The sequence below is a fragment of the Corythoichthys intestinalis genome, chromosome 10, assembly GCF_030265065.1.
Source record: "Corythoichthys intestinalis isolate RoL2023-P3 chromosome 10, ASM3026506v1, whole genome shotgun sequence".
NCBI lineage: Eukaryota > Metazoa > Chordata > Actinopteri > Syngnathiformes > Syngnathidae > Corythoichthys > Corythoichthys intestinalis.
The window spans coordinates 23,284,457-23,428,635 of NC_080404.1; the positions used below are offsets into that span (position 1 = coordinate 23,284,457).

A 144,179-nucleotide genomic window follows, 5' to 3' on the forward strand; every position below is an offset into this window, starting at 1 on the left:
ATTGTACTTCGACATATTTATGTAAAATAAATGTTAACTGCACGTTGTTGTTTTTTTTTTGCTTTTAACCAATAATCGAGATTGTTTTATTTCCATATCTATAAAGAATTCAGGGATTTAAGCATTTATTTACAAGAGTTTTCACCGGAAAAGCTCTGTTTACATCAGGCGACCGCTAGCTACATTCACTAACAGACAGGCATTGTACTTCGACATATTTATGTAAAATAAATGCTAACTGCATGTTTTTGTTTGTTTTGTTTTTTTTTTTGCTTTTGCTTTTAACCAAGAATCGAGACTGTATTACGTCCATAACTATAAAGAAATTCAGGGATTTAAGCATTTATTCACAAGAAGTTTCAACGAAAAAAGCTCTTTGTCTGTGATTCAACTCGGTCAACTTTGACGGCCTCGGCAAAAATGCAGGCCTCCTATTTATCGGCCCCAAGCCCCGTGTCCCGTCAATACATTATGAAGTCTATGCATCTGGTTAGATGATAGTTATGGTATTATGAGCTAATCACACATGTACTAATAAACACAAATATTATGTCATTCTTTTTATTGCAGATATTGATTGCAATAAAACTTTTGCAAAACATGATTCCATTTCTTGTTTTACTTAAAATGACTAGTGCATGTGCAAAACAGGTCAATAAATCACAATTTATAAAATTATTATAAAAATATTAACAAAGGTGGAGCATAAGTCAAGCCTTTCATCATCATAGTAGAATGCACGTAGTCTCGATATATCTCCATCAACGTACAGTAAGTGTTGTTGTGAGGCACATCAAATTGTCTTCCCTTGCCTAACAGCGATTTCCACCTGTAGACAAACGAACAAAAACTTGTAACACATGCATTTATGCATTTAGGGTATGAAGCCCATGTATAACCTGTAGTAAATGAGTGATTCTTTTTCATTTCTTTATCATTGTATAACTAGATTTAGCAAAGCTAATGATGTCTTACCTGTGACACAATACACAAAATTCTAGTCAAATTGAACGTAATTGAGCCATCCGAGTACATGTACTGATTAGTAACAGATAGCGTGTTGTAGGCTTGCAGCAACAGCAGTACAGTAGTTGTACTAAATAACATGAAACATCATCATAATTACAATCATTATCGTAATAACAATATCAACGACAACAAGTTATTCCATGCACAATATTTTGGCTTTAGTATTTTTGGAGCACTGGACTCATGAAAATGCAGGGATAGGAAGAACATACATTCCATGTTACAGCAGGAACATGGAACACCCGGTCTTTATGGTGGCACGGGTTCCACATCTGTCTTCATGTACATGTCCTCCCATGTCGTCATAATGGCAGATGGATGCGGTATATCCAAAATGTCTTTTCTGAGGGATTTTGATGAGTGAATCCACTACAGCTCCATGGTTGTTTTGGTTAGAGAGTGTGGAAAACGGAAGTCGCGAACAGAAATACAGAAGTAAAGCGGAAGTACCTCGGAAACTTGTCTATAAATATTACACATTTTAGGTTTTTTTGTTGTTGTTTTTTTTTTTTTTTTTTTTACAGAAGACATTACCACCACAAACAAGATTTTAGTAAGTTTATGCTTATTTCAATCCATTGTATAGGATCCTGGGTGAACTCTGGATGACCTAAAAAATAACTGCTGGTAAACCTATAAGGGCTAAGAAGAAGAAAAAACGTAAATGAAAGGGGGAATTTCCATAAACTCAGTGCCATTAATGGGTATGGAACTCCAATCCATTGCAAATGGATGTTTATCACCAGTAAGTTAACCTTGTCTACAAACTTAAGTTCCTACAAAAAGCAGTGGAACCACTCTTGAAAAAACGTAAAAAATATAAAAACATGATACCAGTGGCATCCCATGAAAACATTCTACTTCTCAACTTCTTGTAAAAGAACAGCAAGTCATGAGTTGCAGTTTTTTCTAGATAATTAATGCTGAAGAAGCTGAAGAAAAAAAAAGATTTAGTAGGATTACTGGAAAAGAAATCGGTACAAAAAAGATCGTGTCGCCTTATTGGATAATCTCTTATTTGCATAATGTTCCAGAGACTTCAAATTTCGACATTGCTGCACCAGAGGGAAAAAAATTCTAGCACTAAGAGACAAATGTCCCGGTCGCTTTTGGCATTGACGAGAGAAAATTTTGAAGAATGAGTCTTTTAAGCATTGAAAAGAAATGATATTCCTTTTAGTATAGTAGATATATACAGTAGAGTTTTGCTGGTTGAAAAAAGAAGTGAATGAGTTTCCCCCATCGACACTGCGGTAAAACAAGGGTTATTATTATTTTAATGTCACAATGAATATATTAAATACTTTTTTTTTTCCCAACTTTTTGTGTGTTTTACTGATGTGTCAGTTATGCTTGATGAGACTGGTATCAGGAACAACACTGTTTATTGCTGTTAATATTAGGGGTGTGACAATATATCGAAATGGTTATTAGCATAATAGTGTCTACGTCTACACTCATTGGCTGCCATTGAAGGCGCTAAACATCCAATTCATTTTGACTAGATTGATTATTATTATAGAAATATATATTTTATACAATTATATATGGCGGAAAACACTCAGTTGACTTGAAGTTCTGCTCTGAGACCCCCAATTTGGGCAAATTTCAAAATTGTCCTGTATGCATGTGTGATACATCATTAGAAAGCTTAAAATCTTTTTTCTGGGGAGAAAAATTTTGAACAGATGGGCATTTAATTTTTTTTTTTTTTTTTTAAACCCTAAACACTAATTCGAGAGCATGAGAGAACATAATTAAAGACACCATGAATTTAACGAGATATTATCGCGTACTTTCCTTGTTTCGATCTAAAAACTCTGTGTAGCATGTCTCACCGAGTGTCAAGACAAAGCTGTGAAGGGGCACAGCCGGACTTTTTGGGGATTTTATGGGTGAAACACGGTAATATAACAAGGGTTGCCATGCAGAAATCGCAGACATCAAGGAGTTGTCAATATTTTTTTTCTCCAAAATATTTACCCTTTTAAATGTTTTTTTTTCCCTCAATTTTTCTTTGTTTGGATCGATTATCATCTGAAATATCGTGGAAAGTGCAACAGTACCAAAAAACAAAAATAAATTTAAGCGATATTTATGAGGTCGTTATCAGTGACCTATTTACAGACACTATTTTTTTCATTGTGACGTAATTTGTTTGAAAGTTTAAAATGTGCGAGCGTATCATTTTATTAAGACCTTTTTTTTTTTAACGAAATATTAGACATCCATTAATGATTCTAAGCTAAAAATGATAGACATTTCGAAAAAAAAACATATAATTACTTACCTTCTTTTTTATGGCTGGGTTGAAACAAAAGCGGTTGCGCGGTGTCTGTAAACGGGGGTCTCCAGGGCAAAACGGACAAATTAAAATTAGTTCGGGGGCTCAATGCGCCATAAAACTGCTATTGCAAGCATATAGACATATTGTTCTCTCAAACACAACAGTTCTTTTGGCTTAAAATACAGCAATTTATTTTAAAGAGGAGTGCAGTAGCAGAAAATGCTTTTTCAGCCTTGTCTTTGTTTTCCACCATATACAGTCTATGGCGGAAAACATATAAAGAACAACATATAAACTGGTTACTTTCCGCCATATACAGTATATGGCGGAAAACACTCAGGTGACTTGAAGATCCGTTCTGAGACACCCTATTTGGCCAAATTTTAAAATTGTCCGATATGCACGTGTGATAGATCATTGGAAAGCCTAAAGTCTCAATTTTCTTGGGGAAGAAAAATTTTGAACAGGAGGGCATTAAAAATAAAAATAACAGCAAAACCCTAACTGGAGGTGAGAGCATGAGCGAGCATAATTAAAGACGCCATGATTTTAACGAGATATTATCGCGTACTTACCTTGTTTTGATCCAAAAACTTCATGTAGCATGTATCAGCGAGTGTCAAGACACAGATGTGAAGGGCCACAGCCAGATTTTTGGGGGGATTTTATGGTTGAAACATAGTAATATAAGAAGGGTCGCGATATGAAAACCGCAGACATAAAGGAGTGGTTGAGATGTTCTTTTTCATATATATACACTTAAAAAAAATTTGTTTTCAAATTGTCTTTGTTTGAATCGATTATTTATCATCTAACATATCGGAAAATCGGGAAAATGGGAAAGTAACAAAAAAAATACAATTAAGCGATAGTTATGAGGTAGATATTCGTGACTTATTTACAGACACCATTTTTTTTCATCGTGACGTAATTTGTTTAAAAGTTTAAAATATGCGAGTGAATAATTTTTTAAAGTCGTTTTTTTTTTTTTTTAACTAAATATTAGACATCAATTAATGATTCTAGGCTAAAATTGACAGAAATTTTGAATAATTACTTACCTTCTTTTGATGGCTTGGTTGAAACAAAAGCGGTTGCGCGACGTCTGTAAACGGGGGTTTCCAGGGTAAAACGGACAAATTAAAAATAGTTAGTGGGCTTAATGCGCCATGAAACCGCTATGACAGCATATGGACATATTGTTCTATCAAACACAATAGTTCTTTTTGCTTAAAATACAACAGTTTATTTTAAAGAGGGGTGCAAGAGCAGAAACTGCTTTTTCTCTGTTTTCCACCATATAAATATATATATGGCGGAAAACACTTAGGTGACTTGAAGTTCCGGTCTGAGACCCTTAATTTGGCAGACTTTCAAAATTGTCCGAAATGCATGTGTGATACATCATTGGAAAGCTTAAAATCTCAATTTCCTGGGGGAAGAAAAATTTTGAACAGGAAGGCATTTAAAAAAAAAAAATTTAAACAGCAAAACCTTAATTGGAGGCGAGAGCATGCAAGAGCAGAATTAAAGAAGCCATGATTTTGACGAGATATTATTGAGTACTTACCTCTTTTCGGTCCAAAAACTCAATGTAGCATGTATCATCATATATAACAAGGGTCGCAATGCAGAAATCACAGACAACAAGGAGTGGTTGAGATTTTCTTTTTCATATACTGTACTTTTAAACGTTATTTTTCCATTTTTTTTGTTTGGATCGTATATTTATCATCTGACATATGGGGGAAAATGCAAAAGTAACAAGAAAAATACAATCAAGCGATAGTTATGAGGTAGATATCCGTGACTTTTTTACAGACGCCAAATTTTTCATCGTGACGTAATTCGTTTAAAAGTTTAAAATATGCGAGTGAATAATTTTTTTTAAGTCTTTTTTTTTTAACTAAAATTTAGATATCAATTAATGATTCTAAGCTAAGAATGACATTTTGAATAATAAATATAATTACTTACCTTCTTTTTATGGCTAGGTTGAAACAAAAGCGTTTGCGCGACATCTGTAAACGGGAGTTTTCAGGGTAAAACGGACAGATTAAAAGTAGTTCGGAGGCTTCGTGCGCAATGAATCTGCTATGGCACCTTATAGAAATATTGTTCCATCAAACACAACAGTTCTTTTGGCTTAAAATACAGCAGTTTATTTTCAAGAGGGGTGCAAGAGCAGAAACTGCTTTTTCAGTCTTGTCTGTGTTTTCCGCCATATATTATATGTCATAGTCGGCCAAAAAATACACAAAAATCAATTAATTCAGATTATAAAAATCGACAGAAATGAAACATCACCCGTCCAAAGAGCACGAGTGCACGTTTGTGGAGAAAACATTTCCCACCATGAATTTGAAACAATCATATCTCCGGGTTCTGTGGCCTATCTGTAACAGATGATTACTGGGAGAGGTTGAAATCCAAACTTTCAAGTAATGTTGGCGGCAGGGGCGGACTGGTAATCTGTGGGTTCTGGAGGATCACAGAACGGCCGGTGCCCTGGACGGCCGGCGGCCGCCATTCATTATACATCACTGTTTTTATCCCCCCATCCTCTGATTATCTATAGTTCGCATCCAATCCGACAGGTGGCAGCAATGCACCTGGCTTTTCAGCGCCAATCTGATAGAAGAACGAAGAAAGCACAGAGTAGCCTTGTACTCCAGACTCACCGCTGTTCCAGCTATTCTGTCAGTGTTTGAAAAATACAGGGAGAACAGTCTGGCTGTGCCAGGCAACAAGTAAGTAGGGATGAAGAGGGTTACTTGCTCGGTATACTGGCAATTGTTATCCACCAGGTAGCTACATTTTAAATGAAATAAATGACAATTAAAGGGTTAGTGCCAGCTAGTCCATGTACCCATTTGCAATCGTGTGAAGTTACAGTATTCTAGTCCTACTATCACTCTCCTAAGAAAAAATATTTTAGCTGTAAAACAACGTATGCACACGTGGCAGAAATATTAATTCAGAAGAAATAACAAAATATTAATGAAATGAAAAGTTTTACTACTTTAAAGTTTAGGTAGTTAAATTGATATGATATACTGTATATTTTTTTAAATTATTTATATATTGCTTTGTTTTCTGGTTAATACTTTCCAATGAAGGTTATGTATACAGGATTTGTCTTGAAATGTTTATTGTATTTTCACTGAAATTTATTATTTGTGTGGCAAGATTAATTATGGCATAAAAATTGAAGTCATTTTATAGACACGGGATAGGTGCTATTATAATCAATTGAATACATAAAACTTGCTTTAAAAAATAAATTCTTTCATTTGTTTATTCAGGTTGATCATAGAGCTAGGGCAGAAGATCACAAATCCAACTCCGGTTCAGCCTTGCAGTACTTTGAGCACCCTAAGTCAGACAGTCACAGTCTAGAGTTTAGACACATTTTCTTCATTTTTCTCTCAAAGTGCACGAAATCGATGCATTTTACGATAAAATGTAAAAAAAAAAAATTTTTTTAATCTCCCGGGGGGGGGGGATGGGGGGGGGGATGCCCCCAGATCCCCCTAGAGGGTCTGTGTTTCCCTTCGTACAGCTATTCTTGTGGGCTGGGCTGAGTCAAAGTCCAGGGCTGCTTTTTAGTCCCAGTCTGCCCCTGGTTGGCGGCAGTGCTTTATCATATAAAATCAATTTTTATAGCTCTTTACAAAACCCTGAGAGGTCCTCAAAGTGCTTTACAACAAAGCAAATTATAGTACAGGAAAGTACTATACTATAAAATTGAGAGAGAAAAAATGCATCGTGCTAAAAGTCATTACAACAGATACACTATAAAATCCGAGCACATTAAAACGCTAATTTAAAAAAAGGCTACCCTAATCATGAGAAAAAGCTAGTCTAAAAAGTGGGCCTTTAACCTAGTTTTAAAAATGCCTGGATTAGTGATGATGCGTATGTCGGGGCAGGCTATTCCACAACTGCAAAAGATTGATCACCCCACTGTTTAAGTCTTGACCTTGGAACTTGCAGAAGAAGCAGGTCGGATGAACGAAGAGTTATCTATGTGAAATAGTTTGTTTTTTTACGGCGCCTTAAAGCGGTAGTTCAGAATTTTTTACATTAGGCTTAACCTTCGAGTTAGCGGGGGTTTCATTAGTTGGTGGAGTTGATTTCAACAAATTCCGTGCAGTTTGCAAGCTATTTGTTTGTTTCAGGGCTCTGGAGTGGCTAAGCTAGAGCGAGTCAATGGGGCCAACTTAGCATGCCAATAAAAAAACGATACAGATCTACGAACAGACATTTTGACTTCCAGCAAACCTGCCTTCTCGTAAGCGATCAAATAGTGGAGGCGTTCCATTGATATTTTTCCAGATCGGATGTTGGATACTCTGATTTCCAACCTTCCTTGAATGCAGCATCAGTCTGCTGAGTTAACTGATGGCCCGGCAATATTGCGAAATATGCATTTAGAGGCTGTGGAAACAGACAGAAGAAGTGGGCAAAGGAAAGTGTCCACAAAGTCCCAATGAAGAACGAGAATCTATATGAACTGGTTACTTGCTGCTGGCTCCGACATAAAAAAAATCAGTGGTGAAAAAAAAAAAAAACAATGTGATATCAATCCGCCCTGCTCCTCACTGCAGAGCTTCCAGATTACAAATGTTGCTGTTCATACTGCAATTATTGACATGCAATGGTAAATTTTGATAACTTTATCCAGAAAACATAGCCAACACTATTGATTGAATGGGTCTTCGAGGATTTTATGTGCGCATATGTTGTTTTTTTATTGGCATGCTAAGATGGCCCAATTGACTCGCGCTAACTTAGCCACTCTGGAGCCCTGAAACTAACAAACTACACAGAATTTGTTGAAATCAACTCCACCGACTAATTAAACCCTCGCCAACTCGAAGATTATGATCATTATATGTTATTATTAGGGCTGTCAAACGATTAAAATTTTTAATCGAGTTAATCACAGCTTAAAAATTAATCGTAATTAATCGCAATTCAAACCATCTATAAAATATGCCATATTTTTCTGTAAATTATTGTTGGAATGGAAAGATAAGACACAAGACGGATATATACATTCAACATACTGTACATAAGTATTGTGTTTATTATAACAATAAATCAACAAGATGGCATTAACATTATTAACATTCTGTTAAAGTGATCCATGGATAGAAAGACTTGTAGTTCTTAAAAGATAAATGTCAGTACACGTTATAGAAATTTTATATTAAAACCCCTCTTAATGTTTTCGTTTTAATAAAATGTTTTCAAACAAAAAATAAACTAGTAGCTCGCCATTGTTGATGTCAATAATTACACAATGCTCATGGGGCTGAAACCCATAAAATCAGTCGCACCCAAGCGCCAGCAGAGGGCGACAAAAAAACAACACAACAAGCGGAAATGACACTGTCATTTTAATCTGTTTGAGCGGGGCATGTGCGTTAAATGCGTCAAATATTTTACGTGATTCATTTAAAAAATTAATTAACGCCCGTTAACGCGATAATTTTGACAGCCCTAGTTATTATTATTATTACTGATGTCAAAAATCCTGAACTTCCCCTTTAAAGACTTCACGTGATTGAACAGGCCGGCGTGATCATCGGACTTCCGCTACAAACTTGTGTGTGGTCATCTGACTGTATTGTTATGTCTGATTGGTATAATGGAGTCATGTGGTTATTGCTGCAACATCACATTTTTCGAAATTTGGAGTCACTGTGGGCATCTCTAGCAAAAATTAAAGTCAAATCTAACTTGTGGACTAAAGAGGAAAAATGTAACGACTCTTGTGTGGCCCAAAGAAGCGGAGTCAAGTCTTCACAAATCTACTCGAGTAAAGAAAGATGTGGCGTGGTAAAACTCCTCTTAAAAGAACATTTTTCTCAAAAAGTTACATCAAATGTAACAGAGTAAATGTAACACATTACTACACACCAGTGGCGGAACAAATGTGAACAGCACCCCGTCTGCTCCGATCGTTCGTGGGCCTCACAAGACGATTGTCCGGTGTGTGTGTGTGGCGGGGGCAATTAAAACACTATTTTACAGTTCGGCGCACCATCTTACCTTTCTGTTTAACCCTCCCCTCGCCCAACCACGGCAACATTACGCTCGCAAACCGGGCCCCACCTAAGTTCGGCCCCTGCTACCCACCTTTAATGACACAGCACAAAGTAATGAATACTTATGTCCTCGCACCCTGAATATTGTCCCCATTTAATACTCAATAGGCTCATTCCTCAAAATTTGCTCCTGCTGTAAAATTACCTGCGTTGTAGACCAGGAGGAGGTGTGCACCCAACTCTGTTCAGCGGTTGCCATATTTGTGCACCTGGTCCTGTGGCACAGTCTCCAAAACTTTTTTTCTCCTTTATGTACATCATCATAAAGAGGAAGTGTCTAGCTTCCTAGTGGCAATCAGCAGACAGGCTAGGATGTGCTTTCAACATTTTCTTTCCTTTTATTGGCGGTGGAAGGCAAAGACACACATTTCACTTCAGTTTTTCTCACAGAACCGACCACCCTCACAAACCCTCCTCCCAACACGCACGCAGACACAGTTGTTATCTACAAAGTACTTCCTGTTCCTTCTCAAAAGCGAGCTACATCCATCGTACGTTAGTTAGAAACAGTTATTTAAAAAAAAAAATAATAATACAAATAAAAATGTACAACATACACTTGATATATATCAATTTTGCTCTTATGTATTTTTATTTTCGTTTTTACAGAGGTAAAAATACTAAGCGTAAAAAACAAAAAGGTCTAATTCAAATACAGGGAGTCATTTTTCTTTGAATAATTTCTCAACTTAAATACGAGACAGAAAAGACGATGCGTTCAGGCACTTGTAAATTGGCTCTGAAAGGGCACACGAGACTGGACGGAGAGAAACAAACAAAACAAAACAACAACAAAAAACGCACATTTTCCAACCTGATTGTCTCTCGCCCCGATGTGTGACGCCACAAATGGGATGCTTTTTGATCCCTGCAGATGCAGCGTCCGGAGGTATAAAACACACCAAGGACGCAGAAACACAGGACGTGCAAGACAGACGCGAGGAAAAAGGACATCCTCAGCCATTCTGGACTTCAACTACAGTAAGTGACATTTCCTTGGCACCACAATCAGGACGGGAGCTTTACTTCCTGGATTTTAGTTGAGTCGGAAAAAAACAAAACAAAAAGAACACCTTAGTCCGTTTCAACGCCAAAAATGTGTTGAACTGACATTGAAACAAATATACATTTACGTCAAACCGATTCCAGCACGGATGGGATAAAATATTGCAATATCCATACGATATAAACAGAGCAATATCATATTGGTACAGTATAATTACGCTGACATCAGATATCTTTCAATACAGCGTTGATGTTGTCATCCAAGTTGCTTACGGCACATCGCCAGTATTGCTTTTAGCGTGTCGCTAAGCTAATTTTATTCAGAGTTGTTGAAAACTAAACTTTTGAACGCGCAGAAAGAGCAATCGTCATCGTATTTAGCTAATTGGTTATGTCAGTGGTTGAAAAATTTGAAAACAGGTTGTTGGGATTTCTGAGTCAGTTGTTTTGAGTAGCTGCTTCGCTAATGTGACCGCTAGCCTTGGCGATTGTATGTCGCAGTTTTTTTGTTTTTTGTTTTTTGTATAAAAAAATAATTTCAAAGTAAGTTCTGTGAGGGAAATCCTCTCTTCGGATTGTTAAGGCAAAAGGCAGCAAAAGAAAAAAAAAAACTCTTGACGCTTCATTCTGAGAATGGCAGGGTTTCCAGATTTTGGTGATTATATTTCAGGCACCTTTTGGAATTAGAATAAACAATAATTGGCGAGTGTGACTGGAGGCACCATGAGTGAACAACGAAGCCAAAACATTTTTTTCCCCCTTCGCTGGTGAATCCTTACGATGAAAAAAATCTTTGGGAGGTTTTGATTGATTGGGTGGAGATTCGTGTTTGAGGTTTAGTGTCTCAATTGGAGCAGGGATACCGGAATAGCAACGTAAAGAATATAACCAAGAGAAGAGTACAGTGTTCCCCCGCAATTATACGCAATTTTTTTGTTTCATATAAAAGTATTGCTTTGGTGCCAAGGAACTATGTTGAAGTGAGGGGAGGAGCTTGACGTTGTCAAGGTGTAACCCTGTCTAATGGAAAAGTAGTGCTTTGCTTTTGTAGCAACAATAAGTTTTTCCTGTACTTTTGAGAGGTGGGGTCATTTTTTTTTAAATACTCATTTATTGCTATTGACAGCGATAGACTGTTTGAACAGATAGGGGCTAGCAGTGAAAAAGCGCCATTGACGTCTATCGCTGTCTATGGCAGCCAGTGAGCTAACTAGTTCGTTAATTCAGCATTTTGCGGGGGAGCACGGTCCTTGTATTCGCGGGGGAACAAAGTAATCCAACATCTCTGATGCCAAAGTCAGTGTACAAAGTATAAAGTACCTGCATATGTGTTACATACAGTATATGTTCAGCTATAAAACAAAAACAGAAAATAAAAGGCCCCCTGTAAAAGAGTGCTATCTCTCACCCGGAAATGGAGCGCTAAAATGGCCGCGTGGAGAGACGAGTGTCTGCCTTTAGGGGGAGCTTATCTTCCCAGGCCTCTTAGAAAATGCACCAGTTTTCTCAAGACGTTTTTGGCTTATTTTAGTTCCGGGAGTTTTCAGCAGTTCTCCCGTCCTTCCCTGTGCTTACGTTGGATTCTGTTTGTTGATCACCCGCCTTCTCAGCTGAGGGCCTTGTGTCGTCCCCCGCAGCAACCGCACGCCAAGCCCGCCCGATGGCAGGCATTCAGTGGCGGGTATAGGCAGAGGCAGGGCGCCACCAGAGACAGGCCCAGAAGGGCCAGCCAGCGCGTACCCAGCCGCCCGCCCTCGCTGCCGTCGCAGGAGCACGGATCTGAGTAGTCCCCTTCTGGGTCGGACATGCAGTGGTAGAGCATGGTGTCCGCCAGCCACATGCAGCTTACCCGCCGGATACAGCCCCGCACGGGGTCTGGTGCATCCTGGCACCTGCCCCGCCTGTTTTCCACCACCAAGAAGGCCTCGCCGCAGTGCTCGCAGTGGGCACGCTCCAGACCGTCCTCTTTGCGGCTCTTACCCCCATTGGTTGACAGGGAGGAGCTGGGCAGGAAAGACCGAGGCTGCGAGGAGATCACGGAGAAGCCCTGGCGATAGGATCCGCCGTGGCGACCCTTGCTGGCAAAGGATCCGAGGGCCGGGTCCGAGTCTGATGGCGACAGGGCCGGCGCCAGCGGGTACGTGTAGTCGTGCTTCTGCGCCTCGGTCTTGGCGAAGTGGACATAAGATTCCGTGTCATCCATCTGTATAAACTTGTCACGCATGGTGGCGTGACGGTAGTCCTCGTAGCCTGTAAGCCAGGACCGGTCTGACGGTCGGCCCTGTAAGCGTTCGCTGACGCGGTCCCCCGACCGCTCCCAACTGCGCTCACGTGGGTTGATTCGGACAATTTCCTCATCCTCCTGGAAGGTGACGTGGGGAAGCCGGGACAAAGGCTGTGGAAAGACGCCATATTTTAACATGCTGTTTTCTGTCCAAACCCCAATTGAAACACTTTGGTTTGAAAGAAAATCCCAACCTGGTCCAGAAGGTAGTGGTCCGATAGCCGGTACGAGTCGTGAAGGTTGTGGCGATATCCCGGCATGCATTTGTGTCTCTGCGGAAGAGGCGAGGACTCGAGCGGCGGCAGGCAGCCGTCCAGCTTTTGGGAGGAGGAGTTGGATGAGCTGTCGGTGGCGTTCTGGCAGGAGGACAAACAAACACAGGATGCGTCTGAGAGTAGCGTTGTCATTGGACCCAAAATCACACACACAAAAAAAAAGTCACTGCAGTGCAATGTTGCGATTTGACAAACAAAAACAGGAAGGCATTGCTCTGATTGGGTGAAAAACAGGAAAGGAGGGCTTGTTTTTCAGTCGTAGGCTTCCTCATTTAGAAACGGGGGCAACGTTTTCAACACATATGCCTAGAAAAGTAAATGGGCTTTCACTTTTGAAGCATTATTCCACCTTCAAGGTACACAAAGTGCTCAAAGTAACTTCATTTACCTAGTGTTGGCCCAGCCTCGGTGTGTTTAATCTCTTGTTCAAAGATACTTGAAAATAGTCACTAAAGTGGAGGACGGACCCCAAAACCTTTGGGTTAGAAGATGACTACTCTACCACCTGAGAAGTTTGCTAAGTTTGGTGCTTATATTGTTACAATAAACTGGGTTCATACGGGCCCTAGAAATCCTTGAAAATACTCGGATTTTAGTTTTAGTCTAGTTTTCGTCCAGTTATAGTCAATGATTAATCAATATGTGTTCGCCTGTAAAAGTTCAAAGGTTTTAGTCCATAAATAAATAAATGTTTCCAACAATTTTGAAGAAACATTGACGGACAAGTACATATTGTCGCGTCAACAAGGACAGCGGCACGCTGGTGTGGGTTTTCCAGTGGTTTTATTTGCAGCTGGAAGTACAGAGCGCTACTACTGTAAGCCTTAACCAACGCAAACAAAACAAAAGCAACGCAAAAACAGTTTAAGAGGGTGCTTGCTATGCTAAAAGTAATGCTAACGCGAATGCTATGCTAATGCTTTGAGCTACATATCGTGTGTAATGATCACTCAAACATTGCGTAATCCCACTTGACTTGAATCCACTGCATTGACTGGTTTACATGTTTGATCTACAGTACTTTGCTTGTTCACGTCACCCGCACTCTGACAGCCTTTCTACCAAAAGGCCGTCAGGGCGCTGCTCCAAGTCAAATCTTGGCCAGACACCCCACACGTCTGGCCACGCTGCACTCAGGCGGATCGATTTCAGACAGGCACTCCGGAGGTCAGACTCAGGAGTCGCAAACGCGGAGGAAGCCTCGCTGTGTTCTAGCTGACAGGCAAGTGTACAGGGATGCAGATTTCAGGGGTCATTTCGCTGCAAGATGTGTCAGTTTAGTTATGGGATCTTTGGCACTGTACAAGTCACAACATGACTTAGCCCCACATTTTCTGGAATTTTCCCAATTGTATATACCATACACCTCATTAACTACCATAGAAGTGTATACTCATCAAATGGAATCTGAACATTCAATGCTATTGAGAAGTATTCCCGTTATTAGCATTTTTCAATGCAAAGAAGTCGCGGAGGCTACGCATTGCTTAATTGTAACATTTCAAGCTTTGAAACAGTTTTCGTGCCATACAAATGCCAGCAGATGGCAGTGCTGCACCATTTTAGATACGAGATTGAATTTGACAGTAGTGACTTTATTTCAATAAGAGCAACCCTTGTTCTACTGGTGATTACTAGAGTGAAAAAAGGCAGAATAAAAGTGCATTCCTTGGTGAAAGGAGACTCTTCATTTTAACCAAAGATAGCCAACAGCCTCATTTTTTGCCAGAATTGTCCACTGTATGCCAAACTTCATCAGATGTTGACGTTTTGCTCGCAAGTCAAAGCAAAAAAACTCAGAATTGAGTCCCACGCAAAACTGTACTAGCAGGGCTTACAGGCAATGATCTGATAAATCTATTCTTTAAAAGCAAGTTTCTCTCATTACACATCTGTTTTAGCCATGGTGCTGTCTTCACCCCTCGGAAGTTTTTCGTAAGCATGATGACATGGACAAACCGCTCACCTCTTGTGCTTTGAACCCGCCTATCTGGCAGACGGCAAGGCCTAAACTCTATGAATTATTTGCCAGATTTATATGACCCAGATCTGTTTGAGTGTGTGTGAAGCTATACCCGTTATATCCTCGCCTCGTCCCTGAGCAGCGTGCCCCACATGGACACTGCCATGCTGAGAATTCCAGCCTAACCCCACTGCCCCCTTCTTTGCTTTCTTACAAAGCCTTTGCAGAGCAGCCGGCCAAAAATAACAAAACATACCGCCTGTACTCTTGCCTGCAAGGCTGCGACTAATTCAAAACAGGATCGGGCCGCTCACCCAGTGAGCACGTTGGCGACCCCCCCCCCCCCCCCCCCCCTTGAGAAAAAAAAATACATAAAAAAAAAAATAGATCATCATGAATTATAATTTTGGATTCTCATTTCTGGACAATTCTAAGGTGGGCCCTTACTTCCTAGGACAAAACCACAGTTGACTCCCAACCCCCTCGGGTCTCATCCGCTTCCCTCCGTTACAAACAAGCCAAAATAGAGACCAAGGATGACAAGGAATCATTTAAGAGAGTATTTCTCCCCAAACCCGCGCCCCCTCCATCCCAGCGTCCCCTGATGCCTGTAAATCTGCTGCCGCATTTCGCGCCGACGGCGATTGCACGGCTGGCTAGCGGTTCTGCTAACTTTTGAAAGGGGCCATTAACAGAGGCTAAAGGGAACAGCAGATGGGACAAAAAAAAAGTCTAAAGTAACAAATTACTATAATTCGGATTACTGGGTATAAGATGCTTTTGTCTTCATCAGCGTTGCTATTTTGTTGACTGCCAGTTTGACAAGTTCTGTATTTGGCAGCAACTGACAGAGGCTACAACCAGTTTAGACGCGACTAGTCGGTAGTGTAGATGGGCCGCTGAAAAACAAGTTCAACAGAGTTTAAGAGTCACGGTTGAATAAAAGCCCTAGGTATTTGAAGTTACAAAAGAAGGCAAGCAAGTTAACTTGTCCCATATAAGACAGGTCAACTTTTCCATTCAGACTAATTCAGTAGGCTTTGTTTTTTTATTTTTTATTTTTTATTATCATTAACAGCATAGCATAATTATGTATATTTCAAACGATTTATATACTGTCTCGATAGGTTCAGTAATAAAGGCGGTTTATAGGGTTCTCAACTAATGAAAATTGTTTAGTGGGAGATTGTGTAATTTTTTTATATTTATTGACAAGAAATATTAACATGTATCAGACAAAAAACACAACATTTACCTCACTAGCCTCATGTCATCTTTCTCTTCTGAAATTCTTCATTAAGCTCATCTGAAAAATGTAGTCAGCCGTAACATGACACTGTGTAGTTTTTAATGTTAGCCTAATGCTATCAATTGTTTACTTAAATTGGTCAAGCTGACAAATTAACTAACTACCCATAAGTTATGTACATTAGCGAGTCATCAATACGATGCGAACATCTTTATAACGGGATTGAAATGAGACGTGTGGAGCATTTAGGGTTGCCACCTTTCAGAAATAGAAATAAGGGACGCCCCCCTCGCGCCCAAAGCCTTACGGGCGAAAAATAGGGGCATCCCCAAAACTCCTAAAATGCATAGAAATGTATCTATTTTTAGATGCGAAAACTGTATTGTGCACTATGTGGGCATGGCAGTTTCCTTGCAGCAGATGGTTTTGTTTTTTTCTGCAGGTTAGTGAAAACGAAGTTATGAATATCGTAATTAACATTTGTGTTGTTGGCACTGAATACGGTCTCGTGATCCATCGACAAGCCAAATTTCTTAAGGGAATGTTGCAGGAGAGCTACAATTCCAGCAGCTGACTCGTCTGCATTCTCTATGAAGTCCAGCATTTTGTTGGTGACCCCAAACTCTGGACTGAAGTACTGGACAGCAAGGGGAAACATCTTCCTGCTCAATTTATTCGAGGCATCGGTCTGTATGGAGAATGGGATGGGTGACGTTAAGATCTTGAGCACATCACCCACTGCCTTTGAACCCAGGACTTGTTTCAACAATGCCTCTTGCTTTGTTCTCCCCAAAGTCATTTTCTTCACCATTTTGGAATCACATAAAAAGCTTCTGATTGAACCTGTGTCCACAGTCAGCACTACTGTAGCTCTGGCCACGTTTTACTGTGTGGTATACCTGTGTCAATTCAGCTGCAGTAATTTAGAAGGTAGGCGTGCGATGATGTTAAATTATTGCTTTAATTTTGGTATCACTATTAATCAATCAATAGATAGTGTATATTCGCAGTAGGACTATTTATTCAGTATTTATTTGCTGTTAATCTATTAGGAATAATTCCAAATGAGGAGCATTGGTTAGCATAACAAAATAAGATGTTCTTTTTGGGTACATAAATCCATTCCATATTGATTGATAATAAATGCATGTTTCAAAAAAAAAAAAAAATCAACATTCCTGAAAATAATCAACCATAGTAGCAACTGAAATAGCCTAGCTATGCTCCTATCAATGCAAGATGTATGAAGGTAAATATAAATATAGCCTATATGTTATCCATACACAAGAGCATAATAACATACCAAATCAAGCTCAGGGGATGTTTCAGGTACAAAGAATTGTGACGAAGGCTCTTCTGGGATCTTATATTCCGTTTGTGAAGGTCCCCTGCAGCATGCTGTTTTACACCTCCGTGAGCCACTGCAAACACTTTCCTGCCTGCCTCGCAGTTCGTTTTATAATCATCATCAGTGACTATCGAGCTACAGGTTATCCTCTTCCCACTCCAGTCTATTTTTTGGAGACGTTTCCTCTTTTGAGGATGAGATGGGGTGTCCTGACTCCTGAGCGTCTGCTTTTGAAGACATCTTCGTTTTGAAAACGCGCGGGGCGGTGCATTGAGCAGAGCGAGCAAGGTAACTAGGCAACGAACCCGGAAGTGGAGCGCAGTGCTGGGCAGACAGCAGCGGGCAGGCAGATAACCATCTTGCTGTCTTTGATATCTCCTGCCCTTTTTTTTCCATTATTGTTGGCTCAGTGTTTACTCATAAGCGCAGGTATGTGTTTGTGTGTGACATACGTGCATAGGCTGGGCGCACCGCCACCCAAACCCTCCCCACCGCCGAAGCCGCGGGTCACGCGGGGTCGTCCCATGGGAAATTGTGAAATACGGAATAAACTGCGTTACTTATTGGTTCGATACGGAACACAACTTTTAATTCCCAATTACGGAACGATTACGTATTTCAAGGGACGGTGGCAAGCCTAGGAGCATTTATCATTAGAGCGGCTTGAGGCCGCAGTTAGCCAATATCCTCTGAAACTATACATCGGCCATTTTACGTTGGGGCCAATTGATAATAACATTACACAGTGTGGTCATTGAATTAGCCATAGATTGCTCGGTTGATGGTTTAGGTGCAGTACTGCTTCCGCCCCAGACCGACATGGATTTTTTTTTTCTTTTTACTCTAACATATTCGCCGTATGGCTGCGTGCACCGAACAGTAATGCCTGTACAGTGAATACAAATACCGTTACGCTCTTATCCAGGAACTTTTTTTGGGTGGGCTGGAAAGGTGTAATGGCATTTTAATGGTAAATTGTGTTAAAAGTTTGGTCACAGAATGAATTCATAAGAAGAAAAAGCTCCAAGGGAGTTTCGTTCAACAACCATTTCTAGATTTGTCAAATTGGAGCGTAGTGGAATCCCGTGACATCCCTGTGGAAGGCTCCCTTGGCCTCTTTTAGTGTTTGTGTGCGTCTCTGCGGTGGCTGTACACTCCCAGCAGAGCACCTATTAGTCTTGGCCATCGCAGACACCAGAGTCCAGAAGATGAACCCACGAGGCACTTCCTCTCGTAAATCAGCCGCCCCGCACTAAGCTGGGAAACAGCTGCAAGCTGCTCGTTCGCTCACTCGCTGCTCTCTTTTTAAGCCGCCCCTGTGGGTGGGTGGAGGGAGGGTTGGATGTTGGGGCAGTGGGGGGTTGAGGGGAGGCGGTAGGATACAGGAAGTAACCTTGTGACCCTGCCTGCTGCTCTCTGTGTCAGGTTACAGGGGAGGTGGGGGAGGGTCCCCTCCCGCTCAAGCACACAAAACTGCAAACAGCTAGAGTTTTTCCAGAGCGAAACAAAAAGAAAACACGCTTACGGTGAAGACATCGTCGTCGCCCAGTTCGCCCTCATTTTGGAGTGCTGTGGAGGACGTTGTGGAGCCTACGAAGGAAGGAAGAAAAACATTTATGACTGATAATTATACAAATGTATATTCCCTGAACATATTATATATACACAATTCCTTCAGGTTATGATTATTTCTTAAAGTTTTAACAAATTGAATTAAAACAGAAGAAATGGAAAATAACGGCAACCATGCATTTTGGTAGAGAGGTACAGTGGGGCAAATAAGTATTTAGTCAACCACCAATTGTGCAAGTTCTCCTACTTGAAAAGATTAGGGAGGCCTGTAATTGTCAACATGGGTAAACCTCAACCATGAGAGACAGAATGTGGTAAAAAAAAAAAAAAAAAAAACTGAAACTCACACTGTTTGATTTTTAAAGAATTTATTTCCAAATTACAGTGAAAAATAAGTATTTGGTCACCTAAAAACAAGATTTCTGGCTGTCAAAGAGGTCTTCTTTTAACGAGGGCTAACGAGGCTCCACTCGTTACCTGTATTAATGGCACCTGTTTTAACTCATTATCTGCATAAAATACACCTGTCCACCAGCTCAGTCAGTCATTCTTCGAACTCCACTGTGGCCAAGACCAAAGAGCAGTCGAAGGACACCAGAGACAAAATTGTAGACCTCCACCAGGCTGGGAAGACTGAATCTGCAATAGGTAAAACCCTTGGTGTAAAGAAATCAACTGTGAGGGCAATTATTAGAAAATGGAAGACATATAAGTCCACTTATAATCTCCCTAGATCTGGGAGTCCATGCAAGATCTCACCCCGTGGTGTCAAAATGATAACAAGAACGGTGAGCAAAAATCCCAGAACCACACGGGGGGACCTAGTGAATAACCTACAGAGAGCTAGGACCACAGTAACAAAGGCTACTATCAGTAATACAATGCGCCGCTAGGGACTCTAATCCTGCACTGCCAGATGTATCCCCCTGCTGAAGCCTGTACATGACCAGGCCCGTCTGTGGTTCGCTAGAGAGCATTTGGATGATCCAGAAGAGGACTGGGAGAATGTGTTATGGTCAGATAAAACCAAAAAAGAATTTTTTAGTAGAAACACAGGTTCTCGTGTTTGGAGAATACTGAATTGCATCCGAAGAACACCATACCCACTGTGAAGCATCGGGGTGGGAACATCATGCTTTGGGGCTGTTTTTCTGCAAAGGGACCAGGACGACTGATCTGTGTAAAGGAAAGAATGAATGGGGCCATGTATGGAGAGATTTTCAGTGAAAATCTCCTTCCATCAGCAAGGGCATTGAAGATGAGACGTGGCTGGGTCTTTCAGGCTGACAATGATCCCAAACACACAGCCAGGGCAACAAAGGAATGGCTTCGTAAGAAGCATTTCAAGGTCCTGGAGTGGCCTAACCAGTCTCCAGATCTCAACCCCATAGAAAATCTGTGGAGGGGGTTGAAAGTCCATGTTGCCCAACGACAGCCCCAAAACATCACTGCTCTAGAGGAGATGTGCATGGAGGAATGGGCCAAAATACCAGCAACAGTGTGTGAAAAGCTTGTGAAGAGTTACAGAAAACGTTTGACCTCCATTATTGCCAACAAAGGGTACATAACAAAGTATTGAGACGAACTTTTGGTATTGAGCAAATACTTATTTTCCACCATGATTTGCAAATAAATTCTTTAAAAATCAAACTGTGATTTTCTGGGGTTTTTTCCCCACATTCTGTCTCTCATGGTTGAGGTTTACCCATGTTGACAGGCCTCTCTAATATTTTCAAGTGGGAGAGCTTGCACAATTAGTGGTTGACTAAATACTTAATTGCCCCACTGTACCTTTAACAGTTTGTTCAAGGAATAAGCTAGTAACTCAATTGTTAACAGTATTAAGGCTGTGCCATATCATACCATCACCGATATTAGCGTGGTAGCTATGTTGCATTGTTATGACATCAGACGTTGCGGAAAACTTCTTACGCGTTTATAAATGCCCCGCTCCTGGACAGGAAACCTGCATTTGACATCATGTGTGACATCATTGTTCGTGTGGGTAACCTCTGAACCGGAAGCTTATCATTTTTTGTCGTTCTTCGATGTCTTCTCCGGACATTTCCAAGCATAAGATTTTGCAAGCTCTTTCAGTTGCAAAAAGAGAAGCAGGATTAGCCTCCATTGTTTACAATACCGTAATGCAATACAAAAAATGGCGATGGCGCGCTTTGTGACGTCACTTCCTTTGGAGCCAATTATTACACCAGCTATATTTGGCGGCGGATCCTTAGTTTATAAAATTACACAGCCCTCTACCCCGTGTAATAAAGTCTCCAGACAAGAGGTACATTACTGTGGCCGACATGCCGTATAGGCTAATAAATTGAACGTTTGAAGGCATTATCTGTCCTACTGTAGACTAACGTGGTCCGAAAAATAAAAGTATATAGTTACTTCATGCTCATCCCTTATTTTGGTTACCAGTTGGAAACTAATGCCCCACGCAAAATTTCAGCTGGATCTGATGATTTTTAGGAGTAGCACACAAGCCCAGACATTTTTACATACATTTAGTCATCTCGGCTTCCTATTGTTGTATAGACACAAGAGTACCAAGGCTTGCATTACTCCATTAACTATTAAAAACTCACCTAATTCATCAGGAAATCCAATTACTAATGAAACAATGTCCTCAGCCATTATAGAGGTTTATTTTATCCAGAACATGACTACTTTCTAGCTTTTGCGGTCACAATAACAATGGCTGGCACACAGTCTACAGATGAAATTTTTCCAATTGGATTTAGTGAACCCATCAAATCTGGGTGCAAACTTCCATCAAAACTTAAGGTTCTAAAGCTTTCACCACAATGAACTAAAGAAAACCCTGAGGGAATATGCGTCAGTAGCTGTGGAAGCAACTGCTCCTTTTCGGGCAAAAGCTCGCATTCCAACGTAAGCGAAACAACACCAAATTGATAAGAAGCTGCTTGATCTTGTCTTTCTCTCTTGTAAGGCCAGCAAGTGAAGTGCGCTTTCTACGACCTGGCGCCCTGCAGCAGGCCAGATGGATGGCGAGGCTTCTCTAAGATCTGGATGCTTGTGGACCAGTTTTGCTTAACCAACACAGAAGAGCGGGGTCTCCGTGACGTGTGTGTTTTTGGTGTTCAAATCTATATCCCTGCCTGGATGGGAGCAAGTGTTGCTGTTGTTGCTCCCAACGTTGATCTACACCATCTCATGCAGTTGCTGTCTTTTGAAACCTACAACAATGCTATGTCCGAGGCTACAACTGCAAAATTTCAGCAGCATCTTTGGTACCTATCTGAAACTTTGGTTGCCTCATCCCTGTTTGATGATGGTGTCTCCAATCAAGAGAAGGAAGCGATTGTTACCGCAATGACCCCACTTTCACGTTATAAAAACAGATGACTGAAAGCTACTGTCACTCTTACACAAGTTGAGAACATCCATGAATATGCTGGACCTGGCACAAAGTTGTTTTTTGAAATTCTTGGACTGGACTTTCCTGAATGAATGGCAGAATCAAACATCATATACAGCAACTACTGAGGTCGTGAAGGGGCTTGCAGTCATCAATGATCATGGCGTCCATGGAGTTGCTCTGATTCAAAACTTCAATCGTCACTTGACAGAGAATGAGGAACAGCTAAAATTACTATTGCAAGTGATAGAAGCACACCGGAAATATTTTCCAACTGCTAACACGTCTAATTATGTAAACTAGTCATTGTCATGAAATTAACCTGAGTACAACAATATTGTTAGTTTTCATTTCCACCGTTTTTGTATGTAACCAACCAAACAAAAACGATAAGAAATGTCTACTTTTTTGGTATCTGCTTCATAGTGATGTGGATCACATTTTTAGCGGGTGAGTTTAAGAAAATCTGGGGAAAAAAACTTTGCGATAAAGCTCTGGACCACACTAGCGTAGACGTAGCCTGAGAACCAGAGAATCAGTACAAACTTTCAAAGTTGCGTGCGAACCTGGACAAAGGGCTTACATTTAAAAAAAAAAAAAAAAAAAAGTGTTGAAACTTTAGCACATATTCATGTTATGTATTGCTTATAAAGGTCAGGTAAGGTAAACTCTTCTGCTTAAAAATTAAGGGAGTGAGAATGCAAATGCGAGTTTCCACTAGCTTTTTATTGTCAACTTGCCTGCAGTCTCAGTTCTTACTCAACTGATCATATGCTGACCAGCACGTCTGGTACCAAAACAGTAGCTCGTTCAAAGTCACTTAAATTACCTTTCTTCCCAATTCTGATGCTCAGTTTGAACAGCAGCAGACAGTGTTGACCAGGTCCAAACTTATTGCCATGTGATTGGCTGATTAGAAATGTGCGTTCTCGAGCAAATGGATAGGTATGCCTGATAAAGTGTGTAAGTATATAGTGGTATCTCTACAAAGGGAATTATCAGGTTACGACACGCCTCAATGGGAAAATACTACCTTGTTACCAAAGAAAATTCAGGATACGAAAGGCAAAAATAAAGTATGGGCTAGCATCTTCCTGGCATGCAATTGGCTAAGAGAGACTTCTTGTATGTGTAAGTGTGTGTCTTCATTCGCCACTCCGGCCATGAGGTGTTCCGACAGCTTTACTTGATTGTATTTCATGTTTATTGTATGTGTACTTCATGTTTATTGTGAAATTATCTCCCGTAATTTTAACATGTACAGTATTTGTCACACGTTTTGATGCATTTTTATGCTTTATAAAAAATTTTTGTCTACATTTTGGGGGGCTTGGAACAGATTAGGACATTTACATGGAAAACGCGTCTCTTCTTACGGAATTTTCAGTTTATGAGACTACTTCCAGAACCAATTAATCTTGTAAGTAAAGATACCACTGTATAAGTATATGAGGTATTATTCATATATGCCGTACAGTAGGAAGGTTCCTGTGTGCATTAATAGAAGTTTCTTTGAAGTATGCCATTTTGTTTTTGAAATTTCACCGACCTGTCAAATCAATTGCGACCGTTCAGTTCAATTTCTAAATGTCTCGTCAGCCTGGAGACAGGTTAAACACACCAAAAATACGCGTATGCCCTCTACAAGTTAATTTGGAACCTTCAAGCAACAATAAGTCCGCAATAAATTAATTAATCAGCGCAGAGACAAAAATCATAATAATAATAATAATTATAAGACTACAAGGATAGGGGACTATTCATCCCGAAAATAATATCAACCAAACTTTATTCTGATCTATTTATAAATAACAGAGGAGTAGCATTACTAAGTCGTCAAACAAATAATAAACAGAAAAACAAGCCATTTTCATCCTTCTGCTGTGAATTGGAATGAGTTTATCACGTAGACATCCAATCCTTTTCAACTGGGAGAATGGATTGAACGTCTGTGGCCACAAGCTGCAGCCAATGCCAGGCACTGAGTTATTTTGGGGGCATTTCATGTCATTTCCCGTTGATTTTCGGTCACTTCCTTCTCTTTTTGGGGCATTTACGGTTCACTTCCTGTTGATTTTGGGGTACTGGAAAGGAAGTGCATCGAGAATGTCCCCAAATGAAAAGAAAGTGACAAAATCAACAGGAAGTAACCTGCAAAACCCCAAAATGATCAGGAAGTGAACTGTAACTGCCCACAGTGTCTATAAATGCTCTGGGTTCAGTGCCATTGATGGCGCTAGATGTCCAATTCAGTAAAAATTAATTGGCTGTCAAGCGCCGTAAATGGCAGCCAGTGAGCTAACATGGGTACTATTATAATGGAAGATTTTAGTAGCAACCTTTTGGTTTGTTTTTGTTGGGGGTGGTGGCGGTGGTGGTGGTGTGTGTGAGTGGGGGGGGGCACACCTTTTTAAAATATGTTGATTCCTGGTGGGAGCATATCGATAACCTTTTGGGCTACAAAGTATTGCGATATATAAATCACCTTTTCGATATATTGTCATGCCCCTAGTCCTCAGCAAGAAAAACAAGAACAAGAGAAACAAAACAGCAAGTGGGACCTGGAGCCCTCCCTCTAGAGAGACAAAAAGTAACATGCATATCCAGCAGCACTTGTCCCCACAGTGTCCCTTTAAAGTCAGTTTAGTAACCACACTATTGGGACAATAGTATAGGGACATTCCAAAAGTTGCAGAAAAGCTCACAAGACTCTCCTGGGAAGACTTTGCGCACTGGGAACAGAAAAGGGCTTTTCCCCAATTGGTTCCCACAAAGTATTCATCCAGTGTCCAAAATATCAGAAAAGCCCAAGGAGTCAACATATTCACACTTAATATAATTGCCTTTTGTTTTGCTGTAGTTTAGATATACGGTGGTGTTTTGGAGCAGATGTTGAATACTCAGAAAAATATTTGATGCTTTGGGAAGCATTCTGATTGTGGTCTGAAGATATCTAATTCATGCTTACAGCCCTAGGTCAAAGATCCATGTTTTAAAAAAAAACAGTATGTTCATTGGTAAACAATTGTGCCTTATTTACTGTCAGTTTTGACAGTCAGGTGACATAACCTGTAAAGGTGCAACACACCTTCTGCCAGGTCCTCGATGGCCTTCCGCACGCCCCTGTCGAAGGCTCTGGCATCAGCCGGACTCTGGAAGGACAGGCCACACCTACGGTCCTCCACCTTCCAGTGGTGAAAAGTGGGTGTGGCGATGGTATATACCAAGTCCTTCCTCAGCGGACAGTCCATGATCACCTTCCAAACAAATATGTCACTCAAGACTTTTCAAATAGGGGAAAGTTTCCATAGGAATATTTTCCGTATCGTGCAGCTTCATGGACATTCTATCGAAAACCTTCCCTTACCTGTTTGTCTCTTAGCCGCTCGCCCCGGATAAGGAACTGTGAGTTGCCAGAGAGTGGCAGTGGGGGTAGTTCAGGTGGTCGCAGGCGGCACACTCCGACCCTGCTGAGTGCACCCCCGTCCTGGGCCAGCCAGCCTCCGCTCGAGTCGTCCCGCGTCATCACCACCGCTTTTACACGCACGATGTAGCTGTCACTAAAACATGAAAGGGAAATGGTTAAGACCTCCTGCACAAATGATCAGCTATCATGACATTTTCTCTTGCAGCGAACCCAGTGTATCAAAACGGTAAAAGGAAACATTTTCACTACTGGAAAACCATGTAAAGTCCCCGGGTTACGATGTCCTCGACCTACAACGCTTCGACTTTACGATGCCCGTGCCTCGTCCGCCATTTAGTCCACCGCACCAGTGTTTTCGCTTAGCCGGTGCTTTGTGCTTGTCTGTTTTTGCGCCGGGTGTACCTTTGCCTATTTTACCATCCTTTTTTTTTTCATATTATGACCCCAAAGAAGAGAGCTGGGCCTTTGCAATTACCATCAAAACTAAGCTTATCATAAAACGATCTGAAGGAGAGCCCACGAAAAACATTGGTAAAGATATGTTGCGTACAGACAAAAAGTGCACATGAGTAATCATTTTAAAAAGGTGTCGCTGTTTGGCTAAAAAAAGAAAAAGTAACCAACAGGTTGCTACCAAAATCTTCCACTAAAAGCGAGCTCATTGGCTGCTGTTGACGTCCAATCCATTTTGACTGGGAGGGTCAAAGATGGATTGGATGTATAGCGCCATCAATGGCACTAAAACAGAGCATTCACCGCCAATTTTCCCAGTTTTGGGGGCATTGATAGGTAATTTCATGTTTATTTTAGGGCAATTTTAGGTCGCTTACTGTTGATTTAAGACACTTCGTTGTCAATTGGGGACATCCGCAGTTGAATTTGGGTTACTGAACACGTAAATGCCCCCAAATCAACTGGAAATGAATCAGAAATGCCCCAAAATCAACAGGAAGTGACCAACAATCAATATATTGTAGAATGATTTCTTGACCCATGTATCAATAATTGTTCTATTTCCATATCGTGATATAATCTGTATTATTAGCTACCAAGAGGTGCCCACCTCTACTCACGCTCTTCCTTCTCTCTCTCCAGTCAGTCTCGTGGTGGGTTTAGGGATCGCATTTTAAACACTCCACACATAAACATTAGAACCTGAAGAAAAAATGTGACCCAATTCGTTACAGTATTTTAGTTTTTTTATACAAAGTATTTTGACGTAAATTTCATCTTTAAAGATGAAATCCGACTTCCATGTTAATTCAGGTTGCGTCACCAGCGGAGGAACTCGTGTTATGTTTCTGTGAACCACAACAGTAACCAACAGTTGTTCATTTTTTATCCCAGCGATGGTCCACACACATCTAGAACACAATATTTAAGAAGGTGAAGAAACAAAATTGAAATCCAAAGTTGTGAATGCTCCAAAAGCAGCTAAATTTAGAGTTTCAACTCAGTAACTATTTTGTTTTTCTTTCAAATCCATAATTACCAAACGTGTGACAGTATTGTTTTTTCAAAGCGCACTACTCACATTTAAAATTTGACTATATTTTTTTCATCTGATTGTATTAATTTATTCAAAACAGTAATTCAAATGATTTTGTGGTAATTTTTATGGCTACAATCAGTCCTTTAATGTGAATGTTAGAATTTTTTTTTAGGCATGTCCCAATCACATGTTTTTGCACCTGAGTCCGAGTCAACTGATTTTGAGAATCTGCCGATACAGTCCTAATCCGATCAAACCCCCACCCCCTCAATTTTTTTTTTTTTTTTTTTAATTTGAACAAAAGTTCCAAACGTTACAGTACTGAACTGTTTACAGAGCTGTTTCTTCCTTTTTCCATCAGTGTTGGAGAGTATAAAACGTGTATTTTTTTTCCCTTTTGACCAGGCTATTGTATTTCTGGTCTGGATTATTTTGTTATTTTTTTTTAGCCCCTAAAGATAAAAAAATAAAAACACATAAGTGTACAGCCCAAAACAGTGTTTCCCTAAGTACTGCCCGACAGCCAGCTAACATTGAATGTCCTCCAATAAAACACAAGGTTTGTCTTTTCTTAAATACGAAGTAATTTTTTCATCTTTGTGAAACTAACAAAGAAACATGCATGCTTTTAACACAACTGCACAATACACGCCAGTATGCAAATACCATGTAGACACCACACTTCACTTGAGCTACATGTGCTGATTACTGGTTTCAAGGTATAGCATGGTATGAAAACGTCAAGGTTTCAAACCCCCCAAAAATTTACGTCATACCGTCGCTAAGGTATTAGCTATTTTTTTATGTCCCAAAAATGCATGGAGAAATATCTCGCTTGAAGTTGTAAGGCTTAACCCTCCCCACCGGTTGTTGCTCAGTGTCAGTGAGTCAGCTGTGCTACACGATGGCTGGAGAAGGTGAAACTTCTGAACGTGTTAAAACAAAATCGCTCGTATCGGAATAATTCGCCTACAGAAAAGTTACAGACGACTGCGGCTTAGAGAAGGAGGGCTAACCGACATGTAAAACATGTTTGCAGAGAGTGGCTGCCGGGGAGGCAATACCGCCAGTATGATTTTGCATTTATATAAAATTAAAGTTTAATAAGCACTGTCATTAACGTTTCCCACCAGCTGCGAGCGTTAAATCCAGCGTGTTTAGTGTTTCTAGTGGTGGTAAATCATGTGTTTTTTTTTCTCCCTGGCTGTGTCAACTGTCTGTGTTGAGAAAGAGTGTGTGTGTATATAATGTAAACATGATACGAGTCATACACACATGCTTTTTATGGAAAATAATTCAATTATTTTTGTTTTGATGGTAATAATATTGAGCCATGGCTGTGGGTTTAGGCTCACCTAAAGGACTGCATTATTTTGAATATTTTTTTGTTGAACGTTATACTTATGTTCAAATTTGCTAATGTTTTGAAAAATAAAAATCCTGTTCAATGGATATTTTTTTAATATATATTTTATCATACTGTCAGAATATCATACCGGCACATGCCTAGTATGCCTATAAGTATAAGTTAGCTTCCATACAGTAGGACTTATTAACAAATTTCGTTCATTTACAGTAGCTTTTCCCGATAAACACACATATATTGTATATTAACAGGTTGGTATAGATGTAAAATACTTAAAGTTTCCAAGGCTGAAGGGTAACATAAAGCACTCAACGGCATAAATGCAGGGAGACAGGCTGTGTACTGTGCAAGTGAATGCGCCTGTGTTTCAAACTGTCACATGATGGATGCAATGATTATTATGACCACAAGGTGGCAATAGCTAACTGTAAAATTTCAACTCGTTCTTAACATTAGAGACTAGCCAGCACAATACAGGTATAGTCCCCGGTTTACGAACGAGTTCCGTTCCAGTGCTGGCGATGTAACCCGGATTTCCACGTAAAATTTTTTTTAAACTTTTCAAAAACATGTAATATACATCACTGCACTGTCCTCGCCAACACGTTGGAACGAAGTCCTAGCTAGACAGTGAGCTTAGCTCCGAAATGATGTCAGACATCTGTGTGGTTTGCTGACTTTATTCAGCTTCTCATGACATGAACACTTGCAGAATTAAACTTATTCAAATGTACGTTTAAAAGTTGCTGCTGATACAGCAATAACAAACGACTAGCATGTATCGGTTAATGTCAGTACTTCATCAAAACAATCACATAAACTCATCCCAAGTATTCGACCACAATTGAAAACACACAATAAACAGTACAAAAGGGGTTATATACAGCCATCGCCTCTGGATGCTTCACAAGCAACAAATGTGTGCGCAGGCTGTCACCACTGTCACTCAGCTACTCTGTTTGTGGGGCAGGTGAGTCATACATGCTCTCGCTTACTGTTCTACGCTTCCTGCGCCAAAATAAAAGCATGTATCACAAAAGTCAACATTAAAAAAAAAAAAAAAAAAAAAAAGGACGAGACACCGGCGTCGTAGAGTTGTAATCGCATAACTCCTGTCCATCGTAACCCAGGGGACTACCTGTAGGTTTTTTTTTTTTTTTTTTTTTAAACCCAATCTACAGTGGGGAAAATAAGTATTTAGTCAACCACCAATTTTGCAAGTTCTTCTACTTGAAACGATTAGAGAGGCCTGTAATTGTCAACATGGGTAAACCTCAACCACCAGAGACAGAATGTGAAAAAAACAGAAAATCACATTGTTTGATTTTTAAAGATTTCATTTCCAAATTAGAGTGGAAAACAAGTATTTGGTCACCTACAAGCAAGCAAGATTTCAGGCTATCAAAGAGGTTTAACTTCTTCTAACGAGGCTCCACTTGTTACCTGTATTAATGGCACCTGTTTTAACTCATTATCGGTATAAAAGACACCTGTCCACAAACTCAGTCAGTCACACTCCAAACTCCACTACGGCCAAGACCAAAGAGCTGTCGAAGGACACCAGAGACAAAATTGTAGACCTGCACCAGGCTGGGAAGATTGAATCTGCAGTAGGTAAAACGCTTGGTGTAAAGAAATCAACTGTGGGAGCAATTACTAGAAAATGGAAGACATACAAGAACACTGATAATCTCCCTCGATCTGGGGCTCCATGCAAGATCTCACCCTGTGGCGTCAAAATGATAACAAGAACGGTGAGAAAAAATCCCAGAACCACACGGGGCGACCTAGTGAATGACCTACAGAGAGCTGGGACCACAGTAACAAAGGCTACTAACAGTAACACATTGCGCCGCCAGGGACTCAAATCTTGCACTGCCAGACGTGTCCCTCTGTTGAAGCCAGTACACGTCCAGGCCCGTCTGCAGTTCGCTAGAGAGCATTTGGATGATCCAGAAGAGGACTGGGAGACCGGTCAGATGAAACCAAAATTGGTAGAAATTGGTAGAAACACAGGTTTTTGTGTTTGGAGGAGAAAGAATACTGAATTGCATCCGAAGAACACCATACCCACTGTGAAGCATGGGGGAAAATCTGTGGAGGGAGTTGAAAGTCAGTGTTGCCAAACGACAGCCCCAAAACACCACCGCTCTAGAGGAGATCTGCATGGAGGAATGGGCCAAAATACCAGCAACAGTGCGTGAAAAGTTTGTGAAGAGTTACAGAAAACGTTTGGCCTCCGTTATTGCCAACAAAGTATTGAGATGAACTTTTGGTATTGACCAAATACTTATTTTCCACCATGATTAAAATTAAATTTTAAATTCTTTAAAAGTGAAACAATGTGATTTTCAGTTTTTTTTCTTTCCACATTTTGTCTCTCATGGTTGAGGTTTACCCATGTTGACAATTACAGGCCTCTCTAATATTTTCAAGTAGGAGAACTTGCACAATTAGTGATTGACTAAATACTTATTTGCCCCACTGTATTTCGCCCGATTTCCGATCATATGATCAGATTGGGGTCATCCGAATTTTTTTTTCTGTCATGTGAGATTTTGGCCTTAATACGCCACCATGTCCTTATCTGTAATGTGCTTTACATTAAAAATGACAACTATCACAATTCTTTTCACTGTTTTTGAAGATGGTAATTTTCAAATAATAGAAGACATTAATAAGTTATATTTGCCATGCTATCAACACATCTCTGAACCTTATATCTTTTTGTTATTTATTTAGCTGTTGTCATTCTCTTAAGCCAAAGTGTTCTTCCTTACAAATTATTTTGGAAATACCCCTTTGCAATTAGGTTCTCTTCTTCAATGTTAAACCTAATAGTTACACAAAAATGAAAACGGGGAGGAGGAAGAAACAAAAATCCTTTTCTGATGTAGAGCCTCCCCTTCATGCTGGCCACAATCTCATCTAACACCTTATTTAACAGTTGGACTGTTTCTTTAACCAATCGGTTTCCCGATCAGTCCTCTCAGGGGCAATCAATGATGTCCTTTGTATGTTCGAGGAAAACAGATTACATCCAACTTTGAGTAAAATACTTCTGTTGCCATCGGCACACATAAATACATTTAAAAAGTTCCATTTTAAAAACGTTTTATCATGCCATTTAATAAATATTTCTCAACTGCTCTAAATGTTGGTTTCACAGTTTCATGCTGTTATTTTATTATCAATATTTATTGAGGGTAGGACAAAAATGTATACCGGTAATTATGATTTCAAAACATAGCTTCCACATATAATTTTCGGGAAAGTGGACCAGAATGGACCAGAATCCCTCTTGTACACATTTGACTTGTCGACGGAAGAACCTACAAAAGTTTAGTCTGCAGAGTTCACCAGTACGAGACAAAAGAGTAGTCATGTTCCAACATGACGGTCGCCACCCTCCATGGGGACACAATGAGCTCCGTGCACTGATCTGACGACAACAGGAAAGACTTGTGTATGTATATACACACACGTGCGTGTCTTTTTAAAATGAACATGCAAAGCAGTGGGTGGATTGGCGCTCCACTGTTTGTCTGTTGTCACGCCGTCAGTCAGCCTGTCATTCAGTCACTTTTATGAATGTGCGTGGGCGGGAGGGTGCCGCTTTACCGGTTTCGCCACCTGTACCATGTGTGTGTAGATGCGTCAAATCCGCTGCACTGTCTGTAAGCTAATTATATAACACCATCTCTCTCCTCCACGTCCCTTTTCATCCCCCGCTCTCTCGCCCACACACACATCTGTATTTCCATTCCCTTCCATTGAAATATACAGTAGCATTCCCCTCGATGCTCAAACCTGTCTTCAGTCATAACGACGGGTCATATAAATAGCTTGGGGCAGAAAATACAACAATTTGTCTGACAAAACGTTTCCTCCAAGTTTTTGTCAGGTTTTCCGTTTGTCAAACGGCATTTTATAAGACTATATGCCAAAAACCACACTTATAATTAGGCTAATGTCATTATTAAGTGTTGTTACTGGCGGACAAATGAAAGCTTCCTTGAAGGGGTGTAATGATACATCAATTTTAATTGGTTCGAATTAATCGATGCGTTAAGCAACAATCAATTCAAAAATCAACATTGTCACGATATACAGTAGATATGCGGTTTTGTTTTGTTAAAAAGAATGGTTTTCGTTCTGTCTGAAATGTTTCTGCCACATTATGAAAAAATATGTATGAAATGCAATGTATTGTTTATTGCTTTAGGTGAAATATACAGTAACTGATCATGTTTAATGAGTACATAATATATTAAATGCATCGAATGCCCATTAATCCAATCCAATCATGGAAGATTTTAATTTTCCAAAGAACTTTATCGTATCGTCATGAAATAGCCACCTGTACTTCCTTGATAGAAAAAATTACACCTGAAGGTTATGCTTCTGCGGCAGACCTACGCCATCAAAGCAGACCCGATTTACGACCCTGCGCCGTAGCCTGACGTGCACCTCCACAAAATCCTGACTACGTGTCACGTTAATGCGTAGTGACGTGACACAAATGGACTGCGATTGGTCCGCTCAGACTGTTGTTTCCGGTTCAGCGCGAAATCGCCGCCATTTAAGAACATTTTTGCGTTACACTCAAAAATGGAACAAGCCGACGAGAGGATCATCGAAGAGGTCCGCAAGTACGGCCACTAGTACAATGTTTCGCCAAGGCATTATAAAGATTGCCAGATGGCAAGCAATTCATGAAAGGAGATTGACTGAAAATACAGGGCTGGAGGTCAACGAATTAATAAAAAAATGGAAGTGCCTCCGAGACAAGTATGTGTGTGTTCGGAACTGAATGGCCACATGAAGCAATGACCCAGTCGGCCAAAAACTGCCAGCTTTTTTTTTAAATCACTTTGTTGTATTTTTGGTTGGTGCTCTTTATCATTTATTTTGTACTTATGTTTGCTTTAAGTCTGTGACGTATTTACATTTAACACTTCAAGTATATGAAGAATAAAGCACAGGTTTGGTGTCAAAAGAGTTGTTTTGATGTTTAATTTTCTACAACAGACAGTCTACACACTTGATACATCATCACTGATTGAGAGTACCTCGATGCCTTTATGATAACGTGTTTACCAACAAGGCTTCCAACGCAGTTTGGGAAGCTCCATAGCCGCCAGAAATCTGCTATGGCTTCCCACTGGCTGGTTGTGGGACACAGCAAAGAAATCTGACAAAACCCTGGACACATTGCTCGACGCCTGTTTGTAGCTAATGTAGCCACCACAGCTTGCTGGCTTCCACCCGATGCTAGAATTTGTAATGTTATGACTGCCAGTCTCTGTGCAGCATCAACAGTCGGACAGACCACCTCCGCAACAGTCTTCTGCGTCGCCTGCGCCTCAACATTTGTATGATCAACATTTGTTGTTCAATGTTGATGAGCTGAAGAGCCACATTCAAGTGTTCAGTCTACGTTGCCATTGTTGTTTAACTGGAAGAAAACTCAAGGAATTCGACAAGAGGCCCCCGAAACCGCACAAACACAACGCAACACCCTTTTAGTGGCTTGGCGGTGAATTACAGAGCAACGAGTTCCCATGCCGCAGAACTATCGAATGCGCATTGACGCAGTAGAGTCTACATCATCGCTACGCCGCAACTGCAACGCAGAGGCATAACTAGGGCTTTAGTAGGAGTTGAATGACAAAAAATATTTTGTCATCAAAAACATTATCAATGTTAAGCAGAAATTCAATCACATCATTTATACTTGAAGGTAAAAATATAAGAATTGCCAATGCTATCGACGCTGATAGCTAGCCCCTACCAACACCAGTTGATTTTAGGTTTTTTTAAATGACAAAATAAAGTTAAGACCAAATCTACAACACATTGGAGAGATACAGCACTCTCATTTTTGCCTTAATTGTGTGAGACATGATCAATTTGTGAGTTCTTCACAACCAATTTACTTCCAAGCCCATCCACACTAAGGTTGTAGTAACTCAGTAAGCTAAAGCCAATGCCAAACCCATGTTTATTCCAAAAACATTTACGTTTATTGCTAAAGTTGTTGATGTTCTGCCTCGTGATTAACTAAAGGTTCCGACAGCTCACAGTCACGGTGCTGCATGTTACTCGACATTGTGTAACTTTGCCATTACAAAGCGGATACCGCTCATTTTCAATCGACGTCACGGGCCGTTCTGAGTAAATCTCCACACTGCCAACTTTTGGTAGACTTTAAAACACATGTGCGACAGGTTGGCCCCCACGCAGGCCACCCACATGTAGCAATAAAGCAAAAATCCAGACCTCTCTATAAGCACACATGCTCCAAGATACACAATAGCGGCTATCAGTGCTTTTGGAGATGTGAAAATGTCATATTTCCGTCTAGTCTTGTGACCCGTGTTTAGAGCCCCCGTCTGCTGACAGGCCCTGTAATCTGCGGTGGGAACACACAGGGAAGAGCCACAAATGCTACTTTGATACACACCGCAGCAGAGAACTACTGCATGTTCTGAACCAATATGCAGACAAACATACGGTACATTGATGCATGCAAACTTTTGGGGGGCTGGGAAGCTAATTCGGTCCAGACAAATGTCGGCTTGTTCAAAGTCAAATTGTAGGACTTTTAAGGTCAGGTTTGGAAAAAGTGAAACGTACAGCTAATCCATTCATGGATCCAACTGTTGTCCTTATAACTACCTTACGCAACTTTTATGTAATAGACTTCATTGTAAATAAATTATTGATAGCAGCATTACAACTGACAGACATGCATTACAACATTATTTTATGTACGATAAATAAGGTCACTTTAATTTTAATTCAAAGGCGGGACTTTCGATGCAAGCTGCCCCGTCGAACTAAATGGGGGGAGTTCAGGAGTTTCTTGTCCTCCAGCCATCGTGTAGCACAGCTGACTCACTGACACTGAGAAACAACTGGTCGGGGAGGGTTGGGCCTTGCAGATGCAAGAGATAGATTTCTCCATGCATTTTTAGGACATAAAAAATAGCTAATACCTTAGAGACGGTATGACGGAAAATTTTTGCGGTTTTGGAACCTTGACGTTTTCATACCACGGTATTCTTTAAAAGCGGTAATCGGCACATGTCTATTTTTGACACATTTATATTCGATACTTCCACTGTCGAAACGCTAATAAGATTATGGGTAGCGGTGGGACAGTTTATCAGGCATACAGTATATGTAATGTCTTGTAAATAATATCTGTTACAAGAAGAAGCATATTTTAGCAGGCTTATAAATTACTTTAAATATTTTACCATGATTAGAATTTTTAATAGGCTTAGTGGTCGAAAGCACTATATAATGAATATACTTAAAAAATATTACTGCAGCAACAACAGCAATGACGTCATAGTTAAATGGTAGACCAACTCGACGGACATTTGACCTGTGATAACCCTTGGGGGTGTGGTTGCCATGCGCATGCTCAGAACACCGGCACTATAATTTTTTTTCTTTTTTCTTTGAATGCTGGTCTGTCAAAATCTGGCTTTAAGTGTAACTGCTTTCAGTGATTTGTTTTCTTTTCTGTATTTTCGTTTGTTTTGAGTGTCGCAACTGAAACTCTAAGATCTTCTTGCTGGATGTAGTTTTCCCCAATGGGAGAAATTTTATATTCTATCTAAGCAGGCAGCTCTAGTAAGTACTTTATTCTTTAACAAGTTTTTCAAGAAAGGGCTAATTAAATTAAACTTGCCACATTTCTCTCGTTTGTTTTATTGTCAAATGTGTTTGCACAGCAAAGGTAGACTACGTGCAACTCACTGGCAATCGCGCTGATAAGAGGAACCACAATTCATGAATCACATCTTCTTCAAATTGAATCAGCCTCCCTGTCGTCAGGTTGAAGGTCGGCTGGCTTCCACCGCTCAATGCCTATTGCACCACGCCACAGACCAAACTTTTTTTGTTGGAAACAGTTCAGCCTTTATAGATGCCATTTGGTAGAGAGTGGTGTTGTTTTGGCAGCCGTTTTAAATTTTTTTTGGGGTGGGGGATAAAATAGTCATTTCAAAATGTTAGTTTTTGTCGACAAGAACTCAAAATGTTTTCGCGCTCAAAATGTTTTCATCTAATAACGTATTCGCCCGAATATACCCCCTCTTTTTCAAGACTCAAGTTTGAAAAAAGACTTTTTGAACACTAATTTTTATACAGAAAATAATTACAGTACATCCGAAACAAATGATTATAACAATATATTTGAGAGAAAAAGCATGTTACGTTGCCGCATTCAATTCTTAATATCTGAACATTTAAATATGTAAACTAAAGTGCAATCACATTCATAAATGAATGGCTTCTGGTTTTTAAAATTTAAATAAACCAATCTATTGTGATAAAACAACAAAATTGCAATACCTGCATTAACCATCAAAGTGAAGAACGAATAAGGAAAAATATTGCAATAAAATAATGCAAACTTGTTAAACTTCAGAGTAGCTGAGAGCTGTCATGACAGAACATCGCTTCAAGGATATCTGGCGCCATCTAGCGTCGTGAATATAAGACGACCCCCTCTTTTTCAGTCTTATTTCAATGCAAAAAACACCGTCTGATATTCGGGCCGATACGGTAAATTCAAAATTTTAGACCAAAAATAAAAATAATAAAGTTCTCCAACAGAGCACATATTGTGGCGTCAACAAGGACAACGTTAACTTCGTGAGGGTTTTTCAATGGTTTTATTTCAGATTCCAGAAGCACCGAGCACTACTGTAAGCCGGAGCAGACAGCAACAAAACATTAACAACACAACAACAGTTAAAGAGCATGCTCGCTACACTAAAGGTAATACGAATGCTAAACGAATACTGTTCTATATTATTATATATATATATATATATATATATATATATATATATACTATATATAACGCTTACATTTAGTGTGTGATGGTCAGTCAGCACAGACCTTTAAAAGCTAAAGCAACATTGCATATTCTCTCTTGCCAAGATAGGAAAACAAATCTTACCATGTGTTTCAAAGCTAGCAAGCCTGGAGCGCAGCCATCGTTTAAACGTCTTTGGTAGTGAATGCGCTAACCACCAGTCATCAGTGACTGTCAGGGTGGAGGGGTCAAGACACGTCACATAAGTGGCAGGACCCAAACACTGCTACGATGCAGGCTGACTAACTCCATGTACCATAAGAAAATGTCACAAATTGTGAACATACAGTATGATAGAAACTGTTGCGCATTTTCGTCTTGTCAGATGAAAACTGGCATTCACCTTGTTATCTTTTAGTTTCCAATGGCATGTTTTAGCTAATCGTTTCGAAAAAGTTGTTTGTTGATGAAGCATTTTAAGCTATCATCATCGTTGACACAAACAATGATAGAGTTAGCTAAACATTTATACCATTATTATTTTATAATGTTGACTCATTCGCTTACATTGACGGTGATCCACGTCAACTGAAGTGAATGAGTTAAATAAAGTTTATCGAATTGAATTGAATTGAATTGAACAAAGCCGGATTATGCACCTTCTTTTTAGTTTTGCAGGAAACTGTTTTAATGATATCCTACTCACAGACAGCGACTCTAACACTTTCTTTACAGTCTTATTACATTAAACTCCAAAAACATGTTTGTCATTGACCACTGTTAATTGCTAGCACCAAGTATTCTGCTAACTCCCCATGCTGCATTATAGTTGTTTAATAAAACAGTTATTACCCGCATACCATTTACTTCAAAAGCAACTGTTGGTGAGGTCATTGCTCACTTAATTATGTTACTAAGAATTTCTACGATTTACTAAGAAATTGAAACAACAACAACTAAAATAATTCACAATCAGCTTCCCTTAAACCAGTACTTCTCAAATGGTGGGGCGCGCCCCCCCAGGGGGGCGCAGAGCGATGCCAGGGGGGGCGCGAGTGACCTCGGGGAACATGCTTTTTTTTTTTTTTGCCGTACTAGAATAAAGTGTACTTGCACATCCACTCCGTGGGTGGCAGTGGCGCTCTCATTTTCAAAGTGCGTGCAGTATTTTTGAAGTAAGCAAGAGCACACGGAAGAGACTCATGCAGAGCTGGACTCACGCAGCGACCCACTGTCTTCTTCGGTTCTCACGTGTCAGGCCGAGAAGTGCCGTCTTCGGCTTGGGATCGTCACGACCACCGCCCTCACCTACGGTTCTCCCTCGGCCGCCGAGAATGCGCTTTTTTCGGGCCGTTTGCCTTTGACTTTTAATAGAGTGGGAAATGAGGAAAGACCACTGTTTACTGAGTCTAAAAATGATTATAGCGGAGAAGCCAAATCAGTTAAGACGCCACTTAAAGACATTAGACCTCAATCTCATTGATAAGCCGCTTGATTGTTTTTCAGCGAAAATGTGCCGAATATTGCCAATTGTCACCATCGTCCCGCTTTGTCAGTGTTATATCAGTAAACCAGTGAGCACTGTGGTGAATCAGCGAAAATAAAAACTTTCCTTCTGTCCAAAGACTTTTCCCCCCCTTCTATTCAGTTTTGTTTTGTTTTCGGTCAAATTTTTTGGCATGTTGTCCTGAAGAGTAAATGTTTCTAATCAATTTGAATTTGTTATTATTTACTGATTTTATTACATTTTATTTTTCAGTATCAAATGGTCAAAAATGTACCTTGAGTGTATTTTTACAGTTTGGATGTGACTTTTTTTTTTTCTTTAACTTCAGGCAAATTGATGCGCGTTAAGTCTTTTCTGTTACAAGCAACATAATGTTAAAAAAGTTATACTTTATTATAAGTTGATCTATGTTACTTTTTTTCTTTAATAGAAAAAGAAGGACTCAATGTTAGGCTGAGGCGTACTTATAATAGTAATATAGACGAATGATACTATTTACAGTGGCGGCAGAGAGTTGGGGGGGGGGGCGCGAAACATTTACGTCTTCCTTGGGGGGGCGTAACAGAAAATAATTGAGAAGCACTGCCTTAAACCATAAAATCATATAGTGTAACGTAAATCATAGTGCGGTGGGGGGTTGTCCTGAAAATATTCAAATGATCCAAGCAACTATGCTACTAGGTTAACCATATGCATTGGCAGCTGTCTTTTGTGTACAGCTATGCAAGTAGCCTAACAGGGCCAACCATGTTGGGCACCCAACTCATGCGTGACTGATTGTGACAATAATAAAAAAAAAATTAAAAAAAAGGCTTGTCCTGTGTAATAAAGGCGGTGACTCTGAAAAGAGCTGACAAGTACCACTCCTTGCTCTAATCAACACAAGCACATAAATGTTCAAAGATGCACAAAGGATTTGAACCATAGACCGTAAAGAAGAACGGGACATAGCTCTGGTGACCCTACCCATACTGTTCGCCTGCTCCCATTTGAAGCCCAAATTTTACTGGTCAAGCCGCCGCTATGACAGCGGCCATGTTTTTCTCAGCGTTCGTGAAGTCCATATCTGAGCAGTATGTTCTCTGTCAGTTAACGCATGGGAACCCGAACACAGGAACTGTAAGCAAATTCTGACAGTCGCATCACCAGAACGTATCATTACTTACTACAAACGGGCCGACTGACTACTACGGTGTTTCACACCCATAAAGGAGGATGCAACGATCTGCAGGCAAAATGTGGCATTTTGGGGCCATAATGTTATGAGACCCTTGCGTGTAGTACTGGAGCTACTAGAGCAGCAATTAGAGTTTGAACAAGATCAATAGTTTTTTTTAATTGAAAGTTCTGTTCTCAATATCAAGCAAATATTAAATGACAAGCCACTTTCAATTACCTCAGACAGACAGGCTACTGATAGACAAGCTTTAAAATGATAACAGATCATATTTTGGACACAAATCAATCTAAAAAAGTGACCAAAAAGTTAGTAATAAAATTTCATCCTAATTAATTTTCCTACCTGAGCTGTATTGGCTCCGCACACTATATAAATCTCCAAACAGAAGATTATGGCCTAGAATGAGCTGCAGATTTTTGCAGTCCATTAGCAGTCTATCTACAGGCTTTCTATTCTCTTGCTGCTGTTCAGTCGTTTTGTCAACATGTAGTAGCTAGCACGGCCACAAACATGATCGTCAATTTTTGACAAAAAGTGGGCGTTTAATGATGTATTGCTTTAGGTAATCAATAAAATGTTATCAATAAATGACAACAAAGAATACAAATACAGTGGTACCGCTACATACGAAGTTAATTCGTTCCAGGACCTTGTTTGGAAGTCAAAATGGTCCCATGTCGAACAGGATTTTTCCTTAAGAAAACATTATAATTCCAATAATTCGTTCCACGGCCCGAAAACCTACACTAAATCCTTCATAAGTACTGATGGTACTATTGCAAATGGCAATTACACAGAGAAAAATAAATTATGAATGAAAATAAGAAGAATACCGTATTGGCCCGAATATAAGACGGGTTTTTTTGCATTGAAATAAGACTGAAAAAGTGGGGGTCGTCTTATATTCTCGGCCTAGACATTATACCCATTCACGACGCTAGATGGCGCCAGATATCATTGAAACGATGTTCTGTCATGACTAGACATGTGCCGGTTACCGGTTTCACGGTTTACCGTGGTGTGAAAACGTTGCGGTTTCAAAACCACTAAAATTTTCCGTCATACCTTAGTACGGTATTCGCCATTTTTCATGTGCCAAAATGCAGCCGAAGTGGCTTGGTGCGGCAGCGCTCACCCCTTCCCGTTTGTTGCCGTGAGTGTCAGTGACGCTATTCTGCTAAATAGCCAGCAAACCCAAATACAAATCCTCCAAACACAAGGCGTACTTTTCTTCAATTTATTGAGCTCTCAAATCGTGGTGAAATATACAAATGAATACATTTAAAACGTTGTACAATTGTATTTTTCCACGTGTGATTAGGTTCAACAGGATAGCAGAAGCACCATTAAAAAGTTCGCCAAAAACAAATCACACATTTTCATTTCAAATTCAATATACAAACTAACTAAAACTTACAAAGACGAATGTTAGCCTAGGCCAGTACTTCTCAAATGGTGGGGCGCGCCCCCCCAGGGGGGCGCAGAGCGATGCCAGGGGGGGCGCGAGTGACCTCGGGGAACATGCTTTTATTTTTTTTTATTTTTTTTGCCGTACTAGAATAAAGTGTACTTGCACATCCACTCCGTGGGTGGCAGTGGCGCGCTCATTTTCAAAGTGCGTGCAGTATTTTTGAAGTAAGCAAGAGCACACGGAAGAGACTCATGCAGAGCTGGACTCACGCAGCGACCCACTGTCTTCTTCGGTTCTCACGTGTCCGGCCGAGAAGTGCCGTTTTCGGCTTGGGATCGTCACGACCACCGCCCTCACCTACGGTTCTACCTCGGCCGCCGAGAATGCGCTTTTTTCGGGCCGTTTGCCTTTGACTTTTAACCCTTGGGCGTTATTTTATCTTGACTAAATTCTTGTGATTTTGTCCAAAAAATGGCTTTTCCTTTGAAGTGTGATAACTAAGTCATTTCTGAATATTTTTTCACTTTCAGCCACTCAAAATGTTCAGTGGCGTCAGACCTATCTACACATATAAAGTTTTTAATTTTTTTTAATTTTTCAATGCCCCCTATGGACAATAATAGCAGCATTATCCGAATAGCAAAACTAACTATGCTGTATATATATAAAAAACAAAAGTCTAATTTGAATATTCCATATCACATAGTTAGAGGCTTGAATAAGTCGTTAAGTCATAACAACCGATTTTTTTATGCATGCCCAGTTTTTACACATTTGCAGTTTTCTCATTTACACTAAACTCTTGTGATTTTGTCCAAAAAATGGCTTTTCCTTTGAAGTGTGATAACTAAGTCATTTCTGAATATTTTTTCACTTTCAACCACTCAAAATCTTCAGTGGCATCAGACCTATCTACACATATATAGTTTTTTATTTTTTTTAATTTTTCAATGCCCCCTATGGACAATAATAGCAGCATTATCCGAATAGCAAAACTAACTATGCTGTATATATATATAAAAAACAAAAGTCTAATTTGAATATTCCATATCACATAGTTAGAGGCTTGAATAAGTCGTTAAGTCATAACAACCGATTTTTTTATGCATGCCCAGTTTTTACACATTTGCAGTTTTCTCATTTACACTAAACTCTTGTGATTTTGTCCAAAAAATGGCTTTTCCTTTGAAGTGTGATAACTAAGTCATTTCTGAATATTTTTTCACTTTCAACCACTCAAAATCTTCAGTGGCATCAGACCTATCTACACATATATAGTTTTTTTATTTTTTTTATTTTTCAATGCCCCCTATGGACAATAATAGCAGCATTATCCGAATAGCAAAACTAACTATGCTGTATATATATAAAAAACAAAAGTCTAATTTGAATATTCCATATCACATAGTTAGAGGCTTGAATAAGTCCACAAGTCGTAACAACCAATTTTTTTATGCACACCCACTTTTTACACAATTGCAGTTTTCTCATTTACATTCAACTCTTGTGATTTTGTCCAAAAAATGGCTTTTCCTTTGAAGTGTGATAATTAAGTTATTTCTGAATATTTTTTCACTTTCAACCACTCACAATGTTCAGTGGCATCAGACCTATCTAAACATATAGTTTTTTTGTTTTGGCCCCCTATGGACAATAATAGCAGCATTATCCTAATAGTAAAACTAACTATGCTATATAGGCTATATATAAATCAAACTAAAATATTTTATATTACATAATTACATCATTGGATAAGTAAAAGTCGTAACAATAGATTTTTTTTTTTAGAACAAGACTGTGATAACGTGACAATAACTGATTTGATGATAGAATTTATGTTAACAATTTTACAAAACATACATACAATATAACAGTTAACATAATAACAACATACACAATTCATGATGTGCACTTTGAGATTTGTTGTTCAAATGTAAAGTGCGTTATAAATAAAATGTATTATTATTTATTATTATGTTCGAAGCCCGAAGTGGCTTTGTGCAAAGGCCACATTGTTTGCGCTTGGACGGGGGTCCAGCTCGCTGCTCAACCAAGCCTTCGGCAGAAGGCGGTGGTTCCCGTTTTAGGACTTCTGGCCGAATTAGAGCCTTGCCAAGTTCCTCAAGAAATAGTCAGCGTTTGTAGCTTTTCTTCACGTTCCACTCAAGGTAGATCTCCGTGAACAGCACAAATGCGCTGCAAGACGAAATGTCCGGCATGTGAAAAAACTCACACATTGGCCACCTGAGTGCGCGCCGGCGGCAGGAGTATGTGCCACAGGCCTGCAAAGCACAAGCGCACACAACAACAACAGCTTTGATCTTTGATCAGCGTTTACAAGACAAACCTTGATATGCAAAACATTTGCTTACTCACTCTCGTCATTACCTCGATCGCCGTCATTTTCGTCATTCGCCTAAACGTGGTCATGTCCGTGCCCCCGCCTTCCGCTCCCCGCTTTCATCTCCGTCATTATGTTGTCAACCATTTCCCATTTCTCGTCATCAAAGCCGTCCTCCTCCGGCATCGAAAGTCCGGAAGAATTTCTTCAATGTCTTCTGGGCTCGCCGAAGAAGCGTCCGAACGAAGGTCGTCGTCGGAATCAGGATTTTCTAACACCATCCGAATCGTGTCCTGCGGTGAAATACTTCTCGCCGCCATCGATCACAGTTGTGTTGGAAGAAATGCAAAATGGTGATCCTCGCGAGAACAGAGACTCCCAAAATGCCCAGAACCAATGAGAGTAAAGAAATTCAAACACCCAACCAATAAAAGTTGAAATTTAAACGACAACAATAAACACGTGGTTTTTTGTTTTGGTTTTTTTGCATTTCCGGGAAGTACCTTTTTATTGTCTTGTGCAAACGTGCAAAATTGCAAATACGCATGCCCAAATAGACTGAAAGTGAGCTCAGACAACATTGACACCATTTTTTTTGTAAAGCCAACCGTCTTTATTGCATTAATTTTTGACCGATCTAAAGCTAGCTTCGCAAGCAAATTCATGTATTGGCCTATGGCTCCATCTAGTGACTTCTGGGTGTCAACACAAAAAAATTTTTATCTGCATGTTTTTGACTCGCCAAAGAAGCGATTGCATCAATAATCACGGAAAATGCATTATAAAACATCAGGTTTACAGCATATTAAAAATCATGATTTATAATGGGAGTCAATGAGCCAAAAAATGGCAAAATAACAAGAGTTTAGTGCAAATCTTCCCAGCCTGTTTGCAATAAGTTAGAAATTGCCGGATGGTGCCATTTCGAACTTCTACATGATTTAGTATCCTGCAGGAAATATCAGCTCCCTAGTGTATTTTTTCATATGCTTTTTTTCCTTTTAAACACAGAAAAAAACGAAAAAAGCCAAAAAATGGACAAATAACACCCAGGGGTTAATATAGTGGGAAATGAGGAAAGACCACTGTTTACTGAGTCTAAAAATGATTATAGCGGAGAAGCCAAATCAGTTAAGACGCCACTTAAAGACATTCGACCTCAATCTCATTGATAAGCCGCTTGATTGTTTTTCAGCGAAAATGTGCCGAATATTGCCAATTGTCACAATCGTCCCGCTTTGTCAGTGTTATATCAGTAAACCAGTGAGCACTGTGGTGAATCAGCGAAAATAAAAACTTTCCTTCTGTCCAAAGACTTTTTTTCCCCCCTTCTATTCAGTTTTGTTTTTCGGTCAAATTTTTGGGCACGTTGTCCTGAAGAGTAAATGTTTCTAATCAATTTGAATTTGTTATTATTTACTGATTTTATTACATTTTATTTTTCAGTATCAAATGGTCAAAAATGTACCTTGAGTGTATTTTTACAGTTTGGATGTGACTTTTTTTTTTTTTTTTTTTAACTTCAGGCAAATTGATGCGCGTTAAGTCTTTTCTGTTACAAGCAACACAATGTTAAAAAAGTTATACTTTATTATAAGTTGATCTATGTTACTTTTTTTCTTTAATAGAAAAAAAAGGACACAATGTTAGGCTGAGGCGTACTTATAATAGTAATATAGACGAATGATACTATTTACAGTGGCGGCAGAGAGTTGGGGGGGGCGCGAAACATTTACGTCTTCCTTGGGGGGGGGCGTAACAGAAAATAATTGAGAAGCACTGGCCTAGGCTAAGCTGGGAGAGCAGCTTCGTTGTGGTTTTATGTAGAGCTGAAACGAGTACTCGAGCAACTCGAGTAACTCGAGTTTAAAAACTGATCCGAGTAATTTTATTCACCTCGAGTAATCGTTTATTTTGACAGCTCTAAGCATCACGTTTTGCTCGGACCACTTTTAATGCGGGACAACGCGCTGTCACGTGCAGAGAGGAAGAAGGGGGGAAAAAAAAACTTACTGCAGCCGACTGCCGCCACAAACGACGCCGACGTTGCTAAATACTAGCCCGCACGATGCTACGTTGGTACAGGTAGCGTCTCATGCGTCTCATAGAGATCACATGTATGTTGAACTAGATGCTAAATGACAGACTCGGCCGCGTCTGGGCAGCTTTAGTGAACAGCCGCCATCTTAAAGCAGTACAGCGCTAAGCGCTAATAAAGAGCGCTAAACGCTAATAAATAAGATTAACGTTACTGTTCTGAAGTAACGTTAGCCCTGCGGAGGGCTAGGTTTCTATTAATTATGACCACTGTCGATGCTTGGCTAACGTGTCTTACATACAGGCTTTAACATAACATAGCATTGTGGAGTGATGAGGGTGTAAAAAAAAACTTAATCATGCTAACTATCAATTTTAGCTCAGTAGTCATTGCTGGATAAAACACCAAGTAGCACTGGTGCTAATGTGCTCCAATACAGCCTGTATCACACATTTATTTTGAACACTGCAAAAACTCAAAATCCTATCAGGACTTGCAGTTTAGACTAACTTAAAACTTAACTAGAACTTAAAAATGGCTTGACACAAAGAGAAATTCAATTGAAAGACGTGGGAAAAAATCCAAACTTTTAAGTGATGTGTGTTATCAAGCATAACGGCATTTTTAGGTAAGATATATATAATTTTTTTTGTAATAAGATCTAAAGTTTTTTGAGTGAAAGCAGTGAATTAGTCTTTTTTTTTCTTTCTTTTTTTTTAGTTCTAGTTCCATCTGAGATGCAATTGTTGGCTGTTTTCAACAATATACATCGAAAATAAAGACATTGATTGACTGAAAATGGTTCAAAATTAGATGAAATGTCTTGTTTTCTCATGTATATTTATAATTGCTCTTCACCTAAAAATATATTTGTTTTATCCGATTACTCGATTAATCGATAGAATTTTCAGTCGATTACTCGATTACTAAAATATTCGATAGCTGCAGCCCTAGTTTTATGTCTCACAGCCGCTGAGAGAGAGAGAGACAAGCTTGAATGAAGGGGGGAAAGAAAAAGAATCGCGTCAAAGATCGCTAATTCAGAAAGGAGGTCTCACTCCTCACTTTTTTTTTTTTTTTTTAATTAGATTAAACCTTTCCTCAACAATATTTACATTTTAACATTTATAAAACTAACTTATACATTTTTAACTAACTTATTAACTTATGAATTCTTTGTTCTTTTTAACACAAAGGCATGGCATAATGTAGACTAGAGTTGAAAAAGGTGGCTGAAAATGGCAAAACTTCACTTGAGCTTCCCCCCTCAAAAAAAGTCATACAGTATATATTTTTAATTTTATTTAGAAGTCTTTTTACTTTTTATAGCAATTATTTTGTTCTTACTCTAATATTGAGCAACTTGAGCTGTGGCTGTGGGTATAGTCTAGGTTCTATTTATTTTAATTTTATATAAAATATTTGTTATTTTGTGTTAATTTTTTTATTTTCACATTATATTCATGTTCCAGTTTACAAATATGTTTTGAAAAAAAGTCCTGTTCAATGGAATTTTTTTTTTTTTTTTTAAACCCATACATCTCAAAATTTTGGAGCCATAATTGCAATACCGTGATACCGTGAAACCGCAGTATTTTTGCTCACGGTTATCGGACCGTGAAAATCTCATACCGGCACATGCCTAGTCATGACAGAGCTCAGCTACTCTCAAGTTTAACCAGTTTGCATTATTTTATTGCAATGTTTTTCCTTATTCAGATTTGTTTCAAGACTACAGTTAAAGTTGGACTTCACTTTGCTGGTTAATGCAGTTATTGCAATTTTGTTGTTTTATCACAATCGATTTGTTTATTTACATTTCAAAAACCAGAAGCCATTCATTTACGAATGTGATTGCACTTTAGTTTACATATTTAAATGTTCAGATATTAAGATTTGAATGAGGCAAAATAACATACGTTTTCTCTCAAATATGTTGGTATAATCATTTGTTTCAGATGTACTGTAATTATTTTCTGTATAAAAATTAATTTGGTGTTCAAAAAGTCTTTTTTCAAACTTGAGTCTTGAAAAAGAGGGGGTCGTCTTATAATCAGGGCCGTCTTATATTCAGGCCAAAACGGTAATACTAATACGTGTAATAATGTAGCGAATGTGTTTTGTGTGGTGTACCTGAATACACCGCGTGGCTGACGTTACAGAGAGAGAGGACTCTTTACTTTTTTTCATGTTTCGCTGCGGCGGACAGTAGTCATGTTGTGTTGCACAAGTTCTGAAATAAATTATTCAAAACCTAACAAAGCTAGCAATTTTTTGGGCGATGTTACAACCATAATAATTGTCACCTTAAGCTGTAAAGACTGGCAAACGGAGGTCGGAGGAGTACCGTCGGTATCGTAGACATTCTACGGCCGTATTGTCGAGCCAGCTCATTGACGTGCACACCACGCTCATATTTTTCTATCATTTCCATTTTCATTTCAATGGTAAGTCTCACCTTTTTTCACCACGTGCACTAACATTCTTGGTACACATGTTGATTTCTCTCACAAAAAAATCCGCCGTGTGTCCCTTTTGCGGGAAAAAATCTGCGGCGCTCTCATACCGTACGTTGTCATATTTCGAGCATGTCGTCAGATATAGAAACAAATGGCGAGTCAAATTTTACGTCGGATGTCAAAAAGATCATGTGTCGCGGTTCCACTGTACAACAAGCATAAAGCAGTGATGTGAGCGAGACTAAGCTATTAGTTTCGATAGCATTTATCAACATAAAAATGTATAGTGAAAACAAGCAGCAGTAAGTCGTTACATCACTGCCTGGTTGATGAACTTAAGTGTTTCATGCCATTGCTAGGGCAAAGTTTCAAATTCAGACAAGTGTGTTAGGTTGTTTCCTTACTGAGTACATATTGTAAGGCATTGTGGTGCTACCTAGTTAGCAATAGGAAGAGAAAATGGAAATGACAAGCTTCCCTATTCACACTGCAAATGAAAAAAACAGTGAGGTGATAGAGTTTAGCCAAACTACTGACCTTGCTGCCTCTATGGGGGATGTCACGATCGGCTTCCTGCCAATCAGACGCCCTTATTTGGAGCACTCGTTCAAATGTCCAAGCGGAAAGGTCGCTCAGTCAGTCAATCGGTTGCGTTTGCATTTGACATGGTTAACTGTCCCTTGGTGACCGTGATAAAATGTAGAACATGGGTTCTCTAAAACATTTTTTTGTCTTGGAACACATTTTACACTAAATATTGTGGAAAAAAATCCTAGTCATAATATCTACAAGAAAAAAATGTCTTAGATCTGTGAAGAGTAAATTAATATTTTTCTATGACTAATATTATAATTTTAAGTTAATTTTAAAGGGGACCATCTCATAAAATTAAAATGATTCGCTATTGTGATTTTACATATAGAAAACTAATTTGGCACTCAAATTTGGCTGTATTTTACCATTTCATATTTATTCCACTCCAAACAATGCATCAGGGAACGCCCACTTTCTGTCATTAATTCTGGTTGTGACATCACACGTTGACAGAATGACAGAACAGGCACACGACATAGAGAGAATAGAAAGCCTACTGTATGTGTAAGCATGCTAGCAGAGTGCAAATATCTGCTGCTCATTCTGGGTGTGATATGATCATCTGTTTGGAAATACTTTTTAGTGGTATGAATGTATCCATAATATAGTCTGCTATCATTTTAAACTAAAGTCACTGGCTGTAGCATTTCATAGCACCTTTATATCATATCTTAAAAAGTAACTTAAAAATAAATGAATAAATAAATAAATAAATAGTGTGCCATTTACCAACAACAATCAAGTAAGTCTCTCTAAAAAAAAAAAATAAATAAATAAATAAAAGTCTTTTGTAACTGAAAAATAGAATATTCAAATAACCATGCTTTTTAGGGGTATGACAATATTTCGAAAAGGTGATACATCAAAATAATTTGTAGCCCAAAAGGTTATATATATATGCTTCCACCAAGAATGGAAATTTTGTTTTAAAAAGGTGTCATTGTTTAAAAAAAAAAAAACTAGTCGCTACCAAAATCTTCCATTAGAATAGTGGCTATGTCAGCTAAGTGGCTACAGTTGACAGCGCTAGCAGAGGCGTAGCAAGGGTCCCCGGGGGCCTCAGGCAACAAGCAACATGGGGCCCTTCGAGCATGTGCAAGTAAGGAGGACAGTTGGACTTGGAGCAATAGCATATTTAATAAAAGTCTAATAATGCCTGGCTCTCATACAGTAAAGCGTTTTTTATGACACTCAAAGTGCCCCCCCATTGCCGCGAACTCTTACTCTGAGTCACGTGACACACATAGATACTCGCGCAGTATAATCAACACAAAGGTGGGGGGTTGCGAGTGCGCGCTGCGTGCACGGGCGGTCATACTGGCCATAAAAGTGGCGAAAACTAAGCACTTTACACTGACTCATATGGATCTACTTACATTCGTTGACGGACGCACATATTTTAACTGGTGGCCGTCCTCTGCTCGAAATGTGCACCTTACGCCTATCCTCGCTCCCAGAATATGCAGCGCTTGTGACGTTGGACAGTAACAGCACCGGTTGCTATGGGAACATTGCATACCCAAGGAACCTTGCTAAAAGGAGTATTAAAATTGCTAATAAAATCGTTTAGGATTATTTTAGATGCATATATGTTATATTTTTCTTATAGAGTATTTGACGAGGAATACGATAGACCCATTAAAAGACTTTTTTGGAAAAATCATTTCTTTAAGTAGTCAGATGAATAATGAGGTGGCCTGTGAAAATCAACGTAAAATAACTCGGCAAGAACTTTCCAGAGAGTACTTGGTGAGTCACTCTTTAAACAATCATGTGGTATTAATAGCCTATTGGACTTTCTTAAACATGTGTAATCTACGTGACATGGTTAGTGCTGATTGGGATTGATAACAGAATTGTTAGATAATCTGCAAAATGATTCCATGATATTGAAACACCCCCGACACTTGTCACTGTGACAGTGCAGTAAAGCTGTGTGTGCTAAATCTGTTGGCCCTCTGTGGGCCCCTGCTGGCTGGGGGCCCTAGGCAAGTGCCTGGTTTCCCTAATGGGACGTGATGCCTCTGAGCGCTACACATCCAATTCATTTTGACAGGATTGTGCGTGTAGCACCGTTAAATCGCAGGAAAACCAGAGCATTCACAGCCAGTCTTCCTGGTTTTTTAGTGCATCTACAGGTCACTTCCTATTCATTTTAGGGCATTTACAGGTCACTACCTATTGATTTTGAGTCACTTTCTATACAGTCACTTGAGTCACTGCCCCAAAAGTCCCCCCATTAAAAAAAAAAAGAGAAAAAAAAGTGACCCGTAAATGCCCCAAAAGGAAAAGGAAGTGACCGAAAGTCAACAGGAAATGACGTGAAATGCGGCAAAAGAAACTTGTTGCCTGGCATTGGCTGCCACTAACGACCATAGGTGATAACCTCATTCCAATTCACAGCAGAAGGTTGAAAAGAGCTTTTTTTCTGTTTGGATCAGTGGACCTTAGTAAAAGTACCGAAGCCCACGAGTTTCACAGGTGCATTTATCGAACCCTTCGGAATTTCATAATAAAGCCATTTTTTTACGTGTTTAAAACCTAGCAAGCTAACATCTAAGTGAATTCCTGTTGAAATTTCTTCCAGATTTCAAATTTACTACAAATAATTTTGCCTTTTGCTGTTGATTTTCACATTGCTAAATGAAATTAAACTCATTTCATTTCACACTGTTCCTTGTTTGTTTTCATGTCTACATTCTCATATTATTGTCGCATCCTTGCACCTCGTTTTCATGGTGTAAAATGACGCTTTTTTTTTTTCAATCTACGCAGTTCACGCTGTCTGTAGGTGTTCCTTACTCCAAGTGCGAGTCAACCCTCCACCGAGCAAACCAATTTTTCCTCCCATTAGATAGAAGGCTAGCAGTTGAAAGAAATGGAATAAAGCCTGGAATTTGAGGGAAGACCAATCCAAAACCTCGTATAAAATGCCACTTTTCCCAGATTTAATCAGTGTACAAAATAGGGCTCTGCGTTTAACCTTCACCGAACCCCAGTTAAGAATCACTGGTTTAGACTATCAATTTGTTTATTGGCCACCCTCACGTGTAGGTAATTATCTATTCTGACATAATCCATTGCAAATTATTTTTAGGAGCTCAATTACGGTCCCCATTTTTGGAACCACTGACGTTGACGGACGCAAACGGAAATAGTGTTGGTTCTTGACGTCGATGACTGATCCAACCAATTCAAGGTGGAAAATAAGCTGATTTCTTCTAAACCTCTTACAAGGTCAAGCAAAACCCCACCATAATACTTCATTATCCTCTTATCCTGTAGGAGCTAATTATTTCAATCCAACACCATTGTTTAGAGGATGGATAAAGTGTTGTACACTATCCAATTCTGTATGATCAACTTTTTCAAAAATGTATAGAAAATATTTTTTTGCCAGATCTTTGTAGTCTCAACTCAGAATTGCGTGCGATAACTGGACTTTGTTTACATAAACCATCAGAAGACTCATTTTTGTTCTCGCGTTGGTGCTTAGGGACATAACAGTCAGCCGTCTGATATTCGATGTGATTTCCGGCAGAGTTATTTGCGCTTAAATAACCCGGAGTGATTGTGCGTGTGTTCTACTAATTGACTGTGTTTTATGATCGCCGGAAGAAGGGCAGCATGAACATAAAAATACATTATTTGCCTCGGCTCGCGGAGAATTCCGAAGAAAGGAAATTATATTTGGCTCGGAAGTGCAGATCACATGATACAGTGCTGGCCAAAAGTACTGGCACCCCTGCAATTCTGTCAGATATGGCTCAATTTCTCCCAGAAAATGATTGTCATTACAAATGCTCTGGTAGTAATATCTTCATTTACTTTGCTTGCAATGAAAACACACAAAACAGAATGGGAAAAAAAATTAAATCATAATCATTTTACACAAAACTCCAAAAATGGGCCGGACAAAAGTATTAGCACCTTTTGAAAAATCATGTGATGCTTCTCTCATTTGTGGAATTAACAGTACCTGTTACTTAGCTGTGGCACATAATAGGTGGTGGCAATAACTAAATCACACTTGCAGCCAGTTAAAATGGATTAAAGTTGACTCAATCTCTGTCCTGTGTCCTTGTGTGTACCACATTGAGCATCGAGAAAAGAAAGATGACCAAAGAATTGTCTGAGGACTTGAGAAGCAAAATTATGAGGAAGCATGGGCAATCTCAAGGCTACAAGTTCATTTCAAAAGATCTGAATGTTCCTGTGTCTACCGTGCGCAGTGTCACCAATAAGTGTAAAGCCCATGGCACCGTGGCTAACCTCCCTAGATGTGGACTACTATCCGTCGGCGTCTGAATGAAAAGGGACTATGGTAGGATACCCAGGAAGACCCCCCTTCTGATCCGGAGACATAAAAAAGCCAGGCTGGAGTTGGCCAGAACCTACCTGAGAAAGCCAAAAACATTTGGAAGGATGCTCTCTGGTCAGATGAGACAAAAGTAGAGCGTTTCGGGAAAAAGCATCAACAGAGTTTACAAGAACACGGCCCCCCACAGTCAAACATGGTGGAGGTTCCCTGATGTTTTGGGGTTGCTTTGCTACCTCTGGCACTGGACTGCTTGACCGTGTGCATGGCATTATGAAGTCTGAAGACTACCAACAAATTTTGTGGCATAATGTAGGGCCCCAGTGTGAGAAAGCTGGGTCTCCCTCAGAGGTCATGGGTCTTCCAGCAGGACAAAGACCCAAAACACACTTCAAAAAGCACTAGGAAATGGTTTGAGAGAAAGCACTGGAGACTTCTAAAGTGGCCAGCAATGAGTCCAGACCTGAATACCATAGAACACCTGTGGAGAGATCTGAAAATGGCAGTTTGGAGAAAGCACCCTTCAAATCTCAGAGACTTGGAGCAGTTGGCCAAAGAAGAATGGTCTAAAATTCTAGCAGAGTATTGTAAGAATCTCATTGATGGATACCGGAACCGGTTGTTCGCAGTTATTTTGTCTAAAGGTTGTGCTACCAAGGATTAGGCTGAGGGTGCCAATACATTTTTCCGGCCCATTTTTGGAGTTTTGTGTAAAATGATAATGATTTAATTGTTTTTTTTCATTGTCTTTTGTGTTGAATTGCAGGGGTGCCAATACTTTTGGCCAGCACTATACGTGTAGATCGCAGTGGAACTAACCATGTTTATTCAAGTCAACCATCACACTACCGAGACGTCATACAAAGCCCCAAACTAGTTTGGAGTCATAGTCTGGGAGAATAAAATTGACACCAACTCCGGCTATTATTACAGTCCTGGTCATCCCATCAGCTGATGAGCAGAGATTAGTTGTTATTCTTTTTAATGAGAAAGGACAAACAATCAGGCTCCATTGTTTGCTCCTGAGATATAAACAGCTCAGGCTATTATATAAAAGCTGCGATGAGTAAAACACAGGAAACACTGTTAACAAGGATCTGTTCCACATGATAGTGTGTCTATGTGTGTGCGTGCGCGAGTGTGTGCTTGTCAGGGGGGAAACCACGGTTTATTAAGTTCATAGAATTGATTGGAATGTGCTACTGACATGGTCTTTGAATTACTTGCAGTATATCTCAAAACAATGCATATTGAAAGCCTCTGGCCTGTTTTTAGAGGGTCGGCAGAAGTATTTTCATCGTCTCAAATATCATTCAAAAGACAAATCCACCCCTCTGTCTTTATTGCATCTGAGCCCAAGCCTATCATGATATGCAATTCTTTGTGCGATAAATGAAAATGAGGTTGTTAATTTTCCTGGCTGTGATTTATTGGAAACATGCATTTGCGCCTGCGTATTTGCGCGTGCTGTGTGCACTTGGCACATGTACATGTTAAAATTGATCCAGATATAGCCCTTTTCACACACATATCCAGGGAAATTTCTGTGTAAGGTGACATGGGATTTACTCGCGTCATTGCTTTCACGCATGTAGAGATGTCCCGAGAATGACGCGGGTTGGACACTTTCACAAATTTGTCCCGTGTTGCCCATTGGCGGTCTCTGTGCGGGGAGGGCTGTTGGTGCGATTTTCTAACCCGGACATTACATCATTTTTGGTCGGCATCAGCTGTCACAATGTTGGTCAAATCGTGTTTTGTTCTATAGTGAGCGACCCGACGTCGTAACTGCAGCCAGTTCAAGCTCATCAAGACTGTATTTAAGCCCAGGCGATCCAAGAGAAGGGTGTCAAGATATCACGGACCCATTGTAATATTCTCCCTTTTCCGCGATCATCTGTATTTTTGTTTGTATTTCATAAACCCTTCCACACATCCCTCCGTTGTTTTTGGCTTTGAAGTACAACCCTATTTCCGCAGTCGCTAACCCTAACAGTGGCCACAAAATAAACCACACATTTCCAAAGATGGACAATGGACTCTCTTCCTCGGTTCTACTGTCACAGACCCATTGTGTTATTCCCCCTTTTCGGCGATCATATGTATTTTTGTCTGTATTTCATAAACCCTTGAACGCATCGCTCTGTTGTTTTTTTGCTTTGAAGTACAACCTTGTTTCCGCAGTAGCGGACCCTAACATCAGCAACAAAATAAACCACACATTTCCAAAGATGGACAATGGACTCTCTTGCTCGGTTCTACGATCACATAGCAATTTAATTTAGTGATGTTTTCAGTTTAATTTAGCTATGTTGATAATTGCGATGTTTGTTTACCGCTTTTCGTTTCACTGCGAAGAGAGAGGAAGTGACGATCGGCCCGTCATGATATTTACGTCATCAGCCATCGTGCTGTGACCCAGGAATTTAACTCTTGCTTTCATGCACACCACTTCCCGGCAAGTCCCGGACATTATACGAAGACGCGACCCGTGAAATGTCGGCGTAATCTCTGTGTCAGTCGACCCGGGAAATTGTTTTCACATACAACTGCTACACGGTTAAATCCCGCGATATTCTCGGTGTTTCTGAGTGTGTGAAAGGGGCTTATGAGACTCAAGTTCCTTTCACGGATGTTTATTGATCCTCAGCACACTGTAGAACTAAAGTTCCGCCATACAAAATAAGAAAACACAAATATATTACACATTGTACAGTGTTAGCATTGCTACATTGAGGCTAATGCCGAAAGCAATGTACTAACCACTTTAGCCTGCTATCATCCGAAGGCAGTCTTTTTCAAACCACAATTTTCGTGGTTGTAAGGTGACACTTCAAACATAAAATCTCTGTAGTTTACAGCATTCGCAAACGATACGAAAAATGGAGAAAATGTATAACTGACACCACATCCGTGAGTAAAATACAAGTGCACTTTTTCACCGAGTGCCCACGCTCACGGTTAACTGCTTAGCGCACACATCCAGTGAAGATTTGAAAAATAAAAACACGCCATGTTAGGCATGAATGCAAATCCTGCAGGAGCTCTGACATATTTCAGATTCTACACTGAGCTTTTAAATGACACGTAGTATAAAAAATCTGATTGGCAAATGGAAAAAAAAAAAAAAGGATGGAATAGTTTGGCTTCAAATTGCTACCATGCACATTTTGCAGGCCAAGATTATCAGTTTGGGTTAAATCAACGCTTTTGATGGGCTCTAGTTAGCAGTGAACAAAAATGGTGTTAGTGTCGAATATAGGTGATAAACCTGAGACAGCTTTCAAATGACACGTTATGCAACGTGATTTTTAAAAATATTTTTAATATAGTTTGGGTGGTTTATTACAATATATTGTCACTACATTAGTGATTAAATGTTTTTTTTTTTTTTTTTTTTTTTTTTTTTACAATAACATTGCATATCAGTAATCATTTATGAGCTAATATATCGCCCACTAAAATGTGTTATCCTGACAGGCTTATAGCCATTTTGAACACATGATCGTATTTCAGAGAAATATACCGTATATGAAAGATTCGACAGCTTTGTGTATTACAGTATGATCATAAGTTTGCAATCAGGATGAAAAACTGCAGTCAAATTTAATCCTAATTATTATTTCAGCATTTGATGACAGAAACAGTCAATTTGCAGGTAGACAAGCCTATGAATCAACTACAAAGATCCTGCAAACTGACGAGCCAATAAGCGTGACTATGAGAGTACCTGGTGGCTACAGGGCAGGTTTAACCGGGCCTCGTCAAGGAGAATCAATATGAGGTCAGTCCAATTGGCAACTCAATAGACCGGAATGCAAACACATGGCAATTGAAGTCAGGCGGGGGTTATGTCACATTCTGAGGACAAAAGTGCCCTCTTTCTTGTCTTACCATGTTTTCTTTAATTGAAACAACAAGGCTAAACTAGAGTTCTCTTACTGTTGTATTTTAGGAAATTCCTCAAAGACATATGTGGAAGTAAACTTAGGAATGTCGTAGGTAGTAAATGAACAAACAAGGCTATTCAAGTGCTCTTAACGAAGGCTGCAAGCGCACATTTAGTGTGTTATTCTTGACAGTTATTACCGGTCGTTCACCATGAAATTCCACACCTAGCAGGGGTTAATATAGTCTCGATATCAAATGCTGACAAATATAAACAGGAGGAACAGAACAGTCTTAGCAAGGTAATGTTGTTGGAGGGCGGTGGGGGTGAAAATGTAGACTTGCTAACTCGAGCGACTGCTACGTGATGAGTGCTTTTTTGTTTGGGCTGTGGGGGACGGATCGCATTTCCGCGGGACGTCGACTGATCCCGGCTGAATGTCAGCGGGCATCTCGCCAACAAATTCAAGTCAAAGATAAAACATTAATTCAAGCTACATTTGTGGTAAACTTATGGTGTGTTATTTATTAACCGTCTTCTATCTGTTAGTACTGTGAAATGTTAGCATCAGTATCAAGTGCAAATCCGTTGAGTATTTTAAAAGTTGTTAATCCACCCTTATTATATTTGTTGTATTATAGATAGGACATGAGATGTGAGAAGAGTTGTTTTCCTTTTATTGTGGGGATACATGTTCTGTAAACCAGCAGTTAAAAATAAAAAAACACTGTTAGCTTGAGAGAACTCACAATGGAAACGGTAGATTATTTCACAAATTCTATCTTTGATAAAGAAAGTAACCTACATTTGAAAGCATATTATTCTATGGGGAGAAATAATTGTGTAATTGGACATTTGGAAAGTCTCTTTTTTGTTTACAAGAAAAGGAAAAACTTAGAAGCTAAATGTGCGTTCAGACTGCAGGCATTTCTGATTCTAATCGGATTCCTCCTTAAATCTGATTTTTAGGGCTAACTGTTTACACTACTTTTAGCAAGTGTCCAAATTGGATCTGACCCTGTTCAGACTAGGCCACATTATTGACACACTTGACAGGTTGCTGTGGCAACGAAGGCGTCAGGCAGCATAGCAAAACCCATCTAGGCTGTTCAGACTGAGAAGAATCTTGTCCATGTCTGATATGAAAGTAACCCTACACCCTATACCCTAACCCTTTCAGTCAGTCTCGCAAAAATCAGATTTCTGTTCTTTGTGGCTGTTCAGGCTATAAAAGAGCCATCCAGTTTAAATCTGGATGGGTTAAAATCCTAGCCCTCCGAAGGGCTAACGTTACGTGAGCGAGTGACAGTAACGTTATATTTGTTAGCGCTGAGAAGTGTACTGCTTAAGATGGTGGCTATTTACTAGTGATGCATGATAATACATTTTTCAACCGATATCGATAATCGATAATTTCCTGCCCCTTCCACCCGATAACCGATAATGTCACGCCGATAATTCTATTCAAATATGTATGTAAAATTTTAAAGTATACAAAGATCAAATGTTACTGTCCAAAAATGTAATTTGGTGCTATTTTTTTCCCACACCAAATGTGAACAAGTAGTAAATTCCAACATCTAAACAATGGCAATGACATTGTGTAATGGTACGCTTTTGGCAACAATTACTTAGAGAGTAAACACCCAAGTTGCACAAAAATGCCTTTAAAAGTAAGCCATTCCTAACATATATCACATTACTACGCTGCAAAAACACCTCCTTAAAACTAGCAGAATTGGACAAAACTGTTGATTGCGCACATTTGGGGGCTAAATCAAGTATATAATTATCGGATTGCATTATCGGTTGAATTTTGTTTTATCTGGATTATCTGTGTGACGTCATAATTGCCATTATCGGCCGATAATTATCGGTGACCGATATTATCGTGCATCTCTACTATTTACTAACGCCGCCCAGACGTGGCCGACTGTCATTTCGCATCTAGTTCTAAATGCATGCGACATCTATGAGACGCAGCGGACACTACCTGCTACCACACTAGCATCATGCGGGCGTAGTTTTTAGCACCGTCGGCGTAGTTTGTAGCGGCTGTCGGCTGCAGTAAGGTATTCTTTTTTATTGCTTCTTCCTCTACGCACGTAACGTCAGCGCTTTGTCCCACATTAAAAGTAGTCCGGGCAAAACGTGATGCTTTGAGCTGGCAAAATTAAACGATTCCTCAAGGTGAATAAAATTACTCGGATCAGTTTTTAAACTCGAGTTACTCGAGTTGCTCGAGTATTCGTTTCAGCTCTGCAATATCACAGCATAACCTGCATGCACACTTTTTGCTGGGGGCCAAACAGATTGGGTGAACGGGAGTCAGAGCTACATTTCTCACAAATATAAACCTAATTAATTGACAGTCTAAATGTTCAATGCAAAATAAATCTGTATTGACTTGTACTAAGTTTCATGTGTAGTGGTTCAGGTGATTCACAGTTCGATTCAAACCTTTGTTGTGAAAAAGTACTGAAGACACATTTTGAAAACTTCCAAAATAAATGTCTGGATTTTATTAGCAAATCTAAATTGCCTGAACTTAATTATATTAATACAAAATAAATACACATTTGTAAATAATTTCTGAACGATCCATAAATCCGAAAAAATAAAAGTTTGTCTTAAGACCACTCAACATTGTCTAAATAAAGAAATATAACTGAAAAGAACTTAAATATTAATAAAAATTGAGCCTTCCTTCAGGTAAAACACTGTTTTAGTCCATAAGCACAGCTATACTATATTGAATGATGCCAGTAAAATGTGTCGCTGATTACAGCTAAATTACCCTATGTAACAATCAGACTTTTTTCTCGTAGCAATAGTACAACTTACATTTCGTAGTCCTTTTACCTTTTATTTGGCCCTAATACGTACTACATTACCACAACAATAATAGCCCTTCTGTTAATGAACCAATGGCGTAGGTTTGCATAGGGACGTTAGGGACATAACACTAGCAAATTTTCAGGATGCTCAAATTGTCCCCACCAACTTTCAAGCAACCTTATTTGCATGATATAATGAGTTCAGTAATAGGGGTCATTTAGACTTTCTTCACATACTTAGTAAGGATAGAATTGAGCCTATCATTATAAAATGTCACTATGTTCAGATTTACACTGGCACCATTTTTTTCCTCAAATGCACATTCGATTGGCTGATGACTACCAGTAGGTAAATTCCCTTGTTTTCAGTGCAAATCCATGACAAATACGTAAGTGAAATTATCTGCCAGTGCTTCAAGTAAATTTTACTCAGATTTCTTGAAGATGATTTTCAGCTAGCTATTTTTCTCAACTCATTTATTTTAAGCAAAAGGTGAGTATATTTAATCTTTAAAAAAAAAAAAAAAAAAAAAAAAAAAAAAAAAAAAAAAAGCTTTTTTCGTCTGAAATGTTCTTAATTCAAGAATTAATGTTGTGCAAACATTATTTGAAAGCATTTTTTTCCTTGATTTTGGTGAAAAATTACCAACCTTTGGATGTATGGGCTTCATAAGAACAAATGGTAGTATTTACCTAAAGTAAACTGAATAATCTGACCCATTATTCTGTTAGCTAGTCTTTTACACTCCAAACAAGATGGAGAAAATTATTCGACTAGATTTAAGAAAAATTATCAGATTAAGACGTTGTAAATTTGCAGCGTGAAAGTTAGTACAAGTCAATACAGATTTATTTTTGCATTGATCATTTAGCCTATCAATTAATTAGGTTCATATTGGTGAGAAATGTAGCCCTGGTCCCGTTAGCCCAATCTGTTTGGTCTTATTAATGTCCCGCCGCCAGCAAAAAGTGTACATGTAGGTTATGCTGTTATATCGTCCCTACCAATATTGAGACCAAACCTATGCCCTTGTAATGGACCCATTTCAAGCAGTAGGGGTAAATTGTAATTGCCGTGTAAAGACTTTTACTAGTTTCGGTGAGAAGGTGAAGAGTTTTTCTGTTTTTGTTCGCGAACTACATTTCCACACAATTGTAATTGCCGTGTAAAGACTTTTACTAGTTTGGGTGAGAAGGTGAATAGTTTTTTTTGTTGTTGCTCATGAACTACATTTCCACACAACGCACATCGAGGCACCGTTTAGCTTAGCAAGGAGAAGTATGAGAGCCATTTTTCGAGTGCCCCAAAGCTGGCGAAACTTGAAAAAAAAGCGCATTTATCAAGTTTTCGTCAAACGTGATTGCGTATATCCGTCCGCCGTAAATGCCTGATAGCACAGATTTAAGTACGCCTATCCCTCTGCTACTGAATGCTTTGTTGACTTACGCGCGGCAGCGCTCTGGCCCCGCCTCATGGTGCAAATTCATTCAGACTTGCCATTCCGTCCAAAACGGCCGTCCACCGCTCGCTTTCGCGGAAAAATCTGATCCAAAATACTATAATCCCCGGATGGGGAGAAGAAGGAGAGGAGTCGGTATTGGCTTACCCACTTTATTGTGGCAACAATAATAAAGAAAAACAATAACAAAATAAAAGCGTGCTGCTGCGACATGCAACAGCTATCTCTCACTAGATCGCCCAATCTCGTTCTCGTTTCCTTTTATGTCACAACTCATCTCTTAAGGGTGCCGTGCATAGTTATGGACATTACAATACACAATGAATAGGTTGCCGCGGAACCTTTCACTCTAGGCTGCTGCTAGTTTGAAACGGCCTTTTAAAAAAAAAAAAAAAAAAAAAATCCCTTTTGCCAGGCATGGCAGCTTTTATTTTGGTGTGGCGGTGCGCCTCAATGTTTTATATGTAGGAGAAACCCTGCAGGTGTCATAATAAAATCCCAGTTCGCTAATAGAAAATACGGCTAGAAGGGCCGTTCACGTGCAATTTTCGACTTGACGAGAGGTATTTACTAGAGTTGTCCGATGATGACTTTTTAACTAATATTGTCCAACTCAAACCTATACTGATAAATGCGGTTGTGGACTTAGCATATTATTGCTAATTGTATTGCGATATCCCACTGGATGCTTTAATAATGATAAATGTAACAACCTCAAGGTTTTCCAAATAAACATTATGTAAAGAATAAAGAGAAGTTTTGCAAACCTGTGACCAGCTCTTGTACAAAGGCAGAATGCTTCTACATTCACTTTGAAGGCAACATGCATATTAGCCCAAAACCGATAACGAAAAATCGATGTGGATATTTTCCGATACGATTTTGAAATGGTCATATCGCCAGATATTGTCAGCTACCCAACAATACCAGACAACTCTAGTATTTACCATAATTACGACGCAAACGTGAAGGCAGGATGAGATGTTAAAATGTAAAAACTAAAGGTCAGGTTTTAAATTGTTAGTTTTAAACTGTTATGTTACATTTAAATTTATGGACAAGTTTCTGAGGTACTTCCACTTTTCTGCTCGCGACTTCCATTTTCCACGTTTTCTAACCAAAACTACACCATCATGACATGGGAGGACAACATGTGCATGAAGGCAGATGTGGAATCAAGCCCGTGCCGCCACAAAGACTGGGTTTTTATGTAGCCATGTTGCAGCTGTGTGATGGAAGGTATGTTCTTCATATCCCTGCATTTTCATGTGTCCAGTGTTCCAAAAATACTTAAGCTAAGATCTTGCGCATGAAACGACTTGCTGTTTTTGACATCATTACGATAATGGTTGTAATTATGATGATCTTTAATATTATTAACTACAACTACTATACTGCTGTGGCTTCAAAACATGCTATCTGCTGCTAGCCTGTTGCTAATCAGTACGTGTGCTCTGATGGGTCAATTATGTTCAATTTGACTACAATTCTGTGTTTTGCGTCACAGGTGAGATATCATTAGCTTTGCTAAATATAGTTATACAACGATAAAAGAAATAAAAGAAAAGTAACACTCATCTACTACAGGAAATCGGGCTGATCCTGCCATTTTTCAGAAGATCAGATTCGGGTGAAAACGATCGGGTTTTATGTTTATCTGCTTAATGCTCGCACAGCCTATCACCATCCCTCCTGTTATACAGTGCGACCAAACTGTTTTTCTTGGTCACCAGTGCAGCTGGCGTTTGGTACTTAAAGTTAACAATGATTGACAGGTTTGTAGCTTTGATCTGGCCAGAGACGCCTCGGTAGCGCTCTAGTATTCATATAATACCGTTTAATCCAGGCTAAGGGGGTTTATCATTGAATGATAAAGATTGATGTACCGTATTTTGCGGACTATAAGTCGCACCAGAGTATAAGTCGCACCGGCCCAAAAAAGCGCAACGAAGAGGAAAAAAAAAAACCATAAGTCGCAACGGAGTATAAATCACATTTTTGGGGGAAATTTACTTGATAAAATCCAACACATAGAACAGATATGTCATCTTGAAAGGCAATTTAGAATAAAAATACAACAGAGAACAACATGTTGAATAAGTGTAGAGTATGATAATGTTACATGCTGCATGAACAACGAAATGTGAACGTGGCCGGTAGGTTAACGTAACATAGCTATTAAGAGTTATTCAGATAACTATAACATAAATAACACGCTAACAAGTTTCCAAAACCATCAGTGTCACTCCAAAACACCAAAATAACATGTAAAATGATACAATAATGTGTTAATAATTTCACACATAAGTCGCTCCAGAGTATAAGTGGCACCCCCAGCCAAACTATTAACTCATTTGCCAAAAACGTATAAATACGTTCTATTTTTAATTGTTTTAGTGTCCCAAAGACATATTATACTTCTTTTACACTTTTAATCTCTGGGCCATGATTCAATTTAGCTCCAAAGCACAAAGCTCAAAATCCATTTTAAAGCAACAAAACTGGCAACTGGAGGGCAGTAGCGCATTTGGTAAGACCCGCAACCCGATTCAACAGCAACGAACGGCAAAGCCGGGGCGCCGTCGGAAGACGACCGAATGGATGCCAGGCGGTGGACGACCGAGCAGAACAACCGGTAGGACACTCGGGATGCCAGGTGCTGGACGACCGAGCAGAACGACCAGGACTACAAGTGACGCGGACTATGCCTTTTGAGTCCGTGCTGCTCACGAGCAGAGCCCGCAGGGACTCCAAAAAATTCATCTTTAAGAGACAGACGGCGATGAGGGAAAAGTTTAACCAGCTGTCACGACCAGAACATTGTCATCTTTCAGTTAGGTATGTGTAAATAAATTGTTACTTTGCTATCAAAACTCAAAAGCTCTATTTGTCTTGTTGTTTATCTTATTTTGTAAAAGGAAAACATTATTCAGATGTTTGGAATGTAACTAAAGCAAAAAATAGCTGTGTATAAGTCAATGTTACGTTTGAAATGTATGCTTTCACAAAAAGCTCAATTTCTCCGTTTTTTCATCAGAAATTGGAAAATTGCTCAAACTAAGCTATTTTCTAATGCTGATTTCTAAAGAATGAAAAAATATATGTACTAACTTTTTTTCTGCTGAAAGAAGCGAGTCTAATCTTTCTTTTGGTGGGTTCCATGTTTATATAGCAATAGAACAGAATTTTCTGTGGGCCTTGCAAAATCAGTCAAAATCCAGTAAAATGGCTGGGAGCGAAGGGCCTTGCTCCGGTGAAAATGGCTGGGAGTGAATGAGTTTAAAAAAACTGGGATTTGTAGTCCGAAAAATACAGTATATAAAAGGGATCCAGGAAGCCATGTCTATGCACAATGGCGTACCGCACGCAGGCTATTTTTAGACCGTGACTTTGCATCTTAAAGCGGAAGTAAAGCCGAAGTGGGACATTATAGACCCGCCCTCGCATAGACACAACGTAATTTGTGCAACTATTCTCCGGTAATCTTTCAAAAACGAACATGCCGATCACGCATTGCTTTTTTGGAACTTGTAGAAACGACTCTAGACATTACGACACATGAAGGATGTTTTCTTCATACGTTTCCGGAAACCAAAAACTCGGGGGGGAAAAATGTGAAGACCGAATTAACTTGCGCTGACTTAAAACACCAGCTCGGTGAATCCATTCACATTTCAAATGCAGTAAACATTATGTTGGGTTTGCATGGTCTTTCAGAGGACAAAGAGGTAAGCCACTTTTATATTTTTAACTTTTTTTTTTTTTTTTTGCGTAACGTTGTGCCGTACTGCTTCTGTCTGACAATGAATGACCTGAAAAGAATTACAATGGTATCTGACTGTCTTTTTTACAGTTTCTGTTATATATATATATATATATATATATATATAAAAAAAGTGTTTGTTGGCTGTCACTGAGTAGCATTTGCGATCGCTACACAAAGCTAACTAAATTACCCCCAAGAACGGTAAGACAACCAGAGGATATATAAGAAAAGACAGGGCTGATGGTAAAGGATAGCTTGTTGAAATAGGAGAATGTCATTGTCAGTCGCGTTGATTAAAAAGCTAAAGCTATGCTTAGGTCGGCTCGTTTTTTTCGTCCTTTTCATCCTTCAACACTCAAGCCATCTCTTTAACTGAACATTTTTATGTTCTTCCACATCTTTGCCAGTGAATTTGGCACCAGGCACATCATTTTCGGAGGGAATTGGTAGGTTTAGCTCTGTAAACATATCCTTCATACACGATTTCCATTCATTTCGTATTAGGGACAAACGGTGGTTTGTCCCTACTTAGCAACAGTAGCTAATGTCATTAATATTAATGAGCGGAAGTGACGTGTTGCTTGCGGTACGCCATTGCTGCTTTTATGAAGAAAAACCTGCTCATTGCGATGGCGATGTTCAAATGATATATTATGCAGGCCTAGTGTAAACCAGAAGTCCTTAGCAGAAAATGTCAAAGATGGCGCCGCCCATGCTTCGCTCAGGAAACTTGTCTATTAGGCTCGAGCGTTTACGTCACAGCAGCACGGGATCGTGCGAGATTTGCGACAACGCATCCATTGCGGAAGCACGTCTGCATCACGGGACATTTAAACTTAACGGCAAATACAATTCAACTACGAGTGCCAAAGATGGAAAAATGTAAGGAAAACTTGCCAGTTCGAAACAGAGACAAACTTGTTACCACGGCAAAGGACAGATATGTGAGCAATTTTAAGGATGTGAACAATGTTGACCCTCACGAGCAAGCCGAACACAAATGGAATAAAGATGTCGACAAGCTTCCACCACTACGCAAAATGGACATCACGCTGTATTTAGTGTTTGGTATATGTTACTACACTCATCAGCAATTCCGAAAATACAAATCGCTACAAAGCTACGAACAGTTTTGCTGCGGATGGGTGCAGGATCTTCACTTTATGGCCATAGCAAACGGCAACACCATCTTTCTAGCAAAGGTAGGCAATGTGTGTTTACATTAGTCTGTGACCACGGATGTACAAATCTTTTGCTGCATAAAATGTAGCCTGTGTACAAATTCTTTGCCACTCTCTCACGTCAAAATATTACAGCTTTTTCATTTAGCAACGACAGGAATGATGTCTTATCAAGACAATGCACAAGTATGCATGCTAGTTGTTTAGCTGTAGCAATAGCTAACAACAGGGCGACTTAGGGCGTAAAGTTACTGAAATTTGCGTAAACAAACGAAATTAATTTACCGGAGTGGACGTGCATAGAGCAAACTCAGTGTGTAACTGGAGAATCAAACGTTATGCCCTTCCTTCTGATCGAGGCCACCCATGCCATTCTTCGACGTTTGGTAAGTTCAGATATGAGCTTTCCCTCGCCTTTTCTCCATGTAGGGATCCGGAAGAAACTCAATGGTGTTCCGTCGAGCTGTACATTCTCCTTTCTATTCGATCGGTTGTTGCAATTCTTTACCGCACAATAATTTCCAACCATTTTTAAAGAGCGACCTGTGTTGAAATGCCTCACTGTTTATGTTTCTCGCTTCCAAAATGGCGATAGCGGCGGAAACCTCGCGAGTGCCACGTCATACGCTCGAGCCTAATACGAAGAAAGTTGATTGATTGATTGATTGATTGATTGATTGATTGATTGATTGATTGATTGATTGATTGATTGATTGATTGATTGATTGATATACCTCTGAAGTTAAGCACTGCTTGGCCAACTTTTCTTTGCATTTCAAGATGTGTCACCTATCAGATTTGCTCTATTTACATTGCATTGCAATTGTGTAAAACAATGGTGGGTTAAATATTGTGTGCAATAAAATTGCTGTTAATATTTTTTTTTTTTTAATTTATTTTTTTAAAGATTTATTATATATCGCCATATGGTCAAAATAATCGTCGCACATTTTCTTGAAATACTACATGCAAGTAATTTAACACGCAATTAGAACACGGAAGTCAACTTCCATGGAGCGGTCTCCCTCACCGTGTGCTGCCGCGGTGATGTCGAATGCTGCCAGCGGGCATGAATGGGGGAAGACGGCTCCGGAAGGTTTAGTAGAGGGCTTTTATGAATGAGCCCGGCGTCACGCTACCGCAGCGCAAATACCCCCCTCGGATGGCCTTCGGCACTATACAGTCAAAAACGTTAGTCCTCGCTGTCACACAGACTAATGGACATTGCAGAGCCAAAATGGCGAACCAGCAGAACATAAACGTCTCCATGTTGGTTCGGTAGGGAAGCCTCGTGAGTACTCACTCAGACATGCGTTTAAGGCATTTTAGCAATCATTCAAGCGACGAACATTAGCTCGATGTGGGCTTTGTGGCAATAAGTGGGCTTGTTTTCAAACAGAGCTTTTTTTTATGAATGGGGATATGCAAATGAGGCGCAATTGAGAAAGACATGGCGGATGAGGCGTATCGGATATCTCATATCCTGTGAGACTTCCCCTTTCGTTTGGAGGCACCACGCACACACAGACGCACACGTACACACGCGTGGAGCTAAACCAAAATACACACACATGCCGATAGGATCACACGACGGTGCTCTTTTGTCGTTTTTGTGTAGTTTGACGGAGCAAGAGGTTCGCGCAGGCTCAGTCAGGGGGAGTGTTTGCCAAAACAGGGGGCTCTTGGCCGGGGATCCTTTCACAAAATGTTTCCGATCCACCCACGCTTTGCCTCCTCCAACCTCCTCGATTTTCTCCAAACACAAGGTGGCCTTTTCAAGCTACCAAACGCACCCACCACCCTTAAGCCTATATTGTATTATCGGTAAGCTCTATTAACGGAAGGTATTTAAAGCAAAGTAGTTCAGACCAAGTTGAGCGAATGTGGGGGCAAAGGGGGGTAAAATGAAGGAGGGGGGTTGTCTATGGCTACTTACTCGTTTGGGTGTGTTTCTTCTATCATGTTTCCTCGTTTCACCTCAGGTCACGTAGCTCGGCTGATGCGTTCTTCTTCGGCCTCGTCATCGCGTTGATCCCCGATACAAATCCACATTTATTACCAAAATGTCCTCCTGGAAGTCTTTTGTGTGTAGTGTGAGACCCTTCTTCCTATGTCTTCACCTCCCTCCTTCTTTTTCGTCAGGCAGTTGCTTTTCGATTGCAAATTTCGAACCCCCCACGATATCATCCAACTTTTCAGCGGGCCAGCAGGTAATGGTTCGTCCGACGCAAGCCTTCCCTCCCCCCGCCTTACTGGACGATATGGACTCGCCCTCAGGTGCTGTCTGGTAGTCGTTTTTGCACCTTTTCTCACCGCGCAAAATGTTCTCCACGCAACACCAAGGCGCCGGCGATTGTTGGGTAGAATGTAAAAATCGCGCCGTAGTCGCAGTGTGGTGGCCCCGCTAGAGCCCCATCTTTCGCCTTGCTACTCCATATTGGATTGCGAGGCAGCCAGGCAAGCAGCTCGAGTCGCTCCAGCGATGCATGGGGAGGAGGAGCAGGAGGAGGCAACAGGGCGGAAGTTGTGACGTAGGGATCCAGTTTGGTGCCGGGGCTGCGAGCCACGTGCGCCCCCCCCCCCCTCCAAATAAATAGCACTTCGAACCGACGTATAATTTCTACCTCATTCTAAATTAAATCATAGACTTCATAACCTGTTGACATGACATGGGAAACGGGGCCGATTCGTGGGGGGCTTCAAAAACTTAAAATATTTTCAAAACCAAAGCTGCTACCGACCTAAAACCAAAACCGGCACCTACCTTAGCCATATATGAGTCTCCATGAGCAGCGGCATTAAAAAATTCAAAGTCGTTCCATTATAAAATCCCGATTAAATATTTTTGTTATAACTATAACACAACTTAAAATAACTGTAAAAGTCTTAGATTTTACACTAGATCAGAGGTTGCGCTAGACATTTTCGTTGTCTGTCATTTTGACTGACAGGGTCATAAAAATCCGGTCATAATCTATTTTTACCCATCACTTAAATTTTTTAAATGATGATGACATATTCAATAGTATTTCGCTTTCATTCATTTTTAATTAATATTGTAACGCTTGCTTGGCGGCGAAAAATTAGACACGGAAGTCGTGGTATTTTTCTCCCTTTTTACTCTGCTTACCACCAACAACTCCGCCCCCAAAGAAAAAGAGGCAACGATATAAACCCCAATCACCAATGTCACACAATGATCTTAACTGTGGTTGTCAGACCAAAATCTTCTAAATATATATTAAATGCATCTTACCAGATATAAAATGACTACTACATAGTCTGTGGTGATCGTTTGGTGCCCAGATTTCTTGTCGAATTACAGCAGTCCATCTCGCTCTCATCTTCGGGTCTCTCAGAATACGGTAGAACTTCAAGTCTCTCCGTCTATCTTCTCTGTTACAGCAACCAACCGCCACACACGCCTTCACCATTTTGATTATTAATATTAACGAGCAGAAAAACACGCCGTAATAGGAGGCATGTACGTAGCGGTAATGTGTAAACATGACGAGCTGACACACAATATGGCGGCTCCAGTCAGGGGGGCGGAGTTGTGACGTCATGTGACTGGGGTCTATACACAGGCGGCAATCTTGTCCATCAATTGGATGACGCGCTGGCACACCGGGTGCACCAATAAGAACCTCGCGTTGATGTGTCAATCACGGTGCCGCCGCCAGACCCCGGTGACGCTACAATATTCTGACAGAAGAGCCAACGACGTCATGCATTAAGAGAGACAATAGCTAATTAATATGCTAACTCGCCACCCTGTGGTTTGGGGTGTGAATTGCAACCTGTCAAAATGACGGACGGACTTCAGTTTTTTCCGTCACCGTTTTAAAAAACCAGTCAACGACGGAAAATATCCGGTTAACGCGACCCCTGCACTAGATGCACAAAAATCACCGAATGCAGATATAATCACTAGAGATGTCCCAATCGATCGGCATCCCGATCCATCGGGTCCGATCACGTCATTTTCAAAGTATCGGAATCGGCAAAAAATATCGCCCAAGCCTTTTTTTAATATATACGTATATATTTTTTAATTAAATCGTTTTCTAATTGTATTTAACGTTACAGACATAATATGTTACACTCATCCAGAGTCTTTAGTTTAGCCTTAAGGTAGGGTTATCAAATTTATCCCGATAACGGCGGTAATTAATTTTTTAAAAAATGTATCACATTAAAATATTTAACGCAATTGATGCATGCGTTGCACGACCCACTCACGCATTGTCGCGCTCAATCTGTTATGGCGCTGTTTTAACTATATAGAGAGATAAAAGGCAGCGTAAAATGAGTAGAGTGAATTTTGGCAGCCTTTGGAGCCTTTTTTTAATTTGCTAAAGCCTTATAATACCTCTCCCTATGATTAGAAATATCATGGGGAGCAATGTGGGGAAGCAAGGTAGCAATTGATCTTTTTCTTAACACCTTTTGTTATTTCCCAACGCAGAGAAGATATATCAATTGGTAGCACTACGCACAGTCGCGGTTCCACTTCCCATCATGCATTTGGGCATGGCTACAGTATCATTTACTGAAAGCTCAACAAATACACTAAATGTCAATATTTCGTCACAATATACAAAGTCACAAGTCTTTCTATCCGTGGATCCCTCTCACAGAAAGAATGTTAATAATGTAAATGCCATCTTGAGGATTTATTGTCATAATAAACAAATACAGTACTTATGTACTGTATGTTGAATGTATATATTCGTCCGAGTTTTATTCATTTTTTTCTTAATGCATTGCCAAAATGTATATGATCGGGAAAAATTATCGGCAATGACTGGAATTGAATCGGGAGCAAAAAAAAAAGCATTCAGATCGGGAAATATTGGGATCGGCAGATACTCAAACTAAAACGATCGGAATCGGATCGGGAGCAAAAAAACATGATCGGAACAACCCTAATAATCACCTATATTTTCAGGATCAATAGCAATATTTAACATATAAATTTTTGACCAACCTTTTTTTAAATTTACTGCAAATTTTCAACAGCTAATAAATTACTCAATTTAACATCAGAAACTTAATACTTGACGAAAACATGCAGAATCAATTATAAATAATACATAAATAGATTATAAATAAATTGTAGATACAATCAAAACCTATTATAGAATAGAATAGCCCTTTATGATCATTGTACACTATATACTTTTAGCAAATGAGGCTAGCGGCCACCTGATGTAAACAGAGCTTTTCTGGCGAAAATTCTTGTTAATAAATGCTTAAATCCCCGAATTCTTCATTGATATGGACGGAAAACAGTATTATTGGTTAAAAGCAAAGAAACCGTGCAGGTAGCATTTATTTCGCGTAAATATTGCCAACTATGAGGCTAGTCAGTTACGAAAATTCGCCGCCTCCATGTGTAAGCAAAGAAGAAAATTCCTGCGAATAAATGCTTTAATCACTGAATTCTTTGTAGATATGGACGTAAAACTGTCTCGATTCTTTGTTAAAACGGCAAAAAAACGGGCAGTTACGCATCTATTTTACGTATATATATCGAAGAATGACGCCAACGGCGTAACGGTTCCCATCCTCCCATTGATTTTTTTCGTTTATTAACGTTTCAAAATACATGCATGGGATTAAAAATATAATATTTACCTTGAATCCTCGAACAAATCACTCCTGAGACAATTCTTCCTGTTTGAATGCGGTGCAGCTTTTGTAGTTCTTCAAAATCCTAGCTTGAATCCAGTTTAGACATGAGCGTGTGCAGTCTTCGCCTGACTATACTAAATGAAGCACGACCCCCTCTGATAAGGTGTGGCGCACGTGTCGAAGTGTCACGTCAATAAGTAATGAAGTCTATGATTAAAGATCATTAAAGTGCATACGACAGGATAAAAAAAGTCTTAAATAGCATTATTATGTCAATTAGAATCATATTTTGAGACGATTTTACTATATACAACAATTTGTCAAAGCGCAGATGATGAGAAATTAGTCTTTCAATCTGCAAATTAGCCACGCCTACCATTATAGAGCCTACCCACCAACGTCATAAAACCACGTGCTCGCTGTATGGTTCCGCCCACTTGTCCGTCATTTTGACTCTGTATTTGCATTGTTTTCAATTGATGGCGGAATTTAAAATGCATTTCATGGAAGACCCGGTGCTTTCTGATGCCGCAAACTCACTGGATCTGTTGCATAAAAGGCGTTATGTGGAAAAGCTTCGTTCTATACAGTCGCCAGATCCATATTTGATGCCTAAATCGATGATTTTTGACCGGCTGCCTTCGCCGTCTCTGCCTGACCCTGATATTTACAACTATCTTGTCCACACAAAATCAGCCTATTCTCACGAAAGTTTGAAAAACTTTAAGAGCTTGGAGGCTTATAAATGCTACGTTGCTGGTTGGGTGAAACAGGTCCTCGTACACGAAAATTCGGCAGGAATCTTGTGCTCGGAAGGTGAGTTACGAAATTTTCAATTCAAAATCTTTTGTTCTTGCTAACATCCACTGTCAAGTCTAATGTATTTCATGTCATTTGTCAATGGAGCTAGGGCTTTTAATGTTTATATGGTTTAGCGATAGCACTCTCACGACATACATACGTGTATGTTGTCGGCGATTAGCCTAGCAATGATCTTAATTGTGGTTATTTGTCAGCCCCGTAGACGAGGCCAGTTTCTTTCACTTGGTACCAGCTAAATATTATTCAAAAAATAACGATGGTGGAAGAAAGGGAAGTCACAAACATCTTGAATTTGAAACTATGTCGTACTACGTCGTATGTTGTCGGCGATTAGCCTCGCAATGATCTTAATTGTGGTTATTTGTCAGCTCCGTAGACGAGGCCAGTTTCTTTCACTTGGTACCAACTAAATATTATTCAAAAAATAATGATGGTGGAAGAAAGGGAAGTCACAAACATCTTGAATTTGAAACTATGTCGTACTACGTCGTATGTTGTCGGCGATTAGCCTCGCAATGATCTTAATTGTGGTTATTTGTCAGCCCAAAACCCCCTAAGTATATCTTAAATGCATCTTACCGGATATAAAATGACTACTACATAGTCTGTGGTGATTTTTTGGTGCCCAGTTTTCACGTCGAATTGCAGCCGTCCATTTCGCTCTCCTCTTTGGATCCCTCGGAATACGGTAAAACTTCAAGTCTCTCCTTCCATCTTCTCTGTTAGTGCAACCAACAGCCACACACGCCTTCACCATTTTGATTATTAATGTTAAGGAGCAGAAAAACACGCCGTAAATAGGAGAACTGTACGTAGCCGTAACAGGTTAACACTATGTTTTGACGGACAAGTGGGCGGTACCATTCAGGAGAGCGGAGCTGTGACGTCACGTGGGTAGGGTCTATAGGGCTCTAGCGTCCCCAACAGGAGGATGACGTCGGCAGGGTCATGGTTTCATCTGATTATTAATTCAGCCCATTGAGGGGAATTATTCAGAACGAGGAAAATGCGATGAAGAGAGCCGCAGTCTCTCTACTCCAGTATTTTTACAGGGTATTCTTTTTATCAAAGTGTTTTTCCCCAATTGCTAAATAAATGTTATGGTAATGACAAATAACAGTCTTGTCCTAAATAATAATAAATACATTTATTCAGTTCGACATGGCAAAATTACTCCATAATGGTCAAAACTGTCGACTTCACCTTTACTGTCGCACCTCCCGAACGATATTTTATGCCACCGTAGTTAGTCAGGCTTTTGTCATATCCCTGGCCCGGCTTGGGAGAATGTAAACAAACCAAGAGGCATGACAGCTAGCCGACATGCTAACCCGAACCGAGTGACGTCTCAAAATCTTATTTTCGCTTTTCAAAGCGAAAAATCACACAAAACTAGCTTGGATCATGCACACGGCGGCGGGGTTGTCGATTTGCATTACTGATCGGCAAACCGCCCGGCGGGCTAGTAACAGTTCGTTACCATGCTACGGACAGGAGAGCTCACCGTGGAAGCAGCTGCAGAGTACCGCCGGACAAACCGGCCAACGTCGAAGGAGCGCGTAGCTGCCACATGGTCAACACAAATATGGCGTAAAATAATGCTTTACTACACGGCAAAGACGTAAATAGAGAGCGGCGGGAAGTTGTTGTGCAGCTAACATGGCAGGATGTGTCTTAAGATAACTTTTCTACATGTCCGTCAATCATCAAACGTAAGTAAATAGTCCTTTATTTAAAGAAAGTTTGTAGTGTTTTCTTTGTATCGCTTTATTCACGGCCATTTTTAACACAGAGTTGCAATTTCTGATGGGTTTGAAAATTTGACAGAACACGGGCACACGAAGAGGGCAATAAGCCCAGTATAGATGGGGGGGGGGGGGGTGCAAACAAGCCGCTGGTTGTCGGCAGAGTGGCTTTCTCGGTGGACAATCAGCCACAAAATGCAAGCCACCTCCATATTAAAACGTGTGCCATGATCCCAGTATTTGACATAATCCAAAATACGATGTTTACTCACTTCCTGGTAAGTCCAACGGTCCCACAGTGGTAGGGCTTGTTTTGGCCAATATCCGCGGTGAACGGAAACAAAAATGCTCACATGCCTCTCCCTGGTGCAGCAACAATTTTCTGCAGCCGTTTGGCTGGTGTGATGCGAAAAAAAAAAACAATCCGCAAAATCAGCTGAATCCACAGTCCATCTGCATGCTGTAAAGCAATGCTGTATTGTGAGATGCTGACCCGTGTGACGTCACATTCGCATTCATCCTATACCCGAGACTGAGGCCTGAAGACTGAAGTCACTCATTTTCATGACGCGGGATTCAAACATTGAAAATATAAAATGATCGCTTCCACACACATCCAAGCGGTCCATTTCATTCAGGAGCAAAAAACACAGCGTGAAATATGAAATAAACATGTGTTTTTGTGTCATACGCACTTTAAATATACAGTGATCCCTCACGTATCGCTCTTAATGGGGATCACAACCGACCGCGTACAGTGAAAAACCGCAAAGTAGTGTCATCACCATTTAAAAAAAAAAAAAAAAATGTTTATATAAATAATATCAATATGTGTATACAAACATATACTGGTACATAATCTGTGGTACCTCTACATACAAAGTTAATTTGTTCCAGGACCTTGTTTATAAGTCGAAATGGTCGTATGTTGAGCAGAATTTTCCCACAAGAATACAATAGAATTCCATTAATTCGTTCCACAGCCTGAAAACCTACACTAAATCATGAATAAATACTGCTGGTACTATTGCAAATAGCAACTACACAGAGCAAAACAAATAAATTATCAATAAAAATCATAATAATAATATAATATTAGTAATAACAATAACACCTGTAATAATGTAACAAAACAGGTTCCAATGTGGCAAATGTGTTTTGCATGGTGTACCTGAACGCATCGCGTGGCTGACTTGACAGGGTGAAATAGATTTTGTTACTTTCACTTTTCGTGTTCAGCTGCGGCGGACAGTAGGAGTGTTGTGTTGCACAAATTGATGGAATAAATGATTAAAAACTTGACAAAGCTGGTGATTTCTTTGACGATGTTACCACAATAATAGTTGTCACCTTATAAAGACTGGCGAACGGAGGTCGGAGGAGGACCGTCGAGAGTAGACCTTGTACAGCCATATTGTTAAGCCAGTTGACGGATTTGCACACCACGCTAGTATTTTTCTCTCATTTCCATCCTCATTTCAATCGTAAGCATCACATTTTCCCTTTTTTTCACCAGCTGCACTAACATTGTTGGAACCCATGTTGATTTGCCGTGCGTGGGGGAAAAAAAATTGCGGCGCTGTCATAAATCCAGTGGTGCCACCATTATGCATTTCATCCTAAATGAATGCATTTATTTTGTCAAATGTAGGGCTATCAAATTTATCACATTAACGGGCGGTAATTCATTTTTTTAAATTAATCACATGAAAATACTTGTGGCAATTAACGCATTCGTAGTACGACTCTTTCACGCATTGCCGCAAACAGCCTACAATGGAGTCGTTTTACTTCTATACAGAGATAAGAGGCAGTGTCAAGTGAGTGGAGTAGATAAAAGTGTTCATTGGGCCCGTGCTTTTAATTGGCAAAAGCTTTGTCATCTCTCCCACAGCAACTATAAATATTGTGGGAAGCGACATGGGGAAGAATGACAGGAGTCGATCTTTTTCTTAACACCCTGTAATGTACTCAACGCAGAGAAGATATAGCATTGGCAGCCACCACACACAGTCATGGTTGCACCACTTCCCATCATGCATTTGGGCAGAACAGTTAAGTCGGTACAGTATCATTTACTGAAAGCTCAACAAATACACTAGATGGTAATATTTAGTCACAATATACAAACTCACATTTATCCTTTAAGAATTACAAGTCTTTCTATCCGTGGATCCCTTTCACAGAAAGAATGTTAATAATGTTAATGCCATCATGTGGATTTATTGTTATAATAATCAAATACAGTACTTATGTACAGTATGTTGAATGTAGATATCCATCTTGTCTTATCTTTCCATTCCAACAATAATTTACAGAAAAATATGGCATATTTTAGAGATTGTTTGAATTGCGATTAATTACGATTAATTAATTTTTAAGCTGTGATTAACTCGATTAAAAAATTTTAATCATTTGACAGCCCTAGTTAAATGTACACCTTATGCCTAATATATACATAACACAATAAAACAGAATTGTTGTGGAACTCAAAATGTTGGCTGGACAGTTACGGACTATGCACATTAAATCATGAGGAACATCAAATATTACACAATACACCAAAGTATATCAGTAGCCGTGTCCTTAAGTCTTTCTGATAGTTTTCGCCTGACCTTTTTACTGCAATAATATAATGAAAACCTGAAATTATAGCTTTTAGTTTTGGCCACCCCAAGATTTTAATTGGTCCCATCTGGCCACCCCTATGAAAAATTTCTGGAGGCGCCACTGCATAAATCGTATTTCGAGCATGTCGTCGGCTGTTGAAACAAATGGTGAGTCAAATTTTATGTCTGATGTCGAAACGATCCTGTGTCGAAGCGATCCTGTGTCGAGGTACACTGTACAAGCATATTAGAACATTAAATAATAGTTTCAAATGCATAATGTACCGAATAAGCCGAATAAATGTATAAATTACATTCATTTTCTCACTCTCATACGAATGTAAGTGTACATACATGTGTAGATGTAAATAAAGTGTATATATGTTTTCAGCACTTTGATTCTTTTAATAAGATACTTATAACAAGATTTTTTTAATCACTGTGTGTGTGTGAAAGCAGGTGTTAAATTCACGGCTCACAGCACGATGGCTGATGACGTAAATATCATTGCGTGCCAATCGTCACTTCCCCTTTCTTCGCAGTAAGACGAAAAACAGTAAACAAACATCGCAATTATCAACATAGCAAGCTGGAAATAGCTCAATTAAAGTGAAAACATAACAAAATTAAATTGCTACTGTATCGTAGAGCTGAGGAAGAGAGTCTATCATCCTTCTTTGGAAATGGGTGGTATATTTTGTTATTGATGTTAGGGTCCGCAACTGCGGAAACAAGGTTGTACCTCAAAGCAAAAAACAACAGAGGGATGCGTGCAAGAGTTTATTAAAGACAAACAAAAATACACACGATTGCAGAAAAGGGAGACTAACACAATGGTTCTGTGACAGTAGGTCGACGGGGATCCATAATACTAACCTAAACGGTAGGCAGAGAGCCGATAAAACAACAAAACAAATACACTCAAATACCAGCACAGCGTAGGGAATTTCAAAACAAGGGCGGCAGACGAACAAGCTAGCAAATGCATGAAATTCGAGAGTACAAGCACACAGTAGCACACAGTCTCGTTATGAAAGTGAGAAAAAGAAGGTAAAAGCTAGCTAAATTTACATTTGTGTTGGTAGAATTTTGATAACAAAATGAGTACAGTATTTTTTGGACTATAGGTCGCACCTGAGTATAAGTCGCACCAGCCATAAAATGCCCATCAAAGAGGAAAAAAACATATATAAGTCGCACCGGAGTATAAGTTGCATTTGTGGGGGAAATTTACTTGATAAAATCCAATACATAGAACAGATATGTCATATTAGAAGGCAATTTAAAATAAAAATACCAATAGAGAACGACATGCTGAACAAGTGTACAGAATGATAATGTTACATGCTGCATGAACAACGAAATGTAAACGTGGCCGGTATGTTAACGTAACATAGCTATTAAGAGTTATTCAAATAACTATAACATAAAGAACATGCTAACAAGTTTACCAAACCATCAGTGTCACTCCAAAATAACATGTGAAATGATATAATAATGTGTAAATAATTTCACACGAGTCGCTCCAGAGTATAAGTCGCACCTCAAGCCAAACTATTAAAAAAAAAAAAAATTCAATTTATAGTCCGAACAATACGGTAATAATAAAAATATTCTCATTCTTGAGTTTTTATAGAAACATTTCGGCAGGAGTGCTCGACGAAGCCGCAGCAGCCAGATGACAAAAGCCTAACTAGTTCGGTGGCAACAGTTCTGACTAACCTGCTGTAATTTAGCCCTGTCATACTGAATAAATGCATTTTTCATATTTCATATTCCATTGCTCACAAGTCTGGTATTTGTCATGAAAATACAATTTATGTATGTATATTGCAGTCATGGAATAACATGAAGACCACTGAGGAAGGCATCAATACTACCTTCTAGAGCAGGGGTGTCCAAACTTTTTGCAAAGGGGGCCAGATTTGGTGTGGTAAAAATGTGTGGGGCCGACCTTGGCTGACGTCCTTTGTGTAGAACAATATATTTAAGCAAATTTTAGCAGGCCATTCTGTGTGTCAGATTTGCTTTATTATTTTTTTAAATTAATAATTTCAACAATCTCGCAACTAGCCTTTGTGGCGTTCTCTTCGACTGCGAAATACTACTGCTGTGAAATTAAACTAGCTTCAAGTTGATTCAATTTCTCACTGCATTTCTTCCCTGTAATCTTGTCGTACATGTCAGAGTGTCTTGTTTGGTAATATCGCCTCATATTGAACTCTTTAAAAACAGCGACCGTCTCTTTGCAAATGAGGCAGACAAAGTTGTTGCGTATTTTAGTGAAGAAATAGTCCAATTTCCACCTATCCTTGAGGCGTCGGCCGTCTCAGTCAACTTTTTTGTTGTTGATTGTCGCCACTTTAGAAAATTGGAAGTAAAGGGTAACACAGGGTAATGTTGCTTAGAGTGCTGCTGCCTTTTAGTGGGTAAGTGAGGAGCAGCATTTAGTGTGTAAGCTACTACATATGCTGGTAGCAGTACTCCTAACCAATTAATTAAGTCTGTGTGCGGGCCAGACGTTATTGATTTTAGGGCAGAGGCTGGGGGCCGGATGAAATTTGACCATGGGCCACATTTGGCCCCCGGGCCGGACTTTGGACATGTCTGGTCTAGAGATATGCCCTTCATCAGGTGAGTAAAGCGAGACCCCCAATTTGAAAGTTTAATACCGTTTAACTCATTCAGTATGCAAAGTATTTCAGAAGAATATGGGCTGCGGTCGTTGGTAAACGCTTTATTGTAAAACATCTAAATAAGAGTCAAAAACATACTGCTGATACTTGGAGAGACATTTTACCACACATACAGAAAAATGCCCTTTCGTGATTCCATACACCTCCTTCCCCGAGGCACATCCTGCGAGCACCGATGCGGGGAATGCAACCACCGACCAAAGAGCAGGCTCTGACTATTCAAGCAAAATGTGGAGGGATGATGTGTCTTAAAATTTCTGGCTCCAAAATATTCAATTTTATTTTACTTCAATTGAGTTAAGTAACTTAGTTAACGCCTATTAAAGTATAAAATTTTTTTTTTTAAAAAAGCACGATTATTTATTTGACCATTTTCATAAATAATAGCGATCAAATGAAACCTTAGACCCTATTGTTTTTTTTTTGTCATGTTCATTTTTGATTGGACACCTTGGTCAACTACATAACTATATTCTATATATTCTATACTATATTCTTAGCTGGGTGAAAAGAGACGTTTAAAAGTTGAGAAATACTAGGCACAATTACAGAGGACGGGGAGTGGGTGTGTGTGTGTGGGTGTGTGTGTGCGTGCTAAACTCGAGGTTGAAAAGCAGGGCACAAATGCCATCTACTGGCTAACTCGTAACTTGACATGGCGGAAGTGTATTTCAAAATTACAGGATGACATAAAATAACACCCTACGGGAGGATATGTTTTGGTCCAGGGGAATCTGAGTCTCGATGATCAGCTTCCTCCCAAAAAGATACTGAAAGAATTTCTTAACCCAAACACTAGAGTATGCCTCACGCTTGCTTTGTGCATAATTGCTTCCAACCTTACTCAACGGCCTCGGTACAAAGGAGGGATGGCATAATGTTTGACACAATAGCACCTAACCCATACGGAGAGGCATCACAAGCGAGTGTCAGACGGTGGTGAGGTTTGTCCTGTCGTGGGGTGTTGTCGCGTCATTTCTTGTTTTATTTTGAAAGTGTTAGCCTTCTCATTACAGAGCACTTGTCTTTCCTCATTCACTTTTTTTACAAGTACTGTACGTGCACTTGCAATTGTATTATAAGTATGTTGTTCATTGGAGTTATTGTAATACAAGTTCGTGTATTTGCGTGTACTAGTACTTCAAGTATGTGTACTAATACATGTTTGTGTGTACTTGTTTTACATGTACGTGTGCCTACATGTACTTGTATTATAAGTGAGTGTACTTGCATGTACTACTTGTACTATAAGTACGTGTAAAAATCACAACCGCCCATAGAGATATGTTATTAGGTGAGGCCATTTGGCCTTTTGACCCCAAACCCGCGCAAGGTCGTAGTACTCTCCATGTAGCTCGAGGCACACCTCTTTATTTTTCAAATTTATTCCTCCATAAATTTTTAACTTTTTTTTTTTTTTTATTGTATTGACTAATTTTAAACTTCAATGGCTCTAAGGCCATTTGACCTTTTGACCCCAAACCACTGGAGGGTCGTAGTACTGTCCTTGGCAATCAAGTCACACTTCTTAGTTTTTAAACTTATCCCTCCGTATTTTTTAAATGATTTTTAAATTTATTGACTAGCTTCAAACTTCCAATACCTCTGGGGCCATTTGACCTTTTGACACCAAACCAGTGGAGGGCCATAGTATTCTCCTTCTAGGTTGATGCACAACTCTTAGTTTTCAAATTTATCCCTCATAGTTTTTTAAATGTTTTTTTTGTATTGAGTAGCTTCGAACTTCAATAGCTCTGAGGCCATTTGACCTTTTGAACCCAAACCAGTGGAGGGTCATAGTACTCTCCTTCTAGGTTGAGGCACAACTCTTAGTTTTCAAATTTATTCCGCTATAATTTTTTTCAAATGATTTTTTTTTGTATTGACTAGCTTCGAACTTCAATAGCTCTGAGGCCATTTGACCTTTTGAACCCAAACCAGTGGAGGGTCATAGTACTCTCCTTGTAGGTTGTGGCACACATATCACTTAGTTTTCACATTTATATCTCCATAATATTTTGATTAATTCAAACTTCAATAGATCTAAGGCCGTTTGACCTTTTGACCCCAAATTTGTGCAGGGTCGTAGTATTGTCCTTGTAGGTTGAGGCACACCTCTTAGTTTACAAATTTATCCCTCAATAATCTTTGAATGATTTTTTAAAATTTATTGACTAACTTCAAACTTTAATAGCTCTGAGGCCACTTGACCTTTTGACCCCAAACCTTTGCAAGGGTGTAGTACACTTATTGTAGGTTGAGGCACACCTCTTAGTTTTCAAATTCATACCTCCATATTATATTTATTTATTCGTTTATTTTTTTAATTTATTGACTAGTTTCAAACCCCTATAGACCCTACTCACATGACGTCACAACCATGCCTCCGAGCCATATTGTCCGTCTACTCGTCGTGTTGACACATTACCACTACGTAAATTCCTCCTATTATGGCGTGTTTTTCTGCTCGTTAACATTAATAATCAAAATGGTGAAGGCGTGTGCGGCGGTTGGTTGCAATAACAGAGAAGATAGACTCGTCTACGGATCATCAGTTAAACAGGTGTGTCCAAACCTTTTGCAAAGGGGGGCAGATTTGGTGTGGTAAAAATGCAGGGGGCTACCTTGGCTGATTTACATAGAACAATATATTTAAACAAATTTTAGCAAGCCCTTATGTGTGTCACATTAGCTTTATTATTTTTTTTAATTCATAATTTCAACAGTCTCGTCTTTATGGCAATCTCTTTTGACACTCGGGCTCTTGCGAAATACTGCTGCTGTGAAATTAAACTAGCTTCAAGTTGCTTGAAGCGGTATGCGATGTTAAGAGTCTTGTGAGCTCGAATTGCTGTGTCCAGCGCTGTAATTCTGCTGCTCTCTGTGAACTCTCGTTAACTCTCTAATGAGCCGGAACGCGCGCGGCTCTTTATAGTGTCTCTGTCACGTGACTGTGACGCAGCCGGTAACGCGCTCGGCCAAACAGACGCACAAGTACGGTGGGTGAATTATGTCAAACAAAGGGTCACCACATGCTATAATTTCTCTCTGCGTATCTTCCCTGTAATGTTGTCGTACATGTCAGCGTGTCTTGTTCGGTAATATCATTATCGCGTCACATCGAACTCTTTGAAAACAGCGACTGTCTCTTTGCAAATGAGGCAGATACAGTTGTTGCGTGTTTTATTGAAGAAATAGTCCAATATCCACCTATCCTTGAAGCGTCGGCCATCGCAGTCAACTTTTTTTTTATTGATTGTCGCCATTTTAGAAAATTGGAAGTAAAGGGTCACACGGGGTAATGTTGCTTAGAGTGCTGTTCTTAAAGTTTTTCAAACCTTCGTGAGAATAGGATGATTTTGTGTGGACAAGATAGTTTTAGATATCAGGGTAGCAGATGTCAGGCAGAGAGTAGTGACGGGATCTGTCGTTCACTTGAGTAAACGAATCCATTCCGGTTCGTTCAGTAAAACGATTCGTTCAAACGAATCGTTCAACGAATCGTTCGCCCCCCTCATCTCCCTCCCCACCCAAATGAATCGTTCGGTTAGTGAACGGGAAGTGACGTTGCCGAACGAATCACCAAAGACCGCTTCGCAGTATAACTGAACGGGAAGTGACATTGCTTGGTCCCTCCCTCTCTTGCACATTGACCACTCGTCGTAGTTTCAGAAATGAGTGACAGGCGATATCATTCTGCTCTCAGAGACAGCCTCGTCTCCCTCCCGCTGCTGCAAAAGCGAGGGAGGACTTCCGCGTCGTCTGTCCTAGTTCTATGGGCTCAAAGTCATGGCTCGTGCTTGCATTTCGAATTAGGACACGGTTAAACATTTTCCTTTTGAGGGGGAAGTCGGGGTTTGGGGTCGGGGGCGCACGGACTTTCTTTAGCATGATCTTGCTCACATATACAATGCTGCTGCTAACAGCCAACGCGGCATGCTTGCTGTCACGAAAATAAAAATAAATCGAAAGTTTAATTTCTAATTATGGAACGGCCAACACATCATATTAACCTCTTGCTCTGTTGTATTTTTGTTTTTTATTATTAAGATGATCGTTTTGAATTTTTGCACTGGTATTAATAAATAAAATAATCCGGTCAGCTCCCCTGTCGTCCCCGCATCTCAGATCGTCAAATGCTGACGAGAAATAATTGTTTGCTTTATGATTTCGCCTTTCTACTCTTATTAGTCTGTTAAGAAAAATGTAGACATATTGCGACATCTCCCGTGTCCGCGCGCTTTGTTTTTGGGGCGCTTGAGTAGCACATGATGGACGGATTGACATAATTTGTCAAACCAACCGACACCCTCTGACACGAAAAAAAAAAAAAACACTCGGAAAAAATTGACATGTATATACAGTTTCATTGCAAATCAGTATTATGGTGATCATACTAAATATTATTTTTTTTCTGTGCACATATGAGGTACATATCGCTGCCATGAAGCCTCCATATAGTGACAGTTCTCTGCCCGCTTCACTGCCGTCACGCGACCGCAGCTCAGGTTTTGCTTGCCTCGTAGCTACGTGTGTTTTAAATTACTGTAAATTTGATAGTATATCGTCATAGGCACAGTCCCGAGTCTGTTGAGAAAAGTAGAACACTAAACCATGCTCGCTAGATTTGTGTGGTGTTTTTGTCTTTTTGAGCAGCATTTGATAGGCTCCACGTTAACAAATATGTGACAAAGTCGTTTCCTTTCATTTTATGACTCGTTCACCGCATAGTCATTACTGGAAAGTCAAGTTAGCAGCAAGCTAGGTCAGGAACCGGAGGACCGAATCACTGAACGGGAAGTGACAAAACTCAGTCTTTCCCCCCTGCCTGCACGCTGGCTGCTTATTGGCCACACGTGGAAATGAGTGACATACGCCATGATTCTGTTTCCGCTCCCTCCCCTGCCCGCGATGAGGCTGGCGTCTGATTGGTCGTGTGCGATGTCAGAAGACGCTGCCGCTTGCTCAACGCCCTCCCACGCAGCGAACAAGCGCCACCAACTTCATAGAACGAATCAGTGCAGATGGTGATTAGTTCGGTCTCGTTCACCCAAACAATTCGTTCAAAAAGAACGAATCGTTCGCGACCGATACAACACTAGCAGAGAGGGCGAAGACAGCGGGTCAAAAAATATCGATTTAGGCATCAAATATGGATCTGGCGAATGGATAGACTGAAGCTTTTCCACATAACGCCTTTTATGCAACGCATCCAATGAGTTTACAGCGTCTGAAAGCACCAGGGCTTCCATGAATTGCACTATAAATTGCACGACAAATTGAAACCATTGAGAATACGGATAAACAAAGGCGGACAATATGGCGGCCGGATACAGCAACACGTCATTCTGTGACTTTGGTGAGTAGGGTCTATACCTCCAATGCCATTTGACCTTTTGACCCCAAACAAGTGGAGGGTCTAAGTACTCTCCTTTTAGGTCGGGGCACACCTCTTAGTTTTCCTTTCCAATTTACCTCTCTAGATTTTTTTATGCTTTTTTAAAAATTTGGTGACAACTTTTTCACTTTAACAGCTTGTGACCTTTTTACTCATAATCAGTGCAGGGTCATAGTACTCTCCTCGCTCATTTGTTCAAAACGTATCAGGACAGGACAAAACCAATCAAACCAAAAAAGAAGCATTTGAAGAAATTTTCGAATAGGCAAAAACATTCTAATAACTCTTGTAAATAAAAATGACACGGTAATTATTTTATGAGTGATATATTTTTTCTTTATGTATTTGAAAACGTTTTTTTTTAGCAAGGTAAAATATACTGAATAATGACAGCGGACAGATCAGACTGGATTATCATCAACAATGAACGTTTCATTACCAAAGATTTTTGATTTATTGGTCCCAATGGGGAAATTCATTTACACTGGCTGTGCATTGCAAGGGCTGTTAAAGCAAGTACAACCTCGAGCTAAAAGTGTGGAATCATCTCGGACGAGCACTCACTCAGACATGTTATTATGTAGAACAAACTCAGATAAAAAGCTTTAAAAAAAAAAAAAAATGAATTACTTCAAAAGTATTTGTGGCATTCAGAAACACCAAAAGATAAGAATAAAAAAACATTGTGGTGGTCAATCAATGTTACTTCTATAGAGCAAGTGCAGGGAAATAAATATAGAATCACTCCATTCTGAAGAAAAAAATAAGGAATCACTCCATTTTGAGTAGAAAATACAGACACATCCAGTCAATTTCCTTTCCTTAATTGGGCCCCTGCCTCAGATTAGATCTGCTCGTTAGCAGTGTTGTTAATTTTACTTTTTAAAAAGTAATTAATTACAGTTACAAATTACTTCTCCCAAAAAGTAATTGCGTTAGTAACTCAGTTACCTGAATTAAAGAGTAATTAGTTACTTGGCAAAGTAACTAGTGATAATTTTCATGTTTTTTTTTTTTCTCCCAAACAAAAAAAAAAAAAAAAAAAAAAAAAAAAAGGTCACACAATGTGAAGTTTAAAGGGTTTTTGGGACAATTGGCCCTAGCCCAATTCTTTACCCTCCACTTAACTAGACACAAGGGTACTACTACTTTACTACTACTACTTTCTACTTTCAACATGTGTAAGTTTTAAAACTGCTTCATCATTTAAAGATAGATTTAAGTCAAGATTTTGCCAATTTAGGACCATTTTACATTAAAAAAAAAAAAAAAAAAAAAAAAGGTTCGCTAGGAAGGATCTCTACAACAGAGACTTCCTGAGAGGTCTACTGCTTTAAGATGGCGGGTGTTTACTAACGCATGTAGTCCTTAAAACATGTTGCCAATGCAGCCGTGTCTATCTTTAGCATCTAGTTCTATAATATGTAATATCTACCGTATCATGTGGGCGTAGTTTGTAGGCTACAGTCAGGTATTATTGGAGCCACCTAGCATCGCGTTTGCAACGGCGTCTTCCCCACTCCTGCTCTGCTCTCTCGTCTCCGTGAGTCCGTCTCTCTGACTTTTTTTATTCAACCAACTTAGTAACGCATAGTAACGCACGCCTTTCCCGCCTCAGTAACGGTAACAACGTTGCCAAGCTGAGAAAAGTAATTAATTAGATTACTCACTACTGAAAAAAATAACGCCGTTAGTAACGCCGTTATATTGTAACGCCGTTATTAACAACACTGCTCGGTAGTCAGCAGTTAAAAACACTGCAGTTATCACACCTAGGAGGGCTGCTGGACCAAGTGGATTCACAAGAATCATGGCTCCAACAAGAGAGATGTCTCTTGAGATCAAGTAAAGGATTATCAAACTTGTTGAAGAAGGTAACGCTACACGTATGGTTGCCAAAGATGTGGGCTGTTCACAGTCACCTGTATCGAAAATCTGGACCATGTACAAACAGCATGGCAAGGTTGTTAAAGTTAAGCGTACTGGTAGACCGAGGAAGACATCCAAACGTCATGACAAACGACTAAAGGCCATATGTCTTGAAAACAGAAGATGTACAACAAGACAAATGAAGAAGAAATGGGAGGAAGCTGGAGTCAAGGTATGTGACAGAACTGTGCAAAATCGCCTAGAGGAAATGGGATTTTCATGCGGGAAAGCTAAAAGGAAACCATCATTGCAATGGGCTAAGGAGAGGCAATCATGGACTGTGAATGACCGGATGAAGGTTATTTTCAGTGATGAGTCAAGAATCTGCATTGGACAAGGTGATGATTCTGGAACTTTTCTTTGATGCTGTTCCAGTGAGATTTACAAAGATGACTGCCTGAAGAAAACATCAAAATTCCCTCAGTCCTTGATAATATGGGGCTGCATGTCAGGAGAAGGCACTGGGGAGATGGCTGTGGTTAAATCTTCAATGAATGCACAAGTTTACATTGAAATTTTTGAAAGCTTTCTTATCCCTTCAATTGAAAATATGTTTGGGGATAATGACATCATTTTCAAAGATGACAATGCATCATGCCAAAGAGCTAAAACTGTTAAATCATTCCTTGGAGAAAGACTCATCCAGTCGATGCCATGGCCTGCAAATAGCCCAGATCTCAACCCTACTGAAAACCTGTGGTGGAAATTGAAGAAAATGGTTTACAGCAAGGCTCCGACCTGCAAGGATGATCTGGCAACTGCAATCAAAGAGAGTTGGCACCAAATTGATGATAAATACTCATCAAGTTAATGTCTCAGAGACTGCAAGCTGTCATAAAAGCCAGAGGTGGTGCTACTAAATACTAGGGATGTGTTTGGATTGTTATTTCTTTGTTTGTTTTTCATGATTCCATATATTTTTACCTCAGAATGGAGTGATTCTATATTTATTTCCCTGCACTTGCTCTATAAAAGTAACATTTTCTGACCACCACAATGTTTTTTATTCATTTCTTTTAGTGTTTCTGAATGCTAAAGAGTTGCACATTTAGACGAATTAATTATTTTTTTCAAGCTTTTTATCTGAGTTTGTTCTACATGATAAAATGTCTGAGTGAATGCTCGTCCGAGACTGGTGATTCCATACTTTTTGCTAGAGGTTGTACAAGATGGCAACTTGGCTATACTTGGGAAAAATATACTGTACAAATGTAAACATGCCAAATAAATTATCGTTTTTAAACCTAGAAAAATAAAACATCTAATTACTTAGATAAGGTATTGTTATGAAATATTCAGGCAAGATGAACCTTGGTTCATGGTCCTTCCAAAATGTTTGGACGTCCGGCACGTCAATGTCACTCTAATATGAGCATTCGCAGCCAGCCAGATGTTATGTTATTTGCAAAGCAACGCATCCCCACCAAAAGGGGACTAAAACTCAAAAGCATAGGTGTAGTTTGACTTTTGGGGAAGGGGTTGACACATGTTGATGACCCTGAAACACAGTGTCAGCAATAAAATTAACTTTCAAAAATATTTATGATAATAAGTTGAAAATGAGTGGGTTTTTTTTTTGTTTCCCATCATTTTTGTGGGGAATTCTAAGTCAGGCTGCTTAGGACAGCTATCATTTTCGCCAAGATCGTCATCCATTGAATATGGTATGGTGGTGGCTCTGTTGTACCATTAGCGTCTTTAGTGGTGCAAATTGGAACTCTGATCACCATTTTAGCAGTGCTCTCTGGCATTTCATGATCCACATTTTCAATCCTTGCTTCTTGCTCAGTAGCTGTTGTCGCTTTTGAAAGCTTATGTTTGAAAAAAACTACGTATATCCATCTTGCCTCATCGGTCCTCAGGTGGTTTTGGCTAACCAAAGCAAATGACCGTCTAAGGTGCTAGTCCATGGTCTGTTTGAGAAACAAATTTGATCCATTTAAAAAAAAAAAATTTTGTTCATTTCCTTCATTTTGGTTGTTTGTTTTATTGCTTTACAACTTGTATAAACAATATTTTACCGGAAAACTCTTAATTTTGAAATCATATACATATTCGTTCCACAGCCCAATAACCTTCACTAAATCCTTAATAAATACTGCTCTTACTATTTGAAATAGCAATTACAAAGAGCAAAACAAACAAATTCTGAATAAAAATCATAATAATAATGATATAATAATAGTAATAATAATACATGTAATAATGTAACCAATTGGGTTCTAATGTGGCGGACTTTTTTTGCCGTACCTGAATGCACCGCGAGGCTGACGTGATGGTGAGCTTCTAGAACAGACGTGCATTTGTTTTGTATCACATTAAGTGATATGAAATATAATTCAATTTCAACCAAGAATAATTTAAAGTTCGGATTTACGTTTTGAAACTTAGATTTAATCTATGAATATGATATTTCCCCAGAAATATATAAAGATTTAATATTGTAAATATTTTTTTTATCTTTGAATTCAAATATGGTAATGATTGTTTTTCCCTTTAACTCAATCTTTTGTTTGGTTTGACATAAAATATATTACTGAAGATCTGTCCAAAACTTTGCACTAATGGGGCAAACATAATCCATTATAAAAATTTTTTTTTTTTTTTGTTCATTTCATTCATTTTGGTTTGTTTTATTGCTTTACAACTTATTTGGACAATATTTTACCGGAAAACTCTTAATTTTAAAATCATACACAGTGGCACTGCTACATACAAAGTTAATTCATTTCAGGACCTTGTTCGTAAGTCGAAATGGTCGTATGTCAAAAAGGATTTTCCCATAAGAATACATTATAATTCCATGAATTCGTTCCACAGCCCAAAAACCTTCCTTTAAATCCTTAATAAATACTGCTCTTACTATTTGAAATAGCAATTACAAAGAGCAAAACAAACAAATTATGAATACAAATCATAATAATATAATAATAGTAATAATAATACATGTAATAATGTAACGAATCGGGTTCTAATGTGGCGGACTTTTTTTGATGTACCTGAATGCACCGCGGGGCTGACGTGATGGTGAGCAAGAGAGCGCGGTTCTATTTTACTTTCTGTTTTGATGCTGGTGTCAACAGCAACAGACACTAGGTGTGTTGTGTTGCACAAGTTGATGGAATAAATGATTGGAAACCTGACGAAGCTGGGAGTTCTTTGGTGATGTTACCACAATAAGAATTGTCACCTTAACTTATAAAGACTGGCGAACGGAGGAGGACTGCCACCCGAGATCGACATTCTACGGGTCTATTGTCGACCCACTTTATGGATGCACACACTATGCTTACATTTTGCTATCATTTACATCTTCATTTCACTGGTAATTTCTCCACCTGCACTAACCTTTTTGGATCCAGTGGTGATTTCTCTCACAAGAAAATCAGCCGTGCGTCAGTCTTCCGGCAAAACAAATAAACTGCGGCGCTGTCAAAAATCGCTGTATTTCGAGTATGTCGTCGGATGTAGAAACACATGGCGAGTTAAGTTTTGCGTCGAATGTCGAAAAGATCGTGTGTCGAAGCGATCGTATGTCAGTTACAAGCAATGACACTTTTTGACCACCAGGCGGGGGCCATGTCCCCCTGCCCCCCACCTAAACTCTGCGTATGCTCAAAAGGGACCAGAAAGAAAACGTGAACAACACTTTCAAAGTCTTGACAATTCCAATTCACCTTAGTAAGTTGACTTTTAATTGACTTTTGAAAATAGAATACAAACTTTATTGTATTGTAAACTGTCCAACAAAATAAAAGTTCCTGCCAATCCAGTCAGGCCAAAAAAAACATCAAAGTCATCTAAAATATCTCAAATATAAAAAAATATCAACATAAATCTACACATGACAAATTTTCCTATAAAAAAATACAACTACAATTGAATTTGGCAAGGAAAAAAACATTATTCAGGCGAGGGTTTTTTTTTTTTAACAATATAAGGAAAAAAAAAAAAAAAAACAATACAGAAAAAACAAGTCTTACATAGTAAGACATACAAAAAATGCATGTTATATGCTAAACAATTTTGCATGAGCTTCTAGAACAGACCTGCATTTATTGTTTTGTATCATATTAAGTGATGTGAAATACAATTCAATTTCAACCAAGAATAAAGTTTGGATTTACGTTTTGAAACTTAAGATTTATGAATATGATAGTTCCCCAGCAATATTTAAAGATTTAATATTGTAAATATTTTTTTATCTTTGAATTCAAATATGGTAATGATTGTTTTTCCCTTTAATTCAATCTTTTGTTTGGTTTGACATAAAATATATTTCTGAAGATCAGTCCAAAACTTTGCACTATGGGGCAACCATAAAAGAAATGTCACATTTTCAGATTCAGTCTTACAAAATGAGCATTTGTAGTCAACATCCTTAAAACGAGACAAGTATACATTATTAGAGTATATATTATGTAAAATCTTCAAATACAATTTCCTTACTTTGTTGGAAACAAACAGTTTAAAAGGAACAAGCCACGCTTCTCTCCATTTATTATGACCAAACTACACATTCCAGAAGAATTTCCCACGAGATACAATTTCCCATTTCTATAAAAAGATTCCCTTATATACGTATATATTAGTACATTTCTTGCTTAAAAGATCTATATCATTTAAGTAAAAGATATTCGCATTAACAGATTGCTCATTCTGTTCTTTATAACCTTTCGTTAAGTCTAATATTCCACTGGGGATGGAGTTAATCACAAAATGAAATTGTTTAAATTTAATGGGAAATCCTTTTTCATTTAGAAATTCTTCATAAGAAAGAAGTTACCCATCACCTTTAAATACATCTTTTAAGTATATAATGTTTTTGGTGTTACCAGGATGCCAGGTGTGGGTGGGTATTAGTCTTACCTTGGGGGGCAAAAAAAAAAAAAAAGCTACAATGCTCAAGTACTACTACTACTGCACTTTAAAACATGTTTTGTTTTCTCCTTGAGTTAACTGTTGCTGTTATTTGGTCTAAACAAATAAAAGTTGATTTGATTTTATTTGACCTAGAACACATCCATAACTGAACAGTATGGACATATAGGTGACAATGTTTTTTTTTAGGTAACCTATTGTGGTTCCGCAGCCCCTTTGAGCTTAATTTGACCCCCTTAGAACGCTTCAAAATGCACCAAAATCGGCAGGCAGGTCAAGACAGGTGCAATCTCTGCTACCGTATAAAGACAAATTCCAAATACACTATGCAGCGCTCCCTAGCAGTCATTCTTTGTCCCGCCGGCGCTTTGAGCCCTAATTTGACCCCCTCAGAATGCTTCAAAACTCACCAAACTCAACAGCCAGGTGAACACTGGTGAAAACTTTGATAAAATGCAAAACAATATATATATATATAAATATATATATATATATATATATATATCAAAATATGCGTAAATGTCTGTAGCGCCCCTTAGGAACGAAACCAACATTTCTCTTCTTTTTTTTTTTTTTGTTAAGGTGAAAGAGGAGGTAACAACACAAAGGTTAAAACTTAGGGGCAGTTTACATGGTGACTCTCCGAGAAGACGAAAAATTTCGAATTTGCATTTATATGGTTCCATCTCCATTCGAACAATGTCGCAATTCCACATTAAAACAATGTAGCATTCATGCCAGTCTCTAGGGGGCAGTGCAGATTTACAAGGCGACAGCGGATGATGCAGTTTGACCACCTCAGCCCGGAAGACAACATGCCCGCCCTCTACAAGCAATGGCATTTAATTGGTTCAAAAAGGCACAAAAATGGAAACATTCAACATATTTAAATTTAAAAATATTATTAAAACAGTAAATTAAAGCCGACGTTCTGCCATTAGCTGTTTTTAATTCTAAATAGCGCCACTGCGCACGCCCAATGTGACGTGTACGAGTGCTGACGTTATCGGTGCGGGTACCGTGCGGCAGGAGCTTTTGATATTCATGCGGAGCCAGCCCCCTCCAAGCCCCCGCAATCGATTTCTTCCACTTTGGAGGCAGGATTCAGAATTTTTCGTCTTCGCCGACACCATTTGCACACGAGGCAATTCCGCTGCTCAGTCATTGCATCTTCATGTTGCAGAGTCACCATGTAAACTGCCCCTTAGAACCCATCAGTACTATAGAGCCTACCCACGTACCACGTGTTCGCTGAAGGGTTCCGCCCACTTGTCCGTCAAAACGACTCTGTATTAGCATTGTTTTCAATTGATGGCGCAATTTAAAATGCATTTCATGGAAGACCCGGTGCTTTCTGATGCCGCAAACTCACTGGATCTGTTGCATAAAAGGCGTTATGAGGAAAAGCTTCGTTCTATACAGTCGCCAGATCCGTATTTGATGCCCAAATCGATGTTTTTTGACCCACTGACTTCGCCCTGTCTGCCTGACATCTGCTACGCAGATATTTACAATTATCTTGTCCACACTAAATCAGCCTATTCTCACGAAAATATGAAAAACTTGAAGAGCTTGGAAGCATATAAATACTTCGTTGCTGGTTGGGTGAAGCAGGTCCTCGTCCACGAAAATTCGGCAGGAATCTATCTTGTGCTTGGAAAGGTGAGTTACGAAATTTTCAATTCAAAATCTTTTGTTATTGCTAACATCCACTGTCAAGTCTAATGTATTTCATGTCGTTTGTCAATGGAGTTAAGGCTTTTAATGTTTATATGGTTTAGCGATAGCACTCACTACATACATACGTGTATGTTGTCGGCGATTAGCCTAGCAATGATCTTAATTGTGGTTATTTGTCAGCCCCGTAGACGAGGCCAGTTTCCTTCACTTGGTACCAGCTAAATATTATTCAAAAAATAACGATGGTGGAAGAAAGGGAAGTCACAAACATCTTGAATTTGAAACTATGTCGTACTACGTCGTATGTTGTCGGCGATTAGCCTAGCAATGATCTTAATTGTGTCTATTTGTCAGCCCCGTAGACGAGGCCAGTTTCTTTTACTTGGTACCAGCTAAATATTATTCAAAAAATAACGATGGTGGAAGAAAGGGAAGTCACAAACATCTTGAATTTGAAACTATGTCGTACTACGTCGTATGTTGTCGGCGATTAGCCTAGCAATGATCTTAATTGTGGTTGTCAGGCCAAAACCCTCTAAATATATATTAAATGCATCTTACCGGATATAAAATGACTACTACATAGTCTGTGGTGATTTTTTTGGTGTCCAGTTTTCACGTCGAATTGCAGCCGTCCATTTCGCTCTTCTCTTTGGATCCCTCGGAATACGGTAAAACTTCAAGTCTCTCCTTCCATCTTCTCTGTTAGCGCAACCAACAGCCACACACGCCTTCACCATTTTGATTATTAATGTTAAGGAGCAGAAAAACACGCCGTAAATAGGAGAAATGTACGTAGCCGTAATAGGTTAACACTATGTTTTGACGGACAAGTGGGCGGAACCCTACAGCGAACACGTGGTACGTGGGTAGGCTCTATTCACGTGATCGCTGTATTGTTCCGCCCCATTGTCCATCATTTTGTGTCTGTATTATCAATGGTCTCAATTGATCGAGCAATTTATAATGCATTTCATGGAAGACCCGGTGCTTTCGGATGCCGTAAACTCACTGGATGCGTTGCATAAAAGGCGTTATGTGGAAAAGCTTCAGTTTATCCCTTCGCCAGATCCATATTTGATGTCTAAATCGATGTTTTTCGACCCGCTGTCTTCGCCGTCTTTGCCTGACATCTGCTAGCTACCCTGATATTTACAACTATCTTGTCCACACAAAATCAGCCTATTCTCACGAAAGTTTGAAAAACTTTAAGAGCTTGGAGGCTTATAAATACTTCGTTGCTGGTTGGGTGAAACAGGTCCTCGTCCACGAAAATTCGGCAGGAATCTATCTTGTGCTTGGAAAGGTGAGTTACGAAATTTTCAATTCAAAATCTTTTGTTCTTGCTAACATCCACTGTCAAGTCTAATGTATTTCATGTCATTTGTCAATGGAGCTAGGGCTTTTAATGTTTATATGGTTTAGCGAAAGCACTCTCACTACATACATACGTGTATGTTGTCGGCGATTAGCCTAGCAATGATCTTAATTGTGGTTGTCAGCCCAAAACCCTCTAAATATATATTAAATGCATCTTACCAGATATAAAATGACTACTGCATAATCTGTGGTAATCGTTTGGAGCCCAGTTTTCTCGTCGAATTGCAGCAGCCCGTCTCGCTCTCCTCACCGGGTCTCTCGGAATCCGGTAGAACTGCAAGTGTCTCCGTCTATCTTCTCTGTTATTGCAACCGACCGCCACACACGCCTTCACCATTTTGATTATTAATGTTAACGAGCAGAAAAACACGCCGTAAATAGGAGGAATGTACGTAGCCGTAACAGGTAAACACGATGTGTTGCCGGTCAATTGGGCGGCACCAGTCAGGAGGGCGGAGTTGTGACGTCACGTGGGTAGGGTCTATATGAATGGGATACCATACGTGGTGCCCAGACTGCCGTTAGTACTACCTCCAGTTTTCTTTGGTTGGGCAGAGCGTGTCCGTGGGTGGGCACTGCCCCCCCCGGTAACGCCCCTGGTTATCATTCCAATTTTGTATGAAGAGTGATTTGTTCCTTTTTGTTATGTACTCGTTATTCGTGTGGGGGAAAGTTATGAGAGTGACGAAACTACCAAGACCACAAAGCTTGTTGATAAAAACCTGACATTTTATTCTTCACGTGAGGTGAGGTGCCGCATCTGCCAGTGTGACGTCACTAGGCTGGAGGCGTGGCAAGGGAGCGGGATTCCGGTGGAGGATTATACCCGTCGTGCCTTGCGGGCGAAGATGGCGGCAGCTCAAGCTAAACGCTCCTCAACTTTGTCCGAGTGATTTTACCGTTTGGCTGCCTGCGAAGAAGGCAGACTGTCTGTCTGTCGAGCGACCGGCCGAACATCTTGGGCCGCTCCCGCCTTTGGAAGGAAGGAAGCCACCGCTCGGATCGGATCGGCCTGAACTTTGAGCTCAGCTGGCCTGGGCTGGGCTGGCTGCCGGCGCTCTCCGACTGGCCCGACTGACTGACTAAACGCCCGCCTGCCGGTCCGTCGAGGTGAGTGAGTCTGGGAGGGAGCGAGTGTGGGATCGGATGGAGCTGAGTGGGCGTGGCTTGCCGCTTTGGGCCCCGTTGCGGTGGCAGCGTTTTCGGCTCGCTTTTTCGGTTCGGCCGTGAGAGACCGAATCCCGCGAAACCCAGCCCGCTACAGCGTCTGCGTGCCAGGGCTAAACTTTTACGTTGCCATGGCGGCACCTTCAACCCAAATGGTGCCTGCTCCTTGTAGGCGAGGAGAGGAAGAAGGCCACACTGACGGCTTCTACTCAGATAGCCAGAATGCAGCCTAAGCTCTTTGAGTGTCGTTTCGCAACAAGAGCCTTGTCAAAAGTTCCACTCTACTTTTATATGCTCTGCCTAGCAAATCAATGCTGGATGAAGTACTCACTTTTTTTTTTTAAACTACATAAGTAAAATTACAGAACTACAGGTACAGGGGAAAATATAAGGATCTCAAGAAAAAAATGTACTCAAGTAAAAGTACAAAAGTATGCCTACTTGCTTTAAATTTGACTTAACAAGGAAAAAGTCTTGCCCCCTAATGCAAAAATGTGCTCTATAAGATATGACCCAATAAACAACGTAAAAACAGGATACCAAGATACCTCTATCACTGCCCCCCCCCCCCCCCCCCCACACACACACAAAAAACTACAAATGTCCCGCTTTAGGCCTGCACAATATATCGTTTGAAAATCGCCATTGCAATATGCGAGTGGGCAATAGTCCTATCGCAGGACATGCAATAGATTTTTGTTTGTTTGTTTTGAACACGTAAACTTTTGTTTTGCTTCATAAAGGCAGCAAGTGAGCAGAGACATGGCCTCCTAGATCCTAGTATTATATGAATACAGGTAGGGCTGCAGCTATCGATTATTTTAGTCGATTAACTAGTTAGTTCGAATAATCGAGTAATCGGATAAGGAACATGAAAAATTAAAATACCTGAGCTCAGCCTTTTTTTTTTTTTCCGTCGCGTAAACAGTACCTCATTTTACCTCACAGTATCTTATTTTTTACTTTATTAATATGATGTGTTCTGTCTTCAGTAAACGTGAAGTTGTTCAGCTTTACAGACAGCAAACAGGGCAATTGTGCTTTTTGAAGCTTTTGACTTCCTTCACTTTTGACAGTTTGTAAATGTAAAATTAGTAGATTACATTAATCTGATTTTCCGAACAAAATTTCACTAGTTTAAATGCTAATTTATTTACAATTCTCATATCAAATCGCTTACACATAAGTCTACAAACTGTAGCTCTAAACTTAATTACAAATGCATTCACAAACATATATTAGCTGAAACGACTTACAGCCTCTTGTGGGCCAAAACAGAGCGCAGCTGTCCTTTAGCCATGTCAGACGAGTCAGCGCCTCATAGTCATACAAGGCGACAGTCCAGCCAGACCCAATGTTGCCACCAGAGGGAAGTGTAGCCATGATAAAAAAATACAACACTTTTGGACTTTTTGGATAGTTATTTTGCAGGAGCATTTAACGGGTTAATTCTGATTTATGCGGAAATTTGGTTTACGTCGCCAGCGTAGGAACGGAACTCGTTCATAATCCGGGGACTACCTGTACAAAGTGGTCATGGTGAGACAACCACAGTCTTCCCAAACAGAGATATTCAAGTCATCTGCTGAAAAATTTTCTAGTTTTAGTATTGCAATATATATCGCAAACCCCCAAAAAGTCGCAATGTCATTTTTTCCCCAATATCGTGCAGCCCTATCCCACTTGCTTTACAGCATACGTCGCTTCCCCCTTTCTTTCTCCATTGGTTACGTTGTCACATGATATTGTTTAGTCACAATTAGATTCAAGACCTCATTTCTATTCATCCTTCACATAGCCACCGGAAACACAAATGTAGTTCAGGGCGACCAAGAGATCACCTGACGGGAAATATGGCCTTTTGCCTTTGGGCAAAACACTACTGCTTTTGTCCACTGACGTTGCTCGCCAAAATCACCAAAGACTGAAAGTGGTACTTTAACTAACTCTGAAACTTAAAGGGTACCACGAATAGAAAGACATGTAGTTCTTAAAAGATAAATGTTAGTGCGAACTATAATAATTTGATATTAAACCCCCTCTTTATGTTTTTGTTTTAATAAAATTTGTAAAATTATTTTAACTAATTGGTCGCCATTGTTGTTGACGTAGCAGGGCGGTGACATCACATGGGTTCCCTTCCGTACTTCCACAGTGTCATTCTTTAACTATGTAAGATAGTGATCTAAATGCACCACAATTTGAATTAGAGATCAAGCCAATGAGTGCGGTTTGTCCCTCGAATGATGTCGTAGTTTCCTGTTGACTGCGGGACCATTGTACCTTACGTTCATTTGAGTGTTGTCTTCACAACGTACAAGACTCCTGATAATAGCTCCACTCATCGTAGTTTGTAAATTGTGACTAAATCTTGCCATCCACTGTATTTGTTGAGCTGAACATGTTGCTAAAATGTTTAAATAGACTTTGATCAAAGTCTGAGTAACTTTTATGTGTGTTTTGTATATCTATTTTGATTGTGAATTTGTGATTGCTAGTTCTCTTTGCATTGTTGTTTAACTGTGTGAGATAGAGGCGTGCGAAATTTCCGATTCTTAGATTATTCGCGATTCGGCCATGGAAGATTCGAAAACGATTCACAAACATCCACATTCCGATTATTGAATTATACCAGGTAGTGATGCACGATAATACATTTTTCAACCGATATCGATAACCGATAATTTCCTGCCCCTTCCACCCGATAACCGATAATGTCACGCCGATAATTCTATTCAAATATGTATGTAAAATTTTAAAGTATACAAATATCAAATGTTACTGTGCAAAAATGTAATTTAGTGCTATTTTTTTTCCACATCAAATGTGAAGTAGTAAATTCCAACAACTAAACAATGGCAATGACGTTGTGTAATGGTAAGCTTTTGGCAAGAATTACTTAGAGAGTAAACACCCAGGTTGCACAAAAATGCCTTTAAAAGTAAGCCATTCCTAACATATATCACATTACTACACTGCAAAACCACCTCCTTAAAACTAGCAGAATTGGACAAAACTGTTGATTGCGCACATTTGGAGGCTAAATCAAGTATAAAATAATCGGATTGCAATATCGTTTGAATTTCGTTTTATCTGGATTATCTGTGTGACGTCATAATTGCCATTATCGGCCGATAATTATCGGTGACAGATATTATCGTGCATCTCTAATACCAGGTAAAGCGGAAATAAAACACAGTTAGTGCGTTCTTCCGGTCACAATAAGGAACGGACTGAGAGTAAATATCATGTTCGACTCATGCCGCTAGATAAAAAACAAAACAATAATACCTGACTGCGGCCGTCAGCCGATACAAACAGCGCCCAGTTGCTAGTTGCTACAAACATACGGCAACATAAGACTATGGTAAATATCACATATATCTAGAACTAAATGTGAACTGACAGACAACGGCCGCGTTAGATCATATACCAAGAACTAGATGTGAAATGAGAGACTTTCCCGTGCTAGTAAACAGGCGCCATCTTAAAGCAGTAGACTTCTCTAGAAGGCTCTGTTGTAGCGAACCTAATTACTTTTTATCTTTAAAAAAGAAAAAAAACCGGCAAAATCTTGACTTGAATCTATCGTTAAATGATGAAACAGTTTTAAAAACTTTCACATGTCAAAAGTAGACAGAAGGGGAAAATATGGAATAACGGGAGCAATTTGAACAACTTTAATGGTTGATTCACAACATTAAATTAATTGAATGTAGTTTAAAGCTGCCGATACAGAATGGGGACTTGAGTATTTTATTTACTGTTTTTAACGGTTAACTTGATACTGAAATAGTAGTTTGGTTTAGCCTGAGAGGATTTTTGAACGATTTTGGAACTAGTGTACAAAAAAATAAAAGCGGAGATGGGCGGTTTGTGGTGCATCTATAATCGATTTATAATCAAATCGGATACTCTGAATCGTAATCGAATCGTTAGGTGCCCAAAGATTCCCTAGAGGTGGGAATCTTTGGGCACCCTAGTGTGACAATAGGGCCTCATTAATACAGATTGAAGCACTTTTGCAAACGTTTTCGTGTGTTGTGATGCACGGCCCCGGGCTATCAGCAAAAGTAATCAAACTGCTGTGTTTCACTGTATACCCTAATCATATGTAAAGCACACGGCAGCTCTGGATGCTAACTATCTCCATAATAATATGGGAATAATTTGGATCACACAATAGTTTACTGTGAAGATCTGCAAACAGTTTTTGACATCAAACACTCTCCTGTTCTCGTCACTAGAGCAGGGTAGTGCTGTCACTAGCGAACTTGACACATGAACGCTACTCGGCTCATCCCGTCTTTCCTGGTCATTTTTCTTTTGCTGTCCTTCACATTCATGTTCCACTCGGGTTCAAATTGGAAGGGCAGGGCCGATGATATGTTAATGTAGTTAAGGAGTGACACAGTGGAAGTCCGGCAGCGTAGCCATGTGACGTCACCGCCCTGCGACATCAACAACAACGGCGATCTATTAATTAAAATAATTTTACAAATTTTATTCAAACGAAAACATTAAGAGGGGTTTTAATATCAAATTTTTATAACTCGTACTGACAATTATCTCTTAAGAACTACATGTCTTTCTATCCGTGGTACCCTTTAAATAAATATGATCACCGAGCAAAATGATGAAGAGCCTGTCTTCAAATGAATACCAGTCTTTAGGGTTCAACTTCTAAAGCAGTTTTTTTTAATGGAAACTGCTCTTTTAGGAGAGAATATCAATCCAACTGTATTCAAGTCTCTCTCTCTCACACACATGCTGCAGATGCATTTTAGACCCTAACCCAATGATAAAACATTGACATCTTCAAATTTCATAATGTATCTTGCAAACACAAAAAAGCTTCACTAAAAGGGAAAAAAACCCAACTTGTGAAAACCGCAGGGAAAAATGGCAAAACCACTCCAAAAAAAAACCACAGAAACCAGAAAATGCGTAAAACACTTGTAGTCGTTACAGGGAACTCATTGGCTGCCATTAATAGCACTAGATGTCCAAGTAGAAGTCGTCCAATAGGGGATTTTCAAAGGCCGATGCCGATTTTTCAAAACAAAAAGCAGCTGATTGCCGGAAGTTTAAAGCCGATTTTGTAAGCCAATGTTTAAGGTGATTTTTTTTGCTACATCCTTTTGCAAAACTTTCCACTAGGTGGTGCTAAATCATCATTAACAAAGATCTTCACCCGGTCAACGATCAACATTACAGTTATCCCATTATAGCCGCTAGCCGATCTTGAAATAAACAAAAAAAATCAATATATCCGTCGACCTCTACGATAGGGACGGCGTCGGCCGATCGCGAGTGCAGAAAGGGTCTTCGACTTGACCGGATGCGAGGAAAGGTTAAAAGTCAGCACGCCCCTAAGCTGACTGACGCTGGCCTGGTTCTGATCGATGCGGCTGCACTTCCTGTTCTGGAAACATTCTGAGATCAATGAGCAGCCCCGGGCAGGCAGGCGGACTCGCTCGAACAAATTAGACGCTGATAAGCCATGACCAGCTCAGAGCGGTCGGCCCGCTCACTTGCGTTTGAGGCGGGCCGCCGGTGCTAGCGCTTTTGCGGACTTCTTCTGTGACAGGAAGGAAGGACAGAGGCCCAGGATGAGCAGTGCGGCGCCGTCCAGGAAGCCGTACCGCAAAGCTCCGCCGCAGCATCGCGAAGCTCGTCATGGGCTTACGGCCGCGCCGCCTCAGACGCAACGGACGGACGACGGTCAGGTAAAGGCACCCGCTCCTCCCGTCGCCTATAAACGTCGGCGTAGGCCAGAGTTGTCGCGGGGCCGAGCGCCGTCCGACGCCGAACTTTCTGGCCCTTCCGCCTCGGAAATTGACCTACTGCCCCCGCGCCGTCCCAATGTTGAGGACCTGGCGAAACGGCAATACCGCGTCCGAGCCGCTCCCCCCAAGAGTATCCTGAAGAAAGACTCGCCGCGCCACATCATCGGGAGATCTCGGTCGGCGGAGTTGTTGGACGACGGCGCAGAGCGGCGCGGCCCCCGTTATTTAGCCACGCCCCCTTTAGACCGCCGGGCGTCTCCTCCGCGCCGTTTCTCTGGCTCGCGGCGGAGGGAGCCGTTCCCGGAGGAGAAAGCTCGCTTTTCCCACTTCTTGGACGAAATCACCCGGCGAGTAATGAGCCCCGCCCACCTAACGCTCTTCGTCGATGGCCCCGCCCCAAGAAAGCTGGTGTCGGACGGCGAGACCGCCGATCGCGGGCGGCGATGGGACGCTCGGGTGGCAGAACTGCGGCGCTCTTCCCGGCCGGGGGCGCGGCTCACGTCCGAGGTAAACGGAGGAGACCGACGCCGGCGCGCTCTTACTAAATGGGAAGTGATGTCGCGCGTCAAGGTAGGTCGTGGTCGCCGCACATCGCTGCTGACCTTGTTGTCTTTTCGGCTGATTGACTGATGAAGACAAATTCAAGTCCAGTCGGTGTTTTCTCTATGTTTATATTGTTGAAGCGAGGGGAGGTGTTTTGTCCAGCGGAGCGTTAAATTGTGACCGATCGGCCGGCCGCGCTCTCGCTCATCATGTCAGCTGAAACAGTTGGCCTTTGTTTCCGTCCTCGCTGACAAATTTTTGTCTCTTTCAGGAGGCCTCTTTGTCCGAATCAGAGCGGATCAGGTGAGATGCCATCCTTTTAGCCCGTCCTACCGCCAACTTGTTTAAGAATAACACTGACTAACTCCAAGATGCATTTTCTGGTGGGGATGCTTTGCTCTCCCATGGGTTATTTCCTATTAATTTGGGGGAAATGTTTGCTCCTTCATTTTATATCCCATTCACACCATTTAAACATGAAGAACAAACAACAAAAGTTGGATACAGTTTTTGTCCAAAACGCACACTTCCTCCAAAATTTGACAAAAACTGATCTATTTCCAAAGAGGGGGAAAAAATTACCCTGTATCTGAAAAAGCCCCAAACTCTACAGGACGTAACCCAGAAATACAGTGCCTTGCAAAAGTATTCGGCCCCCTTGAATCTTGCAACCTTTTGCCACATTTCAGGCTTTAAACAAAAAGATATGAATTTTTTTTTTTTTTTTTTGTCAAGAATCAACAACAAGTGGGACACAATCGTGAACTGGAACAACATTTATTGGATAATTTAAACTTTTTTAACAAAAAAACTGAAAAGTGGGGCGTGCAATATTATTCGGCCCCTTTACTTTCAGTGCAGCAAACTCACTCCAGAAGTTCAGTGAGGATCTCTGAATGATCCAATGTTGTCCTAAATGACCGATGATGATACATAGAATCCACCTATGTGTAATCAAGTCTCCGTATAAATGCACCTGCTCTGTGATAGTCTCAGGGTTCTGTTTAAAGTGCAGAGAGCATTATGAAAACCAAGGAACACACCAGGCAGGTCCGAGATACTGTTGTGGAGAAGTTTAAAGCCGGATTTGGATACAAAAAGATTTCCTAAGCTTTAAACATCTCAAGGAGCACTGTGCAAACCATCATATTGAAATGGAAGGAGCATCAGACCACTGCAAATCTACCAAGACCCGGCCGTCCTTCCAAACTTTCTTCTCAAACAAGGAGAAAACTGATCAGAGATGCAGCCAAGAGGCCCATGATCACTCTGGATGAACTGCAGAGATCTACAGCTGAGGTGGGAGAGTCTGTCCATAGGACAACAATCAGTCGTACACTGCACAAATCTGGCCTTTATGGAAGAGTGGGAAGAAGAAAGCCATTTCTCAAAGATATCCATAAAAAGTCTCGTTTAAAGTTTGCCACAAGCCACCTGGGAGACACACCAAACATGTGGAAGAAGGTGCTCTGGTCAGATGAAACCAAAATTGAACTTTTTGGCCACAATGCAAAACGATATGTTTGGCGTAAAAGCAACACAGGTCATCACCCTGAACACACCATCCCCACTGTCAAACATGGTGGTGGCAGCATCATGGTTTGAGCCTGCTTTTCTTGGCAGGGACAGGGAAGGTGGTTAAAATTGACGGGAAGATGGATGCAGCCAAATACAGGAACATTCTGGAAGAAAACCTGTTGGTATCTGCACAAGACCTGAGACTGGGACGGAGATTTATCTTCCAACAGGACAATGATCCAAAACATAAAGCCAAATCTACAATGGAATGGTTCAAAAATCAACGTATCCAGGTGTTAGAATGGCCAAGTCAAAGTCCAGACCTGAATCCAATCGAGAATCTGTGGAAAGAGCTGAAGACTGCTGTTCACAAACACTCTCCATCCAACCTCACTGAGCTCGAGCTGTTTTGCAAGGAAGAATGGGCAAGAATGTCAGTCTCTCCATGTGCAAAACTGATAGAAACATACCCCAAGCGACTTGCAGCTGTAATTGGAGCAAAAGGTGGCGCTACAAAGTATTAACGCAAGGGGGCCGAATAATATTGCACGCCCCACTTTTCAGTTTTTTATTTGTTAAAAAAGTTTAAATTATCCAATAAATTTTGTTCCACTTCACGATTGTGTCCCACTTGTTGTTGATTCTTGACAAAAAATTAAAATTTTATATCTTTATGTTTGAAGCCTCAAATGTGGCGAAAGGTTGCAAGGCTCAAGGGGGCCGAATACTTTTGCAAGGCACTGTAACTAAACCACGAAAACAAAACAAAACATGGAAACGTTTTGGGTGCATTTTGGATCATTACCTGTTGATTTTATGGCGTTTGCGGGTCACTTCTTGCTCATTTTGGGGGTCAATTCCTGTACATTGATTGTTGGTTCATTGGCCCCTCCCAGTCAAAAGGGATTTGACATCTAGCGCCGTCAATGGCAGCCATTGAGTTAGTAAGGCATTGACCCGACAGTCATTTCAGGGTTCTTGCACCCTATTAAAAGTCAAAGTTAATGCTTTTTAAGACATTTAACAGACATTAAAAATATAATTTCAGAGCAAAATGTCGCAACAATTTCTGATGAATAAAAAGACAATAAAACGACTAATAAACAAGCTTTTTTAGTCTTCTGCTGTGAATTGGAATGGGTTTCAGTAGTCGATGTCAAATCTATTTGAAGTTAATTCGCTGCCATGTTCATTTTGGGCATTTGGCATCATTTCCTGTTGATTTTCGGTCCTTTCCTTTTCCTGTTGAGGCATTTCCAGGTAACTTCTTGTTTATTGGGGGGCATTTACAGGTCACATCCTGTTGATTTTGCGTTACTGAAAAGGAAGTGACTCAAGAATGTCCCCAAATAAATAGGAAGTAACTAAAATCAACAGGAAGTAATCTTTAAATTCCCTAAAATTAACAGGAACTGAAATGTAAATACCCACTAAAGACTGGCTGTGAATGCTGCGGTTTCATTGCCAATGACGGCGGTAGACGTCCAATCCAAATTAACTGAATGTCTAGCGGCGTCAGTGGCAGCCAGTGAGCTAACATAGACACTACAGTATTCTAATGAAAGATTTTCGTCGCGACCTTTTGGTTCCTTTTTTTTTTTTTTTTTTTTTTGTTAACAGTGACACCTTTTTAAAACGATAAATCAATTCTTGGCAGGTTGGAAATCGATAATCTTTTGGGGTACAAATTACTGCGATGCACAGTGGTACCTCCACTTACGAAACTAATTGGTTTTGGAAGTAGTTTCGTAAAGTGAAAATGCTGTAAGTAGACACGTTTTCCATGGAAATGCCAAAGTCGGTTCCAAGCCCCCCAAAATTAAGACATAAATCTTTTATAGAATATAAAAATGAATCAAAACATGTAACAAATACTTGTTACAATTTGATTATTGCACAATAACAATAAAATATGACTCGTCTCTGCAATATCGCGTGGACATCAGGGACAGTGCCTCTGGTTTGGCAGACCGGGGTGGTGGTCCCCCTTTTGTAAGAAGGGGGATCGGAGGGTGTGTTCCAATTATCGAGGGATCGCACTCCTCAGCCCCCCGGTATAAAGTCTATTCAGGGGTGCTGGAGAGGAGGGTCCGTCGGGAAGTCGAATCTCGGATTCAAGAGGAGCAGTGTGGTTTACGACCGGTTTCAGAGTTTGGTCTGCATTGCCGGCAGTAAGTCGAATTCGTTCCTAATGAGGGTTGGACTCCGCCAAAGCTGCCCAATAGTCACCGATTCTGTCCATAATTTTTATGGAAAGAATTTGTAGACGCAGCCGTTTGGTATGGTGGCCTCCGTATTGCATCTCTGCTTTTTGCAGATGATGTGGTGCTGTTAGCTTCATGAAGCCATGACCTCCAATTCTCATTGGAGCGGTTCGCAGCTGAGTGTGAAGCGGTTGGGATGAAGGTCAGCACCTCCAAATCCTAGACCATCGTCCTCAGTCGGAAAAGGGTGACGTGCGCTCTCCAGGTCGGGGATGAGATCCTGCCCCGAGTGGAGGAGTTCAAGTATCTTGGGCACGAGTGACGGTAGGATAGAGCGGGAGATCGACAGGTGCAGCGTCTGCAGTGATGCCGACTCTGCACCTGTCCGAAGTGGTGGTGAAGGAGCCTAGCCGAAGGGCGAAGCTCTCGATTTATTAGCCGATCTACATTCCTACCCACACTTATTGTCACGAGCTGTAGGTCGTGACCGAAAGAACAAGATCCCGGATACAAGCGGCCGAAATGAGTTTCTTCCGCAGGGTGTCCGGGCTCTCCCTTAGAGATAGGGTGAGAAGCTCAGTCATCCAGGAAGGACTCGTCTTCGAGCCGCTACTCCTCCGCGTTGAGAGGAGCCAGTTGAGGTGGCATCTGGTTCGGACGCCTCCTGGACGCTTGTCTGGAGAGGTGTTCCGGGCCTGGCCTACCGGCGAGAGGCCCCCGGGACTACCCAGGACACAGTGGAGAGACGGTCTCTCGGCTGGCCTGGGAACGGCTTGGGATCCCGCCGGACAAGCTGTTTGAAGTGGCTGGGGAGAGGGAAGTTTGGGCTTCCCTGCTAAAGCTGCTGCCTCGGCGACTCGACTCCGGACTAAGCGGTAGATGATGGATGGATGGACAATAAAAGCAGAGTTGTGCATTATTTAAAAAAAAAAACAAAGAATAAAAGTTAGTACACTCAGGTAAAGCTGTCGGAACACAAGGAGCGAATGAAGAGGACGCTGGGATACACATTCAGTAGAGGTCCCTCTTAGCCAGTTGGATGCCAGGGAGGTGCTAGGCAATACCCAATGGCAGAGCAGCTATAAGTATGTTATGTTCTGTAATCTCTGGGATCTGAGAGTAGCAGCCCATACTGTATAACCTTTTCGATACATTGTCACATCCCTACTTTGCACCACAGTTGTCTTCCATCCATTTGTGATTACTTCCTCATCTCTGCATATTCCCACTCACCTCTACAGCCATGAATAACCAGAAAATGGCGTCATGGCGACAACTCAAGTCCTGACGTTGTGGTTGTGGACAACATTCCATACCACATATATTCATCCCCGACTCTCGTATTTAGTGCACGGCCATGAGTAAAACAAATACATACCATTAGAGGTTTTACAGCAGGCTACAGTGATTTCCCTAGCATTAAATGCATCATCTGGAAATCTAATACATTCTGAAATTTTCCATTTTATTTAAGACCTTGATTCTCCAAATTTTAAATTTAGACTTTTTAATGACCTACGGGAACCCTGCATTTAAATCAGTCCCTCACGGACTAGACTGGATTGGACGTCTCGCGCCGTCTGCACCGGCAAATAGAAAGTAACCCAAAAATTCCCCAAATTTAAAAGCTGGTGACAGGGAAGCATTCCCATGCAATCATCCAGTTTCAGCCGGCGATTTACGGTCCACGTTATTTGTCGACGGCAGAATCTTGGAGCAGCAGAAAGAGGATCTCCGCCGGCGCTTGTCACTCTCTGTTCGCAAGATGGAGGCCATGGAGGCGGAGTTCGACGGCAGCCGCCATTACATGGAGGCGGAGCTGAGCCGTACCAGAGATGACCTGGACAAGATGAGGGACAAGTTTCGCAGGTGAGCATCTTTTTTAAAAGTTTTTTTTTCTTCCATCCATTCCGAGGCGATCAGGCAGGTCTTTGAGCAACACCGTTGACGTGACACTTTCCGTCCGCAGACTACAGAACAGCTACACTGCGTCTCAGAGGGCCAATCAGGACTTGGAGGAGAAGCTTCATGCACTGGTAAGCCAGCGACCTTCTCGGCAACTCCCGCTGGGCGCTTTTCCGTTAAAAGGAAATCGAGAAAAGATATGTGCAATTTTTGCCAAAAACATGAGCTTCCACAAAAACTAGCCCAGAAATTTTCAAAATGTGACACTTGAGTGACCCAGAAATGCCCTAAAATCAACAAGGGGGATAAAAACTTTAGGATTTCGGAAATGGATAAACCACTGAAAAAAATCAGTTACAAAAAGACAGAAATTACGAGAGGTAGGAATCTTGGGGCACCTAACGATTCAGTTACGATTCAGAGGCTTAGATTCGATTATAAATCGATAATTGATGTGTTTTTTTTATCTAGCGGCAAGAGTTGAACATATTTTTCCTCATTGCATCCCGAAGACCGCGCTGAGTGTGTTTTAGTTCCGCTTTACCTGGTATAATTCAGTAATCGGAATTTGGATGTTTGTGAATCGTTCTCGAATCTTCCACGGCCGAATCGCGAATCATCTAAGAATCGTTAATTTCGCACGCCTCTAGAAATGACTAAATTCTGCAAAAACAACAGGAACGATTGCAAAAACAAACAAAAAAAACCTCGGGAGGGAAAAAACCTCACCGAAAGCACAAATATTTTTGAACATATGTTCATTGGCGTCATCAATGGCACCCAAACGTGAGTTTGTGACCACAAAACGCACACAAAAACACCTGGGAAAGTAGGCAGACAACTGAAAATGGGGAAAAGGCAAAAATCATAAGAAAATGCCAAACTGCAAAACTGGAAACAAAAAAATATGTCCAAATTGCAAAAAAGATCAAAACCACAAAAAAAAACACACACACAAACTCCACCACCCCCACCCCCCAAAAAAACACACACACCAAACAAAAGCAAAGAAGTCACCTAAAAAGAATGCCACGTTAGTAGAAATATACTGGCTGGAAGATAGAGCAAATCATCCCTTATCGGGATGACCTCGCGCCGTCTCTGTGGCAACCAGGCTAACGGCACGCGAGCGATCGATCAATCGGCCAATGAACCGAGAGATAAAGGAGCGGTCTCAGCTACAGGCAGGGGTGAAAAAACATCCATATGGTCGTACTTTTTTCACTTTGTAAAAAAGAGGAATCAACATGTTGCTAGCAAAACTCCAAAACAGTTTCAGTGGTTTTTCCATTTTTTGCGGTTTGTATGGGGTTTTCTTTTATTTTGTTCCCCATATTTTGCAGTTTTTCTGGATGTAGCTTGTTTTTTGTTTTACATTTGATTGCAGTTCCATGTTTTTTTTTTTTTTTTTACTTTTTCCACGGGTTTTCAATTTGTGCGTTTCTGGCTCGCTTCTTGTACATTTTGGAGCCTATGGGTCTCTTCATGTTAATCATTTTATCCTCATTGTTTTTGTCCAATTTTGCAGTGAAACCAGAGGGTTAGGGTGACGGGGTAATTTACAGGTCACTGCCTGTTGATTTGGAACCACTTGCTATTATTCATTTTGGGATGTTCCCAGGTCACTTCCTGTTTACAAACCCAAAATCAACAAGAAATTACCTGTAAATGCCTCAAAATAAACAGGAAATGAACTCATCAGCCAAGGGTGTAGATTTGATCTCAACATTGGTAGGGATGATATAACAGAATAACCTGCATTTACACTTTTTGCTTGGGATGGGACATTAATAAGACCAAACAGATCATGTGAACGGGGGTCAGGGCTACATTTCTCACAAATATGTGATATGTCTAAATCAGGGGTGCTCATTACGTCGATTATGATCGACCATTCGATCGCAACGGGTAGCAATGGGTAGCTCACGGCATCAAAAAAAAAATATATATATATATATTTTAATGTACATAGTTAATTATGACTATGTTGTGTGTTTGTTGTGTTGTGTGAGCAACATATGAGTTTATGCAGCATCCATCGCTCTCTAAGCAGCTTCTTGCTCACGTTTTTCTGGTTCTATAGTTTCCAGCAGAGTTCACTAAATTTCTCAGTTTAAATAACGTTAACAGTAGAAAACACAGAGGGACATTTCGCTCTAAGCAGCTTCTTACTGAGTTTTGCAGGTTAGAAAGTTCACACAGTTTGTTATCTCACATGATGCTACGCTAGATATCACATGCATATAGAACTAGATGTGAAATGACAGACTCTGCGGCGTTAGCAAATGTATAGAGAAGCAGATGCGAATTGATTCACTCACCGGCGGCGTTAGTAAACAGCCGCCATCTTAAAGCAGTAGACTTCTCAGGAAGGCTCTGTTGTAGAGAACCTTCCTAGGGAATCGAAGTAGCTTTTTATCTAAAAGACTCCTAAATCATCAAAATGTTGACTTGAATCCATCATTAATGTGAAAGTTTTAAAACCGTTTCATCATGTTAAAAGTAGACCGAAGGGAACTAATGCAATAACGGGAGCAATTTTAACAACTTTAATGGTTGATTCACAACATTAAATGACTTCCAAACATGGCAAAGGTTATTATCTAGTTATCGCAATATCCACAATTCCCGTGTCTAGTTAAGTTTAGGGTAAAGAATTGGGCTACGGGGAATTGTCCCAAAAACCCTTTGAACATCAGATAGTGTGACCTCAGACCTGTTTTTTTGTTTTTTTATTAATGGGGAAAAATAACATGAAACGTAACATCAGTTACTTTGCCAACTAACTAATTACTCTTGCATTCAGGTAACTGAGTTACTAACACAATTACTTTTTGGGAAAGGTAATTTATAACTGTAATTATTTACTTTTTTAAAGAACAACAACACTGGTGGGGACAATTAGAGCATCCTGAAAAGTAGGTTTTGTTATGTCCCTACCGTCTCTATGCAAACCTACGCCCTTGTAATCGGCCGTTATTGACAACTATAGACGTCCAATATATTTGAATCCTAACTTGAAACGGTTTGGACGTCCACTAGCGATAAACTCATAAGGTCCACAGTCTAGGACCGTCGGCGCGCATCAATAACGTGACAGGCACATTGTTTTTGTTGTGGTCTTCTTCTTTCATGCTGCATCTTCACGCTACGTCATGCTCATCTTCATCAGGCTGCCGTCAGTCAGACCTGGGTCCACGCAGTTGGGTTCAGCTTCTTCATTCTAAACCCCTCCCTGCTGTTCCTGTCTTTCCCGTCCTCATGCATTTCCACAACCTTCATCCTCACCCTCACCTGGTCAGTCTTCCTCAACCCGCCCGGCTTGACAAATCTTTTGTTGGCTCGCAGCTGCGGACTGTAGAGCGGGACAAGAAGACCATGGACCGGGAGATGGTGGAGCTTACCAACAAGCTGCTGGAGGCCAAGAACACCATCGACCGCCTGGAGGAGCTTAATGTGAGATTTTGTCTGGCTGTCGTTTCGGCCGGAGCCAAAGAAATGGCCTTTAGAGTGTGCTCATTTGTTCCCTCCCTCCCCGAATGTTTCAGGAACGTTACCGCCTGGACTGCAACCTGGCCGTGCAGCTGCTCAAATGTAACAAGTCACACTTCAGGAACCACAAGTTTGCCGACGTAAGCTAGCGTCTACGTTTTGGCGGTCCCTTCGTAAATCTCATTTGGTTCATGCTAGAAAGTGACCTTTGAGTACTCCGAAATGCCCTACAATCAATGCGACCCAGAAAATATGGGTAAATGCCCAGGAAGTTGAAGAACCTGGAATACGCCAAAACTGCAATAAAAGTTAAAAGTCACGAAAAACAAAACGCTGCACAAAAACGGAACTCACCAAAAATGAAAAGTTTGTCCTCATAGGGCACCGATTGGCAGCCATTGACAGCACGAAATGTTCAATCTGTTTGGAGCGGGAGGGAGGGGTCAATGTGGATTGGCCCTTTCCCTCCTAGTTAAATGTTTTTCTTTTTGGGGCAGCTGCCGTGCGAACTTCAGGACATGTTGAAGAAACAAATGAAGAGCAACAGCCTGGCCTGGCCAGGCCCCGCCCCCTGCGGCCAGGACCCCGACACGCTGAGCCTGACGCCCTCCGACGCCGTGCCCACCTCCGTCATCGCCCGCGTCCTGGAGAAACCCGAGCCGCTGCTCCTCAACTCTGCGCGCTCTGGTAGTCAAGGCGGCCGCCCGCCCGGCGAGGACGTCTTTGTGCACGTAGACATGACTGCAGCAGGCGGTGAGGACGCGCCGCCGCTGCCGCCGCCGCTAGAGAACCCCTGTGGCGAGACGGGCGAGGAAGCGGCCTCTTTCGACAAGCTGGACCCGTACCCGGTGCCGCCGCCGCCCAACCCGCTGTGCCCGGGACGAAAGGTGATAGAGTTTTCCTCGGACGACAAAGTCAAGATCCCCAAGAACGGCCCGCTGCCCAACTGCACCTATGCCACGCGGCAGGCCATCTCGCTGGGCCTTCGCGGCGACCCTAAACCCGCACCCACTCGCCCCGCCGAAGTTGACGCGCCCTCAGGCCAGTCCAGCCCCTTCAGCAGCCCGCCGCAGGTCAGTACCCCGTACGTGGAAGCGGAACTTCCTTAGCTAGCTTCCCGTCTTGGATGCAAAAAAATAAGTCTGACAATTGAGGCAAATTAACATGGGTCACTTCCTCTTCAGTTTGGGGGCTTTTACAGGTCACTACCTATTCATTTTGGGGCATGGCTACGTTACTTCCTATTAAGTATGAAAGTTCATTTAGCCCACCCTTCCTTCCCAACCAGTCAAAATTAATTGAAAAAATTAATCTAGTTGGAGCGGAAGCGTACCGATAAGCTTTTGTGATACAAAGTATTACCATTCATATTGGGTTAGGTCACACCCTTAATGTCCACTGTCCCCGAAAGATTTCATTGTGACGGTACGACTACAAGAGGGAAGTCGTTTGAGGATTTGACGCGTCCTTTTATTTATTTATTTATTTTTTTGGCAGGGACCCAGCGCTGGGGCCAGCTCTGCCAGTTCCTCTGAGGACCTGCTGGCCAACTGGCAGCGGACGTCTGCGGGGGACGTGGCGGCCTACTCCGACGACGACGAAGAGGAGGGCTCTGCCTCCGGCCCGGACGTCTCCGAGCTCCGGCCGAACGGCGAGGAGGACAGCTTGGTCCGAGACTCACCGGCCGCCGTTCCGCCCCGCCTCTTGGACTTTGACCCTGCCTTCGCTGCCGCTGCGCTGCCGCGACCTCACAGGAGCCCCAAGCGGATGGGGGTGCACCACCTACACAGACAGCAACAATAACGCAGGTGCGGCCGTACACAGTTGTTGCTAGCAAACCAGCCAGCGCGCATTTTGTTTTTAAGTAGACAAATGCGCGCGCAGCGACAAGGAACTCCATGAGGCGTCCGGCTGTCATCGCCCAAACGGATTGCAAATGTGGAAGAATTTTATTCCGCTTTATTCAAGCCACGAAAATTTTCCCGTTAGCGGGTCAACACTAACTTCTCGACCGCGATTGTCATTCACTCTTCTCGTCGTTTTGTTTTCGAGCGGTCGCTTTCTCCTGCTCGTCGTTTTCAGTCCTTGTGAGTCGCATAGGCTGCTAACACGTTAGCTTTTGGAGGGAAGCTCCCCACAAAGAGCCCCATTCATTTCCAAAGGGTTTCAAATTTCAACATGTAGCTCATCCTACATTTTTTGTCCCCATCCGACAAAAGAATTTCACAAAATCAGTTTTTGCCAAAACATCCCCCGTGAATGGCTCCATTCAGTTGTTCGTTTCCAGTGGGGGAAAATGGAGCCGATATCAACAGGAAGTGACCTGAAAAGCCACAAAATCTACAGGAAATGACTCCAAAACCAACACGAAATGATCCCAAGTATGCGGGAAGTAGGGTAATCTGTGAGTACATGAACAGAAGCGTATTGAACCCGTTTTCCTTCATTTTATCATCATTACTTTAGCAACGTATCATGTTTGTCCAGAGTTTCAGATCTATTCAAAAAAATTTCCCCCAAAAAATTGGACTTCTACCCCATCCAGTGAGACTTATGTCGTTTCCACTTCCTACCTGCCGAGTGTCTCTTCTTTTCTATTCTGCCTCGGCCCCGCCCACTAAATCCTCTCCAAATGAAAGATGACATCGCTCGCTCCCAAAATCAGCTGCAGATTTCTGCTAGCGTGCTATTCGTTGACACTCTATTAATTTGTGCGGCACTGGAAAGCATCATCCAAAATTAGAATTGCTGACAAAAAGTGGGCATTCACTGTTCCTGATTTGGTTGGAATGATGCAAAAAAAAAATAGCCATATTTGAGTGGCATATTGTTTTTTCTTTCTACATGTAACATGACATTTTGATTTTTCTGACACTCTTACCATTCGATAGCGCCTGCCTCAAACCCGCCCTTTGACCTCGGCGGTTCCGTCAACTGACTGATGATTGCATTGTCAATGGATGTATATTTTCAAATGAATTTAAGGAAAAGCTACTCATTGAAGACCCTTTTTTCAGTGTTGTCAAATAGCTCCCCACCCCACGGGGGTTATTGTCCGTTAGCTCATTGGCTGCCACGAGACGTCCGATTCATTTTGACTGAGTCGGAGGGGGCAAATGTTTTTTGCGATTTTTCTGGTGATTTTGGCGACATTTTTTTTTTTTTTTTTTTTCTTTTTTTTTTGTGTTCGGACTAAGGCTAGCCACATTTTTGTTGGCCCGGTGCAAATTCTGAAAATAGGACTAGAGCAGCTTGAATTCAGCAGACATTGTTGCACTTTTCAGCTCTAACACTAGATGGCGCTTATACGGTGCCTCCTCATGACTTGACATGTTGAAATCAATGTAGGAAACTAATATCTCCGTTTTACAAAAATAAACTTTTATATATGGCGGAAAACACTCAGATGAATTGAAGTTCCGCTGTGGGATCCCCAATTTCTCCAAATTTCAAAATTGTCCGATATGCACGTGTGATACATCACTCGAAAGTTTAAAACTGACATGTCCAAAGTCCGGCCCGTGGGCCAAATGCGGCCCGTGGTCAAATTTCATCCGGCCCCCAGCCTCTGTCATAAAATCAATAACATCTGGCCCGCACACAGACTTAATAAATTGGTCAGCAGTACTGCTACCAGTATATGAAGTAGCTTACACACTAAATGCTGCTCCTCATTTACCCACAAAAAGGCAGCAGCACTCTAAGCAACTCTAAGTGACCCTTTACTTCCAATTTTCTAAAATGGCAATAGGCGGAAAACACTCAGGTGACTTGAAGTTCTGCTCTGAGACCCCCAATTTGGCCAACTTTCAAAATTGTCCGATATGCATGTATGATACATAATTGAAAAGCTTAAAATCTCAATTGTCTGGGGGAAGAAAGATTTTGAACAGGAGGTCATTAAAAAAAAAAAAAAAAAAAAATCAACAGCAAAACCCTATCTGGAGGTGAGAGCACGCGAAAGCAGAATTAAAGACGCCATGACTTTAATGAGATATTATCGCGTACTTACCTTGTTTCAATCCAAAAACTCCATGTAGCATGTATCACTGTGTGTCAAGACACAGCTGTGAATAGCCACAGCTGGATTTTTGGGGGGATTTTATGGGTGAAACATGGTAATATAACAAGGGGTCGCGATGCAGAAATCGCAGACATCAAGGAGTGGTCGAGATGTTCTTTTTCATATATTTGCCCTTTTAAATAACCCTGTTTTTCAATTTTTCTTTGTTTGGATCGATTATTTATCATCTAACATATCGGAGAAAATGCGATAGTAACAAAAAAAAAAAAATACAATTAAGCGATAATTTTGAGGTAGATATCTGTGACTTTTTTACAGACACCATTTTTTTCATTGTGATGTAATTTCTTTATAAGTTTAAAATATGCGAGTGAATACATTTTTTTAAGTTGTTTTTTTTTAAACGAAATATTAGACATCAATTAATGATTCTAAGCTAAAAAAATGACATTTTGAATAAGAAATATTATTAATTACGTATATTTTACAGATGGATTGAAACAAAACCAGTTGCGCAACGTCTGACATCTGACAAATTAAAAATAGTTCGGGGGTTTAATGTGCCATGAATCTGCTATGGCAGCATATAGACATATTGTTCTATCAAGCACAACAGTTCTTTTGGCTTAAAATACAGAAGTCTCTTTTAAAAAGGAGTGCAAGAGCAGAAACTGCTTTTTCGGTCTTGTCTGTGTTTTCCGCCAATAATCAACAAAAAAGAGAAAGTTGACTGTGTTGGCCGATGCTTCAAGGATAGGTGGAAATCAGACTATTTCTTTACTAAAATACGCAACAACTGAGTCTGCCTCATTTGCATAGAGACAGTCGCTGTTTTTAAAGAGTTCAATGTGAGGCGATATTACCAAACAAGACACGCTCACATGTACGACAAGATTACAGGGAAGATACGCAGCGAGAAATTGAAGAAACTTTAAGTTAGTTTAATTTCACGGCAGCAGTATTTCGCAAGAGCCCGAGAGTCGAAAGAGAACGCCACAAAGGCTAGTTGATAGTTTTTTGAAATTAAAAAAAAAAAAAAAAAAAAAAGCAAATGTGACACACAGAATGGCTGGCTAAAATATATTGCTCTACGTAGTGGACGTTAGCCATGGTCGGCCCCCTACATTTTTACCACACCAAATCCGGCCCCCTTTGCAAAAAGTTTGGACACCCCTGGTTTAAAATGTCAATTTTCTGGGGGAAGAAAATTTTTGAACTGGAGGACATTTTTAAAAAAAAATAATAAAAATTTTATGCAAAACCCTAACTGGAGGTGAGAGCACGCGAGAGCAGCTTTAAAGACGCCATGATATTAACGAGATATTATCGCGTACTTACTTTGTTTTAATCCAAAAACTCCATGTAGCGTGCATCATCGAGTGTCAAGACACAGACGTGAATGGCCACACACAGCTGGATTATTGGGGGATTTTATGGGTAAACATGGTAATATAACAAGAGTCACGATGCAGAAATCGCGGACAATAACAGTAATCGAGATTTTGATTTTCATATATTTACCCTTCTAAACTTTCTTTTTTTCAATTTTTCTTTGCTTGGATCGATTATTTTTATCATCTAAAATACTGGGAAAAAAGCGATCGTAATGAAAAAAAAATACAATTAAGCGATAGTTATAAGGTAGATATCCGTGACTTTTTTACAGACGCCAATTTTTTCATTGTGATGTAATTTGTTTAAAAGTTTAAAATATACGAGTGAATAATTTTTTAAATTAGTTTTTTTTTAAAACGAAGTATTAGACATCAATTAATGATACTAAGCTAAAAATGACAGACATTTTGAATAACATAATTACTTCCCTTTTTATGGCTTTCGCGACGTCTGTACACGGGGGTTTCCAAGGTAAAACGGACAAATAAAAAAATAGTTCGGGGGCTAAATCCGCCATGAATCTGCAATGGCAGCATATAAACATATTGTTCTATGAAACACAACAGTTGTTTTGGCTTAAAATACAGCAGTTTCTTTTAAAGAGGAGTGCAAGAGCAAAAACTGCTTTCTTAGTCTTGTCTGTGTTTTCCGCCATATACCTATAAAAGTTTATGTAAAACGGGGAGATTCTAGTTTCCTACATTGATTTCAACATGTATATATACATATATCTAATGTAATAAATTAAGCCTTGGTTGGGATTTTGACTTTTTTTTTTTTTTTTTTTTTTTTTTTTTTTTTGCTGTTGCTTTCTGCAAACGTTCAAATTTATTGCAATTTTGTTATACCTCTGGATTATTTTGTTGCTTGTTAACTCATGGACGTCCAATCCAATTTGACGAAATGTATTAAATGTCGATGGCAGCCGACGACAATTTTTCTGCCTCTGAACAATTCAACTTTAATGAATTCACTGGATTGAAAAAGTTCACTGAAAATTGACATTAGCCTAAGCTACACAAGCTTGTTCTGTAGTCATTCGATGGAATGCCCTCACGGTCGAAATGGACGTCAATCGCAGTCAATGGCAGCCGATGAGTTAATAATTTAAGAAAAAAAAACATTTTTAAAAACGCGATGGTTTTGACGCTATTCTGATCCTCTGGGGCTTCAAGTCGCCCTTTGACCAAACCTTTCTGTTCATTTTGGGACATATCTCCTGTTTGATAACCCAAAATCAACAGGAAATACACTGTCAATGGGAAAACCCATTGGCAGTGTATCAAATACTTGTTCTCCCCACTGGATGATTTACAGACACACACAGCTTAGTTGTGCGGAAAGAAGGACACTCATTTATATTGTAAGACCTGCAAGCTGAATTCAGCGAGCTTCCATTTTAAAGAAGCGCTCCAAAATCTCGTTCACGTCGTCCAGGCCGTGATAATCGATCACCTGGACCCGCTCGCCGTCCGCCGCTCCTCTGATCATGGCCGACAACCCTGCCAAGAAAAAGAAGGAAGACAGGCCGAGCCTTTAAGCTGGGATCTTTGCCCGAAGCGGAAAAGTCTGGCACTTGCTCACTCCGGCCCGACGACGGTCTGAAGAGACAGAGGATTTTCTTCTCCAGCAGGTAAGCGTGACCCAGCTCGTAGCCCACGCCCAGCGACGGCTGCGTCACCTCAGCGACCACCGCTGTCGAGTCACAAGTCTGTGTGAATGAAACGCGTAGCGGCATAGGAACTAAGCGGCGGGCGGAGAAACCTCACCATCGGCTTGTCTCAGCCACACCAGGTCCCGATCGTGGATGGCGCCGTCCTGTAGCCCCTCACCTGGAAACAAAGAGGAACGCAGCGTTAGCTTCGAATGGGGTCTCCGATTGCAACTTCCTGTTTACGTGCTGCCTAATACCTTGTTAAAACGGCTGTCAGAACCTAAACGATATGCCTGATTTTTAATTTTTAATCGTTTGGCCAGAGGTGCGACCCTGATGTGAAATTATAAGTACTACGTGACCAAAATGACATAGATTTTATTTTGTGGTCCCCATGAGACAATTTTGCACTTTGACGTTGTACACGGAAGAGCAGGTTGACATTCACTTCCATTCGTCATCAACTCAAATCTCACGCAGTCACGGTTGACCTTACGGTCCAACAAATGCGGTAGTTTTGTCCCCCCCCAAGTCCCAAAATTGTTGCCCAAGTGTCATTTACAATGTTTATTTATTTACTAGGGACAGTGCACATTGATGAACATCTTAAAGATGTTATCAACTTGGGGATCAGTCTTTTCTGACATTTTCAGCACAATTTGATTTAGAATCTAGTTGCAAGCAATCACAGCATTTGAAATGAGGACACCCCCCCCCACACACACACACACACACACCATACTTAGCAGGGCCAGCCGCACCTCACTAAAATATGAGAACGGCGCTGCCTGTGACACGAAATAGCATGTTTATTTCATAATACACGCGGTATTTTATGCTCCTGAATGAAATGGACCGCTTGGATGTGTGTGGAAGCTATCGCTATATTTAGTTCGTTTTTTTTTAATCCCACGCCATGAAAATGAGTGACTTCCACGTCTCCAGTTGAGAAAGAAGGCGCTGTGACGTGTACGGAGGAAGGAGTCCTCTTCACTATACAGCCGTACTGTTGTATGAGAAGGACTAAGGATTCAGTTGATTTTGCGGATTAATACGTTTTTTTTAGCATCACGCCAGCCAAACAGCTGCAGAAAAATCTTGCTGTAGGAGGGAGAGGCGTGTGGGCCTTTTTGGGGTTTCAAAAGGTTCCCATTCACCGGTGGATATTGGCCAAAACAACCCTTACTACTTGTGGGACCATGGGACTTATGAGGAAGTTAGTAAACATCGTGTTTTGTATTATGTCAAATAATGGGATCATTTTAATATGTCGGTGGCTTGCATTTTGTGGCTGACGTGCTCCTTGTCCCCTCGGCCGACGACCGGCGGCTTGTCGCACATCTGCCCGCCGAGAGAGCACTACTAGTATACTCGGCTTATTCCCCTCTGCAAGTGCCCGGTGTTCTGTCAAATTTTCCGATCAGAAATTGCAACTTTGAGTTAAAAATAGCCGCAAATACAGCGATTACAACGTAAACACTACAAACTTTCTTTAACTAAAGGACTACTTATGGTTGATCATGGAATGGCATGTAAATGTTCAGCGGTCATTGTCCAGTTGCTTCCCCGGCGAGCTCTCCTGTCTGTAGTAGCAGGGGAATGAGCTGTAAATTGCTCTCCGCCGGGCGGTTTGCCGATCGGCAAAGACAATCGACAACCTAGTCGTCATGTGAAATAATCCGGACTAGTTATGTGTGATTTTCCGCTTCGAAGACTTTGAAACATCACTTTGTTCGAGTTAGCATGTCGGCTGGCTGTCACGCCTCTTGGTTTGTTTACATTCTCCGAAGCCGGGGAAGGGAAATGACATAAGCCCGATTTAGGTGGCATAAAATATCGTTCGGGATGTGCGACAGTAAAGGTGAAGTCGACAGTTTCGACCATTATGGAGTAATTTTTCCATGTCGTCTTGAATAAATACATTTTTATTATTTCATATTCCATTTAGCACAAGACTGTTATTTGTCATGACCATGCCATTTGTTTAGCTATTGGGGAAAAATACTTAGATAAAAAGAATATCCTGTAAAAATATTGGAGTGGAGAGACTGAAACAATGATATTTTGCGGCTCTCTTCGTCACGTTTTCCACGTTCTGAATAATTCCACCTCAGCGGGCTGACTGGTCCTTCTCAAGCCATTTATTTAGCTATTGGGGAAAAATACTTAGATAAAAAAAATATCCTGTAAAAATATTGGAGTACAGTGACTGAAACAATGACATTTTGCGGCTCTCTTCGTCTCGTTTTCCTCGTTGTGAATAATTCCACCTCAATGGGCTGCATACTAAATCAGATGAAATCGTGACTCCACTGACGTCATCCACCTGTTGGGGACGCTAGAGCCATATAATGGTAGGCGCGGCTAGCCGGCAGATTAAAAAACTGAATTTCTCGTCATCTGCGCTTCGCTAAATTGTTGTATATAGTCGAATTGTCTCAAAATATGATTCTAATTCACAAAATAATCCTATTTAAGACTTTTTTTTTTCTCCTGTCGTACCCACTTAAGCAGACAGCAGATATGCCACATCCAATATGGCAGCCGCCACCCAATCAGGCGTCGACGTATATGTAGTTTTTGGCTGGACCCCGCAAACGCAAAACAAAAACAGCGCATGGCTAACGAGTTGCGTTTGTGCCCCTCTTCAAAAAATGCCCTTTGACCTGTGTCGGTGAGGTGGCGGTCTCCCACGTGCTCCGTCAGAACTTCGCCGAACTTTCCTAGCGTCTTAACGATGTGCTCGTACACGGGCGCGTCCTCCCTTCCGCCACGGATGCTCGCGCAAAAATAAATCTTCATATCTTCTCCGTCAATTTACCCGCGAAGGAAGCTGGCCGCAATAACTGCGGTGCGCATGCGTAGAAGAGGTAAGGTCCCCGACATAATGTATAAGGCTAGATGTCTGATGCTGCCGCGAGCCAACTGGAACGGGCGTCGTCAGCCATTTTGCATCGGAGTTATTCGCGAAAGTACATTGAAAAAGTCAAGAGTAGGCAAAAAATAAAATCTTTTTCCCTCAAACAATCTACCGGAAAACTATAACGCTTACAGTGGTTCCATGGAATAACTACGTAAAACCCACTGCATCGCAGTCGTTTTTAAAATAGAATATTTTTTGCTTGGGCACAACATGATGAACTTATCACCTGACCATATTAGGACAAAAAGACCAAAAATAATTAAATTAAACATCGCCCATCCATGGCATGAGTGCCCTCTAGTGGAGAAAACATTTTCTACCGTCACATAACTGGGGAAAGTAAGGTAGTCCACAGTAGCTGAATAAGGCCATGACTAAACCTAGCAGCTTTTTTTTTTTTTTTTTTTTTTAAACCGAGGATCCTGCCGGCTGTATTGGCTGAGCGAAATTGTGTTTGTGCGTTCCACTCAAATCAGTGCTGCAACAATTAATCAATTAACTCGAGTATTCGATTAGAAAAAATATATTTGAATTAAATTTTGCTGCCTCGAGTATTCGTTTCATTAAAGTGGCGTTGTAATTGTTTTCAAAGTGTTTGCCTTTAGTTTTATTGATTTGGGTGGATACACTACCCTCTAGTCTGCCTCATTTCACATGGCTGAATCCAGCTGCTTCCTGTTAAGACCAACATAAACTGTTTTTGTTTGACCTAATCTTTTTTAATATATTCGTAATTGTTTTAGCAGTTTTTTGTGGAAATATGTGTTTGAACTGTTTAAGAGCATTGTAAAACAAAACAAAAAACGTTGGCATTTAATAGCATTTAACTAGTGGGCTTTTGCTATGTAAGTTAACCTATCGTTCTTTTGTTGCAAATATATCCTCATTTATTTTTTTATACCGTTTGAGGCTTAGGTCAGGTAATTCAATTTTTGTTCCTTATCCGATTATTTGAACTAATTAGTGCATCGATTAATCGACTACTAAAATCGATAGCTGCAGCCCTAACTCAAATGGGTCTACATGAACGCTGCTTTATAATATATATACATTGCTAATTAGTACCCCCCAAAAAGTTGTAGTTATGGTTTCCAGTCATTTTTTTAATAATTAGCGTATTTGTGTCGTTTTTTTTCTTTAACTGTGGTACAGTGATAATCCATTTTCTAAGCACTTTTTCCATGGTCCCAATACAGCCTACCTAATACATCGGGGGGAAAATTACGTCCACACCAGCACGTTTGTAGAAAAGAAAACTTCCACACCTAACTTCATTCATTTTGAAGTGCGTACATTCATAACGCGCAAAAAATAATTCTCCATAATACCACCATACTTCGCATGTGTTCAATATGAAACACTGCAAGAGTTGGTAAATAAATTGAAACAAAAAAGCACCTAATTTACTCCAAATGTAAATATCGGCCTCATGTGTGATGTAGGGACAAAGTTTATTGCAGTGACGTTTCCGGTTATCAGTGTCTATATGATGGCGCCACAAACGCAGAAATCGCACATCTTCTGTTTGGACGGCGTTTTTAGGGACCCTTGTTTAAATGTGCGTGTGGTTGATAGGCCAAACTTTAGAAAATGTTCTTTTGCAAAATACCCTGCTACGTGTAGAGATAGCCTCAAAGTAGTGTTTCTTCTTCATACATCAACCCAAGGAAATGTTTCTCCAGAGGTTAAGTATATGGAACGCGCTATATTAGGGAGCACTCCATTTTCAAGCAGTTTTCAAACGGCTTGCTTTGTTAAACGTCAGATTTAATCATGAATCATAGCCACATTAATAAGTTTTTTATTTAAAAAAAAAAAAAAAACGTGCTCGGCCAAATATACATCTCTCACACAAGTTCCGTGGGTGAATTATGTCATATAATAAAGGGTGGTCACAATATATATATATTTTTAAATCAAGCCAACCATTTGTAAATCCGTCCAGTTAGGAGCATTTTGTTGGAGAAACCGGCAATGTAACAAGAGCTCGCCACAGCAGTCCCCCGATGCAAGATGACCTCCCGTCACTTACACCACCCACTCCACCTTTTGACACCGAGCCTGATATACCTCTGCGCCGGAACGTCTTCGACATTTTAGATTTTAGGACGGACATCGGCCATTTTGTGTCGGGGTCATTCCATAAACAGTTCAATAGCTATAATGTTCCACTTTTGACTTTCACATGGGCTGCTTTTTCGGAAACATCAGAGATGCAGTAAATTCATGGAATAATAATTTTAACTGGGGAAAAAAAATAACTCATTTTGCAGTTTCCTCCATTGATTTCAACATGTCTGGTTTTGACCACTGAACTTCATCTTGTGTTGAAACTGTAAAGTGCAACAGAATAATTTTTTGTCCAATGAGCATATAAAGACCGGAAGTCCGAGGGTCACATGGCGAGGGCGAGGCCAAGGGCTCGTGCGGTGATGTTGGGCCCGGCTCCTTCCACGTCTCTGGCCACCCGCTGCATGGCGGCCACGTTCGATCCTTCCAAGGTGTCCAGAAGGCCTGAATGCACAAACGCGAGTTGAACCGATATTTCCTCAAACATCTTTACAACTGGCACGCGTCCGAGCAAACCTACCTTCCACCATTTTGTGGTAGGCAAAGTGAAGGTAGAGCAGGAAGAGCATGTGTAGCAGAGACACGGTGGCGCACAACAGCAGACGCGGTGTCGAACCCACCGTGCGTGACAGCAGGGCGGTCACCTGAGAGCAAGATAGGAAGTGACCCAGAAATCCACAGGAAGTGGCCGAGATATCAACAGCAAATGAGTCGAAATGCCCCAAAATGAACTCATTGGCTGCCATTGACGGTTCTCACCATGCGCAGCGTGGACAGTCCTCCCAGCAGCAGCCAGAGGGCGTAGAAGAGCAGGTGGAAGTGAAGGTTGTAGCTCACCAGGAGAACCACGCAGTGGCTGAACAAGCCGTAGCCCTGAGCGCACAAACCCAAAAACACGCTCACGCCTTCATAGCACTTTTAAGGCTAAAATCATTACTGGAAGGCTTGCGACGGTTTTCACCATCAAGGACAGCGTTTGCAACATGGTGATCTGGGCATTCAACAAATACGCCAGGAAGTAGACCAAGGATGAAACTCCCAGCCAGTAGCCGAAACATGTTCCGATGGCCGTTCCCATCAGGGTGCCCTCTCTCTGTGATGTTAACGACGTTAGCGCCGCCGCCCCCGCTTCCCACGCCCACCTATACTCACAATCACGGTGCCCGACGTCTTCATGCCGTGCAGCAGGATGGCGACCAGAGTGAAGACCAACATGAGGGGTCCATACAACTCACCCGCAATCTTCTACGGGGATACGTGTACACGTGAGAGGTGCTGACGCGGCGGTGGCGCGTCGAGTCTCACTACCTGAGGGAAGTCGATCATGCGGACGGGAACCAGTGACTCCAGTAACCTGCATGCACAATCGCCGCAGTCAAGCGGGAAGCCGGGAAAAGCCGGAGGAGCGAGAGAGAGCTCCCTACCTGCTGCGCACCTGAACAGGCTCCACGTCAAAGTAGGGCCTGAGGATGTCGATGTTGGCGTACAGGTTGAAGGCGCGAGATGCTTGACGCTTTCCCGCCTGCCACACCTGCGCAAAACGTCATCGGTGGTAGAATAGAGAAAGACTACTTCCAAATAATATCACTCAAGTCAAAGAAGTCACCCCTGAAAATTACCTCGAGTACAGGTAAAAAGGTACTGAGTGAAAAAATGACGTGCTGAGTAACTGCTGACCATGTATTTTCAAAACAATTTGATTAAATTGTTTTGTCTTCATAGGGTATTTATTTTGGGGGCAGTCACTTCCTCTTCGTTCTGGGACAGAATTCCCAAAATGAATAAGAAGTGACTCAAAATAAAAAGCATGCGACCTGTAAATGCACCAAATGATTATAGATCAAAATGGGGCATTTCCAGAGATTGGGCGAGTCGCTCACCTGGTCCGCCACCTGCCTGCCCAGCTGGCCCTTGAAGCCCTTGACGCCCAAGAAGTCAGCGTCGGCCTCTTCTCCCTCATCGGCCTCTTCCTCTTCTTCTTCCTCCTTCATCCTCTGGTGCATCTCGCCCACATCCTCGAAGCTGGAGCCCGACGTGTCATCCGTGTTCTCCATGTCAATGACCGCCGAGCCGCCCTGCAACCATCCGTGCCGTGTCATCCCTTCCGATACTTGTCTGCTTTTTGCTAAAGACGGACCGATATCTCGTTCGGCCGATATCCAAATAAAAAGCTGCTATACGGCTGAGATATGAAAGCTTCGGTACCCGAAAAATTTATTGTACAAAAGGTTTTTTTTGTAACTTTTTGCTCTTTGTATTACAAAAATATTCATTGTACGAAAGAGAATACGTACTGTTATAGATCATTGTGGCAGCAATGCAAGAATGTAACTAGGTTTGACTATAAATGTAAAAATGGAAATATTCACACCACAATGCTCATGTACATACAGTATATGAAACAAAAGATGAGAACTTACAAGCTGCCGAAGTAAATTAAGTCTTTTAGCGCTCAGTGTTTATTATGAGCTCGAGTAGTCATGTGATAACGTCTGTAGAATGAGCCTAACAATTTAGTTCCGTCCATGCGCCACTCGGGGGTGGCAAAGCATTACGAGTAAAGACAGGCAATCAGATGTCACAACAAATTAAATGTGTTTTAGTAGGGGTCGGAACCAATTAGGCCATTTACGTGTAAAAACACAGTTAATACGAAAAAATGATACAAAAGCTACATTGGAACTAATTCATTTCGTATATAAACTTTGTTCCTGTAATTGTTAGATTAGCATAATAACGTAGTGTGCACGGTTATAAAATTCTAATTTTTCAACCATGTTTTTTCATTTCATCATTTTGTTTGCGAAAATTGCACGCGAACGCACCCTCAAGTCGTATTCCCTACCATGAGATTTTATTATGATACCAGTTTCCTCCGAGATGAGTGTACCTTTTACTAAAGTTGCACCGATACCAGTATCGGCAGGGGGCGCCAATCCGGCCCGAATTGGTGGTATCGGTATCGGTGAGTACCAACATTTAGGGCGTCGATACCATCTACTGGCATCACTTTAGCGCAAATGAACTGTCCTCCCCACGTGAGCCAACTTCCCAAATCACGATGCATGACATCTGTATGTCTTTGTCTCGACAGTACCATACGAAAATAACACATTCGTCTTCAATATTACAGATGTTCACTACAACGCACATCCGCGATGTTACGCTGCTTTTCTTATATGACATTTACATACAATTAGCATGCTTAAGCTAAAGCTTGCTGTAGTAGCGCCGATGGGATCAGAAAGGTTAAGACCGTGAGAGACTAAGCAAACTCATGGTTTCCTGATGAACAATGAGTGGCAAATTAAGAGCGCCGTACTTCAAACTCGTCCTGTTTTTGAAAGTCGATTGTCATATTATGCTGGTGTTGTGCAGTAATGAGCAGAAGTGACTTCTGTGGCCAGAAAACACTCAAGCGGCGCAGCGCGCACACTAGATATCATCAGATAGCAACCTAGACGTCTTATGTTAGATCCCATGCCAACTCTCGCGCGCACACACTAGACATCATCAAATAGCAACCTAGATGTGCTACATTAGATCCCATGCCATTAGCTGCGTGAGCCCAGAGCGACGCGTAGTCCATATACTACATTGATGAATTAGAAACCGCCATGACTGAATGGAAGTTAAGCAGGCCAAATCAATCCATACCAGTGACTATAGATAATGCTGCAAATACTGTTAATTCAGCACATGTTACAGATGGACTCAGACCACAAATAGGATGTTTTGCTTATATGGTAAATATAGCTGCTAAGAGAGCTGCAGCAATCAACAGTGTCCCCCACTTTACAAACAGTAAAGATCTCAGCACTTACAGTATATACAAAATTTCTTCAGATCAGTAAGAAGTAAGCACATAAATAAATATTATGCACTAAAATGCTTGTTTATATGATTGCACTGTTATTTTTGCTTGTTAGCAAATAAAATAAAATAATAATAACAGTTGTATTTTCTGTGTCAGAGCATTAAATGTATTGAATTGTATCGAAAATCGTACCGAACCGTGACTTAACTGTATCGTTGCATCCCTTAAACGTACATACATATATTATATATTGTTTTTTTTTTGTTTTTTTTTTGCTAACAGAGTGGTATCGGAATGGTATCGGTATCGGCCGATACTGCACAGCCAGGTATCTGTATCGTATCGGGCCCAAAAAATGGTATCGGTGCAACACTACCTTTTACTTTTAAAAATGGCGGAGCCCAAACTAGAAATTGTGAATGGTAAGAAATTATATTTTAATTTTTAAAAAAAGATTTATCGTCAATTTGCAGGGGGGGTTTTTTTCAAGCCAGCATCATAACGCTGTGTTGCGCATTTATAAACTTTTATTATTTAAACCAAGCGTTTGCTAAATGTCCACTTACTAACAAAAACTTAGCCCTTCTTGGTGTAGTAGTTAAATGAATAGGTTTTGCCTGCGCAACAACCCAAAGTGAGGTCCGTGTTTGCATTGTCTTTATGCTATTACAACAAAAGCGCAAAGACGGCGCATTAGGAAGTATGTAAGCATTTTCATCTTTCCCAGCGCCCTTGAAGGCAGCACAGGTCCACTGCCTGATTACGGCCGAGATGATAAACCGGATTCTTCCGATAAATCGTGTAATAATCACAATTAACAAGTTCAGGGGGGGAAAGGCAAATTTGCGCACAAACATAACCATTATCCGTATATGCATGTAGATAGAGGGGTGTTTGCCTTTCTCAGCCAGCTAATCAAGTTAGCACGTTAGCTTACGTGGACGATGTGGTCATCGAAGCTCGCCCAGGCTTCCGTGTTGTTGTTATTGGCGCGCGGAGGGCCTGCCGCAGACATGTCTCGTCGCGACGCCGTGCTCGTACCGCGCTCCACGCTGTTTGTCTGTCCGTCTGTCCCAAAAACCGTCCTGTCCACCGTAGGGCTCCCGTCGTTTGAGTCTGCCAAAGCCTAGCGTAGCGTCGACGGCAACGTGACGTCACATCACAGGCAGGCTGGAATGGAAACGGTTGCAGATTGGCCAGTTGGGAAAAAAAAAAAAAAAAAAAACAGATGAAAAATTGACATCCTCCCGTTAGAGAAAAGACGTTTCCCTTTTTATTTCCATTTTTCCAAGTATTTCTTGAAGTATAATGAGCGATGGGTAGAGTAGCCAAAAATTGGACTTACTTCATTACATAGAATAGAATAGAAGAGAATAGACCTTTATAGTTGTACAGTGTACAGTTGTACAATTAAATTGTAGAGCATCTCCCTTTTCAGTGCAGGACAAGCAAAAATCTCAAAAGTTGCTTGCAAGAATAAAAGTATAAAATCTAAATAAATATAAAATGTGTGTGAGATAGTCCTATGTTCAGGCAGTGCAAATATTTGAAGTAGCACCGGTTGACAGTGAAGGCATTGAATATTGCACATTGATATTGCACGTAAATAAGTATTGCATTGCCCATAGAATATGTGTGAGTAGAAGTAGCAGAAGTTGACAGTGAGGCATTGAATATTGCACATAAATAAGTATTGCGCATAGAATATGTGTGAATTAGGGGTGTCAAACGATTAAAATTTTGTAATCGAGTTAATTACAGCTTAAAAATTAATCGTGATTAATCGCAATTCAAACCATCTATATAATATGCCATATTTTTCTGTAAATTATTGTTGGAATGGAAAGATAAGACACAAGATGGATATATACATTCAACATACGGTACATAAGTACTGTATTTCTTTATTATAACAATAAATCAACAAGATGGCACTACCATTATTAACATTCTGTTAAAGCGATCCATGGACAGAAAGACTTGTAGTTCTTAAAAGACAAGTTATAGAAATTTTATATCAAAACCCCTCTTCTTGTTTTCGTTTTAATGTGTAAAATTTTCAATCAAAAAATAAACTAGTAGCCCACCATTGTTGATGTCAATAATTACTTACACAATGCTCATGGGTGCTGAAGCCTATAAAATCAGTCGCACCCAAGCGCCAGCAGAGGGCGGAAAAACTCTGAAAAACACAACAAGTACACCTTTCACTGTGCTCTCATTTCAATCTGTTTGAGCGGGGCATTTGTGCGTTAATTGCGTCAAATATTTTAACGGGATTAATTTTTAAAAATTACCGATCGTTAACGCGATAATTTTGACAGCCCTAGTGTGAATAGAAGTTAAGTAGCAGAAGTTGACAGTGAGGCATTGAATATTGCACTTAGTAAGTATTGTACAGATTATATTGCATGTAAATGAAATTTGGACATTGGGTGATGTGGTGTTACATGCAGTGTATCACAAAAGTGAGTACACCCCTCACATTTCTGCAGATATTTATATCTTTTCATGGGACAACACTGACAAAATGACACTTTGACACAATGAAAAGTAGTCTGTGTGCAGCTTATATAATAGAGTTAATTTGTTTTCCCCTCAAAATAACTCAAAATATAGCCGTTAATATCTAAATCCCTGGCAACAAAAATGAGTACACCCCTTAGAAACTACGTACATCCCTCAATGGAGGAAGCCTCTTCTGAAGACGGTACACAAGAAAGCCCGCAAACAGTTTGCTGAAGACATGTCAGCATAGCACATGGATTACTGGAACCATGTCCTATGGTCTGATGAGACAGGTGGGCTTTCTTGTGTACCGTCTGCAGAAGAGGCTTCCTCCTGGGGTGACAGCCATGGACACCAATTTGATGTAGAGTGCGGCGTATGGTCTAAGCACTAACAGGCTGACCCCCCCCCCCCCCCCCCCCACCACCACCTCTTCAATCTCTGCAGCAATGCTGACAGCACTCCTGTAAAGAGTCACATGACATTTTGGAGGGAAAATGACAAGCAGTACTCAATTTGGACATTTAGGGATGTACGTAGTTTCTAAGGGGTGTACTCACTTTTGTTGCCAGGGGTTTAGACTATATTTTGAGAAGATAATAAATTAACTATTATATAAGCTGCACACAGACTACTTTTCATTGTGTCAAAGTGTCATTTTGCCAGTGTTGTCCCATGAAAAGACATACTTAAATATCTGCAGAAATGCGAGGGGTGTACTCACTTTTTGATACACTGTATGGCTGTTGGAGATGGCTTTAGCAAAGAAACTGTGACGATTGTAGGAGTGACTAAATGTAAAAAAAAAAATATTGTTTTTCAGAAAGCCACAATCAAATAACGCTGTCTGGATTCTTCACGGAACAAAAGTAAATAAAATAAAAATAATAATAATATAATAATAAATAATAATAATAATATTAATTAAATAGATAATACCCAAATAACCCTCTCTGAGTTCTTCACAGAAAAAGGCCAGGAAATAGATAACACTATGAGAAAAAAAAAAAAAAAAAATTCAAAATGCTCTCTGGTATTGTTGAGGGGGCTGACCAAATGTCCTGGTGTAGACCCTCTCCACACACTCGGCGTTGATGTACACGGGCGGCAGGTCGGTACCGTTCCTCCTGAAGTCCATGATTACCTCAATGGTTTTGGTGGTGTTCAGGCCCAGGTTGTTGTCTGAGCACCAGGCTGAGAGTTTGTGGACTTCATCTCTGTAGACTGCCTCATCGTCCTGTGAGATTAGTCACCCACTGTGGTGTCATCAGCAAACTTGACGATGGTGTTGCTCCTTTGGATTCATTCTGCATTACTTCAAAATACAGTAATACCACTCAGGTGAGGTTAAGGTAAAAGTAGTCATCCAAAAATTTACTCAAGTTTAAAAAAAAAAAAAGAGGGGGGGTATTCGGTCAGAAGAATAATCAAGTAATACGTAAAATTGTAACTCTTTACAGTGTGATTTTTTTTAACAATTCAATTTTTTTTTCCTGAGCACAACATCCTCTACATGAACTCTTATTAAGAGGGATGTCCCTAACCGATCACGCCATTGTTCAGAGGTTCGGAATATTGAGTTAAAAGGATTAGGTTTTTGATTTTAAAAATAATTTGTTTTTTCTGCTTCAGGCTCATACAGCCGCTCACCATCCATCATGCTGCTTTTCTTGGTCACCGGTGCAACTGGCATTTGGTACCTAAAGTTAACGACGACTGACAGATTTGTAGCTTTGATCTGGCTAGTCTTCTTGTTAGCTCTACGATCAAATGCACAAATGTGTTAATCATCGTTAAGTGCACTGCGGCATCGTGAATGAATTTGAGTGTACTCACTCAATGAAGCATTTATAAAATACAAGCATTTTTCTATATTATTGTTGTTTAGTTATGGGATCTGGGGTTCAATTCCAGCTCAGCCTTTCTGTGTGGAGTTTGAGTGTCTGCGTGGGTTTTCTCCAGGTTCCTGTCACATCCCAAAAAACGTGCATGGTATGCTGATAGAACACTCCAAATCATCCACAAGGGCCCGTGCAGAGACCGATGGAGGGGCAGGTGCTCATAGATGAAAAGGGGCACATGAACAAAAATTTAATACACCTTAGAACAACATAACTTCCAGTTTTAACCAGCTTTACAGTATAATTGGCTGTGACTGTGACAGACTTTAATTGGGAGGGGCGGAACAGTGAATAGAAATCAACACTGTCATCAACACTTTCTGGCTGTGACTTAGCCTTTGCCTCTTTTCTTTCCTAAACCTCTATATCAAAACTTCCTCACTCAACTTGTTCACCTGAGAACTAACCAAATTATATGTTCACTTAGCCACCATCAGCACAGTTTTTTCAAAACTATTATTTGATTGTTAGAGAACTTAAAGATGTGTACCTTTCTAGATAACACTGTGAAGAGAACGGACAAATATGGTTGCCCATAGAGAGTAGAGATACACGGAGGTTGGGGATATTTTTATTATTAAAGTAGAAAACTATATGAGAAAACTACACTTTTTTTTTAAATCCCCACAATAAACCTGGTGTAAGAATTTGCTTGAAAACTGTATTTGCTTAAACACGGTTTAATAGGGTAGCATTGTTTGTTTTCAACCACAAGATGTCCTCAGACTCTTCACCACACACCCAGGTCACAGAGGAACAGCGTGAAGGGAGGGTGGGGGGCGGGGTGCTATGCGCCGGCTTAGCGGCATGCAGACGGCTTTTATAATTTCTAATTTTTTTTAATTTTTTTTTAAAGTGTTTTCGGTGTACAAGTACTTAGTGGCGTGCCTGCATAGTCATTCACGCACACACACAAAAAGCCATGTCGAAAGACGCATGTAGGGGCAAAGGGGCAGGTGTTCAAGCCCCCTACGCCCCCCCCCCTCCCACACACACACACACACACACACATGCACGTGCCTGGTGTGAATGGTCCGTGTCTATATGTGCCCTGTGACTGGCTGGCAACCTGTACCCCGCCTTCTGCCTGGAGTTAGCTGTGATAGACTCCAGCACCCCCACGACCCTTGTTAGGATAATCAGAAGATGAACTTTATGAATGTTATGGAGAGTGATTAAAAGTATGTCGTTGAAGGTGATACAATGAAAACTATGGGTGCACCTACACTTTGTGCGTAAAGATATAAATACTGCACATTTATAAACACATAAGCGACCACACGCAATAGCAACCCGTGCTAACATGCTAATGGTTCACGAATATCTCACAAGGCAAGGCTTAACCAGGGGGGTCCAAACCGGTTGTCAAGGGCCGCCGTGGGTCCTGGTTTTTGTTCCTTCCAATCAAACCGTTTAAAAGCAACACTAGGGAACTTTTCAACCTTTATAAAATATTTCATAACATTTGTGATGATAATGTCCACTGAAAACTAGTTGAGTTACTCCACTGTCATGGCCTGAGGGGTCTGTATCGCTTTCACTGGCACTGACTTTGAGGAGGGTGGCACCCTGCCACACAAACAAAAAATACAAATGTGCTGAGTGCTCCACAGCATATGTCACTTCCCCGTTTGTTATAAAGACGTAAATTGATGCGAACGCTTTTGCAGAAATTCTGCAAAGATGGAATAGCAACAAAAGAGACGAAAAGTTTTGTCCGAGGAGCAGGGGGGGGGGGGGGGGGGGGGGTCAAACCTCCTAAAACTACTGAAAATGCAAAGAAAACTGTTTTGGCACAGTTATTTTCTATAACACATACAAAAACTGATTTTCATTCCAAATTTTATTTTTCAATGTTTTGCAAAAAGTTAACAAAAACGGCAATAACCCCAACCTCCATCCTCCTAATTTTTATTTTTCCCTCATTCGTCACATACTAAATGCCAAATCTCAATTCTTTCTACTTAAGAGCATATGGTGTATATTAAAATTGAAGTTAATGTAAACCATTTACTTTTGCTGTCTTTTTATAAAATAAAGATATAAGTAACATACATCAGAAAAATAAGACAAATAACTTGCTAGTATATTATACAGAGTGAAATGGACTATATTTTGAAGATTGCACAAACATTGACTTTAAATCATAAGGAAATGAATAAGTAGCCCAACATAAATGAACAAATATAAGTCCAAAGTGCACACTGACAGCTAAGATGTTGTGGACCTCCCCATCAGAACAAATAAAACTAAATATGATAAATAAGCTGCTCAACTCTTTCCTTGCTCTTAAAGATTTAATCCATTTTCTGTTGCATTGCCCTTTTTTGTCGTATCAACTTTTTTTTTTCCTGTTCCAGAAAACATGCACATTTTGAAACAATCAGAGCTATCTCTGTTGATCACATGTCAGTATGTCAGCCAATTGAACGGATAAATGAGTCCAGGCATTTTTGCTTTGCTGTGTGCATTCGCACATCGACATGACTCATCATCAGACTCAGATAACTGCAGCAGCTGGGGAAACCTCCATGCCGTCCGTGGAATAAAATAATAAATATCGGTGGAAACAGATTACGCTACACAAGCACTTTATTATGCTTGTTGTTAACAGTTGTGCATGTAAATCTGGTGTTGATAATTTTCTTCTTGGAGATGAAATGCATGAGTGGCAGTTTAGCATTTTTTTTTTTTTTTTACATAGCGTTTTGATAATTGCCGTCATATTTTTGGAATCAAAGCACAGCGTCTTATACCGGAACTGCGTTCCAGCCCTGAATCTTATACCGGAACTGCGTTCCTGACCATTCCGGCCCACTTTCACCCCTGCGGAGGAGACAAAAAAAAGAAAAGGGAGGCTACCAGGATAAAAGAACACTCAAGAATACGGTAAACATTGGTTCATCTTTCACTCGCTAGTGTGACTCTGCATTCGAATACGGTACAAAATAAAACATTTATTATTTTCAACATCGTCATATAATATTGTTTAGCCACAACTAGATTCATTACCTCATCACTATATTCATCCTTCACACAGCTGCTGGAAACAAATGTCGTTCGATCTAACTGCAGGCGACCTGGAAATCAGGATTTTGCAATACTGTGCGCTGGTCCTCAAGGGAAATGCAGTCTTCCTCAAGGCAAAATACTACCGCTTTTGTCCACCTGAAAAAAAATCGACCAAAACTGAAAGGTCCCTAGTGTTGCTTTAGCCAACAAAGTTTCTGCTAAAACAAGCAGCGCCTGACTGCAATCAACTGATTACACTTGTAAGAAATCTGATTGGTGAAAACGTTATGTTGAATAGTTTGGACAACCCTGGGCTAAACAGACAAAATACAATCGGTGAACTATTTACTTTTTTCTGTCACTCTGTTCTTGGATGCGCGTCATGAAATATGAAAAAAAAAAAAAAAAAAACACTATGCAGTTGGCTGTGGATGCGTTTTTTTCTACAAACTTGGTGGTGTACATTTTTCTTTTTCCTGATGTATGAGGGCAGGAGCCTCGGTTTAAAAATGTAGACATGACCTTAGTGTTATGAAAAAGGGGTGTTAAACAGAGGCTTATTGGACCTGTTAGTTTTCAAATGTGTTCGTGTGTGATTGCAACGTCTAGCTGCGGAGATTTGAATTATAATACAAGGGCACTTTTATTCCCAATACAAAAACTCCAACACACACTGTAGGTGAATTAGAACGCCATCTTTGTAGTGGCAACAACAATATATATATATATATATATATATTTTTTTTTTAAGCTAATTGGAGGATACTGAATTTTATAAATCTTTCCAAATTATATTCCAAATCTTTCAAATTATACATTAAATTATTAAAAGGAAATTATTCATAAATTCCTTTATATTTTTTTAACTTAACATTTTTATAAATTAACATCTTGAATTAATGTTCTATATTTACTTTCATTTTGGGTTAGACATCTATTGACATCAGTGGCAGACAAACTGTTCTTCTGGCCAACACGCACCCTCTCTCCCACCAATGTGTTTAATACTAGTTTACGTCTAATCTGTTTGAAGCGAGAGGGTGGCGACCAACAAGCGTTCGTTCATCTAGTGACGTCAATGGCAGCCAATTGATTCTTCCTCTCACCAAGATGTACCCTCCCATCAATGAGTTTAGTGCTAGTAGATGTCCTGACATGTCTCAATATGGCTGGGTACTGCATATGCAATATTTGCAGTTACGTTACATCATTTTTGCACTGTTACCTCATTTCAAGTCAGCCATCTGCATCCTTGTCTGTGTACTGTTAATTGTCATACACGTACACACTGTTATATTACCACCACCTAACCAATTACCCCCCCCCCCCCACACACACACACACACACACTTTCTGATAAGACCCACTTCTAACCTTGGAGCATTTTTGGGTGACTTCATTAACTCATTGGCTGCCAGTTCAATTTTCTTCTGAATCTAACCCTTCGAGAAAAAGGACATCAATTTTTTTAAAAATGAAAAATGTATTTAACTATGTAACAATGTCCATATTTAGTCATGTTGAAGCGGCGCTTAAACAATCCAGTGTACAACCAACAAGTCACTTCCCGTTTGAATTTTAAAGACTTAAAGCAAGATAGGCATCTGTATCATACCACCCAGCATTATGGCCAACAAAAGTCACAACACTACAAATTAATGTCTTCCATTGTAATATTACGAGAAAAAAGTGGCTATATGACAAGATTAAAGTCGTGATTTATTTTATTCTTTTATATATTTTACGCAACGTAATAGGTAAGGATGCAGTACAGCTAAGTTCGCTAAATTAACAGCTACGTACTTATATCATATATAATAGCCATGTAATTTCATAAATTAAGTACGGTACTCCTAATAGCTGATTTAGCTAAATTAACCGCAAAGGATCCTTAAATAGGACTTTGACCAGTGGTTCTTAACCTGGGTTCGGTCGGCAAGTCTAAGGTGTTCAGCAAAGGTAAAGAAACACAGAGCACTATTTTCGTACACTGATTAGATGGCTTTTTTAGAACAGTTTTTGGACTGGTTTGCTCCCAATTTACAGGCTTAAATCAATTTAACTTTTAGTCGTCAAGCTGATAGGAGGGGGAACTGGTTTGCTCAGTGGAAGGTTGAATCGCACTTGGTATGAGGGACTACAACCGACCAATGGGCAGTATGGGCTCAAATTTTGACCCGTTTATAAAACATACTGTCAAAATGAGAGGAATTTTGAACAGGAAAATTAAATACACTAAATTATTAGCTTGCTCGGTTAGGTTTTGAATTTGAAAAGAATTCCTTGAGTATCTAATTCCGAAAGGTTCGGTGAATCCAAATGTGAATCTTGTGGTGTTCGGTACCTTTATCAAGGTTAAGAACCACTGACATAGACACAATAGAAGCATTTTAATTACGTCACTTTTTTTTCCTCGTAATGACTTTCGTAATATTACCATCTCGTAACATGACCACTTTTTCCTTGTAATACTACAAACTGAATTTTTGTTTGGCCATCCATCGTAGTATGACGCGTGACACCCAATTGTTTATATATATAAAAAAAAAAGCAGACGTAGAAAAAAGGCATGAAAGATGCAGCCGAGTCGCCTGGCGTGGGGGCGCTGGTAAGCCGGAGCAAAGTCCTCACGTCCGTCGCCGTTTCCGCCATCATTCCCGCCCAGGTAAAACAAGTCCTCGCCGCTGGCGGGTTCAGTAGGAGAATCGCACCTTCTGGATGTCTGTCACCAGCGACCTGGCCAGGTAGATGCCCACCATCTGCCAGGCACGAGACGCATCTTACACATCCACAAAAATTCCACCTACAATCCGGTGCGACTTAATACGTTTTTTTCTTTGTCCGACTCATTTTTTGATCAGTTCGGCTAATACTTGGGAGCGACTTATATCGTATTCTTCAGACTATTCGACAAGCGTCGTGGAGATTCCCTGTCCAGTGTGACTTATCCCCGTTTTTTTCTTTTCTTTGCATTTGTCATATGCATTTTTTTAACAAGCGTACGGAGCAGCCGGCGCACCTGCAGCAGTGAGATGACCACAAAAATGATGGCCAGCGTGTAAAGGTTAGCGGGCAACCAGTCTTCCAGCGCGGCGATGCAGCCTTTCACGTAGATGTGGTCTGACCACTCAGGCTGAAAGCACAGAAGCCACGGTCGGCCGCCGGGTCAATACTCTGAATGGGTCGACGATAAAATACGGACAGAGCAGCAGGTCACCTGGGGTTTTTTTCTCACGTCGTAGCCGCACTGAGTGTTCAACACAGAGTCCTGCAAAGCATACTTGAGGTCAAGGCGGGGAGTCGCACGCGCGTTAGTCGCAGCCCAACTCACGGCAGGGTCTTCCACACAGCAAGAGAAGGGAACGCCGCACTTTTCCCGGCTCTGGTGCGTGGCGTTGCAGCTGAAGTAAACGTTGACGTTCCAGTCGTCAGGTTTCTGCGCGCCGCAGCAGTGATTCTAATACACAAACCACAGATTTTATCCTATCTAGAAATGCCCTCCAATGGCGTACCGCACGCATGCTATTTTTAGACCGTGATGTCGCATCGTAAAGCAGAAGTAAAACAGAAGTGGAACATTATAGACCCGCCCTCACATAGAGACCTTGTTAATTATGCTACTGTTCTCCGGTAATCTTTCGAAAACGAACATGCCGATCACACATTGCTTTTTTGGAACTTGTAGAAACAACTAAACATTACGACATATGAAGGATGTTGTCTTCATACTTCCCAAAACCAAAAACTCGGGAGGAAAAAATTAAGCTTGAGAAAGATTAACCCTTACGACCAGATATCCGGTTTTACAGGTGAGAGATACAGCTGTATCGATAGTAAAGTTACCATTCGACAGTAGTTAGCCATTAAATATTCAAAGAACCGATAGTAGAGATAGAATTCGGCTATCGCGAGCACAAGAATCGGCTTCTAAGGCCTAGTTCAATGCATTGCTTACTGGGATGATCATTTAGCTTTTACTTCACATGCTGCGCCTGTGTCATTCACCACACAGCGCACTTAGATTGAGACCGCACGCACAACTTCCCATGCATTTCGGCAGAACCGCTACTAGTTGCCGTCATTACCCATCGTCACGGGCGTGTCATAACAACACGAGAGCTAACAAAACCACTGTAACGCACGCTGCGTAGCATTTTCTTCACAACCCAAAACGAAAACGAAACTAGTAGTGGCAACAAAGCAACATGCTAAAACAATGGACAGTTTGAGCACCGACGCCAGCAACGTGCAGCCATTGATTTTCAACGCACCCAGGAAAAACAAAAGTCGGACTTTGAAGTGAGGAAGGCAGCCAGATCTGTTCGCATAGGACAGAGCAAGTGTGAAGTGTGAAGTGGTACAGAGATCGTGAGTTTCCAACCCTGAAAAATAACCTACTATAATGGTGGAAAGGGCAGCACGACCTCTGGAGATTTTTTTTTCCATGAAACGCAGTCTACTTAAACATTAACATGTGGATTAGTTGAGCTTCCTCAAGAAAAAATCTGCCCTTCAAAAAAGATATTGACAGTGATGAGGAATAAAAAAATGTGGAAGCACAGGCATAAGTGAAAGACTCAACTGTGTATAAGGTTAAAGTAATGATTAGTGACCTGTCTGTCTAAAATGCCATGTTTTTATTCCCCCAATTATACCAGTGGTAAAACATAATTTATTATTTATTTATGATAACATTGCAGGTTTAATTCTTTTTTTCTAGAGCTGCTGCATATAATTAATATTTTTTGTTTGTAAGATGTTTACGTTCAAAGTTTGCACTTAAATTACTTACCTCTTGTGTTCGAAACACCAGGAAATACAGTAATTGAATTACTGCACTTTATTGTTGTCTGTCACTGGAGTTTTTATTATCAATCCCATCCAACAAAATGACGGTCATTTAGTAAGCCTTTTTTTTTTTTTCATAAAAAAATAAACACAGCATTGGTATGAAATTTTGTTGTTTAATTTTGCTATTAGAAATGTGGTCTTTTTTATATGTTTAAAATACTGTAGGAGCACACACAACAAATGTTTACTATCGCATCGTTTTCACTCTGTATCGAACCGTATCGTTCTTAAACTGAATCGAATTGTATCGAATCGGTCGGCCTTAAAAATGTATCGTGTTTGAATCGAATCGTAACCTGTGTATCTAGATACATATAGAATCGGCTTCATGCCAGAGATTCCCAACCCTAGAAAAAATGTGAAGAATGAATAACTTGCGCGGACCTTTAACGCCAGCTCGGCAGTAAACATTTATGCAGTAAACATTTTCTTGGGTTTTAGCATTGTCTTTCAGAGGACAAAGAGGTAAGCCATTGATATTTTTAACTTATTTTTTAGAGTGACGTTGTGCCGTGCTGCTTCTGTCTGACAATGAATGATCTGAAAAAAAATGATATGTGACTGCCACTGTTACATTTTCTGTTGTAAAAAAAAAAAAACAACTTTAGTGAGGGGGAAGTGTAAATAAATTATACAATTAAGATTTGTTATCAATGAAAAAATTAAAAGTGTTCGTTGGCTGTCACTGAGTAGCATTTGCGATCGCTACACAAAACAAACAATATAAATTACCCCCAAGAACGGTCAGAGACATAGGACAACCAGAGGATATAATATTTAAGAAAGACAGGGCTGATGGTAAGGGATAGCTTGTTGAAAAAGGAGAATGTCATTGTCAGTTAAGAGTTAAGAAAAAGGTGTCTATAAAAAAGCTACAGTACCTCTGGATCAGGTCGGCTCTTTTTCCCATCTTTTTCAGCCCTCGACATTCAAGCCATCTCTTTAACTGAACATTTTTATGTTGTTCAACATCTTTGCCGGTGAATTTGGCACCATGGACATCATTTTCAAAGAGAATTGGTAAGTTTAGCTCTGTAAACATCTCCTTCGTACACAATTTATATTCTTTTCCTATGGGAGACAAACGGTCGCGTGTCCCTCCCTTAGCAACAGTAGCGAACCTGATGAATATTAATGACCGGAAGTGACTTGTTGCTTGCGGTACGCCATTAACAAGACAACCCCCAAAATGCATTGTAAGTGGCCTGAAAATGCCCCAAAATGTACGGAAACGCGACTAAATTTATGGGAAATGATCCAAAAATGTGCAGAAAGTGACGCCAGAAAGCCGCAAAATGTACAGGAAGTGATCCAGAATGGGCTTACCGTCCTCTGCAGCGAGTCGATGAGATTCTGCAGGTCGATGTCATCTCTGTACGCTTTGATGTTAGTCAGGAAGAAGTCATTGATCCATTGGCGCACCTGACTCTGGAAAACCACGGCCAGAATGGCCAGCGCCAGCTCCGCCAAGAAGATCAGGACGATGGCGCCGGAAAACTGGGCAAAAACAAAAGCGTGCTCAAATGCTTTCAAATCACACTAACAGTGGGTAATTGCTAAATATCAAATGGGCTTTAAGCTAGTTATGACTTGGTTTGAATGTCAACACATTGAAAAGAAATAATGGGGGTGGGGCAATGAACACATAGACTTTAATGGGAATTACGTCGTCCATTCCTATATGGCTGCCCCACACTCAGGCCATTTTGCCAGGGGCCATGAAAGCTCTTTTCGTGCTTTTGTCGTCAACTGAAATGACTTCATCGCTAATAGTCGTACGCGTCAAATCGAATTGAACATCGCCACGTCAGTAGAGACAACAACTTTTGTGCTTGAAATGACTTTCACACATCCAAAGCATTTCACGGGGGAAGTTATCAGCAAATGAGCGACGTTCATTCGTTCGCCGCTTCAAGTGGCTTGGACAACTATCGCTGTAAATTGGAGTAAGTTGTACATTGGATTCGAATTTACTTATATTCCGTTTTTAGAGGAACGGGAGTGAATTTCACTATTCGAGCGAGGAATCGGAATCTGTCGTGAGTGTCCGATTGACAGCCATTTTGACGAGGCCATATTCCAAAACCGGCGTTTGGCACGTACGAACTTGAGCAGGCAGATGTTTTCTCGGAGCGCTCCCACGCATCCGGCGAATCCCAGGATGAAGGTGACCAGGCCCACCGACAGCAGCAACCAAACCGGGTCCAAACCGCGGAGACGGGTGACCTGCGTCAGGTCCATCAGAACGCCCTGAGACAAAAGACAGACGCTCACTGTCTCGCCTGCCCGCCGGCCATCCCCACCCCACCCGCTTACCTTTTCGCTCCAGGCCCAAAATGCCACAGCAACGATTGCCACGCCGGCCAGCTGCAGAGCAAGAAATTATTGAAGGAAACGTCGCCCCTACCAACGTGGCCTCCCTTAACCGAGGCCGTGTCAGTAGGGGTGATGAAAAGTCTTTTCGCTTCTTCCATCCTCCATTGAAATAGTAAGAAGCAGAAGTATTTGCACCCGTTGTTATTTCGCAAGTTCACCCACTTAGAAAATAGGTAGAGGTCTGAAATTTCAATCATAGATACATTTCCACATAAAAAGACATAATCTAGAAAAAAAATCCAGAACTCACATTGTACAATTTTTCAATAATTTATTTGTAATTCACTGGGGTTCATAAGTATTTGTACACCTGAGAAAATCAGTGCTAATATTTAGTGCAGAAGCCTTTGTTTGCAATTAGAAGTCAGACACTTTCTGTCGTTCTTCACCAGGTTTTCACATATGGAAACAGGGATTTTGACCCATTTCTCCACGCAAATCTTCAGGGATGTCGTTGAGAAACACAAAGTTTACCTCCATCCAAAGATTTTCTCTTGGATTGAGGTCTGGAGACTGGCTAGGCCACTTCAGAACCTTGATATGCTTTTTACGTAGCCACTCCTTGGTCAGCTTGGCTGTGTGCTTCAGATCATTGTTATGCTAAAAGATCCAGCCACAGCTCATCTTCACTGACTGAAGGGAAGAAGGTTGTGACTCAAAATCTGACGATACATTTCACCATTCATCCTCTGCTTTATACAGTACAGTCATCCTGTCCCCTTTGCCGAAAAGCAGCCCCGAAGCATGAGGTTTTCACTCCCATACTTCACAGTGGGGATGGTGTTCATGGGAATTTACTCATCCTTGTTTTCCCCCCCACACACGACGAGTAAAGCTTGGACTAAAATGTTCTATTTTGGTTAGTGCTGTCAAATCTATCGCGTTAACGGGCAGTAATTAATTTTTAAAATTAATCACGTTCAAATATTTGACGCAGTTAACGCATGCATGGAATGACACGTTCATGCGTTGCCTCAAACAGTTTACAATGACGTGGTTTTAGCACATCTGCGAAAAGGCAGAGTAATGTGAGTGGACACAGGCGTTCATTGGACCGCGACTTTTAATGGCTTAATTTTTGGCCACTTCCCTCACAACAAATATAAGTATTTTGGCGAAGGACGTGGGGAAGAATGACATGAGACAATCTTTTTCTTAACACACTTACTTGAACACAACACAGAACATACTGTATACCATTTGCAGCCAGCACTGACAGTCATGGTTGCCCAACTTCCCATCATGCATTTGGGCGGAACAGATAAGTCGCTGCAGTATCATTTAGTGAAAGCACAACAAAAATAATATTCCTATCTCTCACAGGAGACAATCTTTTTGTTAACACGCTTAATTGAACAACGCAGAACATACAGTATACCATTTGCAGCCACAACTGACAGTCATGGTTGCCCAACTTCCCATCATGCATTTGGGCGGAACAGTTAAGTCGCTACAGTATCATTTAGTGAAAGCACAATGAAAATAATATTCCTTACCCCCACAAAAAAAAATAATGTTCACAAAAAGAAAAGCGCTCAATGCAAAGAGAACTAGCACTCGCAATCAAAATATACGTTATGCAAAATACACCAAAATAGCTATGCAAAATACACATAAAACTTACTCAGA

General features: G+C 40.6%; 5 protein-coding genes across 11 annotated transcripts in view; 1 reads left to right on the top strand and 4 right to left on the bottom strand.

Annotated features, from left to right (window-relative positions):
* Positions 1-9,648: 9,648 nt before the first annotated feature.
* Positions 9,649-69,103, bottom strand: LOC130922969 (sprouty-related, EVH1 domain-containing protein 2-like). 3 transcript variants are annotated; one of them, XM_057848294.1, is made up of 6 exons: positions 67,655-67,914; positions 25,887-26,079; positions 25,608-25,776; positions 19,082-19,146; positions 12,916-13,077; positions 9,649-12,832 (listed from the first exon to the last, which is right to left on the bottom strand). In XM_057848294.1, exons 1-6 carry the CDS (start codon positions 67,693-67,695, stop codon positions 12,044-12,046), a joined length of 1,419 nt encoding a protein of 472 aa, XP_057704277.1. In that variant the 5' UTR covers positions 67,696-67,914; the 3' UTR covers positions 9,649-12,043. The 3 variants fall into 3 exon arrangements, with proteins under 3 accessions (XP_057704277.1, XP_057704279.1, XP_057704278.1); XM_057848296.1 differs by lacking the exon at positions 67,655-67,914 and adding an exon at positions 67,928-68,488 and having other exon boundaries at positions 9,650-12,832; XM_057848295.1 differs by lacking the exon at positions 67,655-67,914 and adding an exon at positions 68,561-69,103 and having other exon boundaries at positions 9,654-12,832.
* A 26,952-nt stretch (positions 69,104-96,055) lies between these two features.
* On the top strand, positions 96,056-115,942 carry tjap1 (tight junction associated protein 1 (peripheral)). Of its 4 annotated transcripts, none has more exons than XM_057848292.1 (10): positions 96,056-96,511; positions 102,163-102,297; positions 103,172-103,203; positions 108,330-108,491; positions 108,592-108,658; positions 111,700-111,729; positions 111,876-111,983; positions 112,076-112,159; positions 112,517-113,092; positions 113,517-115,942. In XM_057848292.1, exons 2-10 carry the CDS (start codon positions 102,181-102,183, stop codon positions 113,820-113,822), a joined length of 1,482 nt encoding a protein of 493 aa, XP_057704275.1. In that variant the 5' UTR covers positions 96,056-96,511; positions 102,163-102,180; the 3' UTR covers positions 113,823-115,942. The 4 variants fall into 4 exon arrangements, with proteins under 4 accessions (XP_057704275.1, XP_057704276.1, XP_057704274.1 ...); XM_057848291.1 differs by having other exon boundaries at positions 96,059-96,511; positions 102,159-102,297; XM_057848293.1 differs by lacking the exon at positions 102,163-102,297.
* A 1,337-nt stretch (positions 115,943-117,279) lies between these two features.
* dnph1 (2'-deoxynucleoside 5'-phosphate N-hydrolase 1) lies at positions 117,280-122,179 on the bottom strand. The gene is made up of 4 exons (XM_057848304.1): positions 121,759-122,179; positions 119,208-119,270; positions 119,023-119,133; positions 117,280-118,940 (listed from the first exon to the last, which is right to left on the bottom strand). Exons 1-4 carry the CDS (start codon positions 121,892-121,894, stop codon positions 118,822-118,824), a joined length of 429 nt encoding a protein of 142 aa, XP_057704287.1. The 5' UTR covers positions 121,895-122,179; the 3' UTR covers positions 117,280-118,821.
* Positions 122,180-123,800: 1,621 nt separating this feature from the next.
* On the bottom strand, positions 123,801-129,072 carry yipf3 (Yip1 domain family, member 3). The gene is made up of 9 exons (XM_057848301.1): positions 128,840-129,072; positions 125,966-126,160; positions 125,510-125,616; positions 125,394-125,439; positions 125,238-125,330; positions 125,047-125,178; positions 124,845-124,958; positions 124,606-124,729; positions 123,801-124,529 (listed from the first exon to the last, which is right to left on the bottom strand). Exons 1-9 carry the CDS (start codon positions 128,915-128,917, stop codon positions 124,411-124,413), a joined length of 1,008 nt encoding a protein of 335 aa, XP_057704284.1. The 5' UTR covers positions 128,918-129,072; the 3' UTR covers positions 123,801-124,410.
* Positions 129,073-134,153: 5,081 nt separating this feature from the next.
* The window catches only part of tspan14 (tetraspanin 14), a 15,650-nt gene continuing 5,624 nt past the window's right edge, over positions 134,154-144,179 (bottom strand). For both annotated transcript variants that reach the window (XM_057848303.1, XM_057848302.1), the window contains exons 3-9: positions 142,491-142,541; positions 142,278-142,424; positions 141,501-141,671; positions 138,655-138,780; positions 138,541-138,591; positions 138,343-138,456; positions 134,154-138,082 (exon numbers count right to left, since the gene is read on the bottom strand). In XM_057848303.1, coding sequence (XP_057704286.1) covers positions 138,017-138,082; positions 138,343-138,456; positions 138,541-138,591; positions 138,655-138,780; positions 141,501-141,671; positions 142,278-142,424; positions 142,491-142,541 — 726 coding nt within the window. In that variant the 3' untranslated portion in view covers positions 134,154-138,016. The remainder of the gene's footprint in view (positions 138,083-138,342; positions 138,457-138,540; positions 138,592-138,654; positions 138,781-141,500; positions 141,672-142,277; positions 142,425-142,490; positions 142,542-144,179) is intronic.

Coding starts and splice junctions, on each gene's coding strand:
- LOC130922969 (XM_057848294.1), bottom strand. CDS start 67,695: ATGCCCGCTGGCAGCATTCGACATCACCGCGGCAGCACACG. Junction 25,777..25,886: donor AGCGGCTAAGAGACAAACAG/GTAAGGGAAGGT, acceptor TTTGTTTGGAAG/GTGATCATGGACTGTCCGCT. Junction 13,078..19,081: donor GCGACGACGATGTCTTCACC/GTAAGCGTGTTT, acceptor TCCTCCTGCCAG/AACGCCACCGACAGCTCATC.
- tjap1 (XM_057848290.1), top strand. CDS start 102,712: ATGAGCCCCGCCCACCTAACGCTCTTCGTCGATGGCCCCGCCCCAAGA. Junction 102,928..103,171: donor AAGTGATGTCGCGCGTCAAG/GTAGGTCGTGGT, acceptor TGTCTCTTTCAG/GAGGCCTCTTTGTCCGAATC. Junction 112,160..112,516: donor GGAACCACAAGTTTGCCGAC/GTAAGCTAGCGT, acceptor TTTTTGGGGCAG/CTGCCGTGCGAACTTCAGGA.
- dnph1 (XM_057848304.1), bottom strand. CDS start 121,894: ATGAAGATTTATTTTTGCGCGAGCATCCGTGGCGGAAGGGAGGACGCG. Junction 119,134..119,207: donor GTGGCTGAGACAAGCCGATG/GTGAGGTTTCTC, acceptor GTGACTCGACAG/CGGTGGTCGCTGAGGTGACG. Junction 118,941..119,022: donor CAGACCGTCGTCGGGCCGGA/GTGAGCAAGTGC, acceptor TTTTCTTGGCAG/GGTTGTCGGCCATGATCAGA.
- yipf3 (XM_057848301.1), bottom strand. CDS start 128,917: ATGTCTGCGGCAGGCCCTCCGCGCGCCAATAACAACAACACGGAAGCC. Junction 125,331..125,393: donor GCATGATCGACTTCCCTCAG/GTAGTGAGACTC, acceptor GTATCCCCGTAG/AAGATTGCGGGTGAGTTGTA. Junction 125,179..125,237: donor AGACGTCGGGCACCGTGATT/GTGAGTATAGGT, acceptor TTAACATCACAG/AGAGAGGGCACCCTGATGGG.